Raw genomic sequence first — 144,179 nt, forward strand, 5'->3', positions numbered from 1 at the left:
CCTCTCTTGCACAGAGCATCAGTTTTGTCTGAATCAAGGCCTCAAACTGGTTTCTTAATTAGAAGTGGCGTCTTGTTGTTATTTAAAATCAGTTATTTAATTCCATGGCTTGCTGGTGTCACAGTAGACATTTCTGAAAGGGTCGATTTTCGTTTTTCTAAGAACACTGTCAAAAATGTCACGTGGACCTGAGCAAATTAACTTTATGAGACCTTCACCTTTCTTTATGATGGATGGATAGTGTCATTTACACAGGTTGCTGGTCATGTGTTGATTTATGTATCTCATTATTGTTTGGCTGCTATAGAAGGAAAAAAGAAATAATAAAGGGGTCAGAGTCTTAAACAAGAACTAAATTAAAATCAAGGCAAAAGAAGCTAATTAGCAGCGAATACTGGGCACTAATTAAGAAAAGGGTTAGAATGAAAATCTGTAGCCAGAGGAGTGTTCCAGGACTGGAGTTGGAGACCTCTGCCTTAGCCCATCAATGGACTCACTTAGGTGATCATTTTAAGGCGGATTCTAGTGCTGCTATGTCTATTTTGTACTGGATGACAGGCTTACTCAATAAATACTAATAAAGCACTTTCCAAAAATATATTTTTGAGTTGAAATACAGTATGTATGTTTACTTCATGACTGCTTTGTGGTTAGAAGAAAAAAACAAAGCGAAACAAAGCAAACTGTTATTCATATCTAGAAGATCTAGATAATTTTAGTAGATCTGAGTAACTTTTCCTTACTCCGTCTTTGTAAAATGAAACAAGATTCTAAGAAAGTAATTGGAGTAGATGCGGTGATTTGCATGTGTGCCGCACACGCATTAAAGGGAGTTCTGTTCTGTTGAATACTGATTGTAATGTCCCTCACAAGACATGGGCGTCCCATCCACACTGGAAAGAATAACTGTTCTGGAATTTTGTCATGTTTCTTTAGGTGTACTCATATCATCTGGATTCTAAAGTTGATTTCTGGTAGTAAAAATATGTTAAATCGAAAGAAAAGACAAGTATCATGAGCTATAATGTTGTTAAGGCTTTAAGGCTTTTCCACAATGTAAGATCTACTGAGTCAAACTCCCTAGTAAATACTTAGTAGATTTAATGGACTTTTTACATTCCTTATGCAGCACCCAATTGGCCATTTACTTATACAGAATCTGTTAATTTTTCTGTAACAATGCAAAATAGTTTATCTTAACATTAACACATCTTTAACGTTGACTACATTATTTGTGTTTTATAGCTAAAGATGTAGTGTTACAGGCTTCGCACTCCATTGTACCACAAATTTAGAATCCAAAATGGCTTGTGTTCTTCCAATTCACAATCTGTTTTAATGATCTGCAGAGCTATTTGGATTAAGAAGTGAGTGCACTCGCCAAAGGGCTTTGGTGTCACTTGATTGAAAGTACACTACACTGGGAGATGACTGTAACTGGTGACACAAATCCGACACGTAAGCTCATTCTGCACAGCCCCAAGTATAGAAACACATTCCTCTCATCCATAATCAAACTCATTCCCATTCTTTGAAGCCCATCTTTTAGACCAAAGCGTCAAGTGTTTGGAGCTGCTAGTATTTAACTTTTAACAGTGTGACTGATGTTTGCGTTTGCACTCATACTGATAATCTCCCATTTGGGAACCTAGTGAATTTTGGCCATTTCTTGTGCATTCTCATCTTTTTGTTAAATTCAGTATATTTGACCTAAAATCAACCTCAGAAATATCTTTGTGGATTTATTATTGCAGAAAAACCAAATCAAACAATGCTGTTACACAAAAAGGTGAAGCAGATTCATAGGATACTCTGCAAGAAGCATGAAGCCATATTTTCAGGACAACAATGCAAGATTTACTGGGTGTCACACAAGTCAGAACTTCTAGCTTTTAAAATTAATTCAGCGTATGAAATATTGTCTTTAATAGCACTTGATAGCAAAAAGCAGAACACCTCTGCAGCTTTCAATGTACTGCTTAACCACAACTCCTTTGTTGAAAGCAACCTAAGTGGAAAAACGGAGAGCAACTCAAAAAGCAAAGCAAAGCAAAGCAAAGCCAGTCCATCCAGCTCGGCAGCTAGCGCTGTTAGCACCAGGGAATGGGATTTCTGATGTACAAAACCTGGCTTTCGAAAACGACACTTTTTATGATTATGATTAATGTAATGCTGTAATGACATTCAAGCTAAAGCTAATGTTAATAAATTATAAAGTATCTGGTAAAAAGAAGCATTTACATAATTTGTGAAAGTACTAAAAACTGATTAATAATTTAGTAAATGAGTCTGCAACGCACATGTCTTATTTAATTAACTCCACCATTTATAAATGCATGCAAATTGTTACACTTTAAAAAGTATGCGGGTTGACTTTGAATTAATCAAGTATTAGACATAAAACCTAATAAATAAATCAACTTATTATCTCTATTCATACGTGATTTTTTTGTTAACTTTTAATGTGACAATTTGGTGGGAATTTAAGAAAAGAACAAACAGTGCCTAAGATTAAATAAAGGAGGAATGTTTTCTTAATATTTTATGTCCCCCAAATTACCTAAAAATACAGAACAATATATGGTCTGTAATAAGTGTCATACCATTTGAATTCCCAGCTAGCCATATTGGTATTAGTGGGTTGCAGGAGCTGGACTCTATCTTGGCAGCTTTGGGCTCATGGAAGAAAGCGGACCTTGATGGGTGCCAGTTTCCTTCCTTGCAGATACACTTACACTTACCATGCCAGTGTTGAGACACCAATTAACCCATATGTAGGAAGAAACCTGTCTGAAGTTGTGGAGAATGTGTGGAATCAGCTGGGCTGGCGATCCAATTTCAAGGGCTGTGAGGCAGTAGTGCCAACCACTGAGCCACTGGGCAGCTTCTGTTTTAAAGATTAATTGTGTTTCTTAGTCTAAAGAGAGGCGGCACGGTGGCATAGTGGGCTCGCAGTTAGGAGATCCGGGTGTGCTTCCCGGGTCCTCCCTGCGTGGAGTTTGCATGTTCTCCCCGTGTCTGCATGGGTTTCTTCCCACAGTCCAAAGACATGCAGGTTTGGTGCATTGGCGATTATACATTGTCCCTGGTGTGTGTGCCCTGCGGTGGGCTGGCGCCCTGCCCGGGGTTTGCTTCCTGCCTTGCGCCCTGTGTTGGCTCGGATTGGCTCCAACAGACCCCTGTGACCCTGTAGTTAGGATATAGCGGGTTGGATAATGGATGGATGGATAGTCTAAAGAGAGAAAATGCCCAAGGATGGATTGGCCAGGACAGTTTATTTTGGCGAAAAATCTCAAAATAAATGAATAAACTGGCAAATAATTAAAAGTACAGTAAAATATGACAATAAATAAATAAGTATAAATAATGATATGTGTCATAAAAATATGTCTGTTGTTGCTTACTTCTTTATGCATTACTGTATATACTTGCAGATAAGTTCTGCTGTGGATACGTCGGGAGTTGATTTTACCGTATAATTTCTGGTTTTTATAATGTCAGTCATATAAGTCGAATGTGGAAAAACTCTCGCTATTGGCCTTTTTCTTCTATGTGGGTGCAGCAGTGCGCTGTATCGGCGTGTGCTCCTAACCTCTCTCTGTCTCTATTGTGCCTACATGACCACACGGTGATACCCGGACTATTCCAAAGCAACGTTTGCACTGATTTGTGTGTTTTGCATCTCAAACCCTCATACACCTTTATCGTAAGAGCATCCCTCATCAATGGTGGAGCGTTTGATAAAAGAAAATATGAAACTGGTTTTAAATTAAATATCGTTGAAGTAGCCAAAGAAATTGGTGACTGCGCTGCTGCAACAAAATTCGATGCGTCTGAGAAACTGATGAGAGATTGGAGGAGGCAAGAAGATGTAAAGAAAAAAAAAAGTGTCGCATTTTTGAACGGGCGTACAAGTCGGGGTCTGATTTTATGGTCAAGACCCTACTTATATGTGAGTATATACAGTAATTATTTCTTCATTCATTTCAGTGACACCACATGCAATGTGGTTAAATAAGCCTTGAAATGAAATCTCACTTTCAACCTGCAAAGTTGAGAGGGCGGAGTCTAGCGAGGACTCTTATTTTGATTGGTGAATTGTTGGTTGAGTGGATGTAAACCTTTGACTATCAAGTGCCACACACAGCAGCAGCACACATTTCTGCTGCAAATGTCTAATGAAGAATTCAGAGTTTCTTGGTGCCAGGCAACCTCTTCTTGCAGTCGTAGTCATCGTGCACAGTCATAACTTTGGAGTATATAGATAGATAGATAGATAGATAAATGGCCGCTATATATTAGATAGATAGATAGTTTATTAATGTAGGGTTCTTGGGTCAAGCTACTGTAAGCGCACTCTGTGGACGATTCACCATTCAAAACGCTGTACACGCTAGAGCCCACTCTCTCAGCTTTGACGAGTGAAAGTGATATTTCCTCTCACAGCTAATTTCATGTTGCTTGCACTGTCACTGAAATAAATAAATGCATAAAAAATTAAGCAACAATGTATTTTGCGACAAATTCATTTATATTCATATTTTGTGTTATTATTTATTTACTTTTGTCCGAGTATATTCCTCCACAGTTGAATTCAAGATTTCTGCTTTGGTGAGAATCAATTCAATTCCATATCCCAAATTCTGGAAGAGTGGTATCTAAAGTTGTCAGACTCCATTGTATACTTGCACCTATTCAGCTAGCTATAATGTGCAAAGTTACAAAACACCTCAATCCAGCTTTGTGACGGTCAACACCTCAGCACTTAAAAGTGCAAGAGATAAAGAGCAAGGACAATAATCCTTTTAAGGCTGTCCTTGGGCCTTTTTAAAGATGTTCAGGCTATGGCCCCCTGCCATCCTACAGTTAAATGAAGTGGTTTTAAAAATAGAGGGATCAATGGATGGATAAATCCATATTAAGTTATTAGACTTTGTTGATGGACAAGCAGACTATGAGGGTGTTAAAAGTACTGACTGCATAGGGTGGCAGCGGTTTTGAAAAGAAATGGAATCAGGACAATAGGAAAAGTATAAACTAGCCAAGGTGAACTGCTGGAAGATCGAATACTAACAAAACATGCTTAGTGTACAAAACCAAAATCATAGTGGGGGTAGCAACTGTGTCGGAAATCAGTATATAATAATAATAATAATAATTCTTTGTATTTATATAGCACTTTTCTCAGTTCTCAAATGCACATAAACTCGGCCTAAATGTAAGCCAAATGAGATAAGATTAAAATGCTGCAAGAAAATAATCACACTAGAAACATTTTAAGCTCAATTCACACAAACTTGACCAAACCAAAAAGTGCACTTTTTATACCGGCTCAGTAATGATATACTATGTCATATACTCCCCATTATCGTACCAAACAACTGATTCAAAATGATGTCATGGAAAAACCTGATTGAAATATAACAATGATAACAATACATCATATCGAGAAACAACAGTGACCTTGGGATTTCTTGACTTCTGAAATCCCAAGATCAGGGCAAAAGAACAAAAGGTGAAATAATGGCAGTGACCCTAGGAAATTAGCATTAGTCCCTTACCAAAATATACACAAGGAGGCCTAATTTAGTTTATATGTTCAGCAACACACGAACAATAGTTCAGACCCAAAGAACAAAATACATTTGGGATAGATACACTATATGAAGAAAATGCCAATAACCTCATTTAAGTGAAGTGATGCTACAGTGCATACACAATGATGGCGTGTGGAAATAAAGACAGTAACATGGGTCAGCTTCTATAACCGTATGCACATTTTTTATGTACACAGCACAGAAAAAGAAGAGTGCATACAGTACAAGTGAGAAGTAAAGAATGGATGACATCTTGGGGGATAAGCATTTAAAGTTCCATCTGTCTTCGCCTGAAGCTTGCGACACAAGTAGGTTTATTATCACACAACCAGGAAGAATTAAACATTTAAGTGATGACAGTTCATGCAACTTACTTGTTTGTGATCATTAAGTTTCTGCTACTGATTCTTGTCGTTCCACCTTGCTACTTTGCTGCAGACATTACTGTGATTTTGCTTTTTCGGTTTTACATATTTCAATGCCCAATTTGCGGATAGCAATCAGAAGACCCGAAACTAATCACAAATGTTAATTACGTTAAATTGGGCAATTACATAATTTACAAGAATTTTACCAATAAAAAAATATTATAGCATGTGTGCTTAATGAATTATACATCAAATCTCAGAAACTGCAGAACATGGCAAAGATGGAATAAAGGAAAATAAGATGTGCGTAGAAATTCCATGGCTCTTTATTATAATTTCCAAAAAGCTGAATGTTCCTATTTACATTTTGTGCAAAAAAAAAAAATCAAAAAAAAAAAAACATTGAGTTTCAAGAACTTAACATTGTGTATTCAGTTCAAGGCACATACATAATACACCAGCAATTATTTTTTTTCGTGTGTTTCTTTTGTGTTTTATTTATATTAATAGATCAAAGAAAACTTTGGTTCATGAATTGTAAAAAATATATATATATTTTTTTTTATGAACCAGGTCCCTGGACTTTTTAAAACGTAAACTTATAGAAAGATACAATCTTAACATAAATTCAGTGTTTAATATTCAATTAACACACACTTACTTGGCCAGGTTGTCTGAATCCACTCGATGTCTACTAGGTTCCGTTAGGTTAGATGAACATGAAAGGAGCTGGTTGCTAGTTTACATCAGTTACAAGAAAACAAAACCCCACAAAAAGGAAAAGGCTGTTCAAGAAATGCTGCTCGTGTTCTCAGTCAGGTGCTTTTCTTACAGTCGACACCGTGTTTTCAAGTGATTGTAGTAAATGTTCCGACTGTTGTTACACTTTTTAACTTGGTTAGGACATTTTTTTTTTTTTACAAATATATATTCAAGATATACAGTAGGTATTGGAAAAAAATAATTGCGTAGCGAGTCTGCTGTGTAAAAATACTATTTCTGTAAATTTAAAAATCGTCTTTATGGTAGGATTTACATAAATCTTCAAGATAATGGCATATGAACACATAACAATTATCATTGTTTTATTATCAGCTGCAGACTGGCATTCTATGCCAGGCTGTCTTTCACCAAGTGCCTGTTATTTCCAGCTACCTATGATGAAAGATTTTTTTTTTTAATTCTAATTAGGATTTTTGTAAAATAATTATGTATTAAGCCTCACAGCCTTAAACATATTTCAATTCTAAACAACTGTTTTGGTAAATTCTTATATGGCAAACATTTCAGCATAAAAAGAAAAAGCACACAGAAGAAACTGTACACAAAAACTTTGGCTAATCAATTATTAATAATCTATGCATTTTGCCAAATACGCGGAACTTATTGAAGTGTGGCCTAATCTGTCTGAACTTTGCGACAGGACAGCTTATTCTGTTTGATGTAGCAAACAACTTTCAACACGACAGGGGCTCAAATCTGTGATTTTATTTTTGCATTCACGTCAATAATGAACACATTGTTTAGTATCTTAATGACATTGCCAGTCACGCTGTGCGGCCATTTGTAATTAAAGAGCTGGAGGAGAAAGGCAGCTGGCCGAGTGCATTTCATCGGTAGCACCTTTAAAGCTAACAAAATAACACCATTGGAATTCCACAAAAAGAGTTTTTGGCTTTCCTGTACTGAAAAGTCAGCGTCACACAAAAGAAACCAATGAGAAGAAATGAAGTCTTGCATGTCCTTTTCAATATGAGAATGCATGGTTTTATTTTGTGCTTATAATTACAAAAAATATATATTCTTAGACTAGAGAGTCAAAGAATTAAACATATTTATTGACTCGAAAAATTGCATTTAAAATCGGAATCTTAAACCTCCCAGCTGCAGAAAAGAAGCCGAACCATGAGTTAACATAGAAGCTTTGTGAGAGCACTGAATTTACGTTTTAAGTACCACATTTTGTACAACTTGTTGAAGTCACAACATTAAAACATTAGTCACGTGAAGGGAGACGGGGCTGCACAGGGGTGGGCCAGTAATTAGTCAGATGACACGCTGTGTCTGTGTTGCTATCATAAAAGAGCATTCGACAAATGGGACTCCATTCACACACACACACTGATTTTCTAAGATATTCGGCAAGATTCGTCATCAGAAGAAGTGTGCAGAGTCTTTGATATGGACCGTACGCATACATTTTAGAAAAATGAACTCCAATTTCTAACCCAGGTAGTGACGAATGTAATCATCCAGCATCTGACGCTTTCATATCCCCTCCTTAACGACTAAACATGTTTAATTAAAAGCCTACAAAACTGAAATGCAGAAAATTAATTTTTCAATTACCACAGAAGGACTGGCTGCCCAAATTCTTCTTAACGTCTAAAACACTTTGGTCCAGCGTGCCTGCTTAGTAGCTAGAACAAAGAAATCCAAATGATTCGAGTGCCACGCCATTGGGTTTAAAAGCAGGCCCATGTTTCACAGCTTCGACTTTGGCCAGCATCTGTGCTTTTCTGAGATGGAGCACTGTACACATTTCAAAATTGTGTTCAATTACATGTCATGGTGTCTCTTTGAATTTCAGCACTCGTCATTCATTGCACTACTAACCTCTTGGCCCCCCCATAACAATCTAAAGTGACGCATGTGCGTGTTTGACGTAGAAATTATCACCTGATGGTGGCGACAGTAATATGTGGAAATGCTGACCATCCATCCATCCATTATCCAACCTGCTACATCCTAACTACAGGGTCAATCCCAGCCAACACAGAGCACAAGGCAGGAAACAAACCCCGGGCAGGACACACACACACACACACACACACCAAGCACACACACGGGACAATTTAGGATCGCCAATCCACCTAACTGTGTGGAAACCCACACAGACACGGAGAGAACATGCAAACTCCACGCAGGGAGGACCCAGGAAGTGAACCCCAGGTCTCCTTACTGTGAGGCAGCAGCGCTACCCACTGCACCACTGTGTTGCCCAATGCTGACCAGTCTTTTGAAAAAAAAAAATAATAATAATCATACTTTTACATAAAACTGGTTATGATTAGTGCACTTCTCCAATTTCGTTTTGGTGCCGAAACCAGGCAACCAAAATAAAAAATATAAAAAGACACTATTTTTGTAACATTATTACTGAAGAATAAACAAACCGCCTTACATGAGGGTAAAGTTTCAAATGATAAACCCACATGCTTTAGTCAGCAGCATTTCAATGACTAAATATAGTGACAATCAGGGCTGTCTCAACACCGATGCGATCTTCTGTTAAAACTAAAACAGCCAATTAAGCAGAAACACTTTTTAAAAATAAAGTAAATAATGTATTTCCATATCTGTATTAGCTTTTCATTGTTATATCTTTTCTAAATGCTTTTCCTAATATTCAAAAACAAGCACTATCTGGATTTTGACATATACGTTTCCCAGTCTGAAGTGTCTAGTTTGTTATAAATCTTTACCAATCAAGCTACATACAGTACACTACACACGTATGTGCATCTGCATGTGTGGTGACATTTGTGGTATGGAAGAGAAATGCATGGCCGATCCCTGCATAGAAACTAATCATGTTGGACCACTAGGGGGCAGAGAAGCTGCTTATGTGAAGGCATCAAGTGCTAGTCGGCTACAAAGCCCCTGTTAATTTTAGCCTTGTAATAAAATAAAAAAAAAGGAAAAATTACCGTACAGTTTCAAGAATTATACTGAGCCTATTCTTTAATCAATATTTATAAACAAATGTTAAAATGAAGAAACATTGCAAATGAAAGAGGCAGCTGTTTCCTAAATTAAAAAAAAAAAAAATCTGTTTTTGAATTAAATCTAACAATGTTTGCTGTGCTGCTCCATTCAGTTCAGTATGACTTCATTAGCCAGGTGCAACTCCTAGGAGATTTGCTGTTTATTATTATTTTTAAGTCATCCACTTCTGCTTTAGAATTTTAGCTTACATAGTCCCTAACTGGCAGAACTTCAGGGAATGGGATCCAATTAACAGTCACTTGGTCCCTTCAAGGCTGCCTTCCAATTGCAGCCAATATTTTGCAAAGGAAAGGACTTCTGTACACATTTTGGCAGTGTAGCACATTACCTCTTCCAGTGCTGCCAACAGTCAGCATAGTGGGACATTGTCCCCCTGTAAAAGAGGCATAAATTACTGAGGGTTGACTGTCTTCCTTTGTGTGAGTAAACATTAAAAAAGGGAGCGCACACACACACACACACACACACACAGTGCAAGGTGATTAAAATGTGCAAGCCAGTGATTTAAATGCAGATCACTAAATAGATCTTCAAATGAACACGCTGGAATTCTGTTTCTTAATATAAACACAATTATTTTCTTATCTTTCAAAAGATCAAAAGGGATGTATGTGATCAACACGACTACAGTTAATTAATTAAAATAGCCTCCTTTAGTTGATTCATAGGACACACTCCAGACTTATGACTATACTCCATATTTGCCTTTGTCTGCGGTAAGCCATTTCTTCTAATCAGCATTTCCCTTTGCAGCAGACTACACATTCAGACATATTTTTAATTTTACAGATTCTGTAGTATCGTCTTCTCTTGAGTAAATCAAATAAATGTGTTTCCTATTTAATAATAAAGATATTGGGGGTTGAAGACATATGCCAAAGATAAAACTAGAATGCGCATCAAAGACTTTTTTGCTTTTGCTTTAACGCAGCATTAATTTAATGGACAGTTTTGTTTGTGTGTGTATTTGGGTGAATAAATGCAGGCAGTAACTGGACAGTAGAGTAATGTTTGCAGTAACTAATTTCTTAAAAGCTCCAGATTGATGAAGTGACAGGAGCGACTGCTTTGTTTAAAGAGCTTTTTAACTCCCACAATAGGGCGAATGATCCTCAGACAGTGGTTTCCATGCCTTGCTTCCCGTTTCATAAACGTATATATGGTTCGAACGTTGCTTGTTTTCTGGCTCTTTAATTGCCAGCTGGCCATCATCATGACTCTTTCCTGCCCCGTGATTGAAAGCTCCGGTGTGAAATTACTGCTTCCTTCCCACAGATCAATACCAGATGCCACCTGGTGGCCCATGATGCTCACATGTCTAGATGTGTTGCTCTATGTACTGTACGTGTCCCAAGCGTTCTTTTCAATGACATGTGGAGAATGTGATGGTGCTAAGTCTCATTCACAGCCAGCTCACACATTCAAACAAGCGAAGCTGTCAGGATGACGCAGGCCCAACGTTCGATCTAATGTAGCAAATCAAGAGATTATTAACATTTTACTGCTTTGGCAAAAAACGGAGGGTTAAATGACTGCACATTTGTTTCTTCACCAGTGATGTTGCCATTTACTGTCTGGCGTAAAGGCACACAATGCTTCTGTGGTTCAAAAATGCAATGCATTTCTTACGTTTCAGCAGAAAAAACATAATATATTAGAAGAAGCTAGGGAGGTCTTACTGTAAAAATTCATATATAGCAATACTTGAAAACCAACAAAATATAAAATTTATTATTTTTTTTCTTTTTACCTTTTTTTTTACTAAGTTATAGAAAAGATAGCAGTTTGTCCAAGGTATAGTCCACAGTATAAATTAGACAGCAGACAAAGCTGAGAAACCATATATACTATATATATTTATATATATATATATATATATATATACGTGTGTGTGTGTGTAAATGTATATTATACATATGCACATACACACATGCACACGCACACACACACACACACACACACACACATACACACATATCAAATGTAATAATTATTACAAAGAGGCAAATTATCATGTGTGGCAGAATTCGACATCTGGAACGCTACCCTTGCAGTACGTAATGTTGTTCCCTATATGACAGTCTCTGAAGCCAATGTCTCCGTTTGGTGCATACAGGGGTTGTATTCTGAAATCTCCTTTCACAAACTGTTCATTATTCAGAGACACTATCTGAAAACTTGTTTCAGTCATTTCCAGGATAGAATTATCCTTTTTAGTTCCAGCTTCACAGTAGTCATCTTTTCTGCGCCCTCGGTTGTATTTCCACTTAGAGGAGGCATAACCTCCTTTCTTGTGCATGTGCCAACAGAATATGCTTAGCAAAACAACCAGGACGATGATTACAGCACCTCCTATTAAACCGGCCAGGAGGAAGGGAGAGTTTGGGTTCTGTTGAGTAGCTTGCTCTGGCCCCGAAGCCTTATTGTTAGAATTAAAAGCAGCAGGTTTAGTGGTGGCCACCGAACATACAGTATCATCCCCTGGACGATAGTTATTAAAAGCATCTAAGGGGATTATACAAATGCGATATGTGGATTTTGGCTCCAAGTTTACCAGGCTTATCCTCTGATGCTCCCCACTGACCACCTTCTCTTGTACGATATCCCCCGTCAAGCTGTGACCCATTTTAACCCACGTGACCTTGAAGGCTGTCACTAGAAAAACAGACGTCCAACTGACTTGAATGCACGAGTCATTCACAAAAGTAAAAGAGATCTGAATTACATCCTGTGGAGGCACGTTAGTCCTTCTTTCATTCTCGACTTCAGGCAGTGGGGAACTTGTCGAAGCTGTCGTACCTGAAGGTGGAAGCAGGTCAGGATTGCCAGGAAATGCAACAGCTGTTGAGGAAACGGGAGTGGAACCAAGAGTGGTGAGGAAACTGGGAGCGGTTGAAGATGGACTTAACGAAGCTGTAGTGCTGGGGCACATGATTAAATTCATATTGAGCTCTCTGATCACCATACCCCGAACTCTCTCGGGCTTGTGGCACATGAACCCGCGGACATTTAACGCTGACGGTAAAGATTTTAGCCAATCGGTGACCCATTTAATGTTGCAATCGCAGAACCACAAGTTGTTTCGAACAGTGAGCTGTTTCAAGTTGGTAAGCCCATCAAAGACCCCAGGTGTGAGCGACTGCAGAAGGTTATTTGAAATATCCAGTTTCTGCAGCTGATGCAGATTGGAAAAGGTTGCTACTGGGATCTCTGTCATCTGATTATCCTGCAAGCTGAGTCGCTCTAACAAGTCTCCAGGAAGGTCAGGTGGAGGTACCGTGAGGGAATTCCGAGCCATTGCAAGTTCTACTAGCTTGACCAAAGGCTTGAAGGTTCCCCTGGCTATACCCTCATTAGTCAAAAGATTGCCATCTAAAATTAAGCGTTCAAGCTTTGTCACATTTTGAAATGCTTGGTCAGAAATGGTAGCTATTCTGTTTTCATCGAGTCTGATCTCGATGAGATCAAGTGGCAGACCAATTGGCACACTGCTTAAATGGTTTTTAGACAAAAATAAAAGTTTAAGGCTAATGGCTTCCCGAAATGCAGCCTCTTCAATTCCAACGGTGGAGATGGAATTATCGTCTAGATGCAGCTCTTCAAGTTTTAACAACTGGGCAAGAGCTGCTCTAGAGATAGTCTGAATATTATTTTCCTGTAAGTGGAGCACCCGTACATTTCTGGGCAAGTTCATGGGGAACTCATCAAGCTGGTTCCCATACAAGTAAACCGTGTCCACGGAAACAATATTGTGCAGCTCAACAGGAAATCCAGCATTGTTGATTTGGTTATTGTGGAGGTAGAGAGTCTTGTAACCCTCCTGTATTCCAAGAGGCACTGACGTCAAGCTCCGCTCATTACAATAAACAAACGTTTTGTCACAACGGCACTCTTGTGGACAAGAAGCTGCCCGATAAAACTGAATATGGAGGCCTAAGAGAATGGTTATCCATGATTTTAAAAAGGACACCCAGTCTTTATTCCACAGACGCGTCTGAAACTCCATCTCTTAAAGATGGAGGGAATCAGTATTATTTTTTTTTTGTTGTTCAATTTCTGGAAAAACAAAGGGATAAAAAAACAAAACAAAATAATATAGAGAAATAGTACCAAAATCCCGAAAAACACAATGTCTTAAACTTGGAACAGTGATGCTTACTTCTCCAGTAAATATGCTATGTTGAAAAAGTCAAAGTAATCCTTCTGTAATTGCTTGTCCTAAGCTCCAAATACAAGAGCAATAGTCTCATTAACTTGCGTTGCTCTTCTGACTGACTCCATCCATGCTTGGATATCAGATGATAGCATAGCTCATCATTTTGCTTTCAGCCAGGCAAGGGCCAATTTAAAATCATGCAGCACAGAGAGACATCGGAAATACCCAGCAGGTTTATCATGCAGGACTCCCACTGTATTGCTAGCTCGTCACACACTGCTGATCCTTGACAGAGTTAGCCTCCTTCGGACTTGACATTTGGGTCCAAAACCTATTGAAATAAAATAAAAGAGGCTATAAATAATTTACAAAACGTGCAGACAAATCTGTTTGAATTATGGAATCGACATTTCAACTATTTCCTAAAAAAATGCTTTGTATGGGATGTGTATTTTAACAAAGCTCTCCACAGATTGTGCATACAAATGATAAAACAAAGTGATACAGTCATTATCGGTGTAAAGACCATCAAAAAGCAACCTGCTGCAATCTTCATTTACATCTGAAGAATTATTTTAAAGTAGTAATAATAAAAGAGATTAAACAAGCCTCTCTTGTAGTCAATTCAAAGAGTTTAATTTGGGCTGTTGGCTCTCCTTTTTTGTTGTTTTCAAGAACATACTGCTTAACAAATTGACTAATTCAATGAAGCAAGTCATGTTTTGAAATAAGCCGTCAATAAGCTTAAACTTGTTCCTCTGATGCAATTCAAAATAAAGTTAGCAATTATTAAAAAGAAAGAAAGAAAGAAAGAAAGAAAGCCTACCATAGTTAACAGTGAAAACTAATTAAATTTCATAGAGCGTAAAGACTTTATAATGGTTTCCTACATGAAGAAGATACTGTGCTATTTAAAAAATTGGTAAAGGTTGGCATCGAACAGAAGGAACTGAAATTTTTCAGCCTGTCAAATTCTATAAGAATTGACGCATCTCTATAGCACCAGCCTCAGGCCTCAGCCATGTGAAAATACATCTATAACTTCAAATATGTTCTGTCGTAAAAAAAAAAAAAATCAAGAAGAAAACAGCATCAACTGATCATATCAGATTTAATTTAGTTTGAATATAATTCTCCAATAAGTGCCTTTAGAATATTTAATATTGATAAATTTTTAATATTCTAAGCGGTGCTTTACAATATATTTAATCTGTCTCCCCTGTGCAACTGACAGCTATCTTAATGACATTTTTCCTTTTTCAAATATTCCTTCCTATAATATGATGTGATCCAGAAGATGGCACCTTTTAAACAAATGGCCACGAAGCTAACTTCTTATGAAACCTTGGTATGACAAACAGAACCAGTCAACAAAAAGCAGATTGGAGAGCTTGGCAATTTAGCTGTCAGACGAGCACTGAAAGTTATGATAAATATACCGTTTCTTTGTGAGAATATATAGTGCCAACGAGTGTGTGCAAGGTCAAATCAACAAAGCTGTTGACCTAAACCAGTTTACATTTGATTTTCTTTTCCTCCTATTAAATTTTCTCTTGGGCAAACTGATTTGTCCAAGTTAATTAGCACTGCAATTAAAAATTAATAAGTAGTAAATTACTTATTGGCATTATATGCATCCATAGACATATAAATTTACAGAGCATCGAGAAACCTGGAAAGCAGAGTCTTTGACAGGGGTTCACAATTGAACCATTCTTCATACCTATCAGCATCAATCCATCAATATGTTTCTGAACAGTGAATTGTCTTCATAGGCAGCTGAGAGGCAGGCCACTGGCATTAGCATGGCAGTCTGATTTAAAATGCAAACTATCCTTTATTGGAACAAAAACCCCTCTTTATTCCAGGCATTCTCCAAACTAAAACGGCTAGGATTTGTATGTAAGTTTTCATTTTATGCAATTCAATTTTCTACCCAGGCTTCCCAAAACATTTTCCCCGTAATGAATATTTTGCCAGGTACATGGATGAAGGCATTTAAATAAAGCGCATATATTAGTATCTATGCACTAACATGATAACAATGACGAAAGGTTCCAGCTATATTTACTGTCTCTTTTTATTATTTTAAGACAGAAATAATACAGCGATTTCAGTGCTGGGAAAAGCATATGGTCAAACAGGAACTATGCCGGGGTTAATTTTTAAGAATGATCGGTTCAGTTTTGAAAGATTCTGTGCGACCTACATGTTCAGCTTGCAAATGTGACAATTAAAAACAGTTCAAAGTTGCAAATCGTGCATCGATTTGTCATAATCTGACATAGGTGTACGTACTCTAGGATTATTAAAAAAGAATCTTCGCAATGACGCAGTAGTGTGCAGAATAAATGGATTTTTTTTAACTATTGGCATTACTCAGGCTGCTGCATGCAATGCACATCTCTTGTTCCCAATTGTATATTCCAGTACAAGGCTGTATCGATGATTTTTATCCGACTAACAATATGCCAACTTTAAAGCAATACTTAATACAGCGTCCCGTGTTTTTTTTTTTTTTTTAAGATTATATAATATATAGAGAGAGCTTTGTCACCTGACTCCCAAAACCGTCCTTATTATAACTTGAATGACTTCACGCGTTCAACCCCGTAAAAGCACACGCAGGACTAAACTGAAGAATCTGAAGTCTCAGCGAGATCTGGGAATAAAATGCAAGGTGTCAGGTTGAATGATGACGAATATAAAATAGATGAAGTGGAAACACACATTACCTTGAAATGTTTTGTAGTCCTTTTCATATCTGAGAACTTTAAAGCCCTCTCCGCTCTCAGTAAGCAGTGACTGCGGCCAGTCGCTCTATGCGCTGGAGATAAGCGCCACATCCCAGGGTGCTGGCAGTCCCCCGCTTGCGCGACTCGGGCTGCCTCTGTGCAGCGCAGCGGCTCCGCGCTCCGCGGGCTGCATGACCGCTCAGTCCTGCGGAGCCCAGGCTCAGCCGCGTCTCGGTCACGCCGCTCCGTCTTTCCACACAAGAATCATTCTCGGTCTCGATGCGTGCTGTTTCTCCTCTCCCTTCTGCCGTGCGCTCCTTCAAGAGATTAAAGGATTACATTAGGCAAAAGCTGTGGAGACTTCTTGCTCCCTCTCCCTGTGTGTCCCAAGCGCTATGCGTGCGTTTCCTCTGATTGCTGCCTGATACTCCAATAATAATGTCTCAGATTTGATTGCTTACTGCTAATGTAAGACTTGCCTTTCCCCTTGGAACCCCTGGGAGATGTTTACAGTAATGAATTCAGTAGATAGCGATCTCTCCACTGCCTTCTCTTCTCCTCTCCTCTCTGTCTCTCTCTCTCTCTCTCTCTCTCTCTCCTTTTCTCATTCTGTCCCTCCCTTTCCACAAGCGTGAAACGCGGGGGGCACCATTAAAAGGCTAAACGCCTAGAGATGTTCACACTTTACCTCTTCTTGTACTGCAAGACAGTAGTTAAAAGGAGCAGGAGCCGAATGAGTGCTTTAATACATTCGGAAGTCTAATGCTCACCTATGAAACTTACACGTTTCATTCAGCAATGCGAGATTTACTGCACCGATCCTTCCACAACTCCGCATCAGCGCTCTTAAACACACCTACATGGACATTTAGAGGGATGGCCCAGGATATTCTATTACATCATCTTCTCAACTTTACTTTACTTTTCAGGTCATAACCTTATAAAAAATACCAAATGCACTGATTTCAATTGGAATCTTCAAAACCTTTACACACGCGTACTGTATATATATATATATATATATATATATATATATATATATATATATATATATATATATATATATATAGCACACTCAAGTAAACGAAATAAGTGAAAGATCACTCCAGCCCAACAGAATACATCAGTCAACAAGTATAATAAATAACAAATGGTTGACGGGTCTGGTGGAGGGGCTGTGACGAAATGTCCTGTCACTAGTCCGTCAGACTCTTCTAACGCCAGAGCCAGATGCATCAAAGAAGGGCAAAGTGAGACAAGATTTTCAGCATGAAAAAGTGTAACAGAGGCTACTTTCTTCACTCTCTCTCTGTTCTGGGACAGCAGGAGGCCGCCATACCCACCCACTAATTTCGAGAACCTTTTTAAGTTTTTCTTCATTTTGTGCTCATTTATGACCGGAGGGTGGGGGGCGAATTTTAGAACAGGACATGGACACACCTAAAAATGTCTATGTCAGGGTTGGTTCAAAATGAATTGTGGAGCCTTGTGTGCCATTTAATAAATTAGGTAGGCTCATGTCTTACTCAAAATAAAAATAATAATAATCATCAAGGCAGCACGGTGGCGCAGTGGGTAGCGCTGCCACCTCGCAGTTCAGAGACCCTTAAGGGTTCGCTTCCCGGGTCCTCCCTGCGTGGAGTTTGCATGTTCTCCCCGTGTCTGCGTGGGTTTCCTCCCAAAGACATGCAGGTTAGGTGCATTGGCGATCCTAAATTGTCCCTAGTGGGTGTGTGTGTGTGCGTCCTGCGGTGGGCTGGCACCCTGCCTGGGGTTTGTTTCCTGCCTTGTGCCCTGTGTTGGCTGGGATTGGCTCCAGCAGACCCCTGTGACCCTGTAGTTAGTATATAGTGGGCTTGATAATGACTGACTGACTAATATAATATAATTTAATATAATATCTACTAGGCTGCGGTGGGTTGGCACCCTGCCCAGGATTGGTTCCTGCCTTGTGCCCTGTGTTGGCTGGGATTGGCTCCAGCAGACCCCCGTGACCCTGTATTCGGATTCAGCGGGTTAGAAAATGGATGGGATGGAATATCTACTAGGCAGCACGGTAGCTCAGTGGGTAGCACTGCCGCCTCGCAGTTCGGAGACCCTAAGGGTTCACTTCCCAGGTCCTTCCTGTGTGGAGTCTGCATGTTGTCCCCGTGTCTGCGTGAGTTTCCTCCCACAGTTCAAAGACATGCAGGTGAGGTGCATTGGCGATCCTAAATTATCCCTGGTGTGTGTGTGTGTGCCCTGTGGTGTGCTGCCACCCTGCCCGGGGTTTGTTTCCTGCCTTGCGCCCTGTGTTGGCTGGGATTGGCTCCAGCGGACCCCCGTTGGGATGTGGCGGGTTGGATAATGGATAATCATCAAAGCACACCTCTTTCCAAGCACAAATTGGATGGTTCTTCTGGTATTTCTTAGTTATTTTTTTCTACACGCTAAGAATGAATTGATCTTTACTGCACTATACTGGGCCTCGTACAACCCTGTGCTTGACAAAGAACCATTTTATTCTCAGAAGAGTTCTTTGTAAATGAAATGGGTTCTTTGCGCTTTGAAAAAGTTCATAATATGTGGACAAAGCAGAAATCTTTATAGGCAGGATGATAACAGATCAAGAAAACCCAAACTTAGCCTGCATTCTTGTCTTCAGCGAGTGTCCCTTTAAAATCAGGGACCCATTGGTATTTCACCCATCTGTTGCCATCTATTCGTGGTTATTTATGGAGCCTGTTGCAGATTGAAATAAATAAAGGTTCTTTCTGGAGCCTTCATGTGGATGGTTCTTTTAGGAATCAAAAATGGTCTGAAGAGCCACTTTGGCACCTTTATTGGCCCCTTGATTTTTTAGGGTGTACAGTACCTGGTTTTAGTTTTACATCCATCCAATTTTGATCCCAATTTTCCATTACAGGGGACGCAACCTACCTTGGCACTGATGGGCCTACGGCAGGAGCCAGCAGCTGCCATTCCATCACACCCACACATTCAGCTTAGGGTCAGATGAGAGTCACAAAATGCCCTGACTGCAAGTATTTCAGCAGGGGGAAGAGGCAAAATGGAGTCCCCTGAGGAATCCCACATGCACATGGAAAAAACGTTAAAAAACAAGTAAATAAATAACGTTGACTCTCCAGATTAAACCAAAGAAAATTGAGAAAAAGAAGGAAGGCACCTTTTTATTGATCTCTTGAATGAGCAAGCAAGGGGGGATATGCTTGTTTTTGCAGCTGCAGTTCACGTTGGACTATTAAGCACTATTTAAGTTTGAATCAACTGTATGAAAAAAAAGAAAAAAGAAAAATCACTGAAAATAAATAGCTCCAGCAGCCAATCTAAGCATAATTAAAGACATATAAGCTGAGCAAAACTAGGGAGAAAGAAGGAAAGATTTAAAAAAAAATGTGTTTTATTTTTTTATAGACATCATGAAGAAAACAAGCAGCCAATGCACAGACAGCACCGCCTGATTTTCTTCTCTTTAGCTCATTTACTGCCTAATCGTTATACTAATATTGGATTCATTCTGGCACGTGCAATTAGTGAAGACTTTGCTCTGTTGGTCAAGCTAAGAAAAGCTTTTAATATAATGTGGTCGTTGATAATAAGTGGAACTAACAGGTGAGGAGCAGAAAATATGTAAGGGAGAGTGGGTTGTGCGCGGCGTTTTTAAGTGCCTGTCTGTATGAGGTTATGGCTGCAGTTTTAGTCCTCAGAGAAAAATCTAGCTGCACAAATTCAGTCTCTGATGAGAGCTAAACCTCGACACTAACACAGATACACGTGTGGCATCTCAAATGCTTTTCCAATCTCCCAACTCTCATAGATCGAAAATTATCCCCAGAATTGTTAGAGGTAAAGAGAACTGGGTATACTCTGTATAGCTTACGTGCTCTGTGTATCATTCTAAATAAAAACCTCTAGCAATTACATAATTAAAAAGAAATCCGTCCTGTGCTGCACAAAGAGCAAGGCAGGAATCAACCCGGGACAGAAGACAGTCCGTCACCCGCACAGGGACAGTTTAGCCAGAAGCCATCGTAATATGGGAAGCCCATGCAGACACAAGGAGGACATGGAAACACCACACTGCCAACCGAGCCTGCATTCTAACTGTGATATTCTAAAATATTCATTATGACTTAAAGTTTGCATAAACTTCACATGCAAGCAACAAGTGTTGCAATTAGCAGACCTTGAAATTTTGTCTCATCAATATGTTCATCCAATATGATCTGAAGATTGATCTGTCCATCCATTTTGAGTCCTGTTGGCTAGTTAGCCATTAATATAAACAGTTCCGGTCAATGTCTAGAAACGCTGAAGAGTGGGCAGTGCCAGTCATTCCTCTGCTCATTTAATCAGATTTGGGATTCTCTTTTAACACGTGAATGTGTGTGCTCAGTATAAGCACACTGTAAAAAAGGGGGGCATCCCATGTCGTTATGCATTTTGTTGCAAAAATAAAACATACGGGTCTGCAGTTTAAATGTCATTGACTTATCGATATGTAAATTAATGAGTTACTCAATTTATGAATACTATCATATCCTATGGAACTTTAGAAAATCATTTTTATATTTCCCATTTTCATTTACTTGCTTGGCAGTAAATGAGTAAGTAAGCGACTTACAAAAGCTGCGGTGGGCTGGCACCCCCTGTCCAGGGTTTGTTTCCTGCCTTGCACCCTGTGTTGGCTGGGATTGGCTCCAGCAGACCCCGTGACCCTCTAGTCAGGACATAGCGGGTTGGATAATGGATGGATGGACTTAACAAAGAGATAAACATAATCGATTAACATTAATCAAGAGCAGCCTGGTGGCACAGTGGCAGTGCTGCTGCTTTGTACTAAGGAGACCAGAGTTCGTGCCCTGGGTGCTCCCTGCCTGGAGTTACATGAATTGGCCATTGTGTGTGTGTGTGTGTGTGTGTGTGTGTGTGTGTGTGTGTTTGCCCAGGAATTGTCTCTGCCTTGCACCCCAGATATTTGGTGGTTTAACTCCAGCTTCTCCATGACCCTGCCCTCAATAAGTGGGTTAAGAAAATGGATGGATAATAAAGGCAAGTCGATACATAGGTACCATGGGATGTTTTTGAAACAAGATAGTTTTAGGTTTACCACATCAACTTTTATGTTACTGTATATAGGGCCTTTCACAGATTTGACATCACAAGAGAGTTAACGACGAGGCTACAGTAGACGACCCATCAAGTGGATTAACAGTCCAGTCAACGTCATCCTTTGTTTATAACAGTGGGCTCTAACACCAACACGTTCTAGATTATATTTTTGCTTTCATTTTAAATTATTATTTTAAAGTTTGTACCCCTTCTATAATGTATGCTATGTGGGTCTAAACAACTAAATGACAATTATGTTTTGACCTCTAATTTTAAACCGTCGTGTGAAGGATGGATCATTTAGCATGGCACCATGACTCTGTGTAAAGTAGATATGGCACAAATCTGGGCACTCTCACCTGACCTTGATCTTTCCGCCCCAGTAAATAAGTACTGCATGGAAACTGCTTAATATTGGCTATTGCTATTTAATTACTGTTATGTCTGCCCTAGCTCCGTGGACATCCAAGTGACATTAAATTAATGACAAAAGGATGACTTAATGGATGGCCTGTGGTTAAAATGCGAAATGCTGATTATGTCGTGCATGATTGATCGATCGCATCAATTTGTGATCATTAGTCACAGATGACAAGATGTAATGCCAAATTCCTGACTGATGCTGATGCATGTTCTATATTTGCAAGAAAGGAGAAAAGTCATGAAAATTAATTATGACACGGAAAAAAAAAAACTAAAAAAAAAAAGTTTCAACATCTATTGTATGGGGTTAATAATCATCGGCATACAAAAACAGTATTTTTTTTTTTCTTACTGCATTTAGCACAGTTTTTAATGTTATATGCCAGCCAAATTGGCACTGAGCTGTCACAGCTGGCATTTCTAAATTGTCATAATGAAAATTTGATCTGAATCTGGCTTGTTTCATATTAATGCCATAACAGGGCACATGATCCACAAGTGGAGAGGAGACGCATATGTCTGTAGTGATAAAGACTGTCAGTCTGTTGTGTTTGTCTATAAAATCTATTTACCCCCAAGTTTATCATTTTCAATCACATTCTCTTGGTGAAAGGATAAAACAATACAATGACCTATTGAAAAACTACAAACAATTAGAAAATAAATGCTGTGATCTACCTGGCTTTTCTGTGTCATCCACTCACTAAAATATGCATTTTCTGCCTTTTATGGAAGGGAAAACATCGCAGTGCACTGACAGTCAGAGCATTTATTAAAAATATCCATGAGATAATAAATGTCACTTTTTTTTTCCTTTTCAATAAAGCATTTTATCTACTGAGATGCAGTATTATTATGAATTCAGAAGAGCTTTATCCAGTTCGCAGATTGACAGCATGTATTGTAAATAACCCACCAGCCTTGGTAAAAATCCAGTATAATCCCTTAAAAATCCAATCCAGAAAGCAAATAGAATATTTCCAAGATCTGAATACCCTGATACGCATAATACTGGAAGCTATCAACAGATTTAACAAGCACACTCTGATTACTATAAAGCTGTGGACATCTGTAACGCTGCAGCTACAATAATCCAAACAGAGGTGGCAGTAGTGTATAGACTTACATGGTGACGGCATGCAGGGGAATTTATGTGAACATCGCAACTGGCCTCTGCAGGATACAGGCTCCAGAATCACACGCTGTGGCAGTTGAAATGATATTAAACCCCTTTCAATTTCCAAACTTACTTCTTTCCCAATCGTCCTAAAATCTCACTTATCATTTTAAACTTTAAACAAATCTGATATTAAATTTTATAATTTACTGAAGACAGTTCAGTGGCCCGAAATTATTACTGAACTCCGAATGTATGAATTTCACACACACTAGTCAAATCTGATATTAGATTTGCCCAATACTATATATCCTTATGTCACCTGGCAAATGAGATTTAATTCTACAAAGCAGCCCTGAATCATCTGCTCCTGCAGAATTGTAAAAGTCAGGAATTAATCATAATTTGTAACAGTCTAACTGGTGATTATTTGAAAAAGGAGATGCATAAAATCTTTTTAGCAGATTATTTCTTTCTAACAGAAATAAGGTTACCTACAGTACTAGTGATGCATAAAATGAAATGATAAAATATTCACATCTATAGGAATTTGGGCTGTCAAATTTTCGAACTACAGTGTGTAAGGAATGCAGGATATTTTTTTACTTGCACTTTTGCTAAAACTCTTCAGATATATTTCTACAATTATGTATTAATAATTCTTTTTTAATCTCTGTATTATATTCCAAAAATGTATAAGTAAACATAATTCTATTCAATAAACCAACTACACATGTTTGATAATGTAATGCTTAATGAGGCCAGCAATAGTGTATTTAACATATTTCACATCTTTTTTTTATTTTTAGATAGATAGATAGATAGATAGATAGATAGATGTGAAAGGCACTATATAATAGATAGATAGATAGATAGATAGATGTGAAAGGCACTATATAATAAATAGATAGATAGATAGAGTGAGTGAAAGGCACTATATAATAGATAGATAGATAGATAGATAGATAGATAGATAGATAGATAGATACGCACACCATTTTCTCTAAAGGGCGTCATGGTGGTGCAGTGGTAGCGCTGCTGCCTCACAGTAAGGACACCCGAGTTTGTGTCCCGAGTCCTCCCTGCGTAGAGTTTGCATGTTTTCTATTTTTCCTCCCACAGTCCAAAGACATGCAGGTTAGGTGAGTTGGCGATGCCACATCAGATTGTGTGTGTGTGTGCTCACCCTGTCCAGGGTTTGTTCCAGCCGTGCACCCTATGCTAGTTAGCTAGTTGGCATTTTCCTTAAAAATTGTATAGCATTTCGTATATTTTTTCATATTCGTGGTCCAGCAGACCCCCCATGACCCTGTGGTTAGGGTATAGCGGGTTGGATAATGGATGGTACGGAAGACTGACATTTTCAACTGACTGCACATACGTATTGTAAGGCTTACCATTACAAAGTAAGACACCTGATGAATGTCCAACAGTTTAAATATTATCTTTCTGGCTTTTTTTGATTTTTTTTTTCAGCACACAATTAACCTTTTGCAAATGGGTGCTGACACGTCTCTCTAACTCTTATTCTTGCATTTGACTGATTTGCACTCATAAATTAAAAACATCAATATACCTTTTTTTCCTTGTTTTTCAGCTCAGGCAAACAAGCTAGTGCACATTCTATCGGGGACAATGCAGTAAAATTCTTATTTACGATGTGACCCGAAAGCGAACGCAGGGATTCACAAATTACAGTTCTCCATACATGAGTCAGACTTGTAAAACAGATGGGAGCCTTCTATCTAGACCAGGGGTGTCCAACTCCAGTCCTGGAGGGCCACAGTGGCTACAGGTTTTAATTCTAACCATCATAATTAGTGAGCAGATTTTGCTGTGGATTAACTTCTTTTGTCTTAGTTTTAATTAGCTGACTGAGACCCCTTAGTTGTTTCTTTTTCCGTAATTAGCAGCCATACAATAATGAAATGCAAAACGAGCAGCCACAAGACCAGCTAAGCACAGTATCTGAAAATAAAGAACGGTGAAGGTTGGTCAGCTGAGGTCACCAAAATGTTTTGATGATGTTCTTAGACAAAACAGAAAACCAGCAGTTTTGGAATTGTCTCCAGTGGCAGCAGCAATAAGCCATTGAATTACATAATGAGTTGAATTAACAGCAAGAATTGGATTCTTATTAAGAACCTGGTTGCAGTAAAATTAGTTGTAGTTTGAAGCCCTGATTTAGCTGGTCATTTGTTGAGTCGTTTCACATTTCATTTCTGGTTGGCTGACATTTAATGAAGAAAAGAATCAATTTGGACGGCCGAATCCTTAAAAACAGGGCGATTAAAATGAAGGGGAAAGGAGTTAATTAGCACTGAAAACTGCTCACTGATTAGGAAAAGGGTTAGAATGAAAACCTGCATCCAGTATGGCCCTCCGGGACTGCAGCTGGACACCCCTGATCTAGACCAACAACGCAGAAGGCATTAATCAGTCAATCATTTTTATTTCATATTCACTTTTTACAAATTTCCACAGAAGTAGTGCGACATGACACAAGAGACACCAAACCCAGCCACGTGCACAGTGCAGCACCCACCTGGGTGAGTGTGCCAGCAGTTTGTGCACGCTCACTACTGTGAACTGGAGACCCGGGTTGAGAGCTAAGAACTTAATGAGTCAATTAGACTGTTAACAAATGCTTTTTTTAGGGGGCCAGATTGAAAAAGCAGACTGGGAATGTAGCCACATGCCTCCATGGGGATGATGGATTCAGCTTTAAACTGATCTAAAGCTTTTACAATTTGGCAAACTCCAATACAAAGTCTTAGACTCCTCCAGCCTCACAAGCTCTTTAGCAGGTGCCCAAGGGACCCAAGAGCACAACACACCCACGTTGAAGCTCCTGCTTCACAGGCTTGACATTCGCTGCGCCTTTAACGCTCTCTCTTTTTTTTCTTTTTTTGGACTCTATCATGCTATCGTTCAGACGTCCATCCTCGTACCCACACATTCTTTTGTAACTCCCTTTTTCCCAGTGTCCAACAATTCACCAAACTAACTCATTTCTCTTTGGTACTTTTATTATTTTTAGCTATTCTTTTTCTTATGTTTTTGAAAGACATTTTAAAACCTAATTAACACTTCATGTTTTACGTTTGGGTCGAGTAACGTACCTCACATTTTTTAAAGGCTATTTTAATCGTTTACCTGGTACATTATTTTTGTTCCAAAAATATCTTTTTCGTGTTACGCAGCAGCAGATTTCTTGGCCCTCACCCTGTCTGCTGAGAGTGACTCCCTGCAGGACAATATTACTTACTGCCTATCAAGGAGCTTTATCTAGAGTATATTAAGTCGTTTGTTTTTTTTTGTCTAAATGAAGACAATATACACACGAGCCTATTAAACTTTTCTTGTGCAAATGGTAAATATTAAATCCATGTACACTACAGAGGCTGATGTGACTAAGGCCTAATTCACGTTTGGAGGACTTGGATCAACTGAACTAACACAAACTCTGCTTTCGAAAGAGAACATTTCTGGATGTAATTGCACTTCCTAAATGCTCACATTTTGCTGTAATCCTTAAGACCACCCAAACCATCCATTCATTTATTTTCTGAGCCCGCTTAATCCACTTTTAGGGTTGCTGTTTGCATAGCTGATCTGAATACCATCAGGTGCAAGGCAGATGGCATGCCAATCCATTCATTATCATTAACACTCACACACACATATCCACATTCACTCAAATCAGACAAACGTGGAGTCATCCATTAAAGTAACACGTGTACTGTATATTTGGGTATGTGGGAGCAGTACCAGAGTAACTGTGCCAAACACACACAGATATGGAGAGTCGTGCCAAACACACACACACAACGATCAGGCTGCTGGGTGAAAGCAGCTCTAACCACTGCACCACCAATTTGCCCCAACTTGTGGGACATTATTTTAAAAGTTTATCTGTTAATCAAGGATGTTTAAGTGTTAGCCATAATCATTTAAATCTAACAAGACTTTGACTTATTTTGTTTACGGTTCTTTATCTCTTGTGTGTGCCTTAATGGCATTTTCACAGCATTCACTGGAAAATGGACAAAAGAGCTCAGATGGCTTTGTGCTTAGAAGATGTTATTCCTTACAACTATTGACACAATGGTAAAAGTGAACTGTAAATGTAACACCTCCACATATCAGAGAGACTGGAGACTTGTTCTTCAAGACATTACATGTGTCTATCTTCTTTTGCTATACAAATAGTCTTTTTTTCTTTACTGTGCTAATTCTCCATCACATTATGAACAGAGTCACAATTTTGCATTGATAGAACTGGAGGGTGCTACTGCCCTTATACACCACGTGTACGGGGTTTGTTCATCCTTCCTGTATCTGTACGAATATTCTGGTTTTCTCCCAATTCCCAAAAAATCATGTGACATGCATGTGGGTGGATTTGTGGGGTCTGATTGGGCCACAATGGAAATGGCATCCTGTCCTGGATTGGTTCTGGTCTTGAGTGTAATGCTATCAGCCAAACCTTTGTTTCCCCCACAGTCTTACACCCGAGATTGTTAACTTTCAGTTTGTGTGTTGTGTTTGCGATAAAAAGTAACAATAAATTAATAAATGAAGTAATGAGTTCAAATAAGAGGTGAGAAGGAACTGGCTGAAACTGGGATAATCACCAAAAGAAAGATTTGTTTCCAATAGGAATTCGCCAGGCTAATACAGTGGAGCACTTTCAAAAACTGCTAAAAACACATTGCTTTAACGTGGCTTTCTCATAACTTCATTTTAGTTTAATCCCGATGCTCTGTATATTCAGTTAATTATTATTACTATTCATGGTGGCTCCAAAATCTGTACTAACCCCGACTTTCTCTTCTGTTCTTTTTCCAGTTTTCTGTGGTGGCGATCTGCACCATCACCTCCTGATCAGCGCACCATGATGTCCTTACATTGATGGACATTGAAGTCCACATGACCATCATCATCAAGTCCTTCCATGAGAATCCTGAATACCATGAGGACTGATTGAGGTCATTTATGTGAGGTAGAATACCTACAGGGGGCTGGCTGGGTGGTCTCATGGCCTGGACCCCCTGCAGATTTTATTTTTTCTCCAGCTGTCTGGAGTTTGTTTCGTTTTTCCTGTCCTTCCTGGCCATCTGACCTTACTTTCATTCTATGTCAATTAGCGTTGACTTCTTTTAATTCTTACTTTGTGTTTTTTTTTTATTTCTCTGTTCTTCATCATGTAAAGCACTTTGAGCTATATTATTTATATGAAAATGTTCTATAGGAATAAAGGTTGTTGTTGTTGTTTGATTATTGTATACTCTAAGAAACATGTAAAATGGTAATTTTACATTTGGACATTTAAAAATGTACATTTCTTGTATTTTTTTTATTAACCACCCCATCTAAAAAAATATTAAAAATTGTAGCAATTTCAAATTCTCTTCGAGTAATGTGATATCGTTATTCATATTTATATAAGAAGCTGGCTGGGTTACAAGTGATTTCTATGTTTGTTGGCAAAGTTGTACATGTTAAAGTATTTTGACGATGCCAGAAATATACAATTTTCATAGAAAAAGTCATTCTTTTTTTTTTTTTTTTTTTTATTGAACACACCATGTGAAATAAAATACTTTAATATGATCCAGTGAAACAGACAATTGTACTTAGCTTAGTGAGCATTTGAAAAAGTAGGAATTGAGGAGTCTCTTGTTTCTCGATATGTAATAAAATGTAAAAAGAAACTATCTGTTTTTAGATCTCGAATCAACAGGCTGGAGACTTTGTGTACAACGTAGCCCTATTAAAAAAGAGGAGCAGAAAAATAACATCATCTGACAGGCAGGATCTCAAAGATACTATTCAAATAAATACCCTCGGCCACAGGAATTATTTTTCAGTTTACGGAAAATGAATATGTTTGTTGAGTCCAGAAAGTAAAATGGGGTCAGTGTTCAATCAGTCCACAATTTATTTAATCAGTAGCTTGCTCACTCAGTGGTGAATTATTGTTAAAAAGCGATGCTCTGCTAGGTGAATCCAGATGGATGTGTGTTTTCTGCATACAGCAAGCTGTAAAAACATTGAATGGCAACAAAAAGGTCCCTGTTAAGTCGGCATCCACAGACAGATATGTAGGAAAAGGTCAGGGAGTGAACAGTTGTTTAGAAAAAAGAGATGCTTTCTGAAGTTACATCTGCAGTGAATATCCCTTTCGAGGTCAAACAAAGGAAGTCACACTCTCAAACAACCCAGCAGCTATGTGTCTCGCTTAAGAATGCACGTCTCCTATTTGTTTACTTGCCTGATGTGACGAAATAGAAAACAGCTTCATAATCTCTTACATTAAATAATGGTGTAGTCATTGAAATGCATTTACTTTTGTACATTATTTGTTTTTATTTTCCAATAACCACGCAATCAATTTCACACGCATTATTTAAATACTTCAGAAGAAGAAGAAGATGCCCTTATTGTCACCGTACAAATACAATGAAATGTCATTTAGAGCAAATCTGTACATGTCAAAAAAAAAACAAACTATAAATCTATAAAAACAGTAACACTTATAAACACATGTAAGATACATTATAAATAAAGTACAAAATATATACAACCAAAGTAAAGAATAAGATGCTGGTACTGGAAGAAAAAGGAGCCAGTGTCACATCATTATTAGAAGGACATTACAAAACAGAGTGCTTTACAGGGGTTGGGGGGTAAAATAATAAGTTACTGCACAAATCAAATGTACTTTTACAATTAAGTTATGACAAAATATTCACATATTTTGTCAAATCGTCAAAATGTCAAATCGGCTGCCTACAAAAAGAAACTCGGCATATACGGTATACAGTACAGTAATCCCAACTAACATTGAGTGCCCTGTCAAATAAAATATAAAATAAACTTTCAATTTTAATTAATTTTATGATATGTTGATCTGCAGATCAAATTTGATTTCATGCTGTTTTATAATAGGCTACTTTTTATTTGAAAACATGCAAATCATTTGCGTTTGAAAATTTCTCAAAATGTTTCTCTTGTCCTGTTAAACTCTCTTGAAATACATTTTCATATATCTAAAAACCTGATGTAGCACATTTTATGATATCTCAATATGGATTCAACATATCACAGATATGTATCAACTTATTGGTAATAAAGGGCACTTCCACTTAGAAGGCCAACATGTCAAACAGTAGTCACAAATGTATCTCTTCGTCTCTTTTCTTACTTCCTGTCATGGCAGCAATGACTGTAAGGGAGGAACCTGGTTTGAAATAAACTCACACATACACACATACATATACAGGGTGGTCCAGATCTAATTATGCAGATCCAGATCGTCTGGATGACTTTGATTTATGCGGGGACGATTCCAGTTCGGCGCAAAGACGATTCTTCATGTCGTCAGTTCGCACATTCCTCGATGATACGGGATTTTTCGGGTGATTTTCTATGTAATAAACTTAGTAAGTTATAGCGTAATGAAAGATTACATAATTAGATGTGGACCACCCTATACATGTTGACTCAATTGATCACCATCAGCAAATCTAACACACATGTTTTTGAGATGAAGAAGAAAAACAAGGGTACTCGGAGGAAAACAAATAGCAGAGACAGGGAGAACATGCAAACTACTCAAAAGTCGTATCCAGGCCAGAGTTCAGATAACGGAGTATGACACTGTTTTTAAGACAGCATGTGTTAGCATTTAAACATGGTACGTCCCTTTTACAGTTCGTTTGTGTTGGTGCTGAGAAAGGCACTTTTATCTGAAGCCTGCCTGACATAGAGTGGAAGCGGTAGTCACTGGTCATTATCATCTCTAAGCTCACTTATAAGTCAACTTCTTGTCACCTCGAAAGCATGTTGAAGTAATGCCTTTTTAATTCTAATTTAATTTCACTCATGATCAGGATTCCTGCTTCTAAGCCATACTGGCTTATGCTTTTATTTGTCTTTTTGAAATCTGAAAAGGTAGTAATATTTGAAGTTGTGATTATTGTACTTTTATGGACTCTATTTCGATTATAGGGCAAACAAAGTCCTAATATATTGTAATTGAAATTTACACAGTATTTCTAAATATGTTCATTTTTTTTTTACAATTTTGTAACTAAAACATTTTGTTCAGAGTGAATGTTTTAGAACTCTCTGATTGCATTTACTTGTACCAATTTTGTAAAATGCTTATTTGTTTATTGGTCTCGTGTAAATTTCTCTGTGAGTAACTCGGTTACATGGCCATGTAAACCCTTAACCGGGTTATACTTAAGGATTTAGCAGTCTGCATAAGTCTGTTGCACTCTGTTAGCCTGTGCAGGTGTTAGCTTTGCACACACATTCAACAGCCATGGATAGAAAACAATGGAAGTGATCATATTGTTTCTTCTCCTGGTTGAAAAAAATCTGTTTCGATATATCTGTAATCTCAACATGTATGTTGATGAGCTGAATGTACAGTGCTAAGCTAAGCAACACAATCTTGGCAGCAGTGTTGGGGTAAACATGTTAAAAGTGTTATGTAGTATGGCTACTTTTTAAAGAAACAAGTAACCTAATGCAATAGTTATTTTGTTGAAATAAAAATACCTGCATTATGATTATCCCAGCAGCACTGGGCGTAAGGCAAGAAGCAAGCGAACCGGTACAACAGGGCATAGTCAAGCTGATAACAAAAACCTATAAATAAAGTGTCAGTTTAGTTTTGCTATAGATACAGTATGTTGAATCAATGTGATTAAGTGGGGCAGAGGCCTAAGGTCAGGGATTTAAAAAAGGGATTTTTCTTTACTTTGTAGAACATGAAGGAGTAAACATATTTATAAAACACCAGAAAATTCCCAATTATCCAAGGAATTATTTGGCACAAGGCCGGAATAGCACCTGGAAAGGGCACCAGTCCATCGCAGGGCTTTATATAACTCAAAACTTCTGTCTCCTTATCTCAATGGCTACATACACTTTATATACAATACAATACAATATCATTTATTTTTGTATACCCCAAAATCACACAGGAAGTGCCGCAATGGGCTTTAACAGGCCCTGCCTCTTGACAGCCCCCAAGCCTTGACTCTCTAAGAAGACAAGGAAAAACTCCCAAAAAAAAACCCCAGTAGGGAAAAAATGGAAAAAACCTCAGGAGAGAGAGGTCAGCCTCAAAGAGAGACCCCTTTCCAGGTAGGTAGGCTGGGCGTGCAGTGGGTGTCAAAAATAAAGAGGTTCAATACAATACAATACAATACACAGAACAGAACAAATCCTCAATACAGTATACAAATAAAAATTTTAGAAGTACGCAGCAGAATTTAACAGTAGATGATATCCCATAATATGATTTAGATTTGTTTAGAATCCTGGAGATCTCATCCATCAAGCTGCCTCCCCCATTTGGCCATTCCACGGCTGAAACAGTGCTGGGCCAGCCAATCCAATGAAAGGACCCCTCTTTCCCACGGTTCCTGCGATCCTCCATCAGGGATGACTTTACCTTATATAGACTATAGATAGATTCATTTATGTTCATTTACACATAGATATAATAACAGGGAAGATCCCTGTGTTCAACCTATATCTGCAGCAAAAAACAAAAAGAAATAAAACTCTTTTTACCAAAATTGTGTTTATATTTACACATCATTATATTGTCTGCATGTCACAAACACAGGGAGATAGAAATGTGGAAGCCTTCTGAAAGGTCTTAAAACCCCTGTCTTCCTCCAGGTATGGTTGGTCCCTGGGCCCACAGTCCAGAAATATTTCCAAAAGACTTTTCTACCAGATAAAGCCTTTGCCAATACTGCACTCCAAGTTCCAAGCTCACTGGCACTGTGGTGTGTCATTATACGCCAACCTGGGATATAAGCTTCAAGGGCAAGCTATGGAATCACTTCCAGGGTCAGGAACATCTTACAAAAGTCCTGTGGCCTCAATGCCAGAGCTCCCTCTAACAGCCTCAGGTTTCACTGCTGCAATGGGCCTCAAAAAGTGTTTAAACAGTCACGGACCCAAATTGTCCTTCCTGCTCCCTGAGGAAATCCTTTGTTGTTCAACAATAATCTGGAAACCTATTTTGACTTTCTGCCTGTCCTCTGTAGCCTTCATAACCAACTATTACCTTCTTTCTTCTGAAGCAATTAAACTTAGGAAGAGTGACTTCCTGTAATGGATGCCACACTCTTGTATAAGGCTCATGGCTCCACTTTTATACCAGGGTATCCCTCTAACACATGCCCAAAGCACTTGGAGTTTATAGTTACCTGTAATTGCTGCTGACCCATGTGTTTATCATTCAGAATGCTCCTATGGCTCTTATGAACTTGTGGTTTTTTTTTTGGCCTTATTTTCATTGTTGATGGTTTGCTATATTTAGGTCCCGTACTGCCCTCATGCCACAGACTGAAACCTCTGAGGGTCTTTCAGCTGCCCAGATTTCATTTCCAGTCATTTTCTTTACTTGTGGCCATTTCACTTATATGCACTCTGTTGTTGTCGCTTCATTTCGTTACAGTCTTACTTGCTGCTTGCTACCAACTTTGCATTTGTATATTACACCCTCTTATTTGGAGATCATTCCTTTTCATTTTTGATTTTGTTGTGTTTTCACATTACTTGATTCAAAATCCTTTATTTGAAATCTACCACGTCTTCAGTTTATGAATATATGCAGACACACATACAGAGTAGGTCTCAAAAGCAGAAGCAATAATTTTAAACAATTTTTTTTTTATTTTCTAATTGTAATTTTGATTATAAATAGCATCATTTTTTCATTTCAGAACTTTGGAGCTCCATAATTACCACCAGGACAGAATAGCAAAAGTTGTCTTTGTTTTGAAAAAAGTACTTAAAAAAATGACAGCACTTAAACAACTGTTGATTTTTTCTTTTTTTTTTAAAGTTATAGTGACAGCTGATTGAAACACTAACAATATGAATAAAAAAAAACTTATATGCATATTATATATATATATTTTTATATTATATATATTTTTATATTTTATATATATTTATATTATTATATATATTTTATATTATATATATATATTTATATTATTATATATATTTTTATATTATATATATATATATATATATATATATATATATATATATATATATATATATATATTATATATATCTATATTGCGGTGGACAGCTGGAGCCCTTACCCAGCCGGGATGCCCCGAGTATGGAAGGACTAGGAGAGAGAGTATTTTTAACCCCCGGATTGACAGAAGGCAGCCCCCTTGGTTTCCAGTAGGGCCATGGGTCGTAAGCATGGAAGCTCAACCCTGTTGGGGTCCGTGGCACATGGACGTTTACAGAGCCCTGTTCGACAGCGCTTATGCCACACCTGGAAGTGCTGCCTGAAGAAGCTTGCTGGGCACCTGGAGTCCTTCTGGGTGCCCTATTAAAGGAGCCAGTCACCACCACTCAATGGCCTGAGTCGGGAGAAAGAGGACAAGGCTTGAGGAAGTGTGGAGAGAGAAGGACTAGCAGCAAAGAAGGGACTGTGTTGTGCCCTATGCCTTGTGTACTGTGTGCTGAACTGTGTGTGTGTCAAAGTTGTGCTCTGCCTGTCTGTGTTATTAAATTAATCTCCCTACATTTATATTCTTTTTCATTTATTTCATCATCTTGCTATTTGTTGTTTAGCTTTCTCTTTTGTTTTATGTAAAAATATGTACATATATGTATATATATTTTGGGTTTCTGTTACCATTGACAAAAGAAAGGGAAAGTTATTTAGTTATGTTCATATTTCTGTAGTAGACTTTCCTTGTCATTGAAAATGTAACAATAGATTACTATGTATATTTTTTATAAAGTGTTTCTCATATTTATATGAAACTAGTTACATTACGGCCCTGTCCAAGCCCATTTTTTTTCCCTTGGACCTGCCAGCGTAGTCTCCAGCACCCTTTGGTCCTAAACTGAAATTAAATGGATTCTGAAGAATGGGCAGATGGAGGGATAGATGAACAGATAAGTTTCATTTCTAGTATTTTTCATCTTATAAGAAAACATGCTTATAATGTAATTCTATTGCTTTGCCAGTTAAATATTTAGAATTTTCAAACTGACCATAAATAAACAAGCAAAATGTGAAGTGCGTACTTCATAAATGCAGGTTTGATTTAAGCTGAATCATTTGTGAAAAGGCTTTTTGAAGCTGGTTTGACCAAATTGTGTTGTGAAAATATTTTATGGCACCATTTTGTTAAATCGCATATTCTGCATCACAGATTACCATGATTGCCGTGTCTCCGTCTATGTTTTAACAGTGTGAGTCTGTCAAGGCCACAAACGTTTGGAGGCTGCTGATCTGCCATCAGCAGATTTTAGCTCTTACCCACAAAAAGAGAAAGTTTCCAATTTAAAACTGCCAACTGGAAAGGGAATAAAACAGTCATTTGGAATACTGTTTTGTAATTTTGGGACATTTTGTGGTTTGTTTTCAGAGGAGCAGATGAAGCTGTTTATATATTTTCTAAAACAATAAAAGAACAGGTATTGTAAAGTTACCTGTGAGATTGGCATTAACATTTAAAAGACTGGTCCGTGATGAAAAGATCACAACTGAAGTAGAATAGCAGAAGTGGGAAGAATATAGGCACCTATTACAAATGGTAAAAAAAATGCATGTGATTTAAAACTTTTTACTTTTATATAGTTTTTTTTTTATATATTTATTCTGTCATCTTTTACAGCATACTCTATTATCCATCCCTCCATCTGTTTTCAAATCCGTTTATCCAGAGCAGAGTCATGAGGAAGCTGGAGCCTATCTCAGCAAACATCGGGCGCAAGACAAAGATCTCCTGAAGATCGCACGGTGAACACACTCACATTCAAACATGCACTAGAGCCACCTTAGCAGAGGCAATACTTTTTAATTATGTTTTGTCTTCTGTGCAAAATTAACAAAGAAATCACAACCCTTTTTTTTAAAAACTGTGATGCAAATGGAGTGACAACAGATCTTCTGCGCATGTTTAATGCATAAAGTCACGGTGGTTTGAACTGCACGAGGGAGAAACCAAAGTTATTCCATCTGTTAATTTTAATGCTGCTCATCTACAAGCTAAGAGCTGCGATTTGCTCAGAAAGCAACACAGGAGCTTACTGGATGGGCATGTTGACGATTGTCGTATTCAGTCATTCTTGCTTTAATGTTGAACGTTTGAGAGTTTGCCGGGTATCAAAAATACACTCTGACATTGTCATGCTACCCCCCACAAAGCCTCTGCACTCACGTCCCTTGTGGCCTGACTGTCACACGCACCGTGTCCAGGTCCCCACCTCACTTTTAAAGTTGTGTGAATTAAGCAGATGTCAGGTCATTTTTTTAGAGCTTTGAGGGCTGAATATTTTTGCCAAAAATGAGTTTCTGAAAAGCAACGGTTTCACACAGAAATCGAGATAAGACGTCTGTTGCTGCGTGCTGTGGCTGCCAGTTTGCGAACAATGTGCAGCACGTTTGCTGCCAGGCTGTCTTTGCATGGCTGGGGCAGCAGTGGTCACGGTGGCAGTGCATTGCAATGTGGTTTCTACCTCGTATCATTGTTAAGTGGCAGTTCTACCTGGTGAACATGGTCAGTGCCACGATTAGCTGGGGACCAATCAGCTGAAGCTGGAACCTCACATTCGTTTTCAATCACTTGTATCAAACTCAGAGTCCGACAAGTCATAGTCCAGTTCAGAGATAATGGGGAAAATGTCGTCTGTGGAGCATTACGCTTTACGCATTCGCTTTGATCTCTCGCCAGATCTCAGTACCATTTTTGCCGTTGTTTGCGCCTTGCTACTCACAAAAGTGCAGGACCTCTCGTCTGACCAATGAATCTAACGTTTCTTCAGACAACGAGAGTCCAACTAAAACATAACAGTTGGTTTTGTCACAGTTTACAGTTGATTACCATTCTTCTTTTTGACAAAAGTCGACATCAGCCCTGAAAGAGTTAAATAGTTTCTCCGTCTCATCTTTGTGCTCAGACAGCACAACCTTTTGAGTGAGTCTCTTATGGCTTCTTTTATGAACATTATTGTTATTTTTGCTTCTTAGTGTTTCAGCCCTTAAGCTCGACTTTAAATGCCTCCTTCCCTCTTGATTTTCTTCTTTTTTTCCCACTCACCCTGGATTATGACTTGCTGCCTGTGTTGCTGGATGTCCTCGCTTGCTCCTTTAAACACTTTTATGTTTTCATATAATGGATTTTGTAGTTCAGCTACTATCCTACAGTTGAATGAAACCCAAACTTTGTTGTTAGTTATGTTGCTTCTGCCTGTCAGGCACCAAAGGCAGAAGATGAAGTGAAGTACACTCCTGAATGTTGCACACAGTCTGACACACATTAGCAGTAGGCCGAGCTCACAAGGCCCCTTTTATTCTGTGTTTATATGATATAAAATCATTCTGGAGAATGGGAAGTATTACAGCTAATTTATATTGAACAGAAATCATCTAAAATAATCATATGGGTTTAGCACTGTTTAGCTAAGGGTCAGTAGATATTTGCATATAAAATACAGAGACACACAAAGGGTGGTTTTCCAGGTAATAAAAGGCGTTCGAGAAACACAAGATATTTTGTCGCTTTCTTATTATGCCTGTTGACTTCTTTGTAATGTTGCAAGGAAAATAAAAATAAAATGACGTGAGAAATATAAGGCGATGCAATGAATCAATAAATAGAAAATGTTCCCCGTAAAATACATTATCTATCAACAAGGCATTGGTTAATATTAAAAGACAATAAAATACAACAAAGTTTATGGAAGGATTAGAGGTAGAGTAACCATGTTTCACATTGAAGACGAAGCCTATCTCTGTTGTTAACATATCTGGGAACAGCCATACCATAAACATCTAAAGAACAAAATTACACCTGATATATTAAAAACAAAGGCAGTTTTGTTACAGGAAAGTAAGAGGAAAGATTGTTTGGGAGGGCAACAAGGAGGAAAATTAGAAACCATCAATCTATAAAAACACTTCTTTCCTTGATTCAAGCTGTCTAAACAGACGTCACAGTTCAGCAAATGCCGGACTGTCAAAGCACACAAGCTGGCCCTTAACACTATGTGTGCAAATGAGCTGCACGGGCAATTTAAAAATCATTTCACTGATACTTTTAATTTCAACCTGTATTCATCTATCATTTTCTGAGCCAATATTTATTTTCCTAGAAACCTCTTTCATGCCGTTTGAGCAAAACATGAGGCATACAGCATGAGGCTTTAACCTTTCTGCTTAGACTAAGTGGTGGTGGAAATGGAACCATAGATATTATGTAGAGGCATCTCACTGCAGCAATGCGTCGAGATTAGCAAAATCACAGACTGCGGGATTCTCTAAACGAAAGAGAAATACACGTGTTTGGCATCTGCAGCCAACTTTAATCCTTTGCATGTGCACAAGCAGAGATTTGCACAAAGCAACCTTTCCTTCAAAGATCGGATAACTGGTTTTGTACTGCTACTTTAATTTATTAGTCCTGCCCTAAATATATTTTTTCACCATCTTAAAAAAGAGCTTAGAGCAGCCCTATATACAATACCAAATCATTCTATAAGAAACTAGACTCAATTATAAACTCATTTATCTGGAATTCGAGACGTCCACACATTCAAAAGGTGACTCTAAAAGGACTTAAAGCAGAAGGCGGCATGGCGCTACCTTTCAGACTTATTACTGGGCAACAAATATACAAGCTACAAAAACATGGAAATTGACACAGATTAATGAATACACACAAACCTGGTCTGTAATAGAATTAACATCTTGCTGTACTGTATGCCCTGCTTTGTGCTCCAGTAAATAGTAATTAGATAGATAGATAGATAGATAGATAGATAGATAGATAGATAGATAGATAGATAGATAGATAGATAGATAGATAGATAGATAGATAGATAGATACTTTATTAATCCCAAGGGGAAATTCCCATACTCTAACAGCAGCATACTGATAAAAAACAATATTAAATTAAAGAGTGATAACAATGCAGGTATAACAGTCAATAACTTTGTATAATGTTAACGTTTACCCCCCGGGTAGAATTGAAGAGTCGCATAGTGTGGGGTCTCCTCAGTCTGTCAGTGGAGTAGGACGGTGACCGCAGTCTGTGGCTGAAGCTGCTCCTCTGTCTGGAGATGATCCTGTTCAGTGGATTCTCCATGATTGACAGGAGTCTGCTCAGTGCCCGTCGCTCTGCCACGGATGTCAAACTGTCCAGCTCCGTGCCTACAATAGAGCCTGCCTTCCTCACCAGTTTGTCCTGGCGTGAGGTGTCCCACTTCTTTATGCTGCTTCCCCAGCACACCACCACATTGCCCCAACCGTCTGATAGAATTCTCATATACCAATAATCCAATGGTCCACTAATCATGCAGACTATGTAACCAACGCAGAATTCACTTCAAGGCAGAGACGCTTTTAGGTGTTGCACCTCTACATGATAATCACCTTTTTCAGCCCCCTCAAACCTACACAGTAATCTTTGGAGAACATCTGGGATTAAAACACTTAAGAGAACTGTATATAGATAATGTTTTTACATCTCTTGAACAATTAGCTTCAAATTTAACTTCCCAACAACACAATAATTCCACTACTTTCAAATAAGAAGTTTTGCTAAAAGAAACCTACTCAATTTTCCACACTTCCCACCTAATTATATTTCAGAAGTACTGATCCGATCAGTCTTGAAGCATCTCAACAATGCAAAAAACATCTCAAAGCCTCTTCCTTTCAAAGATCCCAGGGTATGGTGTGGAAAAGGATCTTTCAGTTAATATCTCAGAAAATGAGTGGAAAACAGCCACGCTTAGAATACATTCTACCTCGATATGTGCATAGCTTTCAATAATTCAACTTAAAATCTGTCATCGATCACATTTATACCCTTTACAGTTTTAAAATTGTCCAAAATGTATCCAGGGCAAGATCCAACCGGGGAACGTTGCAATCTAGCTGAACCTCACGTTTTTGGGGGTGCACCAAATTAACATCATTTGGGACAGAAATCTTTGAATGCTTTGGAAGCCAGCCTTGGTGTTACAATCCCTCCGAGTCCGTTAAGAGCTGTGGTTGGTGGACTCCCAGATGGGCTTAAAGTGGAGAAGGACAAACTGATTGTAATGGCTGATACCAAACTACTAGCACAGAGACTTCATTGGAAGAATCCCAACCCACCTTTTACAAGTCAGTGGGTGACTGAAGTTCTATACTATCTGAAATTGAAAAAAATCAAATTCTTATTTAGAGGATCTGTTCAAAACGTTTTTAAAATATGGGAGGATTTAATTAAAAGACTTTTAGAATAAATGTTTATATTTTTTCTCTAAGTCTCTAGGGCTCTCCTTTCTTTCTTTTGGGTGAGGGCTGAATTCTGCTTTAAATTTTCTCTTTTTTTTTGTCCCTGCTTTCTTTTTTTAACTTTCTGATTTTTTTCTTTTCTTCTTTTTTCTAATTTGACTATGAAGTTATTTTTTGTATAAGTTTGACTTGATTGTATGCAATGTTATTTTTTTCAATAATAAAAATTAGAAAAACAATTTACAAAATTGTTAGTCTACACTGATTAACACAGGAAAACTAAACCTCCAGTTTTATGTTAGTTAAAATGTCCCTGCCTTTTTATTTCACTAAGTAGTATCTTCTTCTTCTTCTCTTGGCTGCTCCCGTTAGTGGTTGCCACAGCGGATCATCTTCTTCCATATCTTCCTGTCCTTGTCATCTTGTTCTGTCATACCCATCACCTGCATGTCTTCTCTCACCACATCCATAAACCTTCTCTTAGGCCTTCCTCTTCTCCTCTTGCCTGGCAGCTCTATCCTTAGCACCCTTCTCTCATTATACCCGTCATCTCTCCTCTGCACAGGTCCAAACCAACACAATCTCGCCTCTCTTGACTTTGTCTCCCAATCGTCCAACTTGAACTGACCCTCTAATGTCCTCATTTCTAATCCAATCCATCCTCGTCACACCCAATGCAAATCCTAACATCTTTAACTCTGCCACCTCCAGCTCTGTCTCCCGACTTTCTGGTCAGTGCCACCGTCTCCAACCCATATAACATAGCTGGTCTCACTACCGTCCTGTAGACCTTCCCTTTCACTCTTGCTGATACCCGTCTGTCACAAATCACTCCTGAAACTAATAATTTGAGTTTATTATAACAAATGCCTTTGTGATCATGAACACACAACTGCTGTATCGCTGTTGCCATTGTCAAAGCAAATAATGTTACAAACTCGGTTCATGAGTGTTGAATGTAATGCCCTTTATGGCCATAAAATATTGAATGAGGCTGAAAGCAGTGGGGATCTCTAATGCCTGGCAAAAATGGAGAAGGTTTAGGTAACACCGACCAAAAACCGTCACTTTGGATTTCAAACATAACACAATATAGAATCGCAAGAAAAACCAGGAGTTTAATGATACGACGAGCACATACCTAACTTTGACTATCTAAAATACTTTAAAGTCTGTTAGGATGATGCAACTTCTTGAAACCTTCTTAAAACAGAATGCAGATCACAAAATGTATGCAATAAATAAACTGTCCTTAATGTAACTGATTACTCATTTCAACTTAATTTGATGGCCAGAACATTGGAATCCATCCATCCATTATCAAACCCACTATATCCTAACTACAGGGTCACGGAGGTCTGCTGGAGCCAATCCCAGCCAACATAGGGCACAAGGCAGGAAACAAACCCCGGGCAGGGCGCCAGCACACCACAGGCTTATTGGAATACGGCATAAAAATAATGTCTACTTGTAAAAGTTAAAAAGGCTAGCAGGTGTAAGATGATCTTATACTGAACATGTACTAAATGTTATAGCAGGAATGTTTATTTAATGTTGTTTCATTTTTAAAAGGTAAAAAAATGTTTAGTTTATAAGTCATGTTTTATGGTTACGGTAACTTACTTGTTGTTCTGTAGTTTCAAACAAAATTACATCATTAGAAAAGTTAGTGATCAGTTCCATTTGCTAAAACTACATAGGCATGTTCATTATATACGGTACACTGTCAATTAATTCTTTTAAATGCTGATTTATTTTAGTGTTAATACCCTAAAAGATGGATACTATTCTATATCCTACTCTGAACATCTAAAAATTACCTTTCACCAATACAGTTTGAAAAATTGGGACTTGAAATCCCATACAGGCTTGTTTTATCATTTGTTATAGGACTGTTTTAGTAAATCATTGCTGTAAATTTCTTAATATCACCAGCACTGTACTGACAAATAAAAAAATCTATATCTCTCAAGCATATCATATCAATCCACTGAAGTTAGCCATTCTGTCTTTTAGAAGGAAATGTCATCTTTACATTTGGCTTTTCTACCATGTATTGCTCAAAATCTCTTATGATGGTGACATGCAATTTATGTGTACTTTGCTTAAACGTGCCAAGGTGAGCCTGCCATTGGATTGGATTGCTATTCTCGTCTTAAAAGTGATCCATTAGGGTGAAAAGAAGAACAAAGATGCTTCAGCTTGGAAACATTTTGTGGCTCATAAATGACATCCCGGGGTAGTCATTCTCATAAAATGGTGTCAGGAGGAGTTTCCATTGTTTGTGGATCTACACTTTTTGATGAACCCTTCAAGTTGACACTCTCACTGAGGTGTGCATGTATGACTTAGATGCACGCCACCCATTTTTACTACTTGAATGGCATTTATTACAGTGCAAATTGACAAATTTGTGCACACCCTAGGTTTTCTAAATCTTTACTATTGTGACGTCAACTGCAGATGCCATTGCTATAAATAACTTTTTAGCACATTGTTATTTTTACATACATTAGTGTTTTAATTTTTTTCTTACAAAATGTATACATAGCGAAAACAGGCTGACACCAAATTAGCACCACCTCTATGTTGTTTCTCTTAGCACATACTGTATTATAATCAATGCTTCCAATGCATCCAAGAGCTAAAACATAAAACAATTTAATTCTCCAAAATATGAGCTATTTCAACAATTGTTTTTCTCTGTGCTGCAGTCAGGAATACCGTGCCACTGCCTGAAGACCAGTTTAGAGAGACTGAGAGGGAGCACAGTCCATCTGCGTCCTCAGTGAGGACAGTGCCACATTAGAGCTACAGGATACCCTGATTCTCATAGATAGATAGATAGATAGATAGATAGATAGATAGATAGATAGATAGATAGATAGATAGATAGATAGATAGATAGATAGATAGATAGATAGATAGATAGATAGATAGATAGATAGATAGATAGATAGATAGATAGATAGATAGATAGATAGATAGATAGATAGATAGATAGATAGATAGATAGATAGATATTTATTTTAACAACAATGGTTTATCTATATATCTAACTTTTATGGACAGAATTTCTAGGCAGCCAGGGTGTTGAAGGGGTCCAGTTTGGTGGACTCAGGATTGGGTCACTGCTTTTTGCAGATGATGTTGTCCTGTTTGCTTCATCAGGCCGTGATCTTCAGCTCTCTCTGGAGCGGTTCGCAGCTGAGTGTGAAGCGGCTGGGATGAGAATCAGCACCTCCAAATCCGAGAGCATGGTCCTCAGCCAGAAAAGGGTGGAGTGCCCTCTCAGGGTTGGGGGAGAGATCCTGCCCCAAGTGGAGGAGTTTAAGTATCTCGGCGTCTTGTTCACGAGTGAGGGAAGAATGGATCGTGAGATTGACAGGCGGATCGGTGCAGCATCTGCAGTGATGCGGGCTCTGCATCGGTCTGTCGTGGTGAAAAAAGAGCTGAGCTCTGAGGGTATGTTCCTACCCTCACCTGTGGTCATGAGCTATGGGTAGTGACCGAAAGAACGCGATCACGAATACAAGTGGCTGAAATGGGTTTCCTCCGCAGGGTGTCTGGGCTTTCCCTTAAAGATAGGGTGAGGAGCTCAGTCATCTGGGTGGAGCTCAGAGTAGAGCCGCTGCTCCTCCGCATCAAAAGGAGTCAGATGAGGTGGCTCGGGCATCTGATCAGGATGCCTCCTGGACGCCTCCCTGGTGAGGTGTTCCGGGCACGTCCAACCGGGAGGAGGCCCCGGGGAAGACCCAGGACAAGCTGGAGGGACTATGTCTCCCGGCTGGCCTGGGAACGCCTTGGGATTCTCCCGGAAGAGCTGGAAGAAGTGGCCGGGAGAGGGAAGTCTGGGTATCTCTGCTTAAGCTGCTGCCCCCGCGACCCGACCTCGGATAAGCGGAAGAGGATGGATGGATGGATGGTCTATCTATATATCTATGCTGCCATTGCACATAATTGATTTTCATTACTTATTGTCTTTTATAATCTTCTTCTAATGTCCAGTCTTGGAGTTTAGTAACTAAAGCATTTTGCAACATGTTATACCTTGTGTATAATTTCTATGTGACAAATAAAATTTGATTTCACTTTTTCAATGTAACATTTATGAAAACCTTTGCATTATTGCTTACTATACTGTATATATTGATTTTAGCTCTGTTTCTTTTATAAAATGACTAATAAAAGAGAAACCAAGTTCATGTTTTATGGAAAACACTAACTGACGACTCAATCCGGTTTTTCTGTTTGTCATTTAGTAAGTTAAGTTTGCGTGCTCTGTGATGGACTTGCTGCAGTTGGTTTCTACCAAACACCTGAGTAGTTCAAGTGGCAAAATGGAAGACTGGATTAATAGACTACAACAAAATAAAAAAGAAGAGAGCATTAATATAAGTTTAACATGATTGCCTATTATGTTATAATTTTATGTATGTGCATTGGATATTTACCTTACCATGATAGATAATATAACAAAAAAAATAAACAGTTAACTCTTATCAAGACTTGCTTTGTTTTTATCAATCTGAGCTACATGCTGTCTATTATAAATGAAGAAGGTGTCAGTCTCTTTGCATAATAAATAAGTATACAAATTACAAATTATTTTTTTCTTATATTAGTATCCAAATGTGATTTGAATAACATATAGTATGATGGATATGCTAAACACTTCTAGCACATTATACTCAGTTCCTTAGGTATTTGGACAGTGACACCATTTTCATAATTTTGGCTTTTTATGTCACCACAATGAATTTAAAATAAAGCAATCATTATGTGATTGAAGTGTAGACTTTCAGCTTTAATTTAAGGGGTCCAGCAAAAATATTGTATGAGCCATTTAGGAATGACATCCATTTTTTCTGCATAGATCCCTTATTTTCAGGGGCTCAAAAGTATACGGCCATTTGACTGACAAGCTGCTCCATAGCCAGGTGGGAGCAGTTCCCTCATTATTTCATTAACTATTAAGTAGGTAAAAGGTCTGGAATTGATTCCAGCTGCAGTAAAGGCCTGGCAAAGTATCATTAGGGTGGAAACGTAGCCCTTGCAGATGGCCATGGGTTCCGACCTTCAGGCAATAATTGACTGTAAAGGATTTTCAACCAAATATTTGAAATGATTGTTATAGTTATGATTATGTTAGTTTGATTACAACTTGCCTGAAGAAGGGGGGAGAGCATGGTGGCGCAGTGGCAGCGCTGCTGCCTCACAATATAGAGACCTGGGGTTCATTTCCCGGGTCCTCCCTGCGTGGAGTTTGCATGTTCTCCCCGTATCTGCGTGGGTTTCCTCCTACAGTCCAAAGACATGCAGGTTAGGTGGATTGGCGATTCTAAATTGTCCCGAGTGTGTGCTTGGTGTGTGTGTCCTGCGGTAGCTGGCGCCCTGCTCAGGGTTTGTTCCTGCCTTGTGCCCTGTGCTGGCTGGGATTGGCTCCAGCAGACCCCCGTGACCCTGTAGTTAGGATATAGCGGGTTGGATAATGGATGGATGGATGAAGAAGGGGCCTGAGATGCCTCGAAAGCTTGTATATTGTATTCTTTTTAGTTAGCCAATAAAAGACTTGGCTTCTCACTACATTCACAATGGCCAATATGTTACAACACCTTAGTTTGTCCAACTACTTTTGCGCTCCTGAAAATAGGGGGCCAATTATAAAAATTGCTATCTTTTCTAAACAGCTCATACAATATTTTTATTAAATTCCTTGAATTGAAGTTGAAAGTCACTGTCCAAATACTTATGGACCTGTCTTATCTGAACAGCGATAATTCAATCACTCCTTCTTAAGCTGTAATGTTTGCCCAGGTGCAAAGTAACTGAATTTAGCCTGGAAAAAATTGTTTCAGTTGATTAAAAACTCTTAAAGTACATTTGAACTTGTCAAATTTGGACTGAATGTGTTTTCCTAAATTTGTGGTGTCAGGTCATATGACTTGTCACGGACGCCATTTTAAGAGGAATTGCTGAATATCATTTTAATGCCTACTGTATAGTGTAACATTTGGTCAATTTATGTCCACTGCCATATCACTGAAGACAGAATAGTGGCACGGCATGTTGCTGCTTTGTTTCAGTTCCTGGCCCATTCACTGTCCATTGTGGTTTTTAAGTGTCAAAATGAGATTGTAATAAGAATTTCCAGTTTTCATGCAGTGTAAGTGAGTATCCTCTTTAGTGAAAAAGCATTCCAGCCACAGTCCGCTCCTGCCTTGCATCTGATGATGTAGCGATAGGTTCCACATCCTGCTTTACTGTATTATTAATAAATCGTTTCAGAAGGTGGATGGACATACAGAATGGTAAGGTGGTTCTGCAGAAAAGTTGCTTTTATTTCCTTATTGACACGATTAGTCAAATTCTAGTCAATTGTCGTTGTGGGTAAGAGTCAATCCTCATTTTATTCTTATTATTGTTATTTTTGTTCTTATTAACTGATCTTCAATTTGCCATTTACTGTAGTTGTTACTAACGTTTACCATTTTATTTATTTGATTATTAGAGAATGATCATCACATCCTATCACATAGCACATAGCTGGAGAATTGCATCCTTTATGTTTCTCAGGTCCTTTCTGTATTAACGGGTTATGTTAGATTAGGTTAAGAAGACTTTGCTACCCCAGAGGGGAAATTTTCTGCAACAGGAAAGTACAAAACATAAGGTGCTGTTACACAGACATAAGACAATAAGCCAAGACACAACAACTGACAATCGGTGTTATTGTAACTACAGACACACAAAACAGTAACAGTACACAATAATAAGAATTCAGAGCTTGGCAGGATCTCTAACAACTAAGGGAATTCAAAATGCTTATAGCTCTGGGAATAAAAGAGTTCTTAAATCTGTCGGTCTTTACCCTTGGGAATCTAAATCAGCAGCCTGATGGCTGCAACAGAAATCTAGGGAAAACTCAACTGTCTGACAAAATTGAGTTGGCCTTCTTTCTAACTTGCTTGTAATTTAGCTTAGTAAAGGTCTGCTGCAAATCAAGAACTACAATGTTGTTTAGATAGTTTATATTCTTAATGCTGAGGTTGCCATACTAATATATAAAGCAAATGTGATAGCAGATTCAATTAAAGCATTATTTAAAAAGCACCATTAAAGGTTTGTCCATTTAAAAACAGTTGAGTTTCCTAAGAAAGCTAAGCCGTGTCTGTCCCTTCTTAGATATTTGTTCTCTGTTGAGATCAAAGTTCAGCTGATTATCAGATGTTTGTACTGCTCCACCGTGTCCGCAGTCTCTCCTTTTATTATTGCTGAGACAGTGGAAGCAAGGGGACTGCTAAAACCTACAGCCATATTCTTGGCTTTAGATATACAGTATATAACTGTTAAAAGGAATGGTCACACCACTGAACAAACTCGTCAACAACAACAGCTCCATGGCTGTCTTCCTTATCTTGAAACAGACTCACAAAGACAGATCTATCTGCAAATGTTAAGATATGTGAAGCCATTTGTGTATAAGATAATCAGAAGAGAAGACAGACAGCAACCTTGGAGTTATCCTGTGGATGAGCTAAGACTATCAGAAAAAAAGCCATTAACACTCACTCTTTATGTTCTGTTAGTTAAGCAGTCCACCCTATCAAATTTGGGTCCAAACAATGTGATCAATCAGTTTGTCCCCTTGGGAAAATTAACTTTGATCTATCCATCCATCTATTATATAGTGCCTTTCACATCTATCTATCCATCTATCTATCATATAGTGTCTTTCATATCTATCTATCTATCATATAGTGTCTTTCATATCTATCTATCTATCTATCATATAGTGTCTTTCATATCTATCTATCTATTATATAGTGCCTTTCACATCTATCTATCTATTATATAGTGCCTTTCATATCTATCTATCTATTATATAGTGCCTTTCACATCTATCTATTATATAGTGCCTTTCACATCTATCTATCTATCTATCCATTATATAGTGTCTTTCATTTTTGTCTATCTATCATAGTGTCTTTCATATCTATCTATCTATCTATCTATTATATAGTGTCTTTCACATCTATCTATTATATAGTGCCTTTCACATCTATCTATCTATCTATCTATCCATCTATCATATAGTGTCCTTCACATCTATCTATTATATAGTGCCTTTCACATCTATCTATCTATCTATCCATCTATCATATAGTGTCTTTCATTTATATCTATCTATCATAGTGTCTTTCATATCTATCTATCTATCTATCTATCTATCTATCTATCTATTATATAGTGTCTTTCACATCTATTTATTATATAGTGCCTTTCACATCTATCTATCTATCTATCTATTATATAGTGTCTTTCATTTTTGTCTATCTATCATATAGTGTCTTTCATATCTATCTATCTATCTATTATATAGTGCCTTTCACATCTATCTATTATATAGTGCCTTTCACATCTATAGTGCCTTTCATTTTTATCTGTCTATCTATCTATGTATCTATCTATCATACAGTGTCTTTCACATCTATCTATCTATCTATCTATCTATCTATCTATCTATCTATCTATCTATCTGTCTGTCTGTCAGTCATCAATAACTGAACAGCTCATGAATGATTAGTTTTTGAAGGAAAATAAATTAATATGCACTGGCAGATTAGAATGAAAATAAAGCAGACTGAAAAACTTTAAAATGTAAGAAAACATGAAGGGAGCAGCAGAAACACTGCAAACTGAAAAGTAATGCACCTACTGCAAAGTCTGCAAACACATACTAGTACAAGAACAAATAACATACATAAACTGAAATCTCCAACAAACCAGGTCCAGCTTTAATAGAGCTGAATAAATTACACTAGCTAGATAATAGATAAGGTAGAAATGCCCTTTAGAAAACAGCAATGTGGCTGGCCGCAGCTATAATGGGGAGAATACATCTGGAAAAGTATTTCAAAATCCAAGTTAAAAAAAAAAATGTCTGCTAGTATTGCACCTGAAAAACAATTAGGCGAAACCCAAAATAAATGTGCTGTCAAGTTAATGCCAAAGTGAAATAATATCTTTAATTGGTAAATGATCTAAAGTGAACCAAAATAAGCAGGATGAAATGCACGGCTCTGACTGGTTATTTATTTCTTTTATCCTTATCATCTGGCATAGAGACTAAGAAATAAACTGATTAACAATCTGGGGCCCCATCTGGTCGCTACAGTTAATATTCAATGTTTTGACATTTTTTGACTTTTGACATATTAGTCCAACTTGCCCATATAGGCTGTGTATTTGATTTTTGTCAGGATTTGTAGTCATATAAACGAAAATCTTTTTGTGGACTGTGGGGAAATGTTTTAGTATTTGCATTAAAGGCAGTCTTCTGTGAGCAGATATACAAACACATTTAAAAAATATCTTTTTCCGCTCTAATTATTCAACAGTGGGTCATACCCAGAGAGATAATTCTTCTGCGGGTGGCATTGGGCTGAATACCAATGTCTGCCACCCTGAGCAGATTAATTGAAGCATACCACTGCAAATGAATCACATATGGCTAATATCCTTCTGCTTAACTTCATTCTTAAAGGCAAGATTCATTTTTTTCCCTTACAGTCCCACTCTCTGACATCTTCCTTTTCATTTTTTACTTTTATGTTTTAAACAAGCAACTATGCAAAGCGCTCCTGTTCGGAGTACATAACTTCCAAATGATTCATTTTTTAAAAATTTGTATAATTTACATGTTTCCTTTAAAACCTGAAACGTGACTTTTTGGATTAATTTACCGGTTAATGGAAGAAAGGTACTGCGGCAGACTTTGCCTCGCTCTTATACACAACGTGCTCCAGTAACCGTGGCAGATTGCCATCGGTATCTGCATGGAATTTTACAAGTGGAGTTTTATTTATTTATTTATTTTTTTAATTGAAAAGTTTTGTTTACAGGAGACACATATTGAAATCATATAAAAAAACCACACACAGAGTAGTTGAAAAGAATGATTGATTAAATATGAATTGCTTAAGATATATTATTTTTTAATCTGTTTATTAGATAACAAAAGGCCCCAGAGGGAAATAAAGGCAGGCTTTAAGCATCAGAATTGTTCATCAAGAATTTGTGAATCCAATCAACACTTTTTAGGCAGATGCTGTTGTGTTCCTACTTGGCCTTAGCCTTTCGTTTTCCCCTCCCACCCTGTCTCTCTAACGTTATTTTTAGTGTTGGCACTAAAACTAAATGCTAAATCGTTCAGCTCAAAGCAGACATGCTCTGTGTTTCTATACAGTTGTATTACTGGTTTAAGATTGCCACCACAGAACCAAAAGCAACCCAGTGTCAGACCACCAAGATGCAAAATAGAGTGCTGTATTGTACAAACAGGGGAGGATTAAGAAAGAGTGAGGGAAAAGTGTAACATTGAATACTGAACACCTAACGTTCAAGGCACAGGCATCCAAACACAACTGTAGGGGCACCTCGTGTCACAATTTGCTGCATTCCTCTCACCAAATTAGCCCTCGACTATGAGTCAGACCCTCAAGGACAATCCTAATCATGTGGTCAGAAGTTGTCCTTTTGGAAGATCTGACCACAGCTTGATTCATTCTATTCCCAAGCCTGTTATTAGATGGCAACCTGTTACCTCCAGGATAGCGAAGAAGTGGAGGCCAGAGGCAGAAACCAGTCCAAGTGACTGCTTCCCAAGGAAAGACTGGTAAAAGTCACATGAGAACCCTGTCACTGCATCACAAACTATTCTACCTTTTCTGTCGACACAGTGGTACCCTCAAAGAGAGTGTGTTGCTTTCCAAACAGCAAACCCTGGATTACTAAGGAGCTAAAAAGTCTCCTGAATGAGAAAAAGACAGCAAAGAAGCTCTGCAGGATGTGCAGCTGACGGAAGGAAAGGAAGATTGCACAGCCAAAATAGAAAACAAACTCACTCAGAATAACATGAAAGATGTCTGGAACAAACTGGGCATAATCACTGAACTCAAGCAATCCAGGGCTCAGGTACGTAGAAGGAGTTATGGATAAAGATCCATTATGAAGTATCTCTTGACATTTTGTAGTTTTTAGCACCACCATCCTCTAGGGGGCAGCTCTCTCAGCCAGTTTACTTTATTAGCATTACATACATCTTAGTGAGTGAGGGACGTAGCATTTCCAATCAGAAGCGGTTTTCTACCGACCTGGTATCTTCCAGTTACTTTCTCCTACGTTTCAGCTATGGTAAATATAAGAATCGTACCAAAATTGATGAGCACATCCACATTACACATATGGAAGAATGGATTTCATATGACAGTTAGTGACATTTCTGCTCTGTCCTTGAGTTACTAAATCATGTCATCAGCTTAAATTATGTGACCATGCAGACATTGGACAAAATGGACGACAGTGATGTATCCTTCTGTCAGCTTACTGTGAATGAATTTCTTATTAAAGAATAAATTCCCCGCTGCTGATGTTCACCATAGGCTTCAACATGTATACAGAGATGCATGAATGCTTGCCAGTACCGGGAAAATAATGGTTACACTGGCATTTAAGATCTAAATCATTGCAGTCAAACAGTTAATGTACTCATTGGAGTTGACAGATGCCTGACAGGGAGAAAATGGAATCACAGATAGGAACAGGACACAGTGCATTTCAGGAGATGATTGAAACCTTGGGGTATCAAAAATTTGTGTACGGTGGGTCCCATGTTTACTGACTGAAGATCACAAACACTGCTGCAAAAAAACATCTGATCACAATTGCATGAAATGAAGATGTTTTGCTCAGTAACATGACAGGTGACAAACTTTGGTTTTAACATTTAGAACCTGAGGCAAAATGTCGGAAGATGGCTGAATTTACCAAGAAAAGGATGTCAAAGACTCTGCCATCAACTGTAATGGTTATGGGTGTCATTTTGTAGGATGCAAAGCGGGTGTTCTAACTGAATTTCTGCATTCTGGATAAACTCTAAACATTGCTCGTAGTGGTGAAACACTAAAGAAGCTACAATGTGTTGTGTGATAAATACCATTGAAAGAAGATCATCCTACAGCATGACAACAATTATCTCCACTCCGCTTGTTTGACTTGGGAAAAAATTGAGGGAGTAGAATGGAAAGTTCTCTCCTAACCCTAACCCTAAGCCTAACCCTCGTTACTGTCTCGGTCTGGCATCCTTCAAGAATCATCTTTTTGGAGTCAAAAAGGACCAGATTGCTAGGTCGACATAACAAGAGCACAGAGCCGATCCTGAAAGCTGTATGTCATGGAGTTCTTCTGCAAGGGTATCATCAAACCAGAACAATGGAGAATACGTCCAATGAAATGGAGGTTTTACAGAAAAAGAAATCAAGGGATGCACATGAAGATGTCGTATTTGTTTTCTCAAGCATCGGTACTCCCAATTCTTAAAAAATCGTTGCCTCTGATTTTCAGCACAACCCTTATTTTTAACATCTTCTGAAAGGAACATAGGGTGACAATATGGCATTGCAACATAATTGCCAAACATTTACATACTTCCCTTATGTCTATGCATATTTTTCTCCCGACATTTAGGACCAGATTCCCCAGGTTAAGTTTTCTGGAGGCAAAAAATAGTTCACTTTTAAAATGAATTTATGTCCCAGTGAGTGCACTTTGTCATGGACTGGTACACCATCCAGGTTTGTCTAGTACTTTATGTCTGACGCTGCTAAATTGGGCATTGCAATGCACAATGGGATGTAAAGAAAATGAATGGATAACTGCAATGAAGTACATAGCAAAGTATTCTTAAACTTTATTAATCCTGTTCAGGTCGTGGAGAAGCTGGAGCCAATTCCAGAAACATCACAAAACCTACTCACACTCTCATGGATTCAATTTAAAACTGTCCAGAACTAACCCTGGAGTACTGTATGTGTAATCAGTCCATCACAAAGCCTACTCACACTTACATGATGCCAAATTATAATTGCCATTTAATCTTTCACATGTGTCTTCTGGATGTATGAGGGGAAGTGGAATATAATACAATGATACCAGATACTCTGATTCAGTGCCACTCGCCTCCTAATTAAGGCTGGTCATGCCTGTTGCTGAAATCCTTAAAAGTCTAACTGTTTGCTAATTGATTCTTGTGTTTGATGTGTGAATTAGAAATACAGCAGTCAGAATTTTTTTTAAGAACATAATTAATATGATTTGTGTTTAGGACATTTAGTTCACAGAAATGTACTCTGTTTCTCTCTCAGTTGCATAGGGATGCTGCTTATCTATTTTTATTTCCACATGAGCCTCTTCACTGCAAATTTCCTGTCTATGTAGTAATTACGGAAACCAAAACAATAATAAAAATGTCAGCAAGTACATGAACATTAGCATGGTACATTCACTGTTCACTGTAAACTCATTGTTAATATACAAAGAGCAGCACCAGTAAAACTCAAAAGGTCTACAGGAATCATAAGGCTATCATGAAGAGGAACATTTTAAAGAAAGTCTGAATGACGTCCACTGCCAAAGATATCACTTCTGTTTGTGGAGTTATTAACCAGTGTCTGTGTAACATATCGTCATAGATGTCACTAAGATTAATTTAAGTGATTTGTTTCAGCAGCAAAAATGATTATAAAAGGACATTCGGGAATTTTCTTTTTGTGATCTCAAAGCAGGACGGTTTAGTCAACTTTGACTCTTGTCTAGCAGCTGGATTGACGGCATCCGCTTTCAAGCCTGTTAGGGTTGACTTCTTAGGTGGTAACTGGATTCTTCATTAATTTCTTTTGTAAACCAACATCTATCCAATGGAGGCTCACAACACAAGGATGGGACCACCACAGGATGGATTACTAATCAATCACAACATACACTCTCTCACACAACCACGTTTATAAATACTGGGGGAGTTTAGAGTGTCCAATCAACCCAACTGTCTTTCAGATGTGTGAAGAAGCCACAATACACTGAGAAAACCTTTAAGAAAAATATAAAGGAGTAATAAAAAAATAGTACATAACTTATAAATACTCAAAAATCATTAATAGAATTATAAATATGTGATATACTGTATAATAAGGGCAGCATAGTGGCGCAATGGTAGCACTGCGGCCTCACAGAAAGGAGACCTGGGTTTGAATGTTCTCACTATGTCTGTACGAGTTTCCTCCAGGCGCACCGTTTCCTCTGACATGCAGGTTAGGTGAATTGGTGATCATCCTAAACTAGGTCTATTGTGTGGTTGGTGTGTGTGCGGTTGGTGTGTGTGTGTGTTTGCCCTGCGATGGACTGGCGCCCTGCCTGGGGTTTGCTCCTGCCTTGTTCCCTTTGCTAGCTGGGATAGGCTCCAGCAGACCCCCATGACCCTGTTCAGGACTAAGCAGGTTAGAAAACGACTGACTGATACATAATAAATAATAACTAAGTGAATAATGAAATACTGTAAATAACTTCATGAGGACATCATGTAAATCTTGGATGCTTTCCTTATTGAACATGCAGATGGACCGTGGACGGAAGCTCCCCTCTCTGGAGGTCTCTCTGAATTGGACTTTTGGCAGTGGTACCACTTATCTGGCAACGGCACAGAAAATGTTTAGGGTTCCTTAGATTTTTATTTAGTCATTAACACAAGAAAACATTAAATCTGCCTTCTCAGTTACATCCAATAAAAGAGAGAAATGAAATAAATAAAAAAAGCAGAGACAAGGCAGGTTAAAACCTACACAGAAATTCAAAAATATTTACATAATTTGAAAATAACTTATTTGCTAACGTCTTCTAGAAGCTTGATATTATGTTTTTACATGATACATATGACAAACTCTACGCATCTGGAAATGTCTATTATCTCTGAAATTTCTTATTAAAAATACGGGACTGGAAAAAAAGGAATTTCTGGAGCGATTGCTGGGGGTTTTTAGAGCAACTATCCTCCCTGATTTGCTGAGCTGATTGTAACAAGTGTTTGTCATCGGTAGAGATTATTTCCAGTTTTCTTCTACATTGCCCTTTAACACACTTGTACCAAATCATCTACTGTATGTCAGCCTCAATAACTTTAGCCGCATGTTTGGTAATCTGCTGGAGCTTTTTTTAAATTTTGAATTATCAGATCACTAAACCATGATCTGGTTTAATGAGGCTGAAAATGGTGACAGACTGGGACACACTGCCATGATAGGGCTGCATGAGGTCCTTGTCCACTTTAAATAGTCTGAATTTACAGAGGAGAAAAAGCAACTGATTGTATTTAGAGATAATTGAAATATTAAGATTATTATCTAGGATAGTTACTAAGCATTTATATATTCAGTTACTATTTCTACTGCCTCTCCCTGAACAATGATGGGTGAACATGAAGATTCTGCATCTTAAGGTCAAATATCATTTCTTTGTACATTCAGAGTAAGATGGTTCTTATTTCACAGATTTACTAAACAGTCCACCTGATTTACATAATGGCTTTCATCCTCCCCAAAAATTCGTCTTATCACGATAGTGTCATCAGCATGCTTGATAATGGAACAGTGGTCATTGTTCTGTCTCAGGTCACTTGTGTGCAGTGTAAAGAGTAATGGAGTCAGAACACAACTTTGTCAGGCCCCTGTGTTTTAGAGAATGACCTGCTCTGTGCCCAATGCTAGGCTACGCTAGGGATAGGCTACAGCACCTCTGTCACCCTGGCCTGGATTAAGCGGTGTAGAAAATTACAGGACTTTTGAAAAAGCGACTTTGAATGGCTCAGAACAATTAAAAGACTGTCCTGAATTCATAATGTAATAAATGGGTTAACATTCATACTGTTCAGTTTCTCAGTCAGCATGTGTGGCTGGATAGTATTGAACAATGAAGACAAATCTGGGCATAGAATTGAGATGGCAGTGCTAAACACTTTACTACACAAATAAGATTTAATTTGTTTGTAATGGGTAACGTTTTTTAATATCCCCCTGCCTTTTTGACCTTCATGAAGTCATAACATGCTCGTTTTTTTTTCCACTTACAGCATTGCACCATAATGAGTATAAAGCACAATCCGTAAATACGTTGATAATAAATGTTATGCTACAGAACAAGCATTACTTCTAATATGACATCTTTCAAGACTTGCTTTCAAAGAAATCCTACATACCATACAACAGAGATGGCCAGCATCAACATTACGCGGACAGGCGAGATACATCAGTTACCACTGCCACCTATGACTGAACAGGAGTCTGCAAACCATGACTCTCAAAATGTTCCTAGCATGGAGCTGGCTTCAGCTATCTGAGTTGCCTAACAAAGGAGGCCTTGAATCAACAACATAACATTAACACCTGTGAGTCACTGGGAGTTGTGAGACATAACAATTGATCTTCAGACGAGTGAACAATAAATGAGGGAATTCCGAATACATTATGACAACAAGAGGGGAAGTTCCGAAACACCTCATTCACTCCATTGGCGTCTTCATTTTGCATGTGAAATTCATCTAGTTGTGTTTTAATGAGGTGTTATATTTTGGGAGTACTGACATATTACATCAGAGTAAACGGGTTGGAGTTTCTTTTGAGCTGTTAAGGCCTTTGCCTCTTTTAATTGAGTATAGGACATTGTGAAGAATACTCATTTATTTATGCTGTCCTGACAGGATCTAGTTACAATCGGAGTAGTCTAAGGTCAGTATAGCATACTTTCTAAATATTTTCAATCATACACGGAAGTAGATGTGGTCAAAGACATCAGTGCAAGTGGTTGAGCAAGTCAATGTCTCAGTTTTCTTCACCCATCTGATTGTTTTTTTGCCAAAAACCACTACATTCATTTCATTTGCATATTGTTGACCAGGACTTCCAAAACTGGGAATGATTTGGTATATTATTTACTTGCTTGATTAGGAAAATAACTTTCTTATTTTTATTTACCATATATACTCATGTATAAGTCAGGTCTTAAAACCCAAAAAAGCGATCATTAAATCAGACCCCGACTTGTACACCCGTTCAAAAATGCGACACTTAATTTTTTTTTGTACATCTTCTTGACTCCTCCAATCTCGCATCACTTTCTCAGATGCATTGAATTTTGTTGTAGCAGCGCAGTTACCAATTTCTTTCGCTACTTCAATGACATTTAATTTAAAATCGTCTTCATATTTTCTTCTGTTCGAACGCTTCATTGTAGATAAGGGATGCTTTTATGATAAAGTGGTATGAGGTTGTGAGATACAAAAAACACAAACCAGTGCAAACGCCAATTTGAAATAGTTTGGGTATTACCGTGTGGTCACGTAGGCACAAGAGAGAGGGACGGAGGAACACACTTTGCACGAGTGTCACTGCTGCACCCACATAGAAAAAAAAGGCCGTTTGCTCTGTGGTTACTCTCAGGTGGGCGGGTGTTAGCATATCATAATCCCTTGGGCCAATAGCATGAGTTTTCCACATTCGATTTATACAACCGACATTATAAAATACCAGAATTTATACGGTAAAATCAACTCCCAACTTATCCGCAGGGGAACTTATCCGCGAGTATATCCATCCATCCATTGTCTAACCCGCTGAATCCGAATACAGGGTCACGGGGGTCTGCTGGAGCCAATCCCAGCCAACACAGGGCACAAGGCAGGAACCAATCCTGGGCAGGGTGCCAACCCACCGCAGGACACACACAAACACACACTAGGGCCAATTTAGAATCGCCAATCCACCTAACCTGCATGTCTTTGGATTGTGGGAGGAAACCGGATCCGCGAGTATATACGGTAGAAAAACTTTATTTATTAAATATCCATCCATTCAACTATTTTAAGAGCAGGGAAGCTGGAGCCTACTCCAGTGAACACTGGGACCAAAGAAGGAGCAATCCCTAGAGAGGGTGCTCGCCTAATGCAGAGTTTAATGAATTACTGCCTTTTTTATATGGTAACCTTCACAAAAACAAGAGTACAATTCACTGCATCAGAAGAAAAGTATAAATTAATAAAATTCTTTACACCATATATTATTGGATCACAAATATTCAAGAGCCTACAAAAGTGTACATGCAGTGTTGGAAGCTGATTAGATGGGAAGGTATAAAAGAATCCAAAAATTATACATGTTACAGATTAGATAACATGACTTCTGAAATATTTAAAAGTGATTACTCATGACAATCTCTATTTACCAGCTCATACATTATTTTTCGTTTTCTGAATCTGTTGTCCAGATGAAAGGCTCATGGTTAGGAGGATCCCATGATATAACGTGAGCAGCAGTGTGGGATGATGATGATGTTTATTGAGACTGCTGTAAAGGTGGAAGTGATTTCCCTTGGTGAATTTTATGTTCAATCTGTGCGGGTCATCATTTTCCTCAAACAGTACTAGTTGCAAATTAAAGGAATGATTGATTCCAGCTCATGATTTGTGCTCAAAACAAGACAAACATGTGCAGTAGTGGCAGGGAAATGCAACAGGGGCCCATCGTCATCACCCCACTCGTGGTGGCTATAGCAGCATTGCTGTTCCTGCTTGTTACTCTCTAGACACAGAGCAGTGCGCCTGAAGCATGAAGGAGCTGGAGTTTACAGGTTTATTGGGTCATTATTATCACATGTCCAGAGTACAGTAAAACACTTATTGGCATGCATCGATCATCCTTTATTATTTTGTCTTAAAAGACATCTTGAAAACTGAAAGTCTGCCTCCTCTATCCACTACCATTTCTCTGTATTTGCTCAGACAGGAGAGCAGCACCCCCAATGCCACCCTTTTTGTTTCTAGCGTATGCAGTTCCTAATATAATTTGGTGCCTTTTACATTCCTCTTCTTATAAAATGCAATATCTGCTGTAAAAGTTGACAAAATGAAGCTCTAAGGTACTCATTACAATGTCCGTTTTATGTTTCATTAGCTTATGCCGGTTGAAATATCTAAACTGTCCTTAAAGAATATGAAAGTCTACAGCAACAGTATGATGAAATACCATCCCTAATACCTTAATCTGAAACAAGCAGGTATCTTGAAAATCCCAAAACTGTATCTGAAATGAAACAGTTTAGTAAGGAGGATGGAGTCAAAATTCCTTTTCATCCCTGTGAGAGTCTGCTCGATGACTACTGGAAGCATTTGATTGTAGTTACTGCAGGTAGAGGTGCTATAACCATTACTGGAGTGCAAGGACTCTTTAAGTTTTTAACACGGGACATTAGGCATTCTTTATCTTTTTATGTATTGATGTTTTTTATTTGCTGGCCTAAGATCATTAGGATTGGCCTGTAAATCTGATAATATTCACTGTAAACTGTTTGCAATAATTCAGAAAATCAGACAGGAAAAAACCTTTCACAACACCTCATATATTCATCAATGCAAACAAATGCAGCAACTCTTATGAAAAACAAAAAGCTAAACTCAAAAGCAGCCGTCCATTATACAATAATCTTATTGTCAGGATTACCAAACAGACAGCAGGAAATTGAGTTTTACACTGGTAAGTAATATCCAGTGTAAACGACTGGAGGGTCAAATGGTGTCCCTGGGCACAAAATAATACCAAGAATGGTATTCGATTAAAAAGAAAAGGTGGTATTAGAAAAAAATGATAATAGGGAAAGATGGGCATACAGAACAGCCAAAACAAAAAGCAAAGATTAGTAAAATAAATAAATAAATAAATATAAAAAAATAAATGTCTGTCTTTTCAAAACGTAACTATATTGGGGGCCGTAAAGCACTTCCAATATCCTTTCCTCATCTTTCTTAAACGTTCTATTTCTCTTAACACACTTCTCTTATCCTCTCACTAATAAAATGTTTGCTATAAATTTATCTATGAATGCTTTGAATTTTCCTAAAAAAGTCTTTCCAGTTCTCTCTTTTTCTTTTTAGTTTTAATGAAAGATGAAGCACTTCTTTCAAGAAGTCAATAATGTCAGGACCTGTGTTTCTGCCTGTTCATTTGGCTACTGTTTTGCATATTGGGATTTGTCATTTGATTCTGCTACTTCTTGATATTCAAATATTTAGCCGGCCCTCAAAAAAAAATTTGACTTACCCCTTTGGCGATTTCATTCACTTTACTGTTTCTTTTTTTGAGATCAAATATTTATCAAACATAAATAACAGTGAGAAATAGAAAAAACAATAATCACCAGACATCTCATAAAATAAAAAGTCAAAAGAAGATAATGACAGTAAAAATACCTCCACACCACAACCAGCCACAAAATTGTCTCTGTTAAAAAAAGATAAAAAGAAAATTGCCTGAGCAAAAAATAGGAGGAAAGTGGAGCCTGGACGTCAGACCCTGCTGAGATAATATTTAAGTAGAAAGAAGAAGAGAACGATGTCAACCACATGCCATCTGGCTCTGCAGAATTTGCACTAGAGCACGCCTTTCTGAAATATATGAAGCAGATAACCCATTGATCACCTCTGCTGAGAGTTCCAGAAGAGTAAGATTGAAAAATGAAGCTTGCCATGATACAATGAAGATACGAACATCACAGTTCCAGCGAGAAGGTAAGGACACTGTTGCAGTTATTGTGCCTAGAAAAACAGCCTCTGCTGGATAGGAAAGAGGGGGAGAGATAAAAGGTCCAATAAAAAAATGAGGGAAAAAAAAGGGATGTTAATGTTAAGACATTCAAAAAGTCGAGACTGGGGGCATTCCCAAAGCATATGCAAAAAAAGTGGGATGTTCGTCTGGCAGAAGGGACAGCAGGGATTCAGTTCATTTCAGCTTATTTTTGTATATGGCACTTCACTGAGTGTAAGTGCAGTGCACTCTGTTCTCTGTAGAATGCAAGGATAACATCTCTCTATTATAAAAAAAAAAAAATCCTGGAAAGGAAAAGCAGGGTGAGGGGACGTGATCTTCTCTGAAGTTCTCGGAAGACATTTAAAAGACCCGCGAGATGAAAAGACTGGCCACGGAGCATCTCGCAGGGACCGTAAACATGAGGCTTGGTGCCAAGAGACTGTCCCAGGGCCATCTCGCGGGGACGTGGAACATGAGATTCTTGCAAGACACGCCCTTCTTATCAAATAAGAGCACGGACAGCCAACAAAACATTCAGTCACGTAAAGGCATGTAGCACACGCAGATCCAGTGCTCTCAGCAAAGAAGAAAGAGCAGCGCGGAGAAAAGAGACCCAAAAACATGGGAGAGAAAAACAGGCAGATAAGAGATTATGAAAGCAGTGGAATTCGAAAGGCTCAAACAAACGATGGCGCGATACACATGCAGAGAAAGGTACAGAATATGAAAGCAGTAAAAGTATTGTAGCGTCCCAGTCAAGTTGAAGCCTTTTTTGATTTAAGTGACTGTTAGGTCCGATTGAGGGAGGGCGGAGTACAGCACGGAAGACTGATAGCGAGGTACTGATTGATGCGGTAAGGGGGAGGCGAGACACGTGGGAGGAGGGGTTGGAGAGGGTGCTAGAAAGTTGTGTTTGGGGTTACAAAGTCAGCGACTGTTCAAGTAGAACTTTTGTGATACTTTATTACGTCAGTCGCTACAATATCAAAAAAAAAAAGATAGTAAAGATTGCATTAACACAAACAAAAGGTAATTAATCATCAAAACCAGGTGTCATTGAAAAAATAGCAGGACAAATCGAGGTCAGAAATAAAAGGCAAAGAGTGTAAAACAAAGTCTTTTCGCCTTCGCATCATTCAATGCACAAAACGTGGATTTACACAATAATGGACCATACGCTATGAGAATCTGTGGTCCCGCACCACAGCAACCATTCCAAAGAAGAAAAAAAGGCTTTTAAAATTGTATATCCGATTAACCAAACAAAGGGGTTGGAGAAAGAAGCGAGCAGGGGGCAGAGCCCCCTAGTTTTATAAATTACTAACTACAGAATTAGTACACATAAACAACAACAACATTTATTTATATAGCATATTTTCATACAAAAAATGTAGCTCAAAGTGCTTTACACAATGAAGAATAGAAAAATAAAAGACACAGTAAGAAAATAAAATAAGTCAACCCTAAGCCTAACCCTAACCCTACTGTAATTAAAATAGAATAAGAGTAGGTCCGATGGCCAGGGATGACAGAAAAAACAAAAAACTCCAGATGACTGGAGGAAAAAATAAAATCTGCAGGGATTCCAGACCATGAGACTGTCCAGTCCCCTCTGATTTGTTAAAACACACAGAAAACGATATAGAAACTGATTAATATAAATGGAAACCAACAGCATCTGTCCATTGATTAACTGGTCAACTATGGCCAGCTGACATTGGAGGAGAGGAAAACGAAAACTCCTGCCAGCAACTTCCCTGGAGAAAATAAACCTCTGCAGGGTCCATGGTCATTTGTCTCGGATTTTCTCTCTAACAAAGTCAGACACAGTCAGAATCCTGGAGACCTCAGCCAACTAAGAAATGAGTGGATTGAGTAAAATAAATGCAGTGAATAATCCTAAATTGAATGCTTTGAAAATTGTGGCTTTTAGATTAATATAAAATATTAGTAAAAACAGATTTTGAAGGAAGTGTGAGTTTTGTGGGAAGTTCCCACTGACAAACAGAGAGAGGATTGATAAAGATTGATACAACGCCTTCTGCATAATGGCATATAAAGATGTTCTCAAAGTACAGAATAGAGCATAGATTGTTAAACTATATGTTGAGCTGGGGGCTGTACGATTTTGGGACTTGCAGAATTATGATTCACAATTGTACGAGGGGCGGTCAAAAAGTTTCTGCTCTCTATTTATTAAGAATTTCAAACACAAATTACATCACTTTTCTAAATAGTCTCCTTTGTTTGTGCTGCAATTTTCCCAGCGTCATACCAACTTTTTAATATCCAAATACTACTCCTCCGCATTCACCGTTTCCAATGAAAATATAAAAGTGCGGAAAGTTTTTGAACGTCCCTCGTATTTTAGGGACACATACTGCCGTGGGTAGTTAAGCAATCAACATTGCTCTGTTTTGAGTATGGTGGCAGTTCTCCAAGGGGAAATGATGACAGTAGGTGGCAATTATCCAAGTGGATGCCCCTCGGGTTGATGGTGATTATGGGTCTCAAAAACACAAAGAAGAAAAAGTTGGGTTTTGACGAGAAAAAGTTTAAGAACCACTGGGCTAGAGAGTTACAGAAATTGTAAAGTGGATGGAAAGCAAAAACTAAAGATAGGGAAACCTGGCAAACTTTGAGATCAGACCTTAGCTGTAAGTAAAAGAAAATGGAGAAGCGTGGAACTCCAAACTCTGCCCTCAGGGAATGGATGGCCTTTACTATTTCTCAGGGCACACCCTGTTTCAAAGTGTCTTTAATATACTGTATTTATTGAACTATTATAGTACTCCTTCAATTTTTATGTCATCACAGGGTTTTTATGGACACATTCTACCCTTGTTTAATAAGTTCTGTTTCTCTTTTAGAGCTGATGTCTGCTGGATTCTCATACAGAGAAAATGTGGACAATGGTGTTATCTAGCCAACATTTTAGGATGGCACATTTTACATTTACATTTATTTGTTTGGCAGATGCTTTTATCCAAAGCAACTTACAAAAGAGTTAAACATAATCGAGTAACATTAGGCTAGGGCCTGTTTGTTCAGCAAATGTAAAAGGACAAATAATAAATGTTAATTGTCTTTACAATTAATACCTTTACAATTGTAGATTACAATCGATAAAGCAATAAACTTAATCAAACAACAAATTAACCAACAATATAAAATATCACAGAGCAATGTTATTTTTTATCTGTCAATTAGATAGATATTCACAGAACAGATGGGTCTCTAGTTGCTTCTAAAATACATTGAGGGAGTCAGCAGTATGGATGGAGGTGGGCAGCTCGTTCCACCAACTAGCAACTAAACCAGGAAAGAGTCTGGACTGAGATTTGATACCACACAGACGCTGTTCACTGGCAGACCAGAGTGGGTCAGGAGGAGTATAGGACTTCACCAGTGTCTCCATATACATAGATGCTGACCCACTAACTACTCTGTAGACAAACACCGAGGACTTGAACTTAATGCACGCTGCTACAGTGGGCCAAGTAAACCAATGTAGCTGCCTGAATTGAGGAGTGATGTGGGCCCGCCACAGCTGGTTAAATACAAGGCGGGTCACTGGACCATCTGCAATGGTGCCAATGATGACAGTGTCAGAGTGGGCACCAAGAAGGATGTCATGGTTGACTGAGTCAAAAGGAGAAGAGAGATCTAGTAGGATTAGGACCAAGGATATTTTAGTAGCTCTAGCAAGTGGTAGCACACTATCAGAACAATAAATGGTATGGCTTGGCCTACTCTGTCTATGATAATCCAGTAGTTTACCCGGTGGCTGTAAAGTTGAAAGGTTACTGTGTGATCTTTTGCAGTTTGTGTTTCTGGTACCCTTTTCTAACACCACAAAGCCTGACCATCCATGGCGGTCAGCTTCAAGGAATACACGATCAGTTCACCTTTATGCATGATGTGCGTCTGAGAAACTCTCAAATGTGACCAATGGTGTCCTTTAGTGGAAAAATACTTAGCTGGAAGTGCCACAGGACTCCATTTATCTGATTCAGCATTCACTAGTATTGCTAAATTCATTTCAGATTTCGTTTGAGACTAACCAGCCCTGTTTGCAGATGCCCTATAGGAAGGTATTCTGTAACGTTTGCTCTAGAAGCAGTAACATTTTGTCTGTGCCCCTTGTCCTGTATATCTCATTTTCATACTCACTGCACCCTTTTTTGCATATGTGAGTAGCTGTGAGCGTGTGTCAACGTGCATCGGCTGCACACAGGATGTGCATCATTTTACATATGTGGAAAATTCTTTTCAATTATAAAAATAAAAATACAAATTTGCACCTCCAATAAAAATACTTCTTGGCCTTTTCCCAAGTTTCCTGGCAGTTTTAGAACAAGAAAAACCTGTTTCTGCTGCTATTTCCTTTATCAATGACTTCTTTATTCTTTTTGCCCAGAAATAAATAGCATGTTGCAGAGAGCACAGCCCTCCATGGCTCCATGGCATGCGATCCAAGGTAAAAAAAGCAGCCTTTCTTCATCTTGTCTTGCCTTTCATTACAGTCAAGGGGCATTGAATGTTGACCATTTAGGCTCCCACTTTTTGATTTTACAGAGATAAAGAATAATGGTTCATTAGGGTAACAGACTCAAATAGAGAGCCACAAGAAATTCTTGCAATTCCATTGGCATTTAGTTTAGCATATAATTTAAAAAACAAGCTAAAAAAACTAGGCGAGAAATGGCCAAAGCAGATAAAATAAACATTACATCAAGGGCATGCAAATATGGAATAGAAAAACAATTTTATAACTTTATGCATTTTTATTGATTATTTATTTATTTTCCATAATTTAATACATTTTGTTAATTACTTTGAATAAATTTCTGATAATATAATTAAATGAGATACCTATGTCACAACACAAATACAGTAGTCGAATGATTGTCACAATGTAGTGTTTTGCCTGTAATTACAGTAAGTGTCTTATACATGGCGTGCATAATTGTTTTATTTTTCACCTAATGTCCAGAATGAATCTTTATCTTCATGGACACAAGACCTTTGATGTGATTGATCAGAGAGCCACTTATCTTATGAACAGTTGCTTAATCCAAGCATTTCTGCTCCGCATTATTATTTGAGGGTAACATGAAGCAGAAGTCTCTGTGGTTGGTGCCTCAAATTGAATTGCAGGGCACCCACCAACACAACCACATATACATTTACATTGGTGCAATTTAGAGCAACAATCAATCCGTAATGTATTTGAAATGAATGCACACAAACCTCCCAAAGTTTTCAACACCTTGTGTCTCTTTCTGATTGCCATCTGTGTTTCTTCTTGAGTACAACAGGTTAAAATATCATTGCATTCAACTCTATCAAGAAACATCACTTTTTTACAATTAATTTGAAACATATTAAGTCAAGTATATGCGTGCCATTATATTTCTGTCAGTAACAAATCATATAACTGCATTCGAGTCAGCTGTAAATAGCAGCCTAAGCTGCCAAGGCTGCATATCACAATTGCAAAGAAGCTTGTGATATACTGTGACGATCACAGTGACAATCCCAACTCGTTTAAGTGGAGCTAAAGTTTGGCATGGGGTTAAGCGAGAACAATCACAATTATACTTTTAATTATTTATAGAGCTTACACAGAGTAACAAATGGAGTACTCAGAATACCAGCTCACATCACTCTAAACATAACTTGGGAAAAGTGTTCAGATTACAGACTGTGTCTTGAACTTTCCACTTACAGTATACTGTATGAACTGACTGGCCAATCATAAATATTCTTAGTCCGCTTTCTTATCTTTTCAGCACACCATTATATTGCAATACTTGCTATAGTCCTTCCTGCCACATGTAAAGCTTGTTTAAAATCAACTGACCGCAAATTTTGCAAACCTGTTCCACTGCAGTTTTTATTATTATGTGTCTGATAGTAAAGTTTTTACTCATTCCTCTACTGATACACAATTGTCTTTTTAGGCATCTTTTACACAAACTTTCTGTAATGAAATTCCAATATAATTATTGCCTTCATTTTTTTTTCCCCTCTTCTTCTTTGACCAATCCATCAGCACCTCTTCATCTTTGTTAAATTTGTAACAAGGCTTTAGTTGTCTGGCCTTCAACTGCTTGTCACACTGTCAATAATTGCACTTTTCTTCCTTTTTGTGTTTCTATTAACTTTAGTACTTCCTCCTATACAAAATCCGGCTTGTCTTCTTCTGTCTGTCAATGGTGAATGTGATGATACTTCGATGACAATCATACTGCATTGATTATAGTTTTCCTTGACATATTTATTAATTAATTACCACCCCTGTGTTATTTATAGATGTTTCCATTGAGCTATCGATCTTTTGGAACACTTGTGGACTTTAGTTATTTTTTGGTGTGATCCCAATTAGATTTTCCTTTTCAATTCAACTATTTTTGTTATTTTTTGTATTTGGTATGTGGTACACTGTATTCTTTACTAAATTTTTATTTTTCTTGTGACCCAGCTTTTGGAAAGTCTCTAAGGCCAGCGGCATGCCACACAACCTCAATTCAGTAAGCATGTCATACATAATGACTTCAGATGCTGGATCTCATTGTCTTGAGGATGAAAGATTACCCAACTAGTCTGCCTTCCAACTTTTCAGAACATTTCAAATTTCTGAAGTGTTGCCAGCTTGCTACATTCTGACAGCTTCTTGGCATGTTTTCCAGGTATACCAAATTCAGGAGCAGACCCTGCCCTTTCTTTTTCCTTTTTCCATTTTGTTGTGGTACATCAGATATCAGAGTGATATGCCTGACGTTTGTTGGTGCAATCCAAACACTCCTGCTTTCATTCTTACATTGCAGCCACATTGTATGTTTTGTAGTTACGGGGTTGCCATATACATACAAAATCTCGCCTCCTTAACCTTTGTGAAATCCACTCAGCTCTAATCACAAAAGGGGGAGCAGACCTCAGACAACTCACACAAAATGCTAGACCTGGACTGGCCTCAACCCAGGCAGCCTGGTTTCAAACCAAAAAGGAAATCTTCGAGCCTGCAGGGGCCTAAAAATCAGACTGAGGCTGTAAGAGCGAAGCCTTTTAAGGTTAATGTTAATGATAAACTCGCTTAAGTTTTTGCTTAATTTCAACAGGATGACATGTATGGAAGATTCTGTTTTACTCCATTAAACTAACAATGGAATGGAATGCCCATAATGTTCACATGAAACAGAATACAACAGATAGATCTCAGATTGAAGTTAGACAGCTAGAAAGTAACATGAAAGTTGCAAAGGCGCATAGTTTTCAGACTGCTATGTTACCGTTATATGCGTACATTCTTATTGTATGTGATAGCATATAGAAACTTTACGAAACTTGAGTTTTTTTGTGTAAACTGTTTTAAAAGTTTTCAAAGTAAATACATTTAGACTGTGGGTTTTTTTACACAAGTCATACTAATTGCTGGAATCTTTCTGGTAGCTGCTTCTTTAACTACTTTGAACTGTTTGGAAACCCTCGACAAGCTTTTAATTTTTTTTTTTAAAAAGGTCCACAAAATGGATGAGAGGAAAACCACGAAACCTCTGATGACTAACAACTATACCAAAGCTGTAGAAAAGCGACTCTAAACTTCAACTTAAGTGCTGCCGGGGCTGGAAAATGACCCCACTGCCTTAGGCTCTATGCACAGGAGTCAGGGCAGATCACGGACAACATTACATAGAAACACAGTAACAAAGTAATTTATAAAATGACAAAACATACATAGAAAACACAATGGCAGAGAGTGGTCATCCGCAACTAGCCCTGACTGGCTATGAGTGTGTAAATGAAGTTTACGACTAAAAATTGTTGGAAATGTTGTGTAGTGTGACGAGGGCTTAAGGTCTGAATTGCATATTTCTCAATCTTTAGATGTCTTTCTTCACATTTGTTCTCTTTTTAGAGTTTTATAACTTTTTATTCATCTCTTTTCCTCATCTTCCAATACTTATTGTAGGATAAATTTCTGTGAGTCTCACAGCACCCAATGGTGGTCAAAGATCCTCAGCAAAGGACCTCAAACATTCATCTCGCTCATCACAACATATTCAATCTTCTTATATCTGACACTTGATGACTGTCACGTTCACCGGCATTGTTGTTTGGCTTGCGTGTAGTATTTAATTGTAATTCTGAAATGACTGAAATGATCATTTAACTACTGGAACTAATGTACAACATAAGCAAAAATAGCCATTATTGGTATCTAAAGGAAAGATGCATGTTGGTACGTGAAAATGCAAGCTCATCATATTAGAAAGACGCAATTATGAGTATAAATGGATGAATAGAAGAAACATATTGCTGGGATATGTCAGGAGGGCACAAAACAAGTTGGAACAGAACAGAACAATTTTAAACTGAGGATTATTGAATTTGGGAAGTGATTAACAATGTTACCTAACTGGATTCATATACCAGCCTGGGCCAGATCTGGAAGGAATTTGGAATTTCTCATTATATCTGTTTGAGATTTATTCTGGGTAATCTGGGTTTCCTTCCACAAGCCAAAAGCATGTACAGTATGTTATGTTCACTGTCCTTTTATGAATGACTGTTTAAAGTTGGGGTTGTTCCTCACACTTTTGGGATAGGCTGCAACTCCTGAGCAAGATTAAGTGAGTTTCACAACAGATGGCTGGGATATCTAGTTTGACATGAGGAAGATGTTTTAGAGAATATGGTCTTGATTAAATTATCACAGCAAGTGCAAATGTGACCATTTTGAAAAACTCATGAAACAGAATACAGTATTTTGCTAGTAAATTCATGATATAGTGAATAAAAAAAAAACCAAGAGAAGTTACACTGAATTAGATACTGGGAATATTGACCTGAAAGGCATCTGACTGGAGAAGCAAATGGAGAAGTGGTTGGAAAGGGATAATGGAATAAAGAGGTGAAACTTTCAAAACCTATTGACACATTTTCCAGTACACGGTAAAAATCGGTCAACGCTCATAAATAAAAGATTGTGGCATTTCAGTTAATTTGAAGATCAACTCCAGGAACCCCAGGATTCCTTAGCAAGAGAGTCCTGAGACCGGAGTCCGTTTTATATATAGACTATGATCTGTCAACATGGTTCACCTACATTCAAAGCAAGATGTCCCAGAAAATGCTCACTCCGACTCATGCCATAGTCGGCATTTATAGGTTTTATATCTGTCCACATATTTTAAGAGTTGTAAACTCTGTGATATGTTTTCCTCTAAAACCTACATAATAAAATTCATGGAGGTGTTAGGTTTAGTATGTTTGCTATAAAGCATGGACTTTGTTTTTCTTTCTGTAAGTTTAAATTTGTTTAATGTTTAAACCAAGCTGTTGCAGCCATAAAGGAATTAAGTAACAAAAGTATTGACACAAGCTGCTGTGGAAGTATAGCAAGTTGTAAAGGAAAGGTATGAGTAGACTGGGAAAAATATTCTCGATAAGGCAAAGTATTAATTTTACATACTAGTATACCCTGTATAAGCTAACCCTGTCCAGATCCTCCTGTTCATCGTAAGTCATATTCCAAATCCACTTCTAGATACTTATTCCAGTAGTACTCAATGCAAGACTCAGACCTGATTGGGCATACTTAAATACCCACAAGCAACTCTGAGCCACCATTCAAGTTTAAACATCCAGAGAAATTCCTTACAAATCTGGGGTAAACATTCAAACTCCACATGGAGCCATGGATTTGAACCCAGTGTGGTTCTGAAGGTGTGAGGGTATAACATTAAACACAAATTAATCCTACCTTCACTACTTCAATACCCACTTCATCATTTAAAAACTAAACAAAGCGTATAGGGTTTCAGAAATCACTTCATTATTCAGAATATTTTAACCAGAGTTAATAGAGATCACCTCACCTCAGTGTTGATTTAGGAGCAACATTTATCTGCCATGACTAGATCAAATTGACACTGCTACTTAACTACAAAAGCACCAAAAGTCAAAATGACTAAGTACTGATGTAGGTCGATGCCCGATTAAACTTTTAAGCTTTAACTGGGACCATAATGCAGTCATCTACAAGTTACATGATGACCAGGATTGATCTCAGCGAGGCTCATTCAGTATTGCAGTTCCTTTTGCCTAACCTTTCTTTATGCGTCTGCTTAACAAGCTCCATCTGTCTCTTCAAAACTAAAATGAACATTTGTCTTTTTCTTTGACTTTCACTTAAACCACAATCTAACAGCCAGACATTCTAACAGTTTCTTTTTATAAAGGATTATTGATGTGTAGTTTATATAATTGTTGCCCTTGGTAATTCATGTTTTAACTAAAAGACATTAATTTAGTTTATATGGCCATTTTGTTAGAAATATAAATGCAAGCTTCCTTTGAGAGCCATTCTTTTATTTATGGAGCAAAGAATTATTTTTGGGAGACATGGTCACACAGTAATTGATGCATCTGCCTCAAAATGTTTGGGGCCTTGGTTCAAGTCCATACCAGGTCACTATTCGTGGAGTTTAAATCATTACTTTAACACAGTTGAGCTAGTCTGAGCACTCCAGTTTCCTCTCATATTCCAAAGGTGTAGTGGTTGATTGGAGACTCTGGAGTAGCCCAGCATTGGTGATTGGTAGTGTATCTACCGATTTATTGTTATCTGACCCAAATAATCGGATTACGATCAGACCTATAGATCTAATACTCTAGTCTTCACACTGTGAAGTAAGTGAACCAGCAGCCATCATGGTGCAACATCTAAGACTCTGCTTCAGGCACTGACCACCGAGGCTCAACCCCTGCAAGGGTAAGTGAGCAAAGGTGTGTACACCTGATTATCCTCAAATAGGGCAAAACACGAGTTGTGTACTCTTTGTATTATTTGCCAGGTACTATATATATATATATATATATATATATATATATATATATATACAGTACAGGCCAAAAGTTTGGACACACGTCCTCATTCAATGTGTTTTCTTTATTTTCATGACCATTTACATTGGTAGATTCTCACTGAAGGCATCAAAACTATGAATGAACACATGTGGAGTTCTGTACTTAACAAAAAAAGGTGAAATACCTGAAAACATGTTTTATATTCTAGTTTCTTCAAAATAGCCACCCTTTGCTCGGATTACTGCTTTGCACACTCTTGGCATTCTCTCGATGAGCTTCAACAGGTAGTCACCTGAAATGGTTTTCCAACAGTCTTGAAGGAGTTCCCAGAGGTGTTTAGCACTTGTTGGCCCCTTTGCCTTCACTCTGCAGTCCTTCACTATTTTGAAGTAACTAGAATATTAAACATGTTTTCAGTTATTTCACCTTTTTTTGTTAAGTACATAACTCCACATGTGTTCATTCATAGTTTTGATGCCTTCAGTGAGAATCTACCAATGTAAATGGTCATGAAAATAAAGAAAACACATTGAATGAGGACGTGTCCAAACTTTTGGCCTGTACTGTATTTATATATATATATATATATATATATATATATATATATATATATATATATACTGTATATGGGGCGGCACTTTGGCGCAGTGGTAGCGCTGCTGCCTCGCAGTAAGGAGACCCAGGTTTGCTTCTCGGTTCCTCCCTGCGTGGAGTTTGCATGTTCTCCCCGTGTCTGCGTGGGTTTCCTCCCACAGTCCAAAGACGTGCAGGTTAGGTGCATTGGCGATCCTAAATTGTCCCTAGTGTATGCTTGGGGTGTGTGTGTGTGCGCGTGCCCTGCCCAGGGTTTGTTTCCTGCCTTGCTCCCTGTGTTGGCTGGGATTGGCTCCAACAGACCCCCGTGACCCTGTAGTTAGGATATAACGGGCTGGATAATGGATGGATTGATATATATATTTATATGTATATAAAATCTTATGACCTGATACAATCTGGTAATTCAAAAAATTTGAGGTAAATGGCAACCTACACAAACTGACCTGCACTCAAGGGTTTCTGGGGCAAAGTGATCAGCAAATGGAGTGACATTGTGGAAAGAAAAAGAAGACCAGCAACATCTGCTGAGCATCAGAAAATTGTGGAGACTGATGACGTGATGAAGAACACCATAATAGGAAGAAGAAGAAGAGCAGCACCATTTAGTAAGTTATTGTCAAATGCAGGATCCAGAATACAAGAACAACAAAGATGGAGAAACCCATGCAGCAGGACAGCTGCATGTTTCTAAATACAGCCTTTTACATAGCCCCCGGCTGCCCCCAAATGAGGTGAACCTATCAATATATACTACAACCCTCATTACGGTTGCATTTATAATTTCAAATTTCTGCAGAAAAATGTGCAGTTTACTTACAAGATCTGAAAAACTTTGCAATTATCTATGATGTCAATCATCTATTTTCAATTGAAACCTGAGTCTGTCTGCTATTTGCAAACTGCAAATACAGTATTATGTAAAGTTCCTTTATCACTTTAAAAATGTGGACTGAAATGCCACACACAACCATTTAACCTTCGAATTGTAGAACAGCTCCACAATAATTTAATGGACAGATATTGTTGGTGTCCTTTTATGTCTACTTCTACTTTGTGTTTATGTATTTTAACATATCTGTATCGTTACATGTGCTAGTCCTGTATTTACGGATTGATATAATCTATTCCTGTATTGTGCCTTGGGAGTTGCTGTGACACTCAGTGTCTGCACTTGGGTGAGGAGCACAGTGAAAGAACAAATTATACTGAATTATTTGGAAATGTATTTCTGAGGCAGCACTATCTATCAACTGGCCATCAAGCTCCGAGGGACTCTGGACTACTTGTATTCTGTTTTATGCGTTATGTTCAGCCTATTTTGTGATGCACATTGCATGCCCAACCTACCAGAAAGGGGGTCTCATTTTAATTTGCCCTTCATTAGATTTCTTCCATTGTTTCCCCCTCCAAGGGTTTTAGGGAGCTTTTTTTTTTTTGTCTTCTTAAAGTGTCAAAGCTGGGGGGCTGTTTAGTAAACAGGGTATGTTAAAGCCCACCAACACATTCTTTGTGCAATTTTGGGCTTTATGTTTTTGTTGTTGAAATCTTTAGGTGTGCCGTTTATTACACAACAAAATTTTAGTATTTGTGTATGAAACGTCTGACTAGCACTGCTGAGAAGTTGAAAATGAGGATACTTTTTTTTTTTTAAATAATTTTGCTTTTACAAGGCTAAGTACGTCCGCCAACAAATGCCTTTTATTTTACATATTGCTCTGTTATACTACCTGTAAATACAATTCCAAGACACTTTACAAGTGTGTATTTTTTATAGTTGAAGCAAGCTGCAGGTCAAGTGACTTGCTCAGGGGCAAACATTAAGCTGACGGAGGGCACTGAACTGACATCCTTGGGGTTCAGAGTCTGGTAATTTAATCACTACACTACACGACACGACACGACACGACACGACACGACACTACGTGCTTACTAAGCCCCACTGTCCAGTAACATTTGATGACTGACTGACTACTGACTGACTGATATGTCTTTCTCTGGCATTTTTGTTTCCTGCCATAATCTTGATCTAAATGACACTCATTTAAAAGGATTCCACCACAATAAATGTAGCATTTAAAAAGTAATTAGGGACTGGCGCATTTACACTTTTGTGGGAATGCTAAATACCGTGATGACTATAATTAGTGGTTTTGTGCACTGCATGAACAGTCAGTAGTCACCAAAATTCATAGCTATAGCAAAAAAAAAATCATTAAAAACAACCTTTGCTTAAATTGTTTGTCAAGAGTGTAATGTAATTTCAATATACATGGGTGGACACAATAATGAAAATACTACATAAAAAGAGTTTCATTTTGAAATAACTAAATCACAATTATGAGTCATATAAGGTTAATGGCAGGTGCTAATTAGCAGTACAGTAAGTGTCAGCTACTGTATAAAAGTCTGACATATTAGCACTTCTGATAGGTGTGTTTTCAAGGCCCCATAAGGCAACTGGCAGGCCTTCATAAAAGTTCAAATAACCAGCACCCTAACTGAAGACATATTAGTATAAAAAAACTCCAATATTATTTAATGTATCAAGAGGAACACTCAGAAAATAATGAAAGTATATGCCAAACGTGCATAAATGCATCAAAAATGAGACACTGCGGTTGCAAGTTGAAGCACATTGACAGGGCTGGACAGACTCTTCACAGCTTAAAGCCATCAAAAATGACCATGGAATTGAATCAGCTCCTCTGTGACCCAGTCTTCATCAAAACTGTAAGTCACAAAGCTAGAATTGATGGCATGGCCGCCATGCGGAAACTGCTTCTATCTATCTAGAGCTAACACAAAAAAGACTCATAACCTGGAGTAAGGAGTACAAAACCTGAACCTCTGAGTAATGAGAAAAGTAATGTGGTTTGAGGATTCATTCTTCACTCTGTCTCCAACATATGGGCCCGTAATGATCAAGCGTCTCTGAATTTACAACTCTTGGCATTGTTTTCACTTTTTTGGAGCAACACTTCTATGAAGACCACTTCTGCTAAGGCTTCTGTGGACTGTGTTCCACTGGTTCTGTGAGTTCGGAACTGAAAGCAGCGCTGGACTTCTTCCTATTTTGAAGCGGTGTCAGTCTGATGTATGTATTATCTGCGACGTTCAGTTTCTGTGGTCAATCATTGCATTTCCAGTCCTCAGACTTCCCCATTTCCTTGTGCATCTTTAGAAGAGCTTCGGCAGCACATCTGGAAACTCACATCTGCTGAGAAATTTCTTTCTAGGAGAGACTTTGCTGCTGAAGGATGACCACTTTGTTTCTTCTTGCTAGGCTTCATCTTACCATGGTGAAAGAACGGATGATCTGAAGGTGAAAGTGTCACATCTGCCACACCCTCATTTTTTCAGTTTGGTTGTCCTTCGCTCAGTTTGATTCCTCCTACACCTGTTTTCTGTTTCTTTTAATCAGTTTGGTTCAATCACCTCATTTTTTCATTGATCATTAGCACCTGTTTCTGGTCTTTGTTTAATCACACACTGGGCTATATGCCAACGAGGTAATCAAGTTTTATATGAAAAGTGGTCGATTACTTAACATGCTACTTTCTTTAACAAAATACAACAAAAATTATGTAATATTTATTTTTTTGAAAATAAATGGAGATCGGAAAATTGTTCATTTCTACAGACACACTAATTCATAAAGACCAATAAAAAACAAACATGTGAGACAACATTTATATTAAAACCTAGGGTGCTAAAGACAGCGCTACCTGCACTCACAAAGTATGCACAACCGTAGATTAAAGGTTTTGGCTTTTTATCTCCAGAAATGGAATTTAAGTAAAAAGATGCCATGAGATTATCTACTTGTATGTTTTGTATTAAAAGGTTTGGTTTCTACCTTGTGTTCAGAACTGCCATAACTGGCTCCGGACCTCATCAACCTAATTGAACAAGTTGGCAAATGACTGAGGTGAATGGGTCAGGAATAGTAGAGCTAACAAGAGGTAGACTACAGACCCTATACTATATATTTGTAAGGTCCATATGAAGCCACACACAGGTATTTTTTTCTCCCATTCACATATTACACATTGAACACAAGACATTCAACAGATGAGAGGAGACCATTCAGTCTATCAAGCCTGTTTCTTTAGCTAATAGCTAAGCTCTCTCGATATCTCATCCAGGTTCTTCTTAAAGGTCGTCAAGGTTTCTGCTTCAACTCCATGTCTCGGTGGTTTGTTCCAGATTCCCACAACTCTTTGTGTAAAGAAAGTGCTTCCTGCCTTCAGGTTTAAATCTGGTAATTAAGGAAGGCTGGAACTGTAAAGTAATATTAGATGTTTGCCAAGAGCCATCCCTATAACTTCATTTATCAATGCAGATCAGTCAGGTAGTAATTACTTTAAATACCACATTTTATGGAATGTATTTCCTAAGAAGTGCTTTATAAATTATAGTGCGTATTAAAGGAACACTTTGCTTGTTGATATATACAATACACAATATTAAAATGGGTCTGAGAAATCTAACAAAACAAGAGTAAGTTACTGTATAATAAAGTAACAAACTTTGTACTTGCCTCATTTATTCATGCCCTGATCCTTTACAAAGGATCTCATCTTGCAGAAGAAGTTAACTTCAATGTTGTAGGCACTTAACTCTTTGAGGGCTGAATATTTTTTCCAAAAAAATGCAGTTTTCAGAAAAGCACACAAACCAATAGTTTCACATGTAAATCAATATAAAATGGCTGTTACTGTGTGCTGCGGCCACCAGTTTGCCATCTCTTGAGGCTTGAGCATGCTGGCTGGCAGGGATTTGCAGCAAAACTGGCTGCCGGGTTGTCTTTGCGTGGTGCGGGTGGCAGCGGCAGTCATGGTCACAGTGCGATGCAATCTGGTTTGTACCTCTTGTCATTATACTACCCAAGCGAACATTGCCGTCGGCGTATCAGCTACAGGAACGTGTTCAGCACCGCGATCAGCTGATGTGGATACCTCACTTTCGTTTTTGATCTCGATCTCCAGATCACTTGCATCAAAACTGGAGTTCAACAAGTCAGAATCCAATGCAGTGATAATATGCAAAATGTCGTCCACGGAGTATTTTCGGTTTGATCTCTCGCCAGACGATGATACCATTTTTGCTGTTGTTTGCTCTTCACAACTCCTGCGAGCACAGGGAATCTCGGTCAGACCAACCAAGCTAAGTTTTCTTCTAGCAAAGAGAGTCAAACTAAAACGTAACGTTTACAGTTGACTACCGCCCTCAACCCCGACATCCGCCCTAAAAGAGTTCAATTGAGTATTTTTATGGTTGGGGTGACTCTGGGGTTGTCAGATAGCTTGAAAGTTCTTATAATGTCCTTAAAGGTTTTCTCCAATTTCTTCAGTTTTTGGTGTGCTTAGTAATAGGCCATGTTCCAAAGCAGTTTTTGTCTTATGTCTGATTGAACCCTGAAATACTGTAGACTGACTGATTTCAATGAAGGAACAATAGATTGATTTCTGTTTGACTGTCCTACCAATAAATGTAACATGTCTTCCAGCTAGGCAGTACAAACTATTAAAAATTGAATGACACAGGGCACATGCATGGTGAATAATTTTCTTATCAATGAATTTCTCTTCTAAACACAACACCACTTACAGTAAACGTGTGCTTCTTATATAAATCTATCATAGAACACTTTGAGCAGTCAAGCAACTCAAAATGATAATCACTTCTACCTTACAAAACTGAAAAACACAAAACTTTTACTTTTTTCGGCTTTTACTCAGTAAGGCACGTATATAAGGCACACACTCTTTGTTTAGTAAGCTGTGTAAGCCCACGGGGTCCTAGAAACTATTGAAATTGTCAGAAAAAAAATAGTTACCACAGCTCTGCACATCCCCCTTATTCTTAAATATCTGTACCAGTACACTTCTTCTCCACTCCTCAGACATCCTCTCACTTTCCAAGATTCCATTAAACAATCTGGTTAAAAACTCCACTGCCATCTCTCCTAAACACCTCCATGCTTCCATAGGTATATCATCTGGACCAGTGGCCTTTCCATTCATCCTCTTCATCGCTGTCCTCACTTTCTCCTTGCTAATCCGTTGCACTTCCTGATTCACTATCTCCACATCATCCAACCTCTTCTCTCTCTTGTTCTCTTCATTCATCAGCCTCTCAAAGTACTCTTTCCATCTGCTCAACACACTCTCCTCACTTGTGATGAGTACATTTCCATCTGTATCCTTGATCACCCTAAACTGCTGCATATCTTTCCCAGCTCAGGCCCTCTATCTAGCCAATCGGTACTGGTCCTTTTCTTCTTCCTTAATGTCCAGCCTCTCATACAACTTATTATTTCTATGTTTTACATTAGCCTTTTCCCAAAACTTAATCACTTAATTGATAACCAGTCTTAAGAGTGGATTGATGTCCCTTAAACTTAGGGATCGTGATAAGAATGTGTAACACAATCACCGTTCCTGTATATATGGTTACTTAGTGGATGCCATTTTTGTCAAGATGTCTTTTGTAAATGCTCTTTTATCCTTGCAACCTGTTCTCCCTCTATCAAGGTAGGGAGAGTAGTCTATAAATGTCAGGGGAAGAGCTACAAATGATTTATTTTCATCAGGAAGTGAAGAATAAAGTAAATAATTAGTAGAGCCAGCTATCTTACAGCAGTCCGGACAAGACTAAGGACCCTAAAACTGTTTTCTGTATTCCAATAAACATTTTTTTCACACACTTGAATCAATTCCATTTCATTTTTTCCACTAAAAGCAATTTTTAGAAACTAATAAATTCAGTGTAGTTTTCCAACAGAGACTGATATTTCATTAAATAGAAAACTGAACAATATTCAGAAAGCCCAAGTAAAAACATTCTGATTGACCTTTCAGCAATTTATGCTCTCAAGGCCAAATGCTGCCACAGTACCACCTTCTTATTGGAGTGCAGTAAACTACCAGACTACCGGCTAACATTCCTTGCAACAGGAAAAAGAAGATTTATTCCATAGACTGTATTGTTTTAGTGAAATACACTTTATATTACTCTTTTAAAAGGACATATAGTTTTTTTTTTTAAAATGCTGGCTTCCATGATGTACCCAAAAAAAATGAAAACAGGACCTGACATGTCTTTTCAAATAAAGCTGAACCATGCCCTGTAGGCATTATGAAAGGAACAGCATGAAGCAATTAGGATATAAATGATGCAATGCACATTTAGAATGTCAATGATGCGGCATTTCATTGTGTCATTAGATTGTCAGACCAAGACACAGGCAACTGAAACTCCTAGTAATGATAACCGGTCAATTTACTTAATATATCCATCCACCCATCTACTTTCTGAATCCACATTCTTCATTACAGGGTTTTGGGGAACTGCAATCTACTTCATCATCAAAGCACGAGCCAATCTTCATCAAGACACCATTTCACTATAATAGCATCAAACACATTCCCACACTCATTCAAACTGGCCAATTAAGAGACACCAATTGACCTAAGACATGTGTTTTGTTTCTCAGATATGAGAGAAGAGTGGAGCATCTGATGAAAATCTGTGGTATGGTGGAGAATGTGCAAATGTTACATGAAGATTAGCTTGGCTGGGAGCTGAATTTGAGTGGTTGGCATTATATAGAAATGCTAAACACTGTGCCTCCATGCCTCTCTTACACTGTTTTAATTGTATGTAGCAACAGTATATATATATATATATATATATATATATATATATATATATATATATATATCTCCATCCATCCATCCATCCATTTTCTAACCCGCTGAATCCGAATACAGGGTCACGGGGGTCTGCTGGCGCCAATCCCAGCCAACACAGGGCACAAGGCAGGAACCAATCCTGGGCAGGGTGCCAACCCACCACAGGACACACACAAACACACACACATATATATATATATATATATATATATATATATATATATATATATATATATATATATATATACAGTACAACTACATGCAGTGGCAATATGGGTTAAATCTAACGACAAGGATATTTTAGATAAGGAAACTCCTTCCATCCACTTACTGAGCTCATCCAATCCAGTTATAGACGCACACCGTATCCCATCAGCATAAAAGGTTTACTGTTAAAATAGCAAAATAATATTTTCTTTAATTTCCGAAGCCATAGTATGGACCTTAGTATCGAAACTAATAGTGCTTTAAAAGTTGAGCATATCCAGAGTTCTCCTTATAATAATGAAAATGTACAATGTTCAATACTTTTTCTCATAGGAAGGCAACAAGCTCTGTGTAGATTTTAAACTTATTGCTTATCTTAGTCATTGACACCATTTTGAATTTGTTCTCTTGCACCAAAATGCAGCAGCACTGATTTCAAATATGTGAAAATCACTGTTTTCTAAAAAGCTCCCTCATGTAAACTGCATGATGCACGGTGGTTAGCTCTGTCACTTCATGGATATAACACCCTGGATCTGAATCACAGGCCCAGTCAACATGTGTAGAGTCTGCATGTTCTACCCGTGTCTGTTCTCATCTGACTGCTCTGGATTTTCTCCCACATCTCAAAGATGTATAGGTTGATTTAACTGGTGACTCTAAATTTTCCTTCGGTGTGTACATGAGTATGGCCTACGATGGCCTGTTACTCCATTCTGGCTTCCTAGTACCCAGTAAAGAAACACATTACCACTCAAAAGTTTGGACACACTCAGACATTTTCATATTTCTGATAGAAATGTATAGCCTTTTTGAGCAAGATATCACTCGATTGATTTAGAAATATAGCCAAGACATCAGTAGCGTTTCTAATGGGTATTACTACAAGAAATAACCGATTTTAATTTATTGTTCACATATAACAGCAAAGCCCGATTTTCAGCAGCCATTCCTTCAGTGTGCTAATTGTTAACTCCCTTAGCTTATACTTAATTGATTATGACAGAAACCTTTGTAAGTGCATTAGCATGAATGAAAACATATTCTTGTCTTCATTTGGGTTGCAAGATACCGATATTCCTAAAGTTCAGATCTGGGTTCAAATATTAGCAAAATGTAACGGCATGGACCTGTAAAGCATCATTCTCTCCCTGATTACCAGAGAGCCCCACAGTTGACTGATGCTTTCAAACAAAACTTAAAAACTTATCTTTTTAGAAAGGCATTTTGTTAAATTATTTCCATAGATTATCTTGTTTGTTAATTTATTCTTATTTTGTAGCACTCTGAGATTGTTAAATATAAAGCGCAATATAAATAAAATTTATTATTATTATTATTTGTTTCTCAAACTTCGGACTCTGATCTCTTTGCTCTCCTATACATTTGCCCATTTGGGTCTTCCCTTCCTTCTCTACCCTGGCTAGAGCCAGTTTGCCTTCTTCTGTCAAGACAGTTATAGACGCCTTCAGTAACAACATTGAAAAACCTTCATTCTGCAAAAAAAAAAAAAAACAATAGACTGGCGTGTTGTTTGAGGTGGCATTTTGGCCATTTTTGATACCAGAACTGAACTTCAGGAATGCCAGTGCCTTGCAACACAAGTAAACAGATTAGCACGTTTCAGAGGCACTAATGGAATTACAAAGGTTTCTCTAATAGTAATAATTCTCTAATAATAATTATCTCATGTAGCATTTATAAATGACTAATTGAGGATAGGCTAATGAAGTTGACTATCAGGACACTGGGGCTTTACAGTCACGTGATTAATAAATTAAAATCTTTTAAGCAGCACTAGCCATTAGCAACATTAGCTTTGGCTATATTTTTAAATCAGTTTAAAGGTACCTTGATTGAAAAAAGGTATCAGTTTCTATAAAAAATCTGAAAATATTTGGGTGTGTCCAAATTTTGAAAAGGTAGTGTAATCATTCTGTAAATGTATTATTATTATTATTATCTATATATATAAAATTCTTTTCGCGTTTGAAACGGAAATTACATATGACCACAGAACATATCATAATGCACTCGCACAATCACGTTTGAAATGAAAATTATGTATGACCACTCACAAACACCCGAACAACGTGCTTACGTGTGACCACAAGAGTCAGGTTACGCAGACAAAGTGAGACAGAAACAGAGAGCAGGCTTGCTGATCAACGTATACGAAAATCACAATTGAGGGCCTCTTAAACACCCGAACAATGTGCTGAACAGAATCGAATTCGACGGATTCAGCATTCACAAGCTACCACGTCACACTGGCATCAGGGTCTGTATATGGAGGGATTCAATTATAACATTGAAAAAGATTATTGCCTACATCCAAAAGTTACAATATGAGAAATGGACATCATGTGTGTGAGTACTGCCAAGCACAGAGGGTTAAATTTGAATCACGTGGGATGTGTTGTTCAGACGGCAAGGTGAAATTAACACCAGCTGAACCGTTGTCTCTTATTTCTGGCACAAATCCACATTCAACTCATTTTCTACAGAACATTACGAAATACAATTCATGTTTTCAGATGACATCGTTAGGAAATACAATTCATGTTTTCAGATGACATCGTTTGGCACCACGGCTGCTACGGAGGAGTCTGGCTTTATGCCGACATTTAAAATGCGGGGGCAAATCTATCATAGAATTGGGTCATTAATGCCGTTGCCTCATGAGATCTGCAAATGTTTCCCTTCTACTCAGTGAGCGAAGCCACTGCCTAACCTGCTAGTTATTATTAAAAAGGATGGACTCTTCAGAATTGAACATGTTTGTTTTATCTCCCACCATTTTCTAACCGTTAATCTGCATCCGTCCCTGCATGTCGGCCCTCCAACCTGCAGGGAAAAACTTGGGGGTTGGTGGCAAAATTGGCACTCCAGCCACCATAAAAAAAAACCTCCTGCTGTTCCTCTCCATGTGATTTAGTGTGGTGCTGAGGTGTCACCCATTGCATGGCTGCACTCGGGTCCTAATCTGGATCCTGAGTTGGTTTGTCTTGTGGTGGGTGCGGCAATGCTCTGTATCAGCGCCTGCTCCTAACCTCCTCCATTTCCTAAATGGATTATTTCCTTTAGAAGTAATTCATAATGAGGTGGTCATGCACTATGCAAAATAAATAACTCTTCTTTGGGTGAAATAAAAAATATATATAATGCGATATAAAAAAATGTAAGAAAAAAATAGAATTTTGTTTGCTTTTCATTACTAGCTCCTTTCGACAGGGTATAATTTTTTAGGGGAAAATATTGGGCAGGTAATTAAATTTCATGTGCGATTCTTATATTTTAAAATGACATTCATCCAAGTGTGCAGTTTTTAAACCAGAAGTGTGTGCTATTATTTGCTTCTGTGGGCCACAGTAGGATGGCTATTAGTTTAAGCATATTAAAAGTAAATCTTTTTAATCACAATATATATGACTTGTCAGTTTGAGCACACATTTGGTTTAATGGTACTGGTAAAACACCAGTGCACTCAAGAATGTGTTGAGGCCTGAATCAGCAACTGGAGAACTGGAGAACACCTGGAAGGTCTGGAATTGTAAATACCACCATGCCTGCGGGGTATTATTACACTCGCTAATTGGTTTATTACAAGTTCAGGGCTGACTTTGTATAGCTTTGAGTTTTCCTGTCAGCTGCTTTTAGGTTTTACTAGTGGCAGTAAGTGAAAGATTGGGTCACAGGCGGAGAGAGGCGTAAGGGCTCAAGGATATACATATATGCATGCGCATAAATGAGATCACCAGAGCTGGAAACATTTTGTCAACAGCTAACCAACATATCAAATAGTTTTACACTCAAGGATATATGCATGTGAAGAAAGTAGATTACTTTTTAAAAACAGTTCACTAACAAATCAGATATGAAATCAGTTTTCCGTGTTTGTTGTTTTTTTCTTCTAAGATAAGAGAAGAATAGCTTGCCCTTGCTACTTCCTAAATACTAAGATTATATATTAATTCATGCAAGGACAAAGCCTTGGAATGCATGCACATCATTTTTCTCATAAGCATGCCAGTATCTATGACCTTTGAGATATTTTCCCATCAGGACTCCTTTTATACTACATAACTAAGGAGCATTTTGTTTCTGCACTTAATTATTGTATTGTTTCAGTTATAAGTTGATATTATCAAACAATAGAAGACCTATTTTCAGACTATGCATCCTCCCTTTGATTTTAAAGGTTTCCGTAAGGCAACATTTTTGTTTAGGGTTAATCACATTCTTTTTATACACATACAAGTATCGATATAATTCCAAGAAGAATAAAAATAACTATACATTCAAAAAATAACTACACAGTATAATGAAATATTTAACCCTGACTTATGCTTTGCAGGAAAGGAAACCCACAGTCACATGTTTTACTCTTTTTGTTGGATTCTAGCCAAACATTTCCTTTAAACTGCTGTTTGCGCTCTTTAACTTCCATGTCCACCATGTCAGGAGATTATTTATCTCAGGTCCTTAAAAAATAGCCTGCAATTATTCCATATTACTTGTTTCCTGCTGTAGCCTTCTGGTCATAGCTAAGCCACAATTATAAGGTTTTTACACCTCTTTGCCTTTTGCACGGCATTTCAGCAAAAGTTGAACGTGTTGCAATGGAGCCTTCATTTCTGTGAGTGCGCAACTTGAGAGTGCATGACCCTTAGTGTCATAACTCAGCACTAAATCTTGCAGTCACTCTAATGGACCCTTTCCCTAAAAGTGCAGGGCTTCAAGAAATAACTATATATTATGTCACAGTGATTGTGGATCATCCGCACAATCAACAGAAAAGGGTGCATTACTGAAATAAATGTTATTAACAAAAGCACTTTCCCGTGAGATAAAAAGATGCTAACATACAGCTTGGTGGTGCACTGCAGCACGCGGCTCCATACGGACTTTAAAACCCACGTGAAAGGCACAGAAGGCAAAATATTGTAACAAATCAGAAAGAAACTGACTTGACTACAGAATCTGAATAGTTTAATTTTCCCTTTCACAGGAAAAATTCCATCCATCCATCCATTTTCCAACCCGTCGAATCCGAACACAGGGTCACGGGGGTCTGCTGGAGCCAATCCCAGCCAACACAAGGCACAAGGCAGGAACCAATTCTGGGCAGGGTACCAACCCACCGCAGGACACCCACACCCACACACCAAGCACACACTAGGGGCAATCTTAGAATCGCCAATCCACCCAACCTGCATGTCTTTGGACTGTGGGAGGAAACTCACACAGACACGGGGAAAACATTCAAACTCCACGCAGGGAGGACCCGGGAAGCGAACCCGGGTCCATATTATTAATAAAAAAGCTGTAGTGCAATTTTCAATTACTATAATTGACTACTGACCCCATTAAGGTAAACTTCTGTTACACAGAAACATTTAAGTTAATCGTCTTCTTCTTCAAAAAAAAAAAAAAAATGAAAAGAATAAACGGTAAACTATAATTGAATTAGGTGAGGTACCTTATTTAGTAAAATGTTCTAACACCCAATAAACAGAAATATGATATAAAAATACACAGAATTTTCATCTTTGTCTCTCTATAGTCCCGGATTACCCCAATAATCTTTAAGGCTCTTTATGGCACTGGTTTTAAGAACGTACAGGCACCCACAAACTTTTGATTTTTAAGTCACTGAGATCAGTGAAAAGATTGCACGTAAATATTAACAGGGTTAACATGTGACAGTAAAAAAATGTCTTCATGGATTTGTTAGTTTTGTATTTGCTTAAACATATCTGTTCACAAATAAAGTGACTAATATACAAAATGAGTACATATAGTAAGTACAGTGGGTACATACTGTATATTCAACTAATTATATTAATTGTAACTTGTCAAAAAGTTATGGACTCAGTCACTTAATGGAATTTAGCAACCCATCTTTTCAAAGCTGCAGCCGACAATGACTTACTCAGACTCCGAGGAGAATTTACTGAGTCAGTCTATATTTTATACGCACGTGGATCAAAGCAGTCTGTAACAGCAGAGTAACATCTGACTGGGCAAAGGCCATCGGTGTGGTTTTATAAAATTCGGCAGTCATTACAGTCGAAGTGTGGGTGGCCCATTCACATGTGCATTCACAGATTTCCAATCAGCTGAAATTGACCTGAGGGATTGATATGATGAGGTGTAATGGTGGTTACCATTGTTGCCTCACAGCTCCAGGGCCTCAGGTTCAATCCCCAGCCTGGTCACAATATTTAAAATGAGATTTGTACATTCGTCTTTTGTCTGTGTAGCCTCTCTCCCTGAATGCTGTTGTTTTTCTCCCAGTTTCTGCTTACCGTATTCATTGATGGCTCTAAATTGGTTTGCTGTAATCAGTTGTGGTATGTTGGCATAAGCATGTTGCCAATATAGTTTCAGAAAATGAATAGATGGATTATGTTATGTTATCCGGAAAGAGCTGACCCGATTGTAGAATGATCTCTTGATGTTATTAGCGATGAATTCCAAAGATGGTGGGCTAATGAAATGGTGAAAATGAAGCAATGAGAATGTACAGTAATGTGAATTTACAGCAGAGGGAACTGATCTGGTTTATGATGGATGTTTTCTATTTTTTTTCCTCTCGTACTTTACCATGCCTAAAGGAAAATAAAAATTACAAGTTAATATGACTCTCAGGCTGACCGATAATCTCTAATGACAGAACAACAAACAAGTAATAAACAAGTAATGGAATGGAAATACTACTCAACGCCACACTAACACTAGTGTGGAGCAAATACTTCAGTGTTTATGTCAGCTTATTAATTTTAAGTAACTTTATTCAGCACTGGATAAGGCAATCATTGAAATGTTAACAAATCCAGACACTTCTTAATGGGATCAGGCCCATATTCCTGTTGTAAAACTTGAAAGAAACCTCATGATTATAAACATTTCGCTGGGCAGACAATACATCTTTCATTTAATAATTCCATAAGTGCAGATGTAATTTCAGAGGGCAGAAAGGCTTAACAATTCTTGAAGGAAAAGCTTGTTGCAATAACAGTAACCAAACCTTTGCACCACCAAGCCAACACAAACTGACTCATGCTTTGGAATCTTTCAACGTGCCACAATAAATCATAGTAGGAAGCACTTGCTAGGAGATCTGCTGAGAAACTGAAATTCAATTCTTGCTTCCAAAAGACGCAGTGCACCCCTCAGAGCAAAACCTACCCCGGTGCCTTTTCATGCCATCTAATCCTGTCTCCAACCAGCTGAACAAATGTCGAGAGCGTTTCCCCCTTTCTACTCCACTATCTTTAGATCTGAAAAGTGGGAATTCTAACAATTGCAGCCTTAATCCTGCCATTGAATTATCTTAATGTAGTTATTTCTGATTTTTGTTAAACATTTTAGATGTCTGCTACCAAGCGTGTGAGTTCCTTGAGAGAACATTAATGGTTGTTCTTTACTTTTTTTTATTATATTTCTCCAATCTAATATCTGTGCTAACATGGAAAAACAGTTAAATATTTGGTTGAATGCACTGAAACTGAATTAGCAGTCCTTGCATCCTACCTTCTGTTATTTTCAAAGGTTTCAAATGTGGAGATGCTGTTTAGAAATGCAATGAACTCAGACTCCTAGGCTGGTTGGATGTACATTTGTTCCTTTTCTGCTCCAACTAATAGAAAGTGTTGCATTTAACATTAAGCAATACAACTCTTTCCCTTGGCTACAAAGACATATCTAGTAAGCAGTTAAACGAAAAAATGGCTCTAAAGAAAAAGCAGAATTTTGGTTATAAATCATTTTGTTATCATTTGTCTATTACGTATCATTCCATGCACATTATTTTTTTCCATCCAACCCTTTACTTAAGTTGCTTAATCTAAATTTACAGAGTCACAGAGCTGAACTCTGTCTATCTCAGCAACTTACCACAGAGCCATCCATTGCAGAGCAGACTCAGTCATTCTAAGCCACTTTAGAGTATTTTAAAAAAGGTGACCCCATCTTCCAGGTATTCAAGAGCATTTTTCCATCCATCCATTATCCAACCTGCTATATCCTAATACAGGGCCATGGGGGTCTGCTGGATACAATCCTAGCCAACACAGGGTGCAAGGCAGGAATAAACCCACCAGCCCACCGCAGGGCGCACACACCAAGCACACATACTGGGGACAATTTAGGATCGCCAATGCACCTCACCTGCATGTCTTTGGATTGTGGGAGGAAACCCACGCAGACACGAGGAGAACATGCAAAGTCCATGCAGGGAGGACCTGGGAAGTGCTACAACTGCGCCACCGTGCCGCCCCATTTTTCCTTCTGTTTGTTTTCTTAATCTGTCCATCAAGGCACAAGCTCATACATACATCGTGTATGCATACTTACCCACACTTTAGATATTTGAAGCCACTGATCTTTGAAAGTGTTGCGGACACTGAAAACCCACACAAGCCAATGAGAATTTAGCAACCCCATGCCGTACACTTAATGCCCAGTAGCAACAATATACACAAACGGCCATAAACATCTCCGAACCAATCTGATTCATTTCAAGAAAATCATACAAGTTAAGGTCACATTTCACAGCCTTATTTTGTTCATAGCCTATGATTGAAATCAATGACATATGGCTGAATTGGTAGGTAAAAGAATGACTGAGCACGTGTGTTATATCATTTTTCAGATTTTATCTATTTCATTCATCAAGGCATGCCAGCCAGCTGAATCTTGTCTTTTTATATGCCAAATACACGCAAAAGTGAATCTATAAAGTGAAGTCAACTTTTAAATGGTTATCAATACAAGTACTAGAATCAGTCGACATTTTCCGTCAAAAATGGCATAAATGCGGCTTCTTCTCATTAATTTAAGGAATATAACCTTGTCTATTAAAGGACGTAAAATAAAGCTAATGCACTCACTCAAAATGAAGGTGCACCCATATAATTTATGATTGTACATTAGTCAGGCCAACACGTTAATAAAAACCCGAAAGTGGGAAGAGACCAGAAGGTTAGGCTGTCAAAAATGTTTTTCTATAGAAGAGTAAAATAAAATACATGTTGATAAGGAGTCAGCGGACAATTCGTCACATTAAAGAAATAATGTGTAATTCACATTCTTATTCTAATAATGCAGCTCCTCATTAGTACAAATATAATCAACACTGAATTTGGAGCTGTTTGTGAATTTACTCCTAAATATCTGAAGCTAAACTCCACACATTGTTATAATTCCTTTATAGTTTGCTATTTATCTTTGTACATTCTCTCCATATCTGCTCTGGTTTTTCCTCTGGCTTTCCTTCTACTCTACCACTTATATAAGAACATAAAAACTTAAGAAATGTTATAAACGAGAGAGGACCAGTCAGTCCATCAAGCCTGTTTCTTTAGCTACTAGCTAAACTGTCCTAAACTCTCATTCAGATACTTCTTAAAGGTTATCATTTATCTGGAAATACAAATCTGCATTGCGACAGACTGGAGTGGCATATGGAGAGGCTCAGACTTCACAGTCTTAAAATGTGTTAAGCGGGTTCAGTTCATAGATGTAAGTGCACTGTATTTTTACTTAAAAAGTAACCAATCTGCATTTGTTTTGAACAAAATTAAATGCTTATCAATTTACCAGAAAAGGTTACAGTGTGTATATGTACATGTTTGTATAGAAAATGCAAGGTAGCCTTCTAAAGTTCTAAAAAATGTTAACGAAGAAACAAAGAATAGTGTGTTTGTGATATTTCCTCAGCATTGCAGAATATTTTAGAAGTAATATACTTCTTTACTACTATTTAGCAGATATCTTTACGTAAGGTAGCTTACAAAAGAAAAAAGGAAATACAATACTGTATATGAGAGCTGGTAAGTCAATACAAATTCACCAGAAAATTGAGAATAACAGTTTATAAATTACATTCTGAATATTCGTTACGACTGGAGCACAGATCGGATCATACAAACTATCACAACTGTCATCGATGAAGGAGTACATGTCTGTTCTCGTGCAACTACACCCTGCTGCATGTCTAAAATGTGTAACTGAGAATTCTTCACTTTAAAATAATTACGTTTTCAAAAGGTTCTTAAAAAGAGTCTAAAATATAGATAATAAAAATAATCTAAAACAAGACCAATTGTAACTTTTTACATTGCTTATCCATTTATTATAGAAGCTAAAATAATTTATTTAATATTTTTAAAGTTTTTAAATTGTTATCCAATCTAAAAAAAAAAACGATTTTCATTTGTTCTTACAAACATATGCTTTAACTCTTGATAAACATATGAAGTTTCTGGTCAGTCAGTCAGTCAGTCAGTCAGTCAGTCAGTCAGTCAGTCTTACATGGTACACCCTTTGTGTATTCATCTTCCTAACTTAATCTGCTTACACGTCTGTCTTTCTGTCGTCTGTTCTGCTATTGCAGCTGCCCCTTGGCATCATAAAAGTGGTGCAGCAGAGGTCTTGGGCTCAGTCTCCCAGCCAAGCTGTAATGCTTCTGCTAAGATACTATTTAAATAGTTAGCAACCTAACATTTCACGTTGTAACAAACCTTTCTTTTATCCTGCCCCAATGAATATACGGCCTTTACAAAGTAAATTCTTTTGCTTTTCTATGTGAATGCCTGTCTTTACCCTAAATATAACATCATGGCGTGTATGAAGACCACAGATAACAAATATTAGTGGCAGTGCACATTATTTACTGAAAAAATAGACACTGTATAAAAGGATGAAGCAGCTTAATAGCCATTGACATAAGGAGCTCCTGCTATTCAAAAGTTTAATTAAGATTAAATTGGCCGATTGTGGGTTTTGCAATAAACAAAAATAAGCAGTATGTGTGTCCAAACCTGCTTTAAGGCATGCTGTGCAACTTGAGTGTTACTTAGCTACAAAATGAGATGTTGGATAGAATTGAAAGAGTAGAAGAATAGTTTATAACACTGCAAGAAAAAAAAAATCATTTCATTGGTATATATTTTTTTAGATTGTGACATTTTGGTCCAAAATGTAAATACAACACAGCTTTACAATGGAAACAATTATCACCCTCTGTTTCTCACTAAGCTGTTTTACCATTAATATCAGATGAACACATATGATTTTCCAAGACTACTAAATGTTTATGTATGAAAAGTTTGAAAAATATCCAAAAAGTTTAAAGAATAACTACACGAGAGGAAACACCGCGTCAAGCTACAATGGAATTAAACACTTGGAAAAAATGCAATGACTAACCACAACAACTATTTCCAAAGCAACCAATGAATATTTATTTTAACAACGGCATCTATCTATCTATCTATCTAGTGCCTTTAATTTCTATCTATCTATCTATCTATCTATCTATCTATCTATCTATCTATCTATCTATCTATCTATCTATCTATCTATCTATCTATATAGTGCCTTTAATTTCTATCTATCTATCTATCTATCTATCATAAAGTTCCTTTCATATCTTTCTATTTATTATGTAGTGCATTTCATCTATCTATCTGTATAGCTGCCATATCTAATTGTATATTTTTATATACTTGTCGTTGCACTCCTTATACACTGATCATTATTGAAAAGGAAAAAGCATAAATATTGCAATAATAGTTAAAAACTGAATTTTCCAATTTCACACAAATATACTTTTGCATTCATAGATTTCATATTTTCTTAAATTAAAAACCGGTCATAAATATAGCTTGAAGGCACATAAGCATATATTTAAATAATGCAATTGAAAAAGAATTGCAAACACGATTTACTTTATTTATTTAATGAGACTATGATTATCCGCAGTGCTTTCCAAGTGTAGTTTTTTTGTGGGGTGCTACAGTAGGCGTCTGTTGAGATTTGCACAGCCTGGTCTTTGCTTCTCGTTTGTCCACCTCAAGTTGATTTTACCTACACACTCAGAGGAAGTGGCAAAGTGCCTGCAATTAATAATGAAGCCTGCCTTTCAGTAATTGGCACTAAAGATAAACCCCATCTCTAAATCAATGTGTTTTGGATATGTGTGCTAGGCACACACACACATAAATACATTTATAAATATATAATTGCAAAACCAAATGAATATATCTTAATACAAATATTTTGTGGTTATCCATTTGTTAAAAAAGAATACATTCTAGTATTTGGAAAACGGCTTGTTTTTAACACATGGTACCAATATAGCACCATTTACTGTACATTGATGATTGAAACAAGTTGGCTTTAGCGGAAAAGTTCTAGCCAAAAGACATTTCTTGCAGACTGAGAATGCAGTCAGTAAAAGCGTGTTTGCAAAAGATCACAGAAACCATGAAAATTCAGGAAGGACCAGAGTTCCTCAATTATATGGTTATAGGACTGAAATCTTTGATCAAACAAAGGTCATTCATTTTGATATTTAAGCAGACTGGCAACATACCATGCATTTAGAAATACACGAGCTATATATCTGAGAAAGGTGTAACAGCACGTTTTTAAAGAAATATCAGAATGTTCCGAGTAGCTGATGAAAGCAGTAAATCTTAATTCAGTTATGAAAACTGGGTAAGAGCGAGCTGGTTCCCATTTTAACAAAGAAACGTTTTCAGAAAATTAGAAAAAGCAAAGGACATGCAAAGAAAAAAATGTCTTTATTTGCCACAATATAATTTTTTACTGTTAAAACGTCAGGCACACTTATTTGCAATTTGTATCCCTTATTTATAAATATTTGAAACCTGGTGAGTCTTGTGCAGTTTTAATAATAACAATAATATGTTGCAGCATGCAAAATAAAAGTTTAATAGTAAAAATAAATTGAATGACTTATTGTTTATTATGTTATATATTCAATTAAGTTCATGCTTTATTGTTAATTATATGTTTCATGTGTTCAATTCATAGATCTAATGTGTATTCATTAATTCAGAATATGTTTAAACTGAATTTATTAATTAGTGAAATGTTGCCAAGTTGCCTGTTTTCAGTGCTTTTTGGAAGGAAGTATATTTATTATTCACATGACAACTTTTTTTTCAAATTAAAGGTTAAGTTGATTCTGGTTGTTTTTTTTTATGTTTTGCCAAAACTGAAATACTGTTGTACAGTTATCATAGACTGCTAGGCATGTTATCGACAAATATTATTAGTTTTAACACCCGTAAAGCTAGAGGGTAGTAACAGACGTACAGACGTACAGCACACCTTGTTACACGTCCTTATTTTACCAATTGTTAGTGAAATTCTACATTAGGTGCGGATGGCCCCATGACTCCAGTCTGATTACCAGCGACGGTGCCCGCAGTGTGATACGTTCTCTAGGTTTTCTCCAGCCGCTCTTCCTGCCGATGGATGTGTGTATCATTGAGTCCAGTGATAGACTGGCTGTCCATTCCTGCATTGTACCCTTTGCTGCTGGGATAGTCATTGGCTTATTGTAACCCTCTGGTGTTTAGGATTGGATATCTGAGCGTCATGAGAAGGCTCTATCCATTTATTTTATAGCACCTTTTTAACAAAGAGAATCTTATACCCCTGAATTATACAAGTGGATTAAGAAATGAATGGTTACAGAGAAGGCTTTCAGTTTGAGTGAGTCAAATTCGAATTCAAAAGGACAAGTGTCGAGTGCATAATTTCTTCATAAATTGGAATTTCTGCTTCACTTTGTCATTATATCATGAAAACCTAAAATGCGACCAATTTAAAATTCAGGCATATGCAAATTAGCTGAGCGGTTCAAGTAAGATTTTCAAAATTCAGCAAAAACAAAACAGGTATAATTACTCTCTTTTTAGAAAAGATGCTTAGCTGTGTTTGCTTTGTTGTAATAGCAACTAGTAAGTGTAATAATTAATTTGGACAATCAGTGGTAACACTTTTACACTGAGTTTTAATATGTTTAATTAGGTATCAAGTGCCTGGGGACTTTTTACTAAACCTTTGCATTTAATCTGAAATCATGCAAAGTAAACAACAATTAATGAACCGCTAATTTGTATTGTTAGTCATTTTGTCATTTCACAAATGTGTGAGCCATTGTGTTGGAAATCCATTAAATGTCCTTCTATTTTGGAAGCTCGTTATGATCGCCGTGTGTATACATATGATGTCACGCCGACATGAGTTTATTTATTCACCCGTAGTGTATAGTCCAGAACACTAGCAGCACATTTTAAGGATATACACGCACTCCCACTTTCACTTTCAGTCATTTAACTCCATTTAGTTTGTTTTTAAATGGAAAAAGTGCTCTGATAGGTGCCTGTTGAATTGTTGTATTATTTTAATAACAAGTGATTACCATTGGCGGGTAATTATTGAGCTTTTGCTGGGTATTGAACCAGGCACTCCTCTACTTACTTCAGAAATGGCACTTAATTTAAAACCTAGCTACTACTTGTGCAGATCACAGCTACAGCTTTCACATTATCTTTGATGAACGAGAAGGATGGGTTATATTGTAATCATGATAGATACAATATTATTTAATAAAAAGGAAAGCACTAACATTAACTGTGTTGATCAAATTAGTGTTAACTGTTCAAAGACTTTGAAAGTGAATGAAGGTGTCCTTAATTCAAATTTGGGAAAACAATAAAAGTGTGGTCTTGTTAAATGTAATCATTTGTTTGGAAACAACACCATTAATGTTATTGTATACTTTATCCATGCAGTTATTAAATTCATCAGGATTGTAAAAATCACTGGCATTACTTAGTAATTTAAGTTTTAACCCTAAAAAGTGTTATTTCACTAATGTGCTTCAAAAGCTTCTTTTTTAATCTGAATAACTGTATGCATTCACCTGACTCAGTCTTATCAAGAAAGTTATGGGATATTTACCTTGCAAAAATTATTTTTGTACACATTGTGAAGCAAAATATGTTAATGTTTCTATTTATAAATATCAACATTTTGTATTAACCAAAAATGCTGTGTGTGTATATATACAGTATATATATATAATATATGTTCATGCTGAACCTAATGTGATACGGAGTAATGAAAGTATTTCTAATTCTTCAGCAAATTTTGCATTCCTCACATTCAGATATTTACAAAGAACTTTTGTTTGTAATTAGACGTTAAATGAAATATTAACTATTTTGTCTGTATAGCTTTATGGTCATACCAGCATTATTATTCCCTTTATTTTTTATCAGCGTCTCAGGTGATAAGTGACAAGAGTAATTCTGTTTCTTCTGGTTTGCCGTTTTCCACCATTGATTTTTTTCCCCACTGAAATTAACAAAATTCTTCTTTCCTTCTTCACTTTAATGACTATAATAAATCCTATACTGTGTTTTAATCCCAAAGAAAATGCCATGCAGATCTGCCTAAATGACAAGTCAACGCTTATGGAGAGTCATATAGCGCAATACTACAAAGCTTCAATGTACTCTGCTTTTCCATAATAAAATATTTTTTAATGAGCATTATAAAACTCCAGGAGGAATCATTAATTCTGTTCAGTATTTGAGCAGATGATTACAACAAAATAATATACCTGTACCTACTAGCTAAGCATACAGTACCTGTAAAAAAAAAAAAAATGTCATTTTCCACTTAACATTCTTTATATTCCCCTTGCTGTATTTTGTAGTGTGACATAAAGGTTTTATTTTGTCTAGCAAACACAATTCTTCTTCATGATAATCAGTTGTGTACCTCACTTAATAAAAACCGTCCCATACATTCCTTACTTCTTTGCTTGGCTAACAATCTTCTTTATCAGGCTGCTTAGTCATTACAAGAAAACCACTTACCTTAAAGAGCTTGCTTTTAAGAGGAAGATTAGTAAACCGACTCCCAGCATTCAGTTGACAGCACACACAGCAAAAGAATGGTGCTGTTTGAAAAGAACACAGAACATGAACAACTTGTTAACTTGTACAGGCTGCGCAACTCAACCAGGCAGCGTGCAAACTGCTTAGGATCTGCAGACGCCTACTCAGTGAGATCAACACCTCGGTGTTTTCTCATGCACTCCGTGTAATTTAACCCTTCCCGTTCAGCCTGCTAGCAGTCTTGCTGGCTGTCCTTTTTGCCCAGACTTTTGGTGATGATCTCACAGGTGGAGTCAGGTTACTAAGGCCAAGAGCTGTTATGCATTTTTAGGGGGATTAGAGAACAAAGACAGAAACATCACAGTCAAACCAGGCATATGGAATGGGAGCAGACAGGACGCTCTTCTTAAGACAGCTGTAGCTAATTCAAATTTACTGGGAAGCAGTAACTCATGACCTTTCTGACACACAGCATGCCTGTCACTTAGACCAGTAGCATTTTCTGTGTAATTAAATGTCATAAACAAAGCAATATTTGCATTTTTGTAGTATTACAGAATAGCCTGCACAATTAAATACCCAGGGTTCCAACTATTACAAGAATAAGTCAATGAACTTAACAGCATTAGGCTTCTCTCAATTGTCTATTGTAATGGACCGAGTATTTTGTCATTTTTAGTCCAATGAATATTGAAACTAAGTGAGAATTGCCTGTGCTGTCACCAGTAAAACAACACATACGCCACTCTATTGCATAACAACTGAGTCTTGATGCTATAGGGGATCATTTTACAAAAAAACAAAAAATGCCTTCAATTATATTATTAGAAATTATATTTAGCAATTTTCTCAGACACTCTGTACTTGTACAGTTGGAAGACACTAAGCCTCTAAGTCACGGATAGTGAATCTGTAAACCTGTTGCCAACCCATCTGTAGATTCTTAAAAATAATGATTCTTTAATGGCATTTATGGTACCTTTACTGTACTCTGCGGTTTCTTCATTCTGGGAAGGGTTCTTTGCATACAAAGTTGGTTCTTTGTACTTTGAAAAGCTTCCTAATATGTAGAAAAAAATGTCTGGTAGGCTACCTAGCAATACACTAATACAGCGTTTCTCAACCTTTAAGTATTTGCGACCCGAGTTTTCATAACAGTTTTAAACGTGCCCCTAACGTTTTTTTCAAACCCTAATAAAAGTTATTCCTATATTTTTTGCTGCCGATACACCGCTACAAGTTTTATTATCCCTACTTAACTTTTATCGACATTTATCTAACTCTATATTTATTTTTCTAGTATAAGAATGTAGTTTAAGTTAATTTAAGTTAATAATAGATGTATTTTTCATATTTTCGATTCTTGTTTTCTATTTTTCACATCTTCGCGCCCCCTTTTTTGTTACTTACTTACTTACCCACAGGTTGAGAACTGCCATGCTAACAGATAAGGAAATCCAGAAACTTAGCTCTTGTTACTGTATGTAGCGAGAGTCCTCTAAAAATTATGTCCCATTAGTGCTTCACAAATCTGTTGCAACAACAACAACATTTATTTATATCACATATTTTCATACAAATTATGCAGCTTAAAGAGCTTTACATGATGAAGAAAAAGAAAAAAGACAAAATCAATACAAATTAGAATAAGGGAACACTAATTAACATAGAAAAAAAGTAAGGGCCGATGGCCAGGAAGGACAGAAAAAACAAAAAAATACTCCAGACGGCTGGAGAAAAAATAAAATCTGCAGGGGCTCCAAGCCACGAGACCACCCAGCCCCCTCTAGGCAGTCCACGTCACATTAATAACCTCAATCAGTCCTCATGGTATTCAGGGTTCTCATGGAAGAACTTAATGATGATGGTCATGTGGACTTCTAGCCTTTAATCCATCACTGTAAGGACATCATGGTGCTTTGTTTAGGTGGTGGTGGTGCAGATCGCCACCCCAGAAATCAGAAAAAAAGCAGAAGAGAAAGTAGGGGTTAGTATGGATTTTGGAGCCACCATGAATAGTAAAGATAATTAATTGAATACACAGAGCATCAGGACTAAACCAAGATGAAGTTGTGAGAAAACCATGTTAAAGTAATGTGTTTTCAGCAGTTTTATAAAAATGCTCCACTGTATTAACCTGGCGAATTCCTATTGGCAGGCTATTCCAGATTTTAGGCGCATAACAGCAGAAGGCCGCCCACCTCACCACTTCTTTTAAGTTTAGCTCTTGGAATTCTAAGCAGACACTCATTTGAAGATCTACGGTTACATGGAGTGTAAGGTGTAGGACATTCCGAAATATAAAATGGAGCGAGATTATTTAAGGCTTTGTAAACTATAAGCAGAATTTTAAAGTCAGTTCTGAATGACACAGGTAACCAATGCAGTGACATCAAAACTGGAGAGATGTGCTCAGATTTTCTTTTCCTAGTGAAGATTCTAGCAGCTGCATTCTGCACTCATTGTAATCGATTTATGTCTTTTTTGGGTAGTCCTGAGAGGAGTGCGTTACTGTAATCTAGTCGACTGAAAACAAAAGCGTGGATTAATTTCTCAGGATCTTGCAATATTATAAGAGGTCTTACTTTTACTATATTTCTTAAGTGGAAAAATGCTGTCCTAGTAATCTGATTAATATGTGATTTAAAATTCAGGTCCAAGTCAATAGTTACCCCTAAATTCCTTACCTCCGTTTTGACTTTTAATCCTAATGCATCAAGTTTATTTCTAATTACCTCATTATATCCATTATTGCCAATCACTAAAATTTCTGTTTTCTCTTTATTTAGTTTGAGAAAATTACTACTCGTCCACTCAGAAGCACAAGTAAGACATTGTGTCAGTGAATCAAGAGAGTCGGGGTCATCAGGCGCTATTGATAAGTGCAGTTGTGTGTCATCAGCATAGCTGTGGTAGCTCACGTTGTGCCCTGAGATAATCTGACCTAACGGAAGCATGTAAATCGAAAAGAGCAGCGGACCCAGGATAGAGCCTTGTGGAACACCATATTGGATATCATATGTCTCTGAAGTATAATTATCACAACTTACAAAGAATTTTCTACCTGCCAGGTAGGATTCAAACCAATTTAAGACCCTGCCAGAGAGGCCCACCCATTGACTAAGACGATTTCTAAGAATATTGTGATCAATGGTATCGAATGCGGCACTCAGATCTAGGAGGATGAGAACAGATAAACGGCCTCTGTCTGCATTTACCCGCAAGTCATTTACTACTTTAACGAGTGCAGTTTCTGTGCTGTGATTTGTTCCGTCTATTACCATCCATTCACAGCTATTGAGATCTAAATAAAAAGTTCTTTCTGGAACCTTCATGTGGATGGGTCTTTGGGGAACCAAAAGTGGTTCCCCTGTGGCATCGCTCTGAAGAACCGCTCTGGCACCTTTATTTATGAGTGTACTCTAGCTAGACAGTACACATTATATTTTTGTCATAAGTGTAACGTACCAGCAGCAGTGGAATGCAAGACAGTAATAAGCTCTGGATGGTAGGCGAAGCCACAACAGGGTAAATGACACCCATCACCACTCCCATCAGAAATAAGTAAAATGAAGACAGCAGCATGCTTCTGGACTCTGGGGGATTTCTGAAGTTACCGGACAGCAGTCACACAAAGATAAGGTCGTTAAGTTAAATGTGAGGTGTTTATATGTTATACAGTACCTCTTTAAATGTGAAACAAAAGTCAGTTTTCTTTTTTAGAAAAAGTACACTTCAGGACATGCCTCGATAGGTACAGTACACGTTCATTTGCAGCCCAAGAACCAGATGTGTTGTTAGAGCCTTAGTCTGATGGCTCTCACTTTTTGGTAATGGAGTCATTTAATGCAAGTGGCGGGAGAGGAGACAAGGTGAGGCCAACTGTTAGCCTTCCTTCTGAGTTTTTCAGAGAACATCATAGACAAACACTAGAAAAGGACGGGACAATGAAAAAAACAAATGCAGTTTTTCTGCAAACATTGGATAAATAAAATCTCCTCCTCCTTACACAAGCATAATGGCCTAAAGCTTTGAGGAACACCACTGCTGGTAAAGCTACAAAATGTGCTCACATTAAGATGTTTAAATGTATGACACTGTTTAGAGAGTTATAAAAAAAAGATACCTGAAATTTGTTCTGTATTTAAAGAAATTATGAAAGCCTGAGAGCTTTATGTTCTACATACAGGTATGCATTCAGTGAAATATAACGTACTAGTCAATTTCACTTTCAGTATATTAACTTTCATAAACATAATCAGATTAACTTTGTTATAACTGTTGAGCCCATTCACATAAAACACAGACAAACGTATACAAGAATCAAAGAATTGATTGATTTGGGTATGTCAAGGGTTGGGACTGCAAAAGGGCTTCTAACTCTGTTAAATGACACCGAGCTTTGTTTGTTGTTGCAACAAATTTTGCTGAATGAACAAAAATGTCCACAGTTCTCAATTTTCATTGAAGTGACATGTCCTATTTTGGCTGCACATAAACAGAATCCTTGAACTGCTATTTGTGTATCATCAGTAACAATTGTTACAAACTAAAAATTATTCAGGTTAAGAAATTCAAAAAGTATGTATAAGAAAGGAACATTGCCATCTGAACCAGGCTAGTTACTCAATCACGCCTGTGTCTGAATTGAAATCTGAGAAAAGAGGAGAAAACCCAGGGAGCTTGTGCTTTGTGCCGTAATGCATCACTTCTCTCGGCTTTTATGTTTTCTGAACATCCATGTAACTTCGAGGGCTGATCAACCCGGGATTGGCTGCACTAAAGTATAACCTACGGTCTTATCAGAATTTTATATAAATCCAGGATCTACCTGTAAAGTTGTCAGAGAAGGAGACCGAGTGCAATACAGTAACATGCATGCAGGACAGGCAGTACACTAACAAACAGCTTCAGTGGAGTTATAGTAGCAGTAAATAATGACATTTTGTTATTTGTTTAGGAAAAATGTAAACAAAACACATAATATGGAAGTAAATGTCATTTCAGAAAACTGAAAAAATAGATAATACAGTATATGGCAAAAAGCTTGTGGACACCCCTTCAAAATTATTGATCTCAGTTGTGTCAGCCGCACACACTGTTAACAGCTGCATCAAGTCAAGAGTTCAGTGACTTTAAACGTGGCACTTTCATAGGATGCCATATTTGCGCACAAGTTATTATGACAAATTTCTGCTATTCTAGATCTGAACCGGTCAACAGTCAGTACTGTTATTGTGCAGTGGAAGCGTCTAAGAGCAACAACAGCTCAGCTACAAAGTGGTGGGCCAAGCAGACACACAGAGTACTGAAACATAGCATGCAACACAACAAGAGTTCCAAATCTTACTACTAACAACTTTGCAGCCATGAGTAAGTTACTTCACCTACCTGTGCTTGAACTGGAAACAAACAAAACAAAAAAACAAATGTAGTCAATTGTATCTCAAATGCTGTAAATCACCTTGGATAAAGGCATCAGCCAAATTGGGAAATGTAAAAATCTAGGATTTACCTGTGAGACGGGTAGAGACGCAGACAGAAGCATCCAGAACAGGTAGCAAAATTTGACAAACAGCACCACTGGAGGTACAGCAGCATTTTCTGAAGCACAACATTTTGTTTCATTTTAGAAAATTGTAAATAAAATGCATAATATTGAAGTACCGTATATACTCGCGGATTAGTTCTCCTGCGGGTAAGCTGGGGACTTGATTTTATCGTATAATTTCTGGTATTTTATAATGTCGGTCATATAAGTCGAATGCGGAAAACTCCTGTTATTGGTCCAAGAGATTATGATATGCTAACGCCTGCCCACCTGAGACAGTAACCACGGAGCACGCATCCTTTTTTTTTTCTATGTGGGTATGCAGTGTATCAGCGTGTGCTCCTAACCTCTCTCTCTCTTCATCGTGCCTACATAACCACACGGTAATACCTGAACTATTCCGAAGCGACGTTTGCATTGATTTGTGTTTCTTGTATCTCACACCCTCATACACCTTTATCGTAAGAACATCCCTTATCTACGTTGGAGCGATCGATCAGAAGAAAATATGAAGCTGGTTTTGAATTAAATGTTGTTGAAGTAGCAAAAAAAAAACTGATAACTGCACTGCTGCCACAAAATTCAATGCATCTGAGAAACTGATGCGAGATTGGAGGATGCAGGAAGATGTAAAAAAAAAAAAAAATGTTAAGTGTTGCATTTATGAACGGGCGTATAAGTCGGGGTCTGATTTTATTATCGATTTTTCAGGTTTCAAGACCCGACTTATATGCGAATATATATTGTAAATGGCATTTCTGACACCAAAAAACTGAACAAAGAGATAACACTTGTTAAGGCCCTACACTCAATCTAGTCTGCATTTTTATTTCCCAAAATACCTTGTCTCCTGCTCACCACTCCCCAAATTGTCAGTGTCTGTCTAGCTCACTTCCTAAACTTACCCTAGGTTATTATGGTCTTTTGGGCTGCATTCTTAGGTTCAGTGGGTTTCTTGAAGGGAGAGATAGGATAATATGTCAGGCTGTGCTCCAACACCATTCTGGCTTTTAGTTGTGCTCCAGCTTTAGTTCAGAGAGAATTCCACAGATTAGATTCTTCATCCTTTTAATTTCAAAATAAGAGTGATTCATGTCTTACAGCATTTGGGAAGCTTATAGAGCCACGTCACCAGGTTTCTACAGTGTTTAACTTAGGAAGGTCTGTTTGTTTGCTCAGGTCTTCCTACAAGGGTGTATCCCTCCTGTACTCTTTCCACATTGAGAACTGTATTTATATTGGCTTTCCTTTCCTTCTGAATATTCACAGAAATGAAGGTTGATGTTTCATTTGAAGTTGCAGCCAGATGATAAATACTAGCATAGCCATTGCGTAAGTGGTGACATGCAGTATGACAACGGTCAGCTCTACTCCCTAACAGATGAGGTCTAGGACCAGACAAGATGGGCATGCTCCAGTGCACTCTTCCTCTTTTCAACAGTCACAACAGCACAGTACCAAATCCATTCAAACGCTGTCACCCTGCACCAGGGAAAGGTGTATCTAGGAGGCTCCTGGGCTAGAAATGATTTCCTTGCTCGCCCCTAGGGGAGCGCGAAGTAACAAAAAAGGGGGGCGACAAGATGTGAAAAAAAGAAAACAAGAATCGAAAATATGAAAAATCCATCTATTGAAAACAAAACAAATTAACTCAAACTACATTCTGATACTAGAAAAATAAATATTGAGTTAGATAAACGTCGATAAAAGTTAAGCAGTGTGATGGACGGCTGGTTCCCATGCCCGGCTGGGACGCCCCTGCTGCATATGTTCCGGGGGAGCAACCATGGACAGCTCAATACTTTCCCCGGGACGCTTGGTGGCAGCCTCCTGGGCCGACAATGATTCCCCCCGCACCCCGCTTGGTTCCATGGGAGATGGAGTCCTCCACAGCCAGGTTGGGAGATGGGATGGCCGCTAGGGTGTGCAGCGTGCAGTCAACAGCCCGGCTGGACGAGTCTTCAGCCCCACCCAGAAGTGCAATTAGGACCAGGTGGTCAAGCACCTGGAACGCTTCCGGGTGGGCTATAAAAGGGGCCAGCCACCACCACTCAGGAGCCAGAGTCAGGAGGAGGAGGACTAAGCTTAAGGAGGAGTGGTGGTAAAGGAGAAAGAGTGTTTTGGTGGTGTTACTTGTGTTTTGTGCTTTGGGACTGTGTTGGGCTGTGTGACACGGGGAAGACGTGTCCCACGGCTGAAGAATATAATAAAGCCTCTGTTAATTTTGTACGTGCCTCTGCGTCAGTCTGTGCCGGGTCGGGCGCTATACGGCGTCCTTATTACACTAGGTATAATAAAATATGCACCTATGATATATCATTAATTAAAAAAGAACAAATTGGTATTAGTGGGCTCCTTTCAAAAAAACGTTAGGGGGGCGCGATTAAAACTGTTATGAAAACTCGGGTCACAAATACTTAAAGGTTGAGAAACGCTGTCCTTGCTTAAGGTGATATAGCTTTAAAGTGATGTAAAGTGACCTCACTTTATTGATGAAATAACAAATCTGAAGAAAAAAAAAGTTCTAAAATTTATTTCTGTAGATTTATAAATGTGAATGTTGAGCTTTGGAAAAATAAATTGCATTTGAAACTGCAGTTCTATGATCTTAACTTTACAATTTGTAAGTCAGTGATAATGAACGTGAACTAAATGTGTGTAATCCTAATAGAAATCTGTTTTGTATTCTTTATACCAATGAAAATATGAAGTGTGGCTCAAGAATACAAATATAAAGTGCAGTATATCATCATGTAGAACAGCAGAAAAAACTACTCAATCATGCTAAATCAGTGTTTTTATGTTATGCTATTAAAATTCAAATAACAAAAAAAAAAGTGTGTGTGTTCCTGTTTTACCTGCATGGTGGAAATGTGAAAGGGCTTCTGGACAGAACATTCTGTTCAGGATTAAATATGTAAGAAGGATCTGATATGATGATTTTCAGCTATTCTATCGATTCCTCAAAGACTGTTTAAAGTATCAATGCTTCTTCATTTCCATTACTTACTATAGAAAGAATCTAAAATGAATTGAAAGATTAGCAAACCTCAAATTAAGCCATAATGCTTACAATGGTAAACTACTAGTTTCAACTCCAACTCCAAATATACACCATTTCTCTAAACAATATACGTCTGCAGAGATATTTAACTGCCCTTAGAAACCGAGCCACAGGGGATGCACAAACCAGTGGGATTCTTCATGTCGGTCCCAAGCCTGGATAAATGGGGAGGGTTACATCAGGAACGGCATACGGTGTAAAATTTTGCCAAATCAATATGCGGACAACAATTTTGGGTGATCCACTGTAGCAACCCCTAATGGGAGCAGCTGAAAGGAGAAGAAGAAGAAGAAGAAGAAATGGAAGAAGAAGATTCAACTGCCCTTAGACAAGCACTGTATTATATTTGTAAGGGCCAGTTTGTCTGTGGATCACCACAAGAGATTGGTCACCCACAGTTTAAAATGACACACGTCTATCGATGGCTACAAAACGGATAATAGTATTTAAGAGGAGACAAATTTGTTTTAATTTCCTGATTACATATTAAGATGGAAACATTTCTTTAAAGCTCCAAATGAATGTCATTTCCTGCTAATCAATCTGACATTTATATAGGGTTTAAACCTATTGAACAATCAAAATGCATTCAGCAGCAACACAAAGACACTGTACAGGAGTTGCTTTAGCAAAGTACTTTGCTTCAGGGGATTATGCCATTACTTGTTTACTTTGTCGTTATGTTCAATCATTTATTTCCTGCAAAGTACGGACAGGCTTATTCTCGTCACAGAACACATTAAAATGGATTAGAAGGTAAGCAGAATGTTGTTATAGTGACAACGGGAGAAAAAAAATACACATAAAATAGATGGAAAGATGATTATTAAAGACTCCTGACTTGTCTAAGTACAGTACATTCACCACTTAGCAATTTCACTTACACAAGTTCACTTTATTTATCTTGGTACTTGTGTGGAGGCAGTGCTTAAAATGAACAGAAAATAATTCTAAACATTAATATCAATAAAACATTATTACAGAGACTACAGAGTGTGACAGGAGCCACATTTTCTGCTATAGCTATTTTATCTTGAAACAGAAAGAAAGAGAGTTGCTCACAGTAACTAAAGCAGTCGTCAAAACTTTTAAATTAAAACTTCCCACACTCCCATTTTCTGAACACTATTTCTCCAAAAGAATTGCGCATAAGAAAAATATATATTCTGTGATACGACACCAGTTCTCACAGGACATAACCAAACTCAAGTGTTATTGCAATTAGAATGCATAGACTGTAAGTATTAGAGCTATTTGCTTTAAATCCCTCTAAATGTATTAAGACTCAGTCAGCTTAACTACCCATGTTAGAAATATTTAGGCATCATAGATAGATAGATAGTATTTGGTATAGTAGGCAGGATTAGATAGATAGATAGATAGATAGATAGATAGGTGAAAGGCACTATATAATAGATAGATAGATAGATAGATAGATAGATAGATAGATAGATAGATAGATAGATAGATAGATAGATAGGTGAAAGGCACTATATAATAGATAGATAGATAGTGTGGTGGACAGCTGGGGCCCTTGCCTGACCGAGAAGCCTCCATGCTGGATGGCCCGGAGGAGCAAGCGTGGCCAGAGTGTTAACTCCCCCAGGATGCTAGATGGAAGCCCCCCTGGGTTGCAGCGGTGCCTAAGACTCTCGCAGGGCTTCAAGGGATTTAGAATTTGGTCCAGCTCTGTTGGGATATGTGGGCGCCGCCAGGGGTTGCTGCAGCTGCTGCTGAGCCTTGGAAAGCAGCTCTTCTGCCAACACCCAGAGGTGCTGCTAGAACTAGGTCCACAAGAACCTGGCACACCTCTGGGTGCCTTATAAAAGGAGCCAGCAGCAACTGCTCTGGGAGCCAGAGTTGGGAGGAGGTGGACGAAGCTTGTTGAGGAGGAGTGGAGAAGGAAGGAAGAAAGGAAGGAAGGAAAAGAGAAGAAAGCAAAAGAAAAGTAATGAGTGGTTGTGCTTGCTGGAACTGTGAAAATAGAAAAATAAATCCAGTGTGCTTGGATGGATAGATAGATAGATAGATAGATAGATAGATAGATAGATAGATAGATAGATAGATAGATAGATAGATAGATAGATAGATAGATAGATAGATAGATACTTTGTTTTTACAGAAGCTCAATGAATAAATATTATTTTATCATAATAAGCCACAACCCCCCTCTCAAATACACACCAGAATAACTAAAAAGAAAGAAAATGTCTGACTTGGCCAAAGATATAAGGAGCACTCCCAGGAACAATGAGGCATTATACGTTGGTATAAAGGAGCCCCAGTCGTGTTTCTTGACACACATCTGCTGAATAATCCATTGGCTGAGAGTCCAGAGTGTTAGTGTTCATAATGGCACAGTTTTGATTCCATTCTCTCCTTCACTACAACCCCCAGCAGGCCCAGAGTGCATCCCATAACTGAGCCTGCCCTTTTAATTAGCTTGTTAATTTGTTGGACTTTTCTTGAAGTGATGTTACCAGCCCAGCACTACACACCACAGAAGATCACACTGGCCATCACAGAGTTGAATAAGATGTGAAGGCTGCCACTTCCTACATTGATGGAACACAGTCTCCTAAGAAAAAAGAGCCTGCCTTGTCCTTTCTTATACAGTTCCTCTGTGTTACTAGACCAGCCCAGTCACTGATGTGGACCCCCAAATACTTGTAGCAATACACTATCTGCACATCCTCTCCTTGAATGGTGACCGGACTTTGGCTGCAGTGAAAGTCAATAACCAGTTCCTTGGTTTTGCTGATGTTACATTGCAGACAATTTTCTTTGTGCCAAGCAAACAAGTTCTCCACCTGACTCCTATAATCTTAGTAAAACAAGGTGAGTTACACGAGTTTCACCTCCCCTTATCAATGGGGGTCAAAACTGCCAAGTAGTTATAATTTACACTTTCAGTCAAACTTTACATCTTTTTTGTATTTTTTTTTTTGTCATCTATGTTCCAAGCAGAAATAAGGAAGCATTATTTTTAAAGTCAGATATTTAACAGGATATTTTTATGCACAGTCGAAAGGACATCAGGTCATAGCTGTTGTAAAATATCTCCATTGCACTGAAGTCAGCTCCAGAAGCCAAAGATAATTCCCTGCATAATAAATCCTGAAGACAAGCTTTCTTTCCAGAATTTTGAAATAAATTTCCTCTTTACACAAACAGCATTACTCCAAAGAGTATGAAGTAGCACCATTGTGATAATAACCCAGGGCACATTAAAAATGATCTTTAGAGAAAGTTAGCAGGAGAAATCCACTTCAACACTCAGTTGCACACAGAAATACACAATAGCTGCTACAGTCCGTGTATGGTGACTCCTAGAATACAGTTCTAGCTATGCCACTTATTTAATGTGTAATGTACTCTATGAAATATGTATTGATGTATAACTCGAGGATTACTTTACAACTATTAAAATGATTTTCATTATTTAGAATGATCATAATACTATTGTTTATAGCGGGAATGGATGACCTTGACCCTTGACATGTCTAGGAATTCTGTCCTGCGTTGCATTCCAAGTCATTATGTGAATTTGCAATAATGAATGATGACCTATTTGATTGGTATGTCGTATCAAAAATACTCAAAAGCTGGTAGTTTGATGATTGCCAAGAGGTCTGTAACTGCAACTGATGAACAGTATTAGAAACATGAGAAAGGAAAATGTATGTATGGCATAATATATATATCTAGTACTCTGAAACGGTGTGGTGTTTGTGTGTGGATTCACTATTTTAGAGCAGCTGCAAGTATATCAGTAGTGTCTAAGTCAGTTAAATACTGATACGAAACACTGCTAGTGATGAGATAAGCAGACATACAGTATGCTCTATAATGAATGTTTTGGATTCCACGCTTTGATATTTGATTTAAGATTTTTCATTTGAAGATTTACCAATGTTGTTTCTTGTCCTAGTGTGTGGATATAAACACAGGGAACTTCAGTTTTTGTATTACATCTCGCCTGAAGAAGGGGCCTGAGTTGGCTCAAAAGCTTGCATATTGTAATCTGTAATTTGTGAATTTCCCCTTGGGATTAATAAAGTATCTATCTATCTTTTTAATTAGCCAATAAAAAGTGTCATTTTGCTTGGCTTTTCTCTACACCCTTTGATAATAAAGGTAGTTACAGATAAGTACCAAATTAATGCAACTAGATAAAACACTATTTACACTCATTTTTCTTAATGTATTTTTCATTTGGCCCTGTGGTGGGCTGGCACCGTGCCCGGGGTTTGTTTCCTGCCTTGCGCCCTGTGTTGGCTGGGATTGGCTCCAGTAGACCCCTGTGACCCAGTACTTGGGATATAGTGGGTTGGATAATGGATGGATGGATGGAGTTTTTATTGGAGATTTTTTTTTTAATATCATGATCCTAATTAGTGCTTTGTTTCTTTAACCATCCATACGTCCATTTTTCAAGCATGCTTATCCAGAGCAGGCTTGCTGGGAAGCTAGCGCCTATCCCAGAAAATAACTGGGCACAAAGTAACAGCAATCCCTGGATAGGACACTAATCCTACCATTGGAGAACACACACACACACACACACACACTAAGAACTAAACCAATTCTGTCCTCTTAATATTCGTAACACTTGTGTCATTCACCCTCATTTACTACTTATTCTTGTATCAGCACAGCTGTTTCACCATACATAAACCTACTTAAACTGACTTCCTCTCTTCATGCTAGAAGCCAAGCTCTCAGCTCTCCTCCCTGTCGATGAGTCCTGGGACCAGACAAGATGGACTTGCTTCCACTAAAGCTTCTGTCCTCTTCAGTGCATTCTTCCCCGTTACTTTGCAGCCTTCCTCATATCAGTACTGTACCAAATGTATTCAAATACTGTCACCCTGTACCTGGGAAAACTGCATCGAAGGAGCTCCAGGGCTAGAAATGATTTTCTTGCCCTAAGGGCACATAGCTTTAATAATGTAAAGAGATGTGACCTCACCTTATTGATGAAATAAAAAAAATGTTCTAAATGTTGTGTATGTAGATTTATATACCGTATGTGAAGGCTGGACTTTGAAAAAACTGAAACTGCAGTTCTATAATCTTAACTTTACAATTTCTAAGTCAGTGAAAGTGATGGTAAACTACTTGTGTGTGATCCCACTAGAAATGTGTTTTATATTCTCTGTAATGAATAATGAAAAATAATGTGCATTCCAAAAATATACAAATAAAATATAGGGTGGTCCAGATCGAATTATGCAATTTTCATTATGATAGATAGATAGATAGATAGATGTGAAAGGCACTATAAAATAGATAGATAGATAGATAGATAGATAGATAGATAGATAGATAGATAGATAGATAGATACTTTATTAATCCCAAGGGGAAATTCACATAATCCAGCAGCAGTATACTGATACAAAGAAACAATATTAAATTAAATAGTAATAAAAATGAAAAAAATTAAAATAAAATTAATGTTAGCATTTACTCCCCCGGGTGGAATTGAAGAGTCGCATAGTGTGGGGTCTCCTCAGTCTGTCAGTGGAGCAGGACGGTGACAAAAGTCTGTCACTGAAGCTACTCCTCTGCCTGGAGATGATCCTGTTCAGTGGATGCAGTGGATTCTTCATGATTGACAGGAGTCTGCTCAGCGCCCGTCGCTCTGCCACAGATGTTAAACTGTCCAACTTTACTCCTGCAATGGAGCCTGCCTTCTTAACAAGTTTGTCCAGGCGTGAGGCGTCTTTCTAGTCTTTCATCTTTATGCTGCCACCCCAGCACACCACCGCGTAGAAGAGGGCACTCGCCACAACCGTCTGGTAGAACATCTGCAGCATCTTACTGCAGATGTTGAAGGATGCCAACCTTCTCAGAAAGTATAGTCGGCTCTGACCTTTCTTACATAAAGCATCATTATTGGCAGTCCAGTCTAATTTATCATCCAGCTGCACTCCAAGGTATTTTTAGGTCTTCACCCTCTGCACAGTCACCTCTGATGATCACAGGGTCCATGAGGGGCCTGGGCCTCCTGAAATCCACCACCAGCTCCTTGGTCTTGCTGGTGTTAAGGTGTAAGTGGTTTGAGTCGCACCATTTAATAAAGTCTTTGATTAGCTTCCTGTACTCCTCCTCCTGCCCACTCCTGATGCAGCCCACAATAGCAGTGTCATCAGTGAACTTTTGCACGTGTTATAACTTAAGTTTATTACATAGAGAATTCACAAAAAATGGAGGACAAGTGGGACATTACATAGAAAATCAATGAATTAATTCAATGTAAGTCCATTTTCGTTTATTACAAGATATTTCGAACAATTCTTTTGTCTTGTATTGTTTTCCTGCATTGCATTAAACGTTGCATAATTAGATCTGGTAATAGATCATGTATAGCAGCTCACGTCTAAGCAAACCCAATAGTACTAAATTGGTTGTTTATATTCTTTCTTTTTGTCACTAAAATAAAACAACAAAAAAGTGTGCATGTTCGTAATTTATCTATATTTCGGAAACGACTACTGGATAGAAAATTGTGTTCAGGAAGAGCTAAATAAGAAGGATCTGATATGATTTCTTTTAACTGGTCTGACTATCGATTCAACAAAAGACTCAGTGCTTCTTCATTCCTGTAACTTTTATAGAAAGGATTTGAATTGAACTGAAAGATGAGGAAATCCCAAATTAAGCTATAATGCTCACAATGGTAAAACAATAGCATAACATTCACTCCAGCTCCAAATTTACAGCATCTCTCTAAGAAATAAGTCTCTTCATCTAAATGATCCTGTTTATTTAGATGGCCTTGGACAAGCACTGTAGAATATTTGTTTTCATGTTAGAAACCTCTCTAAGTTAGACTTCTACCACCCATTAGGTTTCATTGGAATGGCAGCCACATTAAGTTACTTGGGGGCCCCTTAGGCTTTGTTTATGCTACTAAATCAAAATGTTGCTTGATCTGTTATTATTCATATCTTTTTTCTCTCTCTCAAGCATCTGTAAAGTTCGAATTTCCTCTTGGGGCAAATAAAGTACATCTATCTATCTATCTATCTATCTATCAGCAAGCATCTGTGATGACTAGGTTGTAGCTTAAGGCAGAGATCGAGAATTAGGATGTTCTTCTGTGTCGTCCCTACTGCGCTACGCCATAACAAGAAAAGTGACCACTTTTAAACAAGTTAACAAAAATCAAACTCACCAGAGCTACAGGAGTTATGGCTGTTGTTTAATCAAAATCATTTACTCAACGTACCAGTTAACATAAGTGATGTCTTCTGACACATCCCAGAATCCTAAGCTTGCTTGCAATTTATATAATACAGACTTTTTTTTATTTATTTACTTAAGGAACATTGATTTTAATTTATACATGACAGCATATGACTTGGAAATAGATGACCACTATAACTAAAAGACCAAAAATCTGAGCAACAAAGGTGCCAGTTCAAGTCACTGTGTTACCCTAAGTAAATAACCTAACCTGCCCAAGTGCTCCAGCAATGTGTCTTTATCTTTTAAATGACTTTGGGTAAAAGTGTCTACTAACTCTAACATGACGATTAATGTTACTACAATTTGAAATTAAATACTTTAAACTTAAGCTTACAATTGAAAGATTTTTATCTTGTGTATGAAGTGGGAGACGTCTCACAAGCAGTCAGTCCTCTGCATTGCTGCCATTTTACTTTTTTTCTCTTTATGTCTGTTACCCTTGCATTTGCAAAGTTTACAGTCAGCTACATGGTCGTCACGGAATATTCTAGTCTACGGCGTGAACAACAATAAAAAAGTTGTATACCTTTTACTAAAAATTAAAGCAATGAGGAACACTCTCAAAATTGTTTTACGTCAATTTAATTTTCTTAAGCTGCGTTTATATTTTTTTTTAGTGGTTTAAATACATAAACCTCTTCCTGTTGCTTTAGATGATGAAATATTTGTTAATCAAATTTATGGGAAAGCAAAAAATGATAAAACTTTTAAATATTTTAAATATTTTCTCTAAATAGGTGTCAAAGAATAGAATTTCTAATAACTTTTAAAGTTAATCAGAAACTCAGCAGAAATGAACATCAACATCAAATCTAAAATATTATCTCAGCTTTTGAATTAGATTGGGCCCATAATTCATTGAGCATTCATATGCACCAAAGTGTAACTATACTGTATTATATGCAATTCTTCTTAAAATGGCAGAACTCAGGTTCAGTACATGAATTCTCATTAATCAATTGTCATGTCTCTGTAAGCGCACTCAGCAGGGAGTACACGTCCTTTTAGAAATGATTCTTTTCCTCAGACCCACAGGTAACGACAAGCCTTTAACACTTTCACTCAAACTGGTCAAAGGACACTCGAGCGCTAGAGGAAGAAATTGTGCTTAACTTGACTTTGCTAGCTTTCTCCTTAAGAACAAAACAGCTGTACAAAGCACAGAAAGCAGCCCATTGTCTATTCTAATAAAGGCAGGAAATTGGAAAACCAATTCTTGATCAGCAAGCTAAAGTCCAGATAATTAAAATCTCTTCAGAGTCAGTTTCTTTTATCTTCTCAGGTTTTATTAAACAATTTCCACCTCTTTTCCATTAATTAACCTCACCGTTAAACACACAAAAACACCACTTTTTCTACATTTTTAATAGAAATATTAGAATTTATAATGATCAATGCTACTCCTGTACTTTTAGTTGACTTTGTGTGTCTAGTGTTATCTCCTACCACCCCACCAATTTTTGTATTGTCTTCAACAGGAAGTTGCAGTCTTGAGCCATTTATGCAGCAATAAATGCTAGGAAAGATAAAACATAAACTATGGCTATATGCTTTCAACTATTATGGTGCTAACTGTCATCATTTATTTTAACATCCTCTGCTCATGCTGTCTTTCCTCTGATCCTTATGTTACTTGTTAAAAAATGTCCTGCTCTTTCATTGGCAGTAAACTTGCTTATTTCTGCTTTCTCCATCACTTCATTTGCTTGTCATGAGCACCGACTCTCAATTTGTGACCACTTATTATTTTCTCATACACTGTATCCTGATGCATCCCTAGAGGACATTATAATTACAGGCAAAAAAGTTTTATTACAACTCTTCATCTCGCAAATGAAATTCAGAATTTCACTGGACTATGTACACATGATGGTAATGACACTATAAAATATAACTGGCAAAGTTTGACCAACACCCCACTAAATGATCACCCAAGTCTTTTCTTAGTATAACCTTATCCATGGCCACTTCCTAACATTCACATCTCGTTTGTTATGCTACCCATTTTTAATCACAAGTTTGATGTACAATGAGAACCCCAGATCTCACTTTGCATTATCTAGCAATGATTAATATGCAGTTTTTACATATTGTGTTTAGACACATTTCCCTTCTTAGCCTTGTGTTTCTTATTTGTGGCCCTCACACTTGTTTTTTTTTCTTTAATGTAAAGTTCAGATTTATGTATACAGTGTGTATCAGGTTTTGAGATTTTTGACTTTAACCTCTGTTTTTGGGTTCATTTCCTGCATTTGTTGGTCTTGAAAAGTGTTTCTCCACCTTTCGGGTGTTGTGACCCACTTTTTCCCCAAATAAGTGTCTTCACAACTGACCAGGGAGTGGAGGGGTGCAGGGGAGTCCTCTTGGTGAATCGAATGAGATTGTCAAAGCTTGGGGGTTAATCCACTGAGATCCACTACCATTATATTTAAAAACTAATTGTTCAGAGATGGGGGTTGATTTGTTTTGAACTTTTTTCTTTTTGTAAAAGTTGACTTGTGTATGGAGTGTCATTTGATTTGAAAAAATCCAATAAAATTAAAATATTAAAAAAATGGTATTCATTTATTCATTAATTTTATTTGAAGAAAACAACATTGCATATAATCAAGTCAAACCTGTCCAATGAATAACTTCAAAGTCAAACTAGGAAAAAAATCACAAAGTTAAAATAGATAGCAGGAACAAAAAGATAAAATCAAACAGAATTTGAACCCCACCTGAGAGAAAACCAAAAGTATGAACAAAAATAGTTAAAAAAAAAAAAGAAAAAGGAAAAAAAATACTTATTCTAAAATTGTATTAACTAAATCTTGCCATAATAAAAAAATTCTTAAGCAGATTCTCTAAGTGAGAATTAGATTTTTTCCAGTTTCAAATAGTATAGAACATTGGTTACCCACTGACTTCTAAAAGGTGGGTTGGAACTCTTCCAGTTAAGCACGATAAGTCTACAGGCTAGTAGTGTGGTATCGGGCACTAATGTAAGTCTACAGGCTGGTAGTGTGGTATCGGGCACTACTGTAAGTCTACAGGCTGGTAGTGTGGTATCGGGTAGTTACAATCCATTTGTCCATCTCAGATCATCTCAGAGTACACCAGAACCCCTAGCATTATAAACAACAGCAACTTGCACCCCACTAATGGCACATTTGGTTCAGAAACACTGGACTGGTATATGCAGCCTCTAAGATTAACAAGGTCAAGCATATGGGGAAAATCTTAAAAAGAAAAAAAAAAATATATATATATAGTGGCAAAGGCGCTATATAGGCATCAACCCGACACAGACTGACAACAGAGGCACGTGTAGAAATAAAAAGGTTTTTAATTTTTCTTCACCTGTGGGGCACGTCTTCCCTGTAATCCCCCACAGGCACAACAACACCCAAGGTAAAAACACCCCAAACCACACTCTTCCTCCACTGCTCCTCCCAGACAGCTTCATCCTTCTCCTCCCGATTCTGGCACCCTGAGTAGTGGCTGCAGGCTTCTTTTGTAGCCCTCCCCGAAATGCTCCAGGTGGTAATTGGCTTAATTAGGCTGCACTTCCAGGTGTGGCAGCATTCCGCCCACAGAGGCTCGTTAAGCCGTGCAGCTCTTGCAGGTGGTGCCCATGGAGCCCAACAGATCTGTCCTGAAGTCCCACACTTGTTACCCCCATGTAACCCAAGAGGGCTGACACCACGCGTTTCGGGGGACACAGAGTGCATCCCATGGATGCTCCCCCGGATCCAGTGTTGAAGGGGCATCCCGGCCAGGCATGGGTCCCGGCTGTCCCTCACAATATATATATATGAATACATTAAACTCTAAAAGCAAGCAGTATCATCCAAACCGGTAAGTTAGACTCTGTTACTGTTCACTGAGTTTTTTTTCATGGCATATAAACAAAATTTACAAAGCATTTCTCAACAAGTAGTAAAAGCAATTTTTGCAAGGAAAACCAGATTCTGTTTACCATAATTTTCAATTTTTTATCACATTTCTAGTTTTTCTTTCAGATGCTTTGTAAATCTAAATACCAGCATAAAAGGGTCTTCCACATATTTTCCAGATCATTTTGTAGGTTATTTCAGTTTAATGTAAGCCATTATCACCTGAGCATCAGAACAATTTCGAGGCATTATACACTTGGAAAATTCTTTTATTTTAATTACATAGACATGAATGAGGTATCGACAGGGATGTATAATTTGTTTTGTTTTGTTTCCATGAAATCCTTAAGAGATGTATAACACAAAAGTGAAAAACAAACTAAACAGTGGAGATGTAATGCTTACAGTATATATAATTTTGAAAAAAATCAATCTACTACTCTACTTTAGCAACAACTAAAAAGTACAAAATATTTTTGATTTTGTTGCTGGACTGTGTATTTTATTCTCTGTTGAATAATAAAGATTATTTAATATAAATACTATACCCTGGTTAGTAACCAAAACCAGGAAGAGGGAATGAAGATTTTAACCAAGATGTCTACATAAAAGTAGAACCCAGCTGGTGGCCAGGGGCCTCATGTATAAACGGTGCGTACGCACAGAAATGTTGAGTAAGAACTTTTCCACATTCAAATCGCGATGTATAAAACCTACACTTGGCGTAAATCCATGCACTTTTCCACGGTACCTCATACTTTGTCGTACGCAAGTTCTCCTCTCGGTTTTGCAGACTGGCGGCACCCAGCGTCAAAGCAGTGCTACTGTTCCTGTGTGGTTACTCCTTATTTTCCTGACGCGGCTTTATAAATACACTGAAACTAACCGCATATTGTTTATTAGTGTAATGCATCTGATTGTAATTAATTTGTAACAATATAATGGTCCAGGGAATAACCATAGTATTCCAAATACCAGAACTGCTTTAGCGTTGTTACTCTCACTGCACCTTCGTTTCTTCTTTCAGCTGCTCCCATTAAGAGTTGCCACAGCGGATCATCATGTTCCATATTACTCTCACTGCACCACTCGGAGTATTTATATCACTGTATCTGAGTGTGAATCAGAGCAGCAGCTAATCAGAAAGAGAATTATCAGTATACAGCTTCAAGAACACGCTGTCTCAGCCACTGCAAAACGTTTCAAAACCTTTCCTGTTCGGACCTCGCGGTTCAGAAACAGTTTCATCTCAAGAGCTTTAAATGCACTCAATCAATTGCTCCTTGTAGAACTGTTTGTACTTATAAGTACAATCACCCCACTGTAAACTTGCACTACAGTTATATCTCACAACCTGAGCCACTTTATAAAGCGCGTATTTACATATGATGCCGATATCATTTTTAAGATGAAGTGCAGCAAAATATGTTTATTATATTATACAGATAAAACTTTAACTTCATTTAAATAATCTATATTCTTCACTGGGACTGGCGTGAAGGACAGAATAATTAAACATGTACTACGAAGATATTTCAATGTTCCTTAAACATTTTGAAGAATCAGCACTCTAAGCTTACAGATGGCTTAACATCTATTACAGAGCTGATTGTATGGCAATCACTTACTTAGGGAAAGAAAAGCAAGGACTGCAGGGGCGGCCACGCCAATATATATTGAATATAAAACAGAAAGAGAAAATAACGACACAGCTAAAGACGCAGCGGCAAATTTCGACTAAAGTTAAACGCTTGTGTCATGAGCACGATGCGGCTATGCAGTGTCCGCAACGGACGTGGCCATCCACCGTGCATAAGATACCATATTGACATTGGTGGGTGAAGGAGCCACCGATTCTTTCTCTGCCCAAGGCCTCCACAAGCCTAGAGCTGCCCATGAGTACTGCTGCAATAAATTATTTCATCGAAGGTCACGCACAATCACTGCGCCGTGAAACCCATGTTTAATAACGTGCTTTAACTCCTATCATCAGGAAAATTACATCACGTATACATCTCAGTATTTTAGTTATTCAGAGAGCTGTAATATCACAAATGTAATGGATTCTGTGTCCTGTCGGAGGAAGAGAGCCGGTTTAAGAAGCAAGTAGTGATTCACACACATAGAGCACATAGAAGATCACATACAAAACAAAGCATTTAACGTGCTACTTTAATTACAACGTGATTTGAGAAACTGGTTAATTAAACAATTTTAAAATGAAGTTTATGATGTTCTACTTTAATGACAAAATAAACTACATGATTAAAGTGGAAATGTCGAGATTGAAGTTGACATTTTGTGCTTTTTCCCCACTGTGTTTCTTTTTTTTTTCTCTGTACCCTAATAAGCTTTCATATGACACTCAGACAGTGGGCTACGACTTGCCTTTTCACGGCGACTTTGATATGTGACAAGTTTTTTTTATTTCTGGCACTGTGCGACTTTGTGATTGTGAGCTTTCAAGTTTCTCCAACATACTATGTCACTCGATCAACTTCCTTTTGTTGATTATACCACGGTTTATTTGAACAAATAGTATGTTTTTCCTTTGCCTCCACTTGGTATTCGCTGAAATTCTTATATTTTCCCCCATGCTTTTCCCATTGTCTTTTCACAGAAGGCTAAGCTTAAGGGTGATTTATATTGATTTGCATATTCAAAGAGGCGTAATTCTGGGAGGAGTTGGGGCGGGACAGAAGGCGCGTGCGTTATTTTTCACGCTGATCAGGATTTATGTAGCGGAAGACCGTGGAAGTTGGAGTACGCACAGAATCCTGCATCTGGATTTTTTTGTACGTAAGCACATTTCGGCTTTTGTGCTTACATCATGTTATAGTCAAAATTTTTATGCATGGCGTTATGCATTAAGGCCTCAAGTACTTATCAAGTTTAAAATGCAAACACACAATTTAAATCACTTAGAGATCTGTACATAGACAACATTTTTGCATCCTATGAACAATTACACTCCAAATTTCTTTCACTATCTTCAAATTAGAAACTTTGTTAAACTGAACCTGCCCAATTTCCCTCACCTCTCACCTACCGCTATACCGGAAAAAAATATTACTCAGTCTCGAGTGCTCAGACAGCATTTCTGTAATATATAAAACTATTTTACAGTCCCTCCCTTTCAAAGATCCAAGAGGACAGTGGGAAAAAGATCTCTCACTCAACATTTCAGAAAAGGAGTGAAAGGCAGCAATGCAGAGAATTCACTCGAGCTCCATATGTGCAAAGCATACAATTATTCAACTTAAAATTATATATCGAGCACATCTCTCTCGTCCAAAATGTTTCCAGGGTAAGATCCAACCTGTGAACGTTGCAATCAAGCTCCAGCCTCACTGGATCATGTTTTGTGCCTGCACCAAATTAACATCATTCTGGACCAAAATCTTTAAATGCCAATCAGACAGCCTCCTGATCCACTAACAGCTGTTTTGGTGGGCTCACAGATGGGCTTAAAGAGGAGAAGGACAAACTGTAATGGCCTTTACTACACTATTGGCACGTAGACTTATCTTGCTAAACTGGAAGAATCCTAACACTCCTCTGCTAAGTCAGTGGGTAACTGATGAGATATACTATTTGAAACTGGAAAAAAATCTAATTTGCACTTAGAGGATCTGTGCAGAACTTCTTCAAAACCTGGCAGGATCTAATCAATAACATTTTAGAATAACCATTTAAATTGAGGAAGCAGGTTCTCTTCCCCTCTTTTACTCCATGTTTTTATTCATTTATTATTTTATCTATTCATTTGTCTTTACTAGCATAAAGTTTTACACTGCTGGCCTAGCTCTCTTTCTCAGGGCTGGGGGTTGATTTGTTTCAAACCTTTCTTTTTGTAAAACTTGAGTTGTGTATGGAGTGTTATTTGATTTGAATGAATTTAATAAAATTAAAAAAAAAAATACAAACACACAATTCCCAAACCATGAAGCCCAAACTAATCATTCCCTGGGAGGGCCAAGCTGTCTCCCCCTTGCATTCTACTAAGCTATTCCCACCAATAGACAGTTGCCCATTGCACATTAAAATTCTCACAAATGAGCTTTGCTCAATAATTTCTTTTACAGAGGAAGGCTCTTGTGGTATCACGCACTGACATAACCATGTGTGATTATAATAGTGATGACATGCACCCTGTGATGTCAACAACACACAACCTCATAGAAACTGAAACAAAACAAAATACGGAGGGAGAAGGGAACAGAACAAAGGCTAAAGCGAAAATCCCACCCACAGCTCTTCACAAGTGCCCATTAAGAAACAATTATACAAAAGATCACAGATGAAATGGGGGTTTCAGCACCCTCCATGGATGTTGCTCACTTGCCCACCAAAATAACCGAATGTGTACCCTCTAAATGATAACTGCCTTCATGTTGGCACCTCTCAATATCTTCCTTGTAGTTAACAATGCCAGTTTTTTCATAGTATATTCTGTATATGCATGAATGTAATTTACACAGAATTGTAATTCAGTTCAGTTTATAAAGTGTAGTTCTTCTTACTTAGTCACAAATATAGTAATTTTAAACTGACACACAAAACTTTATGCCAAGAAAACACCATGCAGTAAACACTTCAGTAGTATTTTCCCTTATACATGTAATATTTTCCCATCTATTTTAACAGCAGTTAGTCACAAAAGAAAAGTCCCAAATTCTAAACTTCTTGGTCTGTCAATCCCCTAGCCGCACTGGAGCTTAACACAGGCAAACAAGGATACAGAACAGCAAAAACAAAAAAACAAAATCCTGCCACCAGTCCATCACTGAAGGCGACATATCTAGTCCAAGGTACTCCGAGTGCTCCTGCAAAATGACAAGAAGAAAAAGTGAAAGGCTGACTAATAGTCAAAAAAAAAAAAAAAGAATTTGTACATTATTAAAAGCAATATTAAGAGCCTCAGCAACCCAGCCTCATTTTGGATCCAGTCCCGAGTCCAGACAACACATAAAAATCACAACAGCAACAGAAGAAGAAGTAAAAGAAGAAGAAAATAAGCAGCCTCAAAAGCTGCCATAACATGAGAACATGATGTTAACTTAACGAGTCTTTAGCCGTGATTTAAAGGGGCTTTTGTAATATCGGTAGGTATATTAGTCCACCGTTTGAGGACCCTGCTTGCTGTGCTTCATTATCTGATAGTTCTACAGTAGAATTTCTAACAGTCAATATTCATAGCCTGCCTGCCTGCCTGCCTTCAAGGGATTTGCAGACTGAGCTGCCTTTGAACAGCAAGTGATAGAAAAGAATGCACTGCACCTCTGCAAAAACCTCCCTTATTTAATTATATGACTTATGGGATATTTATTACTCATAAGGAATGAAAAAAATCAGGTTTAACTTGTAGCTGCTTTCAGACATTTTCAGAAGGTTGCACTTCTCCCCCTTTGACCATTTTTACTGGTTACTTGGGACAGTGGGAGATTTCGAGTGACACAAAGCAATATAAAAAAAAATGAACAGGCAAAAATGTCTTTATGCCTCACGCTCATTTCTATTTTAAGCCATGCCTCCCGCTTGCTGTTTCCTCCTGATGACTTGGTCTTTAACTGAGGATTACTAGATATTAAATTTACCTTAGCATTTAACTATGCATTTGGCATTTATGCGAGGCTCCAGTATTTAACCTATCAGAGAATCCAACAAATATTCACACCTGTACGTCTAACAGGCACACTAAGGTTATTATTATGCTGTAACTGAATATTGTCCATGTTTTTTCTAATACTGACTATGAGTATTTAAGACACAGGTGTTCTACGTGAATGCAAGACGCACTGTATAGTATGTAACCAATGAGTTTTGTTTGTTGTCTAATGCCTAGGGTTAGGGTTAGGGTTAGGGCTACATTATATGTAGTTTTATATTGGCAAAACATTGCAAATCTGGAACATAAAATTATTTCACTAGGTTTCTTGAAGTAACAAAGAGTTTAGATATATTGCATACAGCATCTCTGATGAAAGTTCCTTATATGATCTTTAAACTTCCCAGGTCATAGTAAATATAACATTCTTCTCCTGAAAGGTGCCTTTTAAATAATTAAATCCACCATTCTCAGATAGATTGGACTTCCTGAGCTAAATGGCCTTTTCTTTACCATGTTGGTACAGTAAGATGTACCTGAAATGATGGTTGCCTATTCTCTGACTTTTTTAACAATTATTGCAGTTAACATGTTTTTTTTGTTTTTGTTTTTTTTTGTAGTTCTTGATATTAATGTCTAGTTTCACATCCATACTTGTGATTATTAATTGATCATATTATTCTGGATGGTTTCTATGATCCAACTAAATCCAGAACTTGAATTTGCTGCATGCTGAGCACTATGCTGAATCTGTACAGCTTGTCGTCTCACCACACTGGCATTGTAGGCACCACACAGCAAACATCAACATCATCATCATCATCATATGAAGGATGTAAAGAGAGAAGAGCCAGGGGTTTAGTTACTGTTAATACAATGTGTTTGAGAGAAAGACAGAGAGGAAAGGAATTTATATTTTGTCTATTTATATTTTCTATATACACTTGTCTTTTTTAGTATTCTGTTTTTTATTTTATGCATACCTCTTATAGGTCATTAAATAATTGTTTAAGGAAAGAAAATGTTATGTTGTTGCTGACATAGTTAGGCTACGATGGTTGCATCTGTACTGTATGGTATCATTTTTGTCGTATTAGAGGAGGCTGGGAGCATGCACTGATTGTATTAGGTATTATAAGTAATCTGGAGATTCAAATTATATGTAGGTTATATGTAAATATTAGGGCATTTTATATAAGGGACTTGAGCATCTGAAGATTTTGGTATCTGCGGGGGTCCTTGAACTAATTCCCACGGAATACCAAGTAACTTACTTACACTTACCTGTGCATTGTCTAAATTTGGGTCTGGGTGAGTCTTTGTGAGATTAGCAGGGCTGTAAACCGAAATTTCAGATTAATATGTTTCATATCCACTTTAATAAGGGTAAGTGTGTGTGTGTGTGTGTCTCTCTCTCTGTCTGTCCGTCTGTGTGTTCTTTCTCTTGCCATGTCTCTTTCCTTCCAAAATATATGACACATCACAAACATTTTTATAATATGTCTAAAGCAATGCTAATGTTTGCCCTGCACCATATACAAAATTCATTTTTTTATCCATGTAGAAAGAAAATATGCATTATTTGAATATTTCCTAGCGCTACTACCTCACAGTTAGGAGACTCTTTAGGGTTCGCTTCCTGGGTCCTCCCTGCGTGTTCTCCCCGTGTCTGCGTGGGTTTCCTCCAACAGACATGCAGTTTAGGTGCATTGGCCATCCAAAATTGTCCCTAGTGTGTGCTTGGTGTGTGTGTGTGAGTGCCCTGCGGTGGGCTGGTGCCCTACCCGGGGTTTGTTTCCTGCCTTGCGCTCTGTGTTGGCTAGGATTGGCTCCAGCAGACCCCCGTGACGTACTGTTGCAGATTCTCTCTACATAAACATCCTGACACTTGTCATCAGAGTAGAAATGATGTATCATAGTGGAAAATATCACAGTTCTCTACTGTATATTTTTTTTAATGTCTCCATATATTTATGTATGTGTTTGTAACTGGAATATACTGTACTTGAATTTCCTTATCTATGCCATGAAAAGAGACTGTTGTTCCAAAACATGCCTGCCAGAACTGAGAACCTTTATAGTCATTATTCTGGCTTTTTCTGTCCTGGATATCGTATTTTGGGGGCTTTATTATTGATTCCTTTTGAGAACTTTCTTTCTGTAAATTACCTATTTGTGTATTACTGTGCACTCTTTTTTTAAGTGTTAAAAATTTTATATTATAATTTATAATAGAATTTATAATTATGTTATAATTTAATATTATTTCTTTATACATTTATAGACATACATATATTTGTGTTTCTCCTTTAGTGATTTAATTATTTGTTTTTTTCAAGCACACCTGCTTCCCTTTTATAAATTAATAAGACATTTGGTCATGTAATGCTTTTTGGGTAATTGCAATTCATGCCATTAATTAATGATGGTCTGTTGGAGGTCTCAGCCTGGAGTTGCTTTTTTTATCCTTTTTTGTGTTTTGCTTTCTTCATTTTTTTCTTTGATATTCTTTTCAAGTTTTGTTTCTCTTAATTGTTTTCAAATTAGTGGCCATTCCAACCTTGGTAGGTCTGTTCATTTTCTTTTAGCTATGCCTACTAATAATAGTTTGTTTCTTATAAGGTCATGACTCGATTACTTGATTGCCTTAAGCTACGGTCATTAAAGCTTTACAGCACCAGGGGGGCTACATTAAGCATTTGCTATTCTTTGTGTTGCTGTTCTTCTGCTTCTGTTTTGTTCTTCCTATTTTTGATTTTTGTCTTGTAGTCAATTAGTTTTGGACCAATGGATTTTTTTTTTTGATTTGATATTCTGTGGATGTTTGGAGTTTTTATTTTGAATTAATTTATTAACTTAAAGCTTAAATTTTGTCTTTTCATTTTACTTTTACGATTGTCTACTTTGTTTTTTGAATGTTGGACTTTGTTTGCATTGAATTTCTTTTCATTTTGAATTCTTATTAGTTTTATACAGTGGAACCTCGGGTCATGAACGTTTCGGAACACGTACAAATCGGGTTACGACCAAAATGTTTGCCAAACTTTTGCATCTGTTCACAACCACACACTCGGGTGACGAACAAGCCAGTTTCCCTTCCGATTTGTACACGCCAGTGATTTACACACGTGTTCAGGCACTCCCTGTACATTCGCTGTGAACTCTTTGTGCTCTATTTCGTTTCCCTTCTGATTCGTACACGCCAGTGATTTACACACGTGTTCAGTCTCTCCCGTACAGTACATTGTTCTCGGTCAGACGTGCAGCAACAGAGGGACTTTACCTCAAAATTGTAATCTCCTCTCCACCCAGCTTCCTCCTCACTTCCTTCATGCCAGAACCTGACTCATGCAAGGTTAGTTTTCTTGGTTGTTTATGGTTAGTTTTTGTATAAATTAAGGATTTTTCAAATGTTCATTTTCTTCCCTGTGCTTAAAACTTTACAGCGAGCGGTTCGTAAGGCTGTGCATGAACTTTCGCAATGTTAGTTTTCTCTGTTCAAGGCTGTCTCAGTGTTATTCAGTTTTTTTACATTTAGTTAACTATTACGCTGTGCATTCTATGTTATAATTAACTATTTTTGTGCTTAAAAATCTTTAAAAAATATATTAACATACAATTCATACGGTCTGGAACAGATTAATTGTATATTCATACAATCCTATGGGAGAAATTACTTCGGGTCACGACCAAATCGAGTTGCGACCAGAGTTTTGGAACGAATTATAGTCGTGACCCGAGGTTCCACTGTATTTTTTTGTTTTTATAAACATTTTGCAATTTTTTTTTGCTTATTTACTTTATTAAATTATGTTAGTATAAAAAACTTTGTGCAGAAGGTTTTTGATAGTTTATATATTACTTCTGGGCAAAATGTTTGAACTTCATTACTAGTAATGCGTAAACCCACTAGAGTTTGTTTCGTTATGATGAAAATATTTGCAAGCTTCGCCAAACTCCACGAAATGCACTGAAGTCAATGGGGAAGGAGGACCTAAACTCATTTTGAGTGGATTATAATGGTGCAATGGCTTTCAAGTGTCTCTGAGGCCTAGGAAAAAGTCTGCCGAATGTGCTGGACAGATTATAGTAGCCAAATAAGTGATCTTAGCTGTGAGACAGCAGTGGTAACCACTGCACCGCAGTGCCTCAAACAACAAAAGATGAAGACAGAAGGAATAGCACAAACAAGATCAAGCAAACAGCCACAAACAAAAATAAGTATATCAAATATAGATCATTGCACTCACACTCTTGAGGTACACATTGGCCGTGTCACAGAGTGGGAGCGTAGAACTGGCTCATTCCGTTGATTGACGTGGCATAGGTAGAATGTCTGTTTTGTTTTCAGTTTATTTGTGCAGATACTTTCCTCAAGTCTTATGTTTTATTATTTCACAGCGGTCCTGTCCTATCCTGTCCTCCTTTAATGTTTGTTTTGAAGTCATATCTGGGCATATGGCTAATCTGTGTGCAGTACTGTGGTGCCACTGCACAGGGATCAATGTCATATATCAGGTGGCAGTATTTGTAATATTCTCAGTATGGTCAGCCAATGTAACCCTCAAATGAAAAAAAGATTTTTAATTTTTTCGGGATGGAAATCTGACAGTGCTTCTCAACCTTTGTAGCTCTGGGATCCATTTTTACCTTTTTAAATTCACTGATGGCTTCTAAACATGGGGTGTTTATGTTGAAATGAAGAAGAACAGAGTTTCTGCTTGGTGAAATTGAGTGGGGTTAGAGATGGGAGAAACTTTCACGCAGCACTGTCAAGTGCGTTATGGAATTTCTTTTCTTTTCATGTGTTTGCAACCCAGAGACAGCCATGACGGCAATAATCTTCCTGTAGTCACGTGTAAAAGTTCTGCATGCAATAATTATAGCTCTGTGATGTCATGCTGGCCTTGCAAAGCATCATGGGGTATTTAAAAAAATAAATGTTCACTTAAGCCAGTAAAACAGTGAATTTCCAGGAAAATGTTTGTCGAACAAGATTACTGTTGAACACAGCACACTTGCAGTGAAAAATGATTTGGAGAATTTCACCAAGCAACACTTTTCATTACATTTTTACAACTCTTTAGTGCTAATTGAACAGATTTCTAATGATTAAAATCAGTATCATCCTGAAGTTTGTGTAATTAAGATTGTTTTGTAATTAAGTACAAAAGTGACCATATGACAAAATGCCAGCTTGCTTTAGTGAAAGATTTTATGACTTGCTTTTCTACAGGGTTGTCCACATCTAATTATGCAGATCCAGATCGTCTGGATGACTTTGATTTATGCGGGGACGATTACAGTTTGGCGCGAAGACGATTCTTCATGCCGTCAGTTCGCAAACTTCTCGATGGTCTGGGATTTTTCAGGTGATTTTCTATGTAATAAACTTAATAAGTTATAGCGTAATGAAAATTGCATAATTAGATCTGGACCACCCTATACATAGTAGAAAATAGAGAGAAGAGCTATTTGGAGACTGCAATTTTTGCACCTTTGTATGTTTTAACTGGGATAGTTCAAACCACGAGCGGACCGTTCATTTATTAAGATGTCAGCTGGACACGCTGTAATATAAAGTGAATGTTTTGCGCTGCCCAGAACATTACAGAGCATAGACATCCATAACCATATTGAGACAATTCACAGTCATTCATCAATTCAGCCAAAATGATCTTTGATCAGTGAGATAAAAGCAAAAAAAAAAAAAGCTAACATATGCAAGAACATCTATATTTCAGGATATAAGAGATGAAGGGCAGCAATGACTATGACCTTTTCATTATATATTTTGGGATAGTCTTGGAAAAGTCTGGTAAGGACATATCATTTGAAAAATAAGGCAAAACTATAGTTCAAACATTCAATTAGTAAGGAATGTATATTAGCATGGAATGCATTAGAAGCCCTGTGCCATTAGCATATCCATTAAGGCAAGTATCATACTGAAAAGTAGCATTAAGTGCCCTTATTTATGAGGATATTATAGGCATGACTTAATTTATTTGTAGACATAGGTGCAGGATTATAAGTCATGTTTATGTTGTCCATTACTGTAAAATATGAGTAAAAATTAAAGCTGTCTCAAACTTCCAGGGTACCCTGGAAGAAAAACACAGCTAGTGTGTAGCCCAAGAATTGAATCCCAGATCCCTTTGAGCTATGAGAGGGCAGCACTATTGCACTGCCCTTACGAAACTAAAAGCATGTTGCATTTTCATTCAAATAATGTGCTATCTAAAGAAGAATCCATACAGAACCAGCTACGCTGTCCTGCTACCATCTGCCTACAGTTTGGCTCTGTGAAAAATGACAGGCACAGCGATGAAACAGAACTATCACTTTCTTGCCACTTTATGTGGGTTTATACTAGAAAATGTTAAAACTCATTTGATCTAGCAGTGAAATCAAACTGATAATCACTCAACCAGGCACACATATGAAAGTGTCTGATCATAGTCTCAGTTAAGATCAAATTCAAGCATGACAACTTTTCTGTAATAATGGTGTGATCATGATGAACTAATGTTCTTCTTTGAAATACTGGCCGAAGTCAAATGCAGTAAAAACTTTATATTTTTATCTATGTACGTACTGTATGTATTGCTAAACTGCTCAAATTTAGTTTGAGCCGTTTCAATAACCCTTTCTCCAAATTTTACAGATAATTGTCAAGAGACATATTTTATGTTTTTCCCATTCTCTACCACTATTATAATTTAGTAACTATTAATGGTTACTTTTCTTTCTGGTGCACTGGTAAGCATTCATTCCTCGCAGTTCCATAGATTTATGTTAAAATCGAGTTCTGATCCCTGTCTGAACGAAGTCTTCATGTTTTATTGTTTTTTCTCCATTTGCTTTGGGCTGTTTTCAAATATTAAATGTATTCTTGCTAGATTGTCTAGCCTTGGGACTATCTGTCTTTTCTTGAGAGCTGATTCCTGCATTATACCCGATGCTACTAAAAATGACTTCAGTTCCCAAAGACTCTACAATGAAATACGTACGTTTAGTAAATACATGGAATTCTAGAAGGAATTTTTATTTTTTTACTTTTTTATACCTTTTTAAAAGACGTGTAACACTTTATGAGTAGTATTAGAAATGACGGATTTTAATTACTGACTTATATACAGAGGTGTTAGTGCAGAAATCTAATGGAAGTCATAACTCATTTTCATGTCCTTTACTTGCTAGACATAGAGATGAAATATTTTATTAAATGTCCAGTTCATTTACATTTTTAACAGCCGAGTCTTTTTATTTGTGGTTTTCATTTCAGCACCACGGGACCGCAATTTGTTAGGCTTTATAAAATCGACAAGTACATTATTTCACAAAAATATGCATATAAAAAAAGCATATAATATAGAAAAGTTATAAAAGTTTAAAAAAGTATATTGAAGCAAAAGTATACTGTAGCTCAACAACAAAAAATAAAAACCTGCAACACAAAGGGAAAACGTTTGGACCAATTTAAACAAACAAATATACGGCTGTGCAATTTGACCCCATATGGAAGGCAAAGGTTTTTAATAAGAACACATTTTTTACTTAGACTTTCAAAAAGCCTTTGACTCATTCCCTCACCGAAGATTAAGTTTGATACTAAAAGCTGTAGGTATCAGAGGTGGCCTACAAAAGTGGATCTCAAGTTGGTTAACCAGCAGGAGACAAAAAGTACAACAACATTTAATTATATATCACATTTTCATACAAAAATGTAGCTCAACGTGCTTTACATAATGAAAAATAGAAAAATAAAAGACAAAGTAAGAAACTAAAATAAGTCGACATTAATTAACATAGAATAAGAGTAAGGTCCGATGGCCAGGGAGGACAGAGAAAAAAACAAAAAAACACTCCAGGCGGCTGGAGAAAAAATAAAATCTGTAGGGGTACCAGACCATGAGACCACCCGACCAGTCCATTCTACATAAATGAAACAGTCCTCTTTGTATTTAGGGTTCTCACGGAAGGACTTGATGAGGATGGTCATGCAGACTTCTGGCTTTTAGTCCATCAATGTTGGAGCATCATGATGCTTTGAGAAGGTGGTGGTGGTGCAGGTCGCCACCACAGAAAACAGGAAAAAGAAACAGAAGAGAGAGTTGGGGTACAGATAGGAGGAGAATATGAAGTCTAGGGAGAGGTCATCAGGAGAGCTTCTCAGGGGTCTGTCCTTGGACTTGTCTTATTTACTGTATATTAATGACCTCGATTCTGGTGTACTTAGTAAATTGGTGAAATTTGCAGATGTCAGTAAAACTGGAGGAATGGCACAACTGAGGAGGCAGCGAAAAATTTTCAAAAAGCTTCAGAACTGGGTGAAAACTTGGAATCTGCAGTTTAATATAGAAAAGTGCAAACTACTACATGTTGGCAAAAGGAAGATCAGTTATAAGTACAAGAAGGGAGACACTGAGCTAAAGGAGGCAACCGCTGAAAAGGACTTAAGGGTTTATGTTAACACAACATTTTCATCATCTAAGCAATGTACAGGTTAGGTTATATTGTAAAAACTGTTGAATATAAATTGAGGGACATTATGCTCAAACTATATAATGAACTGGTTAGAGCACATCTGGAGTATTGTGTGCAGGTCTGGTCACCACACTCCAAAAAAAAGACATAGCAGCATTTGAAGCTGTGCAGAGGAGAGCAACCAAGTGCATCCCAGGACATGTTGTACTCTGACGGAATTTAACCTGTTTAACGTGAACAGAGGAGACTGTGTGGGGAGCTGATCCAACAACAACATTTATTTATATAGCACACTTTCATACAAAGAAGTAGTTCAAATTGTTTTACATAATGAAGAAAAATAAAAGACAAAATAAGAAATTAAAATAAGACAACATTAGTTAACATAGAAAAAGAGTAAGGTCCGATGGCCAGGGAGGACAGGAAAAAACAGAAAAAAAAACTCCAGACAGCTGGAGAAAAAACTAAAATCTGCAGGGGTTCCAGGCCATGAGACCACCCAGTCTCTTCTGGGCATTCTACCTACCATAGATGAAATAGTCCTCTTTGTATCCAGGTCTTAACAATTCTCAAAGCCATTCATAAAGGAGACGCAGCAGATTTCTTTCAACTTCAAGAGAGAATCGTGAACTCAAGGACACCAGTGGAAATTAAAAGCATGTGAATTTAAGACTGAACCTGGAAGAATTTCATTACTCAGATAGTTTTGGAACTCTTGGAACAAACTACAGAGCCACATAGTTGAAGTAGATTTAACCACGCCCGGGGCAGGAAGGACAAGTATTGTGTTTACAACGTCACGCGAGACCAGGCAGTGAGACATCATTTAAAACAAGTCCACGGACATCTAACCTAGCTGTTGTTGGATTGCTGCTGGCAGACACGCTTCATGTACTCCCAGCTCTTAAAACAATGACAAGAGACAAGCAAAACATGCAGTTCGCCAGCAGCAAAAAGTCTGCAGATGATCAGAATGCTTCTCTTTAGCGTGCGTTCAGCCAAACTAACCCCTCACTCCCCCCACCCCACCCCCTTCACAACGCAAGCGACAGAGATGCGAAGTGGCAAAAGGACAGCTGCTGTACAGGCTTTGAAATGATCGGGCAGCGAGACAAGCAGAACAGGCAGCTCATCAGCAGCAGAAAGACAGCAGGTGATCCGACAGCATCTCCTTAGCGTGCGTTCAGCCGCACCCCCCTTCACAACGCAACCAGCATTATACGTCCTGCGAGAAAGAGATGTAACCACGCCCGGGGCGGGAAGTAAAGTATTGTTTTTACAAAAGTTTTTAAATAAAAGTGAAAATAATGCATATGTAACAATCCCCATGAAACTAACAATCATTTTAAATTGTATATCCGGTAAACCAAACCTGGGGGTGGGCGAGCAGGGGGTAGAGCCCCCTAGTATTTTAAAATTTTCAACTCTAATGTCATATCTCATATCTGAGGATGCAGATTACGTGGAGAAAACTTTTTTACAGAAATAAAATACTTGTTGTTTACGTCCTTTGATAAACAGAACTTACGTAGAATGATTTGCTGTATTCTGAGATGTAGACTTGCGTTTCGTGGGCAAATGTCTACAGTAACATAAATAAAACTGATGATTATGTATGCCATACACATGGCATGGGAAATGTTTCAATGGCCATATTCCATTGTAAAATCTGTTGCGGACATCCTAAAAAAAGCAGAATAGATGAAGGAGGAGAGATTTTTTAATTATTGACTGATGTGGCTTGGGAAGTGGAGGTAGCAGGCAGGTATTGAAGAATCAGCACAGTATTTAAAGATGGACCCCAGCCAAACACACAGAATCACAAGTACATAAGTATCCCAAATCCAAATCGTATTATGTGATATCATCTACTGTTGAACCCTGCTCTGTACTTGTAGTATTTTTACTTTACTATTGTATTGTATTAAGGATTACTTAGGTCCTCTTCTGTGTATAGTGTTGTATTTATTTATTTTTGACACCCACTGCACGGCCAACCTGCCTGGAAAGGGGTCTCTCTTTGAACTGCCTTTCCCGACGTTTCTTCCATTTTTTCCCTACAAAGGTTTTCTTGTCTTCTTAGAGAGTTGAGGCTGGGGGCTGACAAGAGGCAGGGCCCATTGGGGCACTCCTTGTGTGATTCTGGGCTATGTAAAAATAAATTGCATTGTACTGTATCGTTTCCCCACATAAAAATTGTGGGAAAGACAGCGAAGACTTATTAGGATGAAGGTATACAGTAAGAGATTACATGCTTGCTGCTTTTGAGGGTTATTTTCTGTTTTGAAAATGGATGATCTGTTCTTCAACAGGGTAGAGCATTATGGGAAATAGACACAATTTCTAGTTTTGTTTTCCCAGCTGTTGAGGGGGCGATCAGAAAGCAATAGAAGGACGGATGCCAACTAATTAGAAAGAACTTGCACCAGTCATTGCGTGTGGGCTCTTGACTAAGATGTCAGACTCTAGAAACCACAAGGTTTGAATGTTCATTCTCGACATCCCTGACTCACGGCGTGACACTAAGTGAATGACTTAAACCCTGGTGCTCCATTTGTTTAGAAGAAAACATTTTGACAGAATGAGGGATAATGTGAATGTACTGAGTGCTTTAACATAAACTGGAATTGCTGTTGTTGCAGCTAATCGTTCAGATATTTTTGAAGGAGTGGTGACCCTTGACCAACTCCATCACTCCTATACTGATCTACTGTATCTTGCGCCTGTCATTTGAATTCTTACTATCTTGGATTGACACTATAATTATTTGGCTCTCTCTCATTTAGATTTTTCTACTGTGTTCAATGGAAAATGACATTTAAAAAGCATTGGATTAACTATATTCTAGCTACAAAATATCTTTGTGTCATGTAGTGGTATTAAATATATCTAGACAACCAAATTAAGTAACATGAGCACTAGCATTGGAATAAAACCGATACACATTACAGCCCTTCTGGATCTTGTTTGACATTCCTGTTCAGAGTCATTAGGGAATGCATGTAAGTCTAAATCAGAATTTATCAAAAAAGTTGAAAATATGCATCACGGTAAAAGTTTATGAAAGGCACCCGACCGTTTCATACAACAGAAACATTCTTCTTTTCTCTAAGCACAGGGTAATTATCTCCATCAAACTTTCCATCTTGCATTTCTGCATTCATTTTTATTCCAGTGACCGATCGACTATAGATGTATTTTAGATTCAGATCTAACCCAGCGTTTTGTGAGCTACTTCAAATAAGAGAAAAAGATTTACATTTGGAATAAGTGTCTTGTATTGTGTGTCAGATATCTATCTTATTATTCAACACTGACCTCATCCTTTGTAAGGATCCAACTGAAAGTTGTCTTGGCAAGTAGAGTACAACGTCTTGGAAGAAACGTTATTAACTGATTTGATGGGTTTGAAAACACTCTGTAAAAACATGAAACGCAAACTAGAAGACCAAAAAATATCCGGTGGAGCTGTGGACTGAGAGGGAAACATGCTGTGATATGTCATAAATGGCTTTTCCTCTAGCCAGGTTTCTTTCCCTTTTTATTACCAAGCATAAATTGTTATTGCCAAGAACAACTGCCAATAAATTGTTTCAAACAAAAAAACTAGATTTTATTACACTGAGTTTTGGAATGGATTGTGAACAGAACTTATGCAGTCATTTCTAAAACAGACTCAGAGTCATATGTACTTGCTAAAAAGTTAATGAAGCATGTAGATTGCAGTGTTTGATGGCAAAGTAATTTATACATAATTATATATACATGATAAATACACTAAGGACGGTATAAAGAAATCATATTAATCTACATTTTACACTTCGTGGGTGACAGCAGGGCCTTCAGCTGTATAGCGCCCAGACTCTGAAGTGACCTACCGAAATTAATCAGGTCAGCCGACTCCATGAATTCTTTTAAAACTCATCTGTTCAGGAAGGCTGTTAGCTCTACTTGACTTTATTACCCTTCTCTCAGTTTACCTCCATGTCAAGATGCTCATGTAACCTGTGTGTGTGTGTGTGTGTGTGTGTGAGTGTGTGTGTGTGTGCTGGGGGACCATCAGTTACGTTGCCTGTTAGGCTTTTCTCTGAATTTACTATCTTACTTTTCTTTATTTATTTATCTGGTGTAGTATAATGCTATGTACCGTATACCCTGCCGTTCTTTTGTAAACTCTGTGAAGTGCCTTGAGCATGGGAAAGGCGCTATATAAATAAAATGTATTATTATTATTATTACAGGGGCCATTAGCCCTTATTTTCACTTAGACCTTTCATAATTATCACACATTCCTTAAGAACAACAATACTTTTACAAATGGATTAAATATTATCATCCATTTTCATAGCATAACGACCAGTCCAGTCTCAGGCTGGCAGAGTCTGACCCATAACAGGATATTGTTTCCACTGCAGTGTGCTATTATTAATGCTTTAAGATAATTTTGATTCAGCTGAGAAAAGATAACTACATGGAATGAACAAGGGCCAATAACCACTTTTGATTACCTTGTCTTCAATTTGGACTTAAATATGAAGGCCAAATGGATACAGCAACAATACAGAACCTAAGAATGACTTAACAATGAAGACATGAATGAGTAGAATCTCTCTCTCTCTCTCTCTCTCTTATATATATATATATATATATTGTCACACACGTGCGCTTGGGAAGCAGTCAACAAGTCCTAAGGTGGGCGATGTAACAATTGATGGGGTTTTTTTTCATGGTAATACTGCCTCTCTCTCTAACCTTATAGAACCAAAGAAGAAAAATAAAACAACTACTCACAACATAAACAATAGTCCTGAGAATGGCACAAATATTCCTCCATCATTCACAACACTTCCGGCTCCTGTTGATGATGTCACTTCCGGCCCCCCCGAGATGACATCACTTCCGACGCTTGGTGATGACGTCACTTCCGGTTTCCCTATGATGACGTCACATCCTTTTCATCACTTCCTGCAGCCATTTTATGTCTCCTATAAAAGCCACCATTACACAGCAATGTTTGTCGAAAGTTTGGATGTTTTTCATCTATTTTTTTGACTACTTTTGCTTCCAGCAATATACGGGGCCATTCCCCAACACTTCTTTTTGAGTTGTACTCGACTTATTTACCACAATATATATATATATATATATATATATACTAGCCATGTGCGCCCAACTATGTTGCATGTGTTAAAGTTGTCTGTGAAGGGCTACCTGTTTAAACACGGATGCCAGTCGTGAACTGGGTCCTTCGTCGCACAGCATTATGATTTTTTATAAGGGAAACAAAATTAAAAAGAAAACCCTTGGATATTGATTCGATAGGAACGGCCCACTCGGAATCACTATCCGAATCGTAATTATGTGGTGGTGTAGGAGCATTTCTGTTTCTGTCCGTTCACAGTCCGTCTCGTTTTCAGGACGCTGTAGTTTCCTCTCACGATGTCTTCTCAACCTTTCACCAATCTCGCAGGTGGCTTTGTGGCAATCCAAAGAGTAAGGCAATATACACGGAGCAATGGTTATAAAAGGGGGACACATAGGTATCCAGGCTCTTTAATAAAGCATAAATAGGGATCACTTCACTGACATGTGAGCAAGCCACGGTACAACTGTGAGACGCGCAGCACTCACCGGCTACAACGTAACAATAATAATTTCCGGAACGTGCTGTTACGTTGTCAGTCATTTTACCCACTATCTTTCTTTCATTCATATGTTATGTAGGCACGTACCTTTTATCTTCGACAATTTCATTCTCTAACCAGGCCTCAGGAGCTAACCAGCGTAACACTGTCCACCACCCCTTTCGTTATTCCGGCACATTGATGACATCCGTGAGTAACAACAACGTACTAAACTGGAAGGTGGTCTACGTATGCATGGAATTTGCGGACAAAGATCAAGATCTAAATGAAGATCTCTTTAGTTAATTTAAAGCACAACAATTTGTATAGTTTGAATGTCTGTGTTTTGAGGTGTGACTGGCGTACTGCAGTCTTCAGTAGTATAAGCCTGGAGGTGATTCTTAATGCAATGCCTATGTTTTAGCTGTCTCTCTACTGCCATCTAGTGCTTCTTCTAATTCATTCGCAGACAAACAAAGATCAAGACCCAAATGAAAATTATATATAGAGATACCGGTATATGTATATACACTATATATACACCCCTCCTCAAACTGCCACCTTATCGTGCTGGAGGAGTTTGCGTGTCCCAATGATCCTAGGAGCTCTGTTGTCTGGGGCTTTGTGCCCCTGGTAGGGCCACCCAAGGCAAACTGGTCCTAGGTGAGGGATGAGACAAAGAGCGGTTCATCAAACCTTCTATGATGAATAAAAAATTTGGACGGCATTTTCCTTCGCCCGGACGTGGGTCACTGGGGCCCCCCTCTGGAGCCAGGTTTGGAGGTGAGCGCCTGGTGGACGGGCCGGCACCCATGGGGCTCAGCCGGGCACAGCCCGAAGAGGCAATATGGGTCCCCCTTCCCATGGGCTCACCACCTATGGGAGGGGCCAAGGAGATCGGGTGCAGTGTGAGTTGGGTGGTGGCCAAAGGCGGGACCTTGGTGGTCCGATCCTCGGCTACAGAAGGTGGAACCTGGACACCTCCCTGATGAGGTGTTCCAGGCACGTCCAACTGGGAGGAAGCCCTGGGGAAGACCCAGGACACTCTGGAGGGACTATGTCTCCCGGCTGGCCTGGAAAGCTAGAAGAAGTGGCCGGGGAGAGGGAAGTCTGGGCCTCTCTGCTCAAGCTGCTGCCCCCACAATCTGATCTCAAGTAAGCGGAAGAGGATGGATGGATGTTCCAATATATATATATATATATATATATATATATATATATATGTAAATAAACACAATTACTTGCAACTGGGGTTAGAACCTTGATTTTATCCTTAATCAAAAGTTTTTGAAGTAATATGTGCTGGTGAAGCAAAAAAGCAGGAAATTAGGGTAGTGGTAACATCTGCAATGTTATTGGGTTTCTCATCTTTCTTATGACAAACTGCTTGACTTGGTAGAAAGGCAAAGAACAGTAGCCACATCTGCTGAGTATGAATCGCATTACATGAAGAACAGCGCCATCTGCTGAGCATCAAGTATGGAATGCAAACTGTAGCACGACAAAAGCAAACATACCTGCACAAACTGACCTGTGTTCGTATCCTCACACCAAAATGAGTGTTATGATCACAAAATCTGCGGTGGGTTGGCTCCCTGCCCAGGGTTTGTTTCCTGCCTTGCGCCCTGTGTTGGCTGGGATTGGCTTCGGCAGACCCCCGTGACCCTGTAGTTAGGATATAGCAGGTTGGATAATGGATGGTCACAAAATACAGTGCTACACAGCGCTATGGCGCGAAAAAGATCTTCAGTGGCAACATCGCCTTATTGTCAGGCCAAACACACAAGTCACTTTAATGGCAACAGGCAACAAAAGGAAAGCCTCAATATATAGCCATTGAGCAGCCGGCTAATACTATGGCTCATCAACATGCAATGCGTACTCCATGATACAGAATGCAAGAATGACAATGAGAGAGAAATGTATACCGACAAATGAGGAGATTGTGTAATACTCACAACTTCCGCCCATATGGAAACACTCCTTTAAATTCTTAAATTCTAATTCTAAATAATTATAATAAAAATTACCCATCACTTATACAGAAGGCCTACATAGCTTTGGTGGGAGCAGCCATGTTTTTCCATAGGTGAATACGTATTATAACTGGGCAGAGACTTAATTGAGCCCTGGAGTCAAACCGAGGGCACTTGATCCATTAGGCAGCAAAACTAAGCACTGTGCCACCCTTGAAAACAACCCAATTACCAGATTATTAGGCCACACCGAATGATGGTGCTAAAAAGTTAAAGAAAGCAGGGCTATAGATGAAAGAACCATTCTTATAAACGGTTTCTTCCAAAAGTAGAACATCTCTAAGCATGTTTAGATAAATTCAGGGTCATGAGATCCTTGAACTCCTAACCTATTAAATATGCTATAACAAATTAAACATTTTTAAACACTGCTATGTGCTGGAAAGTTATTACAATATACTCTACAAACGTCTTTTTATTTACCATATTTTTACAGAGAAGAATTTCAATGTACTGAATACATAAAGCAAATAAAATTGGAGCTTCAATGCTTTAAACAATTCTGGAAAAACCAAAATTGAACGTGGTGTTAACTATTGTGATGTGAACTTCACAGATGTTTCTATTCCACAAAATACTGCATCAGCAAACAACAGTGTATGTGAGTAGCATAGCATTGACAGTGTAAAGTATATACTGTGTATATACTGTATATATATATATATATATATATATATATATATATATATATAAGCATTACCTGGTAGGTAACCACCCACACAATTCAGGTCAGGACTCAGACTACAAATGCAATGAATATATATATATATATATATATATATATATATATATATATATATACACTATGTGAATTTTAGGATGTTGGATTTTCTGATGTTTGTAGTCTGGTGGCAGCTGCTAAAACATTAACTAGTAATTTAATAATGAAATAAAGATTTTATATAACAAACCAAGCAGAAGAACACCCAATCCAAAAATCATGGCATAGTTGGTATGCCACCTAATTGAAGAAATATCACATATCAAGCAAAAAACAATATAAATATATGCGTAATTAAAGTATGTATATTTATGTTTTTATATGTTTGTTACTACACATCAATATTTGTTTCAAATCAAATAAATATACACGAGCTAAGTTTAGGATGCTTTTTAATTGTATTTTTTTTTATTTTCATTAAGCATACTGTACATTTTTATATGTTTGGGTCATAATTCTTTTGGTTGCCAAAAGCCAAGCTCAAGGTTGTATAAAAGACGACTGTATGAAAATTGAGTACAAAGTTCAAATTAAAAACAGATGTACTCATTAGCATTTTGATAAAGATTACTTTCTGAGAGGTATTGCTCTATTGTCCTCTCACTGATTTCATATTTAATATATAAGTGGACTTGTCATTATGTAACCACCGATAATACATTCAAATGTAGTGATGTTATGGATCCAGATCCTAGGGCAACAGGGATGACTGGCCAGGCTCCTTCTCTGTATTTTTATCAGCAGCCCTTCCTAGTCCTATGAAATAATCTCTTAACCACCAAATTCTCCCAACTTTTAATATATGAGTTACTGTGAAGCCACAGTCCTGTTTTATGTCACAATCTGCCGTAGCAGGGACAAATCATTCTTAAATCCATTTTGGCCTGTCCACACGCCACAGCACTTGATTCTTAATTCTAAAACAATGTTTGTCCTGTGTTGAAATGCATGCTGGGAGAAGGAGTAGGGTTTTACTGCTAGGGGAGAAGTTAACTTTATGATTGTTGAGTCAGTGCACAGATTCTTTCAAGCCCCTTGGGTTATTGTGAATGTTAAGATAAGAATGGAACACTTTCTTGTTGCAGGAGTAAATGGACAAGTACAACAGCAAAGTTAAAATTTATAAGAGAATCGGTATACACTGAATCCATTAGCTTCACTGTGTGCTTTCATGACAGCGAGAGGATATCATTTATCACAGTAAAGCAACATCTAAACTGCATATCTTATCAAGAAGGTACGCTTTCCTGTGACACTCTATCATTTACCCATTTCTTTCAAGCAGGACAAAAACCTTTATCAATTAATCATTTTGTAAAATATTTTAAGCACATTATCAACAAAAAACAAAAGGAGTAAACACAAATTAAGTGAAAAAGATAAATGTAGCACTGACGGACTGTCATGTAAATGTCGAGATTCATCTTATTTTACTTATAAGGGTTTTGTACACTTAAGAATTGTTTGTACATTTTTGGTATGTTTTGCTTTTTCTTTTCTTAGTATTTATTATTTTTATAATTCTATCTATGAATTCACAATAGGCTCCTTCCCACCACAAGAACTTTCTTTTCAGCAGCTAATGGGTTCCTGTATGATGGATGCCCTGGGCCACTCGATGTCCCTGGCTGTTTTTGTGTGTTGCATTCCAACTGCAATATATGTTGCATGCAAAGAAACGTGATGTGGTGCGAAGTGAGGCACATTCGGGAGTTCACGGGGGCACCACCTCCCTCCCTTATTGCTTCGACACGCTTTTAGCATCGCAGGGAACTTGCCGTCCACGTTTTGCTTTGATGCCGCGTCTAGATGAGGCGGTTATGAAGAGTGATGTGATGTGTGGCATAATCAAGACCTAGGGCTTAATTCCTTCAAAGTGATTGCGACTTGCACACTGCACAGTACAGTAGGTCAGTTGGGAGCTGCCAATCAACAGAACCTGCCAAATTTTAGGGTGAGGTGGGAAACTAAAATACCCAAAGAAATCTCCGGGGAGCACAAGGGAGATGGTGGAAACTCCAGATACAGATGGTATTCAGAATGGGCCTTGGACCTAGAATCTGGACTGTACGGTAGAAGTGCAGCGCAAACTTCCTCGATCCTTGAAATTTTAACCCTGGCATTATTTTAACAGCAAAATAATTCTGTGAGGTAAACAATTACGAATCTGAGGCCAAAGAGTACTGTGTTGTCTACAGGAACAGACATTTCAGGTTTGGAAATAAAGAAACAAAGTATTTCATAAATAACTTAAAATAGTAGAATTTATGTCTTTCTTTAGAGAAAAAATTATTTCTTTAGATTAAAATCAACACTTTTGAGAATCTCTATTAAAGGAAATGTGTAATTGCACTACTTTTGGCCTGCTGCATGAGTTTGATACTGCATGTTCTTAATTGCTAAAGAGAACCAAGCTGTACAGAATATCCTGTGACACTGCAAAAAATTAATTTGGTTTTAATCTGAAACTAATCAACATACTGTAGATTCACAAAGCAGTTCAGTTTGAAGTCAAGGTTTTAAAAAAAGTGAAAGATCTTAATAGAAGTAAGTTATTTTTTCAGTTATTGGTATTCTGTTAATTTCTTCAGCCTTTATTGATTGCAGTTTAATGTTTCATATAAGCCTAATAGTGACAGAGACACCCCTACGTTGTCCCCTCTAAACAGGCATTGATAGAGCATATAGATCAGCGCTTTATTGAAGGTGTATTATCAATGCAGGTAGCTTCCTCGACTGCTGAAATATTCTTCATTTAACTTGTAGACTTTCTCCTTCATGCCTACAGCTCTCTAAGGTCTTGAACTTGCCTAAAAAACTCCTTTTCACTCAGCTAATTAGACATTGTGTTATTTCTGCTTCTCTCTTCTCCTTTCTTCTACAAAAATACAATGTTGAAACACAGCTTCATTTTCATCTTTGTCACAGTTTTTAGTCAGTCATTGTGCAGAAGACATGCAGCATATCATATTTTAAATAATGTATTGAAGTCTTCTGTATTGATGCAAATGAGACATTTTACTTGTGTGCTGTGGATCAGCTGCATTACACTGCTAATGAGAGTTTACTTGAGCAATATTCCTTATTTTTCACCCCTGCAAATAAAAAAAAAAAACCAAAAGACTTTTAAGTAAGTTTCACGTTTTGCAGTTACGAGAGTGCATGTGAAACAGATTTCAGCATCAATTTCACCAAACTGTATGCAACAAATCTCTGGTTTCTAATAAATTGTTGAGATAGCTGTTATGATTGTGGCACACACAATGTAAAAGGACAGGGATACTACCAAGGAAAATGGCCACACAAAGATCTTAATGAGAGGAATTTATTTCATTAACATAAATTAATTCAGAGCACTCAAATAGAGTAATTTATTTAATTAAGATAACTTCATTCAAACCAAACAGCCTCAAAAGCAAAAGCCATAGACAAAAAAAATGAAAAGGTTTAAATATGAAACGAAAATACAAAACTGATAATAAGTTTGTAAAAGGAGCAATATTTCTATTAGTGTGGAACAAAAAGAATAAAAAAAGGAAACGTAAAATTAATAATGCAATACACAACAGATCATAATTCAAAAGTGCAACAAAAATTCAATATAAACCAAAGGTAAAAAAAAAAAAAAAAAAAACTAACAATTATAAGTGTTTTGTAAATTCTATTACTAAATATGTTTTCTGTTTGCACCCTATGATTAGGGTTAGGGTTATTACCCACATTTCCTTTTCTCTGTGTAATGTTGGTTATGTATGCGTTTGCTTTTTATCTTTTATATGTTGAGCTCTCCTGTCATCGTAGCTCAGCCTTATTTAAGGGACCATCAGAATGGGGCAGAATTAGTTCTACCTTTGTTTTTAGGTCGTATCCTTTTTAGATTTTGATTTGCAGACATTATGAGATGTTTTTGGTTTGTTTAGTTTATGGGCTTTTGTTTTTATTTTTTTCATTTTGTTTTTGGGTTTTTTTTATTTTAGAATTGTCTCTTTGTAATGTCCTTTTGTATTTTCCTTTTTTCAGTTTTTATCCCAGGTTATATTTTTGAATATCATTTGATTAAAACTTAGTCAAGAAATTCCATTGTGTTTTTAGGCCAGGGGTTTTAATGGCTCCCTACTCCCTTTTTTGTCATTATTTTGAGCAATATAAGCCTTAACCTTTGCTCTGTTATTATTCAGCCAGGAGTATTGCACTGGCTTAAGTGTATTTCTTGCAGATTCCATATTTTTGTTTATTAAGCTCCCATCTTAAGTTGTTTCTTTTTGTTTCCGTTTATATAAGATCATGTTTTTCTGTCTGTTTTCTTTAATCCTTTAACTTGTAAGTATTCTGTTTCTGTGTATTTTTATCATTCTCTTGTGTATTTTGTGGGTGAAACCCAAAGAGGCAGGACCACCCCGATATACTGCTGAAGGCTGTCTCCCAGCACGTACAATCTGAAGCTGAGAGTGGATCCTTCTGTGGTTCATTGAGTGTTATTAGAAGTTACTATAAAAAAATTATGTTGATTTCTCTGGTTTCTGGATACTCTTGCTCAGTTATTGAATTTTTCTTTATGTTTGTGTTTTTGGACTTGTTTGCCTTCATAATGCTGTGTTGACATATACTTCTTGGTCTTTTGAGCATGTTTGTTATTTCTTCTTTTGTGATACATTTATTTATAAAGAGTTTTATTGGATTTGAAAAACTAGCAGCCAAAAATTCAAGATCTGGAAGAGTAAAAACTGAATCCCAGTAATATTTTATTTGTCACATGCGATTATACACACAGCTCAATATATAATGAAATGCTCAGTTGCTAATGTCCAAGACTGTGTATTAGAAGAAGAATATACAGTAAAAGGCAAAAAGCAATATGTACAATGACAGTGTGAATAACATGAGAATTAACAAAAAGCTTCATACTGTTGTAGACGTCTTCATTTAGGATGTGAATGGACTGTGGACAGAAGCTCCTCCTCAGTCTTTCTTAACTAGTCTTCAGGCTGCAGTACTGTTTCTATGGTTGTGTTTCTCTCTGCTGAATGCAGCAGAGAGGAAAGGCCATTGTTGGGATGGCTGGTATCATTAATAATTTTCCTTTCCATTGTCAGGCATCAATTAATGTAAATGTGCTGGATGTCACATAGTGCACACACAGCGATGTGTTCAGCCTACCAAACAACTCTCTGCAGAGCCTTGTGATCCTGCTGTGTGCTGTTTGCAAACCAGTGATACGTCCTGTCAGGATATTTTAAATGGTGGACATGTAGATGATCTTTAATATGTGGGAGGGCAGCCTAAAGTCCCTGAGGCGTCTTGGGTGGTAGAGATGCTGTTGTGCCTTGGACATTGACATTGGACATTGTACCACCTACTCAAAGCATCATGATGCTCCAACATTGATGGACTGAAAGCCATAAGTCTACGTGACCATCATCATCAAATCCTTCCGTGAGAACCCTAAATACAAAGAGGACTGTTTCATTTATGTTAGGTAGATTGCCCAGAGGGGACTGGGTGGTCTCATGGTCTGGAATCCCTGCAGATTTTATATTTTTTTTCTCCAGCCGTCTGGAGTTTTTTTGTTTTTTTCTTTGTTTTTTTCTGTCCACCCTGGCCATCGGACCTTACTTATTCTATGTTAATTAATGTTGACTTATTTTGTTTTCTTACTGTGTCTTTATTTTTCTATTCTTCATTTTGTAAAGCACTTTGAGCTACATTTTTTGTATGAATGTGCTACATAAATAAATGTTGTTGGTGGTTTATTGGCTAATAAGATGGATCAAAAAAGG

General features: G+C 37.7%; 1 protein-coding gene across 5 annotated transcripts; it reads right to left on the reverse strand.

The window, feature by feature from the left end:
- Positions 1–11,675: 11,675 nt before the first annotated feature.
- Positions 11,676–96,358, reverse strand: si:dkey-87k14.1 (leucine-rich repeat transmembrane protein FLRT2). Of its 5 annotated transcripts, XM_039741061.1 has the most exons (4): positions 96,155–96,358; positions 19,812–19,912; positions 16,646–16,962; positions 11,676–14,241 (listed from the first exon to the last, which is right to left on the reverse strand). In XM_039741061.1, the coding sequence occupies exon 4, from the start codon at positions 13,758–13,760 to the stop codon at positions 11,766–11,768; it is 1,995 nt and encodes a 664-aa protein (XP_039596995.1). In that variant the 5' UTR covers positions 13,761–14,241; positions 16,646–16,962; positions 19,812–19,912; positions 96,155–96,358; the 3' UTR covers positions 11,676–11,765. The 5 variants fall into 5 exon arrangements, with proteins under 5 accessions (XP_039596995.1, XP_039596997.1, XP_039597000.1 ...); XM_039741063.1 differs by lacking the exon at positions 19,812–19,912; XM_039741066.1 differs by lacking the exons at positions 19,812–19,912; positions 96,155–96,358 and adding an exon at positions 19,565–19,778.
- Between the last annotated feature and the right edge of the window lie 47,821 nt (positions 96,359–144,179).

Source organism: Polypterus senegalus, chromosome 18 (genome assembly GCF_016835505.1).
Source record: "Polypterus senegalus isolate Bchr_013 chromosome 18, ASM1683550v1, whole genome shotgun sequence".
NCBI lineage: Eukaryota > Metazoa > Chordata > Cladistia > Polypteriformes > Polypteridae > Polypterus > Polypterus senegalus.

Coding starts and splice junctions, on each gene's coding strand:
- si:dkey-87k14.1 (XM_039741063.1), bottom strand. CDS start 13,760: ATGGAGTTTCAGACGCGTCTGTGGAATAAAGACTGGGTGTCCTTTTTA.